Source organism: Acomys minous, assembly GCF_964271855.1.
Source record: "Acomys minous genome assembly, chromosome: 3".
NCBI classification, from domain to species: domain Eukaryota; kingdom Metazoa; phylum Chordata; class Mammalia; order Rodentia; family Muridae; genus Acomys; species Acomys minous.
Window position 1 is genome coordinate 34,804,199 of NC_140485.1, and position 144,179 is coordinate 34,948,377.

Consider the following 144,179-nt stretch of genomic DNA (forward strand, 5'->3'; position numbering starts at 1 on the left):
TTCTAGTCTCCTTCAAGTTCAGGGAACTGAAATCCAACTGACATCTTGAACTCTCAGCTACAACTTGTTGAGACATCGGATGCAGAAACACTCAGCTAAGGAATTCATGAATCCCTGGTTCATACTGTGTAAAAAATTAAATATTTACTGTTGTTTTGAGCCATTAAGTTTAGAGGTAATTTCTAGGCAATAGACTTCTTTTTAAATTCATATATAATTTAAAATAAGTTCCCTAAGAACTCTACACATTCTCGGCCCCTCAGAGTTCATATGAAAGTGCCCTACAATGACTTGTGGCATTATTCCCAGATAAGTGATAGGACAGAGCTCTTGGGCCAAACTCCAACCTGCAGTCTACAGGTCAGAATGGTTCCCAGATCACAAGAGATTTACTAAGTGTTTACTTTTCAACATTTAAAAATTGAAGAATTTCATCAAATGTGAGTTTATGGTTGCTATTCTTTTGATAATAGACTATGGTAACATTGGGCCTGCCTTATGTGATGACAGCAGTTAGACAGAAGCCAGTGACAGCTGCCTGCTTTGAATGGCCAGACAGCCTCCAGTTTGCATGGGCTTCACCACGGCATTTAACTCACTTGTTTCCCCACTGTGCACTCCAGGGAGTCTGATCTTTAGGGTTGTGCTGTGGGCTCTTCCAGCAGAAGAAGACAGTCCTATTATTCCTGGTGACCTTGGCTGCCTTATACCCTGCCATACAGTAAACCCTAAAATGGGTTCATTCAATTGTAAATGTATATTATTGGTCATCTGGCTTTGAGAACTTTTATAGTTTTACATCTATTTCCCAAAAATTATTTGTATAATTACTTGGCTTCACATATAACTGCATGTATATGTATGTGTATATGTATATGTGTATGTGTATGTATATGTATATGTAACTTGTGGCAGGTTACCATTCAGAAATGTCCCCATAAGTGCCCTTTGAGTTCCTGTATACTCTCTTAGCTCTTGGAGTTAATGTCTCAATTTCTATATCAGTATAAATTTAAACATTGATGTATGTGTGTGCATATGAGTACACACATGTGCTGAAGATTAAAGCTAAGGTCTTATGCATACTATGCCCACACTATATCATTGAGCTGTAGCCCTCAGCCTGCATCTTTTCACTAAAAAGTCTTGCAATTGATGATTTTCAAGTGTAGTTATTAAGCATTATTTTACAATATCTGGAAAAGATGCACTTGGGAGAAATGATTGACTCAAAGTCTAAAGTCAAAGATGTGCATGAGCCTGGTCATACTAGAAAACAAGGGAATTGTGCAAGATTGTTTCTCTAAGCTACACGTTTGCATCTCCCCAAGTGCACAGGTGGAAACTCAAATCTCAGTGTGTTGATATTTGCTGGTGGGGCTTTGGGAAGGAACTAGGTCATGAAGGTGAGACCTTGTATGAGCGAGGTTAACGTCTTTACAAGACAAGACAGAGACCAGAACTATTTCTCTCTCCTTTTCATATTTAAGAATCAAGTAAGCCAGGAAAGAAGCTCTCTCCAGGAACTGAATCAGCTAGCACATTGATTTGCATTCTCAGAACTGGACATTTCTGAAGCTTAAGCCACCCAGGCTTTGGGAAAGTGATTCATCATTTAATGACAAAGATAAATTCTTATAATTGCATCATTTGGTGATCTCTTCACTGTGTGAACATTGTTCAGTGTACTTGCACACACATGAATGGTATAGCCTCTGTTTTGATAGCACAGAAGGGCATAGTAGAGAGGTTGTGTCTCAAGTGATCATCTGATGGTATAGTGTGTTGACTCTCTCTCTCTCTCTCTCTCTCTCTCTCTCTCTCTCTCTCTCTCTCTCTCTCTCTGTGTGTGTGTGTGTGTGTGTGTGTGTGTGTCCTAATAATTCATGAGTGTCCTGACTTCTTGCTATAGTTCCCAGCAATATTTTTTCTTGTCCTTTTGAAACACGAAGTTTACATGCCCTAAAGAGAAAAACCTTTCAAACACGTGTCTCTGGGAGATCTCTGGGAAAATGGGATTTTGTCTAGAGAGAGTTTGCCCTGGGAAGTTACTTTCCTCCTACATCTGCTTATCCAGAGCCTACAACCCTTCAGCTACCTTCATGTCAGCACCTGCGCGCGCGTGCGTGCACTCACATACACACACACACTTTATTCTACTATAAATAATGACCCTTGGGTCACCCAAACTTAGTAGTTAGTTTAACTTAAAGGCTAGGTTTAAGCTGGGCAGTGGTGGTGGTTCACTCCGGTAGTCCCAGCACTCAGGAAGGAAAAGGCTGGTGGCTCTCTGTCAGTTCGAGGCCAGCCTAGTCTATAAAGCAAGTCTAGGATAGCTAAGGCTACATAAAGAAACTCTACCTTGAAAAACAACAACAAACAAAACAAGACAAAACAAAGCAATAACAACAACAACAACAAAAAGCAAATATGGTCTAGACTTTTCTTTTAGCATCACAGTCAAGCTTTTAGTTTCAGGTGTGACCATTGTCGGACTGAGTGGGATATGGTCTCCAATTAGATTGTTATCAGTTTCTCCATATACAGGGCCTTTTAGATTTTTGTTTGTGTCTTTTCCTTAAGATAAGTAGTTATTTTTTAACAGTTTCTGGAGTTCTGCTTCTGTTCTTCAAGACTGTGGGTATGGTGGAAAAGAACATGCCTGACCGGTGACCAGTGGCCATCACTGACTTTCGGTCATCGTAATTCTTAAATCACTTTCAGTTTCCCTCCCTGGACAACCACTCTATGTGGATTTTTATGCACAGTCTCAGAAGTGTGTTTTATATGCATAGGGTCCATAGAGACTAAGAGGCACGATGTTAAATCAAGGACAAGAGTAAATGACATAATCAAGAGCCGTGGTGAGAGGCACAGGAGGTTGCTGCTGCTGAAGCAGCATGGCATGTTCCTCCTCAGTAAACCCTTTTCTTCATAAAGCAGCCATTGAAGTGGTGGTCTTAGAAAGAAGCCTCAGCTGAGGCGCTATCTAGACCAGGCTGATCTTCAGGTATGTCTGTGAGGGATTGCCTGACTGTTAATTGAGGTGGACAGACTGAGCCTAGTTATGCCACCATTTCATAGACTAGACCCTGAACTGTAGCACAAGTGAGAAAAACTAACTAAGTACAAGCAAGCATGGCTTGTGATTATGGGTGTGATGTGACTAGATCCTTGAGTTCCTGCCTTGACTTCCCCAAAAGAGCGGACTGTAATGTGGGACTGTAATGCAAATAAAGCACTTCATCCTCTATATTCCTTTTCTCAGACTGTCATAGCAGAAGAAATGAAAGGATAAGAGCCAAGAAAGGTATTATCTAGTAAATGCATAAACAAGTAATGTACTTCACTGGTATTATTACCAAATAGCAGGTGCTGTACATTGTTGTAGGGCTGTGCTTTTATACTGCCAGCAACTTAGTGCCTTTGCTTATTCAGCATCACCACAGACATTTGAGTAACTACTTTCATTTTGGGTAGGGTTTCACTGAATAGCCAAGGTTGGCGTCAAGTTCATAATCAATCTGGCAGGTTCTTTCATGGTACAGGAATGTACTGCATCTGGCTGAGTAATGGTGTTTTGATGGCTATAATACCAACAGGCAATAGAAAAGTTTCTGGTCCCTTATAACAATTGGATATGCTGTTTGCCATTGACTGAAAAGTCACAATGTGGCATGTGACTGTGTTTTATTGCAGCCACCTAAGGTAAGTATCAAGTTGTACCTGAGTATGAATTTCCCCCGGTCCCAGAACAGATGCCATAGGTTTGTTTGTTCTCCCATCACATTTGAGATATCTAGGGTCTACCACAGCTGAGACATTTGCCATACACTGGGGCATCAAAATATATGTCTACAGAGTTGACATCTACAGGTCATGACCCACCTAACAGTGATGCTCTGGGTGAGAGGGCTTGCTGCTGCCTAGACATTAGCTTACCATCAGCCAATGGTGGAGAACAATTTGTGCATCAAAAAGATGAGACGCAAAGGAATAAAATGCATCAAATTTCTAAATTCATGAGTTCATAATGATATTAACAACAAAAACAAAACAAGGAAGAATAAACCCTCCCTGGCCACCTTTGACAAACAGTGAGGATTGCAACAGTTGGGTTGTCAAATGATTAAAAAAAAGGAATGCAATCTTTTGTTCTGTCGTATGAGCCGAGGGAAAACTCTTTATGAAAGTGTTCCACTCTAATATATAAACAGTTACTATTAGAAAATCCTTATTTTGCAATGTGTATTTGTAGGTCTTAAACAAGGCTTAACGGACTTGGACAAGAGAGCTCATAAATAGTGCCATGGAGATGCAGTAAGCAAATTGAGACTGAAGGCTGCTTTAAAAAAAAAAAAAGGTGTGAGACAACTCTCAAACTTATAAAACAAGAGCAGTGCTTCTCATAGCTCCATAGGTTGAGTGGGCTGGGCTAGGTGGCTCCTCTTGCTTGGGGTCATGCATAGGGAAGCATTGAATTTGGTTGGTACAAGGTGTCACCTGGGACTTCATAAGGAAGAAATGGAAACTATAAAGCCTCTTTAAACCATAAAGTTGCACTGTATAATTTCCACTATGTATTATTGGTGAAAGCAAATCATGGTGTCATCCCAGCTTAATGAGGTGGGAGATACAGAGTGGTAATGTCACATGGCAACTGGAGGTGTATCTCAATGGTAAAGTGTGTGCACATACAAAGCCTGGGATTTGAACCCCGATACCTACAAGAAAAGAATACTAACAAAATAGGCAGTTCTAAGGCCAACTTTCATGGTGTGAATGTGCCCCTTAAGTTCATATGTTGGAATCTTAACATTCAGTACAACAGTGTTGGATGCAGAGGAATTTTAATCCAGCAATATGGCTGCTCTGGAATCCAAAGATCTTGTATGTCTGTGTGATCTGGTTGGAGTAGACAGGTCAGCCTGGTATAGAGCAAGTTTTAGGTGAATAAAAGCTTAGGTCCAGGTGTGGTGGTACACACCTTTAATCCCAGTACCCAGGAGACAGAGGCAAGCAGATTTCTTGAGTTCTACCTAGTTCTGGTAAATCAGTTTGGTGGAGTCAGTGAATTGAGAGGCAGTGGAGTGGAGTGGAGTTCATGGCAGGTCTATTCAAGGATTCAGAGCCAGTTTTACCAGGAGAGTTTTACAGAAACAGGTTGAAGAGGGAACAATCTAGACACAGGTAAAGATAGAATGAGACAGAGAATGAGGAGGAACCAGAAGATTAAAATGGAATACTAGAGCTAGTTTGAGGCCAAGAAGAGCAATTCAGTGAGAAGCTGAAAGAATCCAGATTGAATAAGTCAGCTTGGAGAGGAGTTTGAACCAGAAGAGCTGAGTTGAACCAGCCAGCCAGAGTTCAGAAAGAACTAGAAAGGGTGAGCTTATTCAACAGTAAGTCTCAGAGGCTGAACACATTCAATGACTAGGTTAGATTGTATGGAAGCTAGAAGCTTCTAGGACTAAGCCTAGGTTAGCAGGCAGAGGTAGTAAACCTCCAAGACAACAATTGCATCAGGCAAATAAAAGTTACTTTAACAATTGGAAGGTAGGATTTATTAAGAGGTGAAAAATGTATAAAGGAGCCCTTGTGAATAGAATAATATGTCATTGTCTTGGGAATGGGTTACTTATCAAAGAAATTGATTTTTGAAAATGGGATCAGCCCCTTCTGCCTGGTCATATAGTCCCTCTCCTGCCCTTTAATCTTCCATCACAGGAAGGTATAGATTGCATAGACACCCTCTTCAGAGGGCAAGCAGATGCCAGCACCATGTCTTTGGACTTCCCAGCTGCCACACTTCTATAACTTTATAAGATTATATTTTCTAAAACACCATAATTTTCTTTTCTTTGTAAATTGCAATATAACTGTACATAATAGCCTTAAGGAAATATTTATAGAAACAATTATTTTAGTGACAAACATGAATTTAATCAAGACAGTATAGACTGTACTAACTTACAGATTAATTCCTTTGTTGCATGACTTTAGATATGAGAAACACCTTCATTATTTTGAGGTCTAATTTCATGTCTTAAATATCCAGGCAGCATCAAGCCTTTTCCCCTGGAACATCACTGTTAGGTGTAGTGACCTGTAGTTAACTCTGTGGACATTCTCTGAATGCCCCAGTTTTGGCAAACATCTCAGCTGTAATATACTCTAGAGGGCTCAAACATGTTGGAGGAACAATCATAGCCAGCTCTAATGTCCCTTCTGAGACTAGGGGAAACACGTACTCAGTGTGTAGACTCCCAAACCTGCTTTCCTTGAGATGTCTCATTTGGCCAGTATTTATTTACTGGCACCAGCAGCTACCACCACAGCTTGCATTTCTCTCTGAACACACTGTGTGTGGGAGCATGCCAGTCACTCCATCTTACTCCAATGTCCTACACAGCCATCTCCAATCCAATCACTGTGTGTGGGTGTCTACTAGATCCACACTTTCTGAGTAGCCTGAATTTCATCCATTTCTTCTTTAGTGTCCATTTATTTGTTTATATACCTTAAGAGACAGGGGTTTCACTTGCCTGAAGTCCCCAACAATAGGGAAAAGCAAATGCCACCTCACCCTCAGAAGACTTAACTTTCAAAGCACATAGTAATGTATATTTACTAAAATTATAAATAAAGCATTTTTATTAATTTACTTATTTGTGTATATGTACATGTGTGAAGGTCAGAGAACAACTTGCTGGAATCATTTCTCCCTTCCCATGATGTGGGTCCCTGGGTTAATCTCAGGTCATTAAGTTTGGTGGCTGTAGGCATAAGGTTATTGTGTAGTTTAAATTTTGATTTTCTGTCTAAATGTTGTATAAACTCTGCTCCTCAATTGTCCTTCTATTATGTCAATAAAGTATCTTATAGCCAATCGATGAGCAGGGGAGAGAATAGGGCTGGACTTCCTGCCAGCCAGGGGAGGAGGGGTTAGAAAAGCAGCCATGGAGAGAGGGTGAAGGAAGTTGAGGAGGAAGGAGCTGGAGCCAAGGAAAGCTACAAATGCACAAGTATCTCTGGGATGTTTTCTGGGAGTAAGACAAAGTAGCATAAAGGGATAAGAACAGACTTAAATTACTCAGATTGTGTTATGAAGCCTTGTATTATAAAAGAGCCTCAATTATGTGTGGGATAGCAGGGTTAAGAAATAAGCTAAGATAAACAAACACAATTGTATAAAAACAAACTCAACAGGTGGCAAGTACCTACCAAGCCAAAAATAATTTAAAACTCAGAAAGATACTTGAGCCTTTGACACCTCCTTTGGACAGATGATAAAGCTGAAGCTCCAAGTGGCTATGTAACAATCCTATTGTCACACGGCTGCCTGGAAATGGGCCTGAAGAGTTGAAGCAGGCACATTGTATACAGCATCAAGCCCACCATGTTAAACTCTTCACCTGTGTTTCTCCAAGTACATTTCAGAACTTGTAGTTGGTACAGGGTCCTGGGTGACTGCATAAGGACTCTCCCACACTCCTTTTCTTGACACCAGGCCTTACCTGACTTCAGCAAAACCAGTACCAAACACATTTCAGCTTAGAGTCTCTTTTAATACGTATGACCCATTATTTGGTTTTCCTGTTCAAACTAATAAAGCCAAGACAGTTTATGTAGCATAAGATCATCCCTAGAAGTTGTGAGGAGAATAAACAGAGGGAATCTGAAGAATGTCCCAAGTGCCTCAAAATCACCAACATGAACGGAAAGGCTGATGGCGCATGAAATCTCCAGCTACTGGAGGTCTGGTGGGTTATGTAAGTGCTACAGGAAAACTGTGTGACCTTTCCAGGGGAAAGTAAGGATGATTAAAGAGAAGATATGTGACTCTTTCTGTAATGAGGTATTTTCAGGAATTTATCAGAAAGCACCATTAGGTGTAAATGGGTGATGATGTGGCTACAGTTTTTTTTTTTCTGGTCATTAGATAACTGAAATAGACTCCACACCTCAAACTTTACTACTGCACATTTTTTCCCATGATACCGCATTGCCTGTTATTATTCCTGACCATGGGTTGACAACAGTGACACTGCCTATGTCACTTCTCCTCAAGGTCACATTTCTCAGTCAAAGATCTCCATAGTTTTGCCACATGGTATTCTTTCAGGCATCCTTCTCTTTGGACACTGTATTTCTGCAGCTGTTCTCTGTCTCTCCAGCCCATCACTCTTCCTTCTGGATCATTTCCTCATTGTCCTTCTAGATTCAGAAGACACTCATATTCCTCCTTCAGGACCCAGCTTGTCTTGGCCTAGTTCCACTCTCTCCGGGGAGCATCTCTGAACAGTTCTGTCCTACTAGTCTCACATTTCTCATATCTGAAATTACAACCCAGGAGAAGAGCCCGGTGTCCTCCAATTCTTGTGTGCATGCTGCTTTGCTCTTCCAATCTAGAAAGCATAATGTCTCGGGCATCTATTATTGGCTACCTGCATCATCACAATTCTTACAGGAGACTACCACAGGATTCTGAAGAGGAGTCTGACAGGCCATGGGAAGATGCTGTGAGGTGTAGGCAATGCTAAAGGTGTAGCAGGTGCTTAAATAAAGCTTACATTGAGAGGAAGACTATAACAGAATTATAATAATTCTCTTCTTAAGCCATGTATTTGGATGAATGATGCAAGAGACCTCTTCCTTGCTGTTGCCCAATAAAGCATAAATATAATACCTTAAAGGCCATATTGTTTCAAAACTGTTTCCAATTGTTTACATACTCTAAGAGACCACAGGTGCCAGAGTAGACTACTATATTCATCAACACTTTCAATTACAGTAGATGGAGAAAATAAGACATTCCATAATAAAAAAACCAGAACAAACAAACAACTTGGCAGTATCTATCTACAAATCCAGCCTACAGAATGATCTAGAAAGAAAACTTCAACCAAGAAAACATTGAATGAATAATCCCAGGCCCAAAAAAAAAAAAATCAAAAGATGGGAAACACACACATACACACACACTACCACCACCAACAGCAACAATAACAAAATATCAGGAATCAGCAAACACTGCTCACTGGTATCTTGCATCATCAAAAGTCTCAATTCTGTAATGAAAAGATGCAGATTCAGTCTTCTGCTGTATCCAAAATATACCTTAACATTAATGATAGACATCACGTTGGGGTAAAAGAATGTAAAAAGGTATTCCAGGCAAATTGACCTAAAAAGCAAGCTGATGTAGCCATTTATTACCTGACAAAATAGACTTCAAACCAAAATGAATTGGAAGAAATTGGGAAGGATGCTACAAACTCATTTTTTAAAAATCTACCAAGAGAACATTGCAATTCTTAACATAGACATTAAGAATTGCACCAAACACAAGGGATCCAAAATCACAAGAAAGACTACTACAGCTTAAATCACATATTGATCCTCACACTGATAGTGGGATGCTTCAATACCCCACTCTCAACAACAGACAGGCCATCCACACAAAAACTAAGCAGAGAAATGCTAGAGCTGACTGATATGATGACAAATGGACCTATCAGATGTTTACCGAACATTTCACCAACACAAAAGTATATAAATTCTTCTTGGTACCTCATGACACTTTCTTCAAAACTGACCACATTTTCAGACACAAAGCAAGTCTCAAAAGACACAAGAAAATGGAAATAACCCTGCGTCCTATCTGACCACCGCAGATTAAAGCTGTATATCAGCAGCAACAACAACAACAGCAACACTAGAAAATTTGCAAATTCATGAAAAGCAAACAACTCACTACTGAGTGAAAAATGGATCAAGATATAAATTAAGAAATTAAAGACTTTCTACAACTGAATGGAAATGAATACACATCATACCTAAACGTATGGAACACAATGAAGACAAGTCTAATGGGCAAGTTCATCGTAATACATGCCCACATTTAAAGAAAACTAGAGATAGCTCATCCTGTTAACAGAACACCTAAAAACTCTAGCAAAAGAAAAAAACCATACACAAAAGGAGTAGACAGTGAGAAATAATCAAACATAGAACTGAAATCAATAAATGTAAACAAACAAATAAACAAAAAAAAGCACAAAGAATCTATGAAACAACCAACTGATTCTTTGAAAAAAAAAACCCAATAAGATTGACAAACCCTTAATTAAAAGGCAGAGAAAGAATATCTAAATTAACAAAAATGAAATTAAAGGGGGGGGGGGAGTCATAGCAATAGACACTGAGGAAATCCAGAGAATCATAGGACATACTTTAAAACTCTATTTTCCCAACTGGAAAATGGATCCTTTTCTTGATACATACCATTTACCAAAGTTAAATCACGATCAAACAAGGACTTTAAATAGATCTATAACAGAAGCAGTCATTAAAAGTCTCACAACCACAGGGGTCAGGATCAGGAGTGGAGAGAGCAAGTTGGGGTGGTCAACCAGGAGAGAGAATGGAAATCAGTGGGTGGGCATCTTTGGGACAAGGAACGATACCAGGAGTCTATGCAGGTGACCCTATCTGAGACTCCTAGCAGCAGAGGATAGGGGGCCTGAACTTGCCACTTCCTGTAGCTAAGTGGGACTTCCAGTGGAGGGATGGGAACACCAACCCACCCATAAAACCTCCAACTCAAATTTTGCCTTGCCTACAAGAAGTGTAGGAATAAAGATGGAACAGAGATTGAGGGAATGGCAAACCAATGGATGGCCCAACTTGAGAGCCACCCAATAGGAAAGTGCCAACCCCTGACAATATTGATGTTCTGCTATGCTTGCAGACAGGCATAAACTAACTTGGGTCCATAGGGGCTCACAGAGAATAAGCCACCAAGCAAAGAGCTTGCATGGGCTGGACCTAAGCCTCTTGCACATATGTAGCAGATTTGTAGCTTGGTTCCCTAACAACGGGAATAGGGGCTGCCTCTGACTCTGCTGGCCGCCTTTAGGTCCTTTACCCCTACCTTGGCTGCCTTGTCTGGCTGCAGTAGGAGAGGATGTGCTTGCTCCTGCTGCAACTGGAGGTGCCATGGTGGGTTGATACCCCTTAGGGGCCTCCCCTTCTCTGAGAAAAAGAAAAGATGAACATGAGAGAGGGGGCATGAAGGTTGGACTGGGAGGAAAGGAGGGAGGGGGGCAAGGATCAGGCTATAAAGTGATTAAATAAATAAATGAAAAAAATTTAGTATTTTAATTAATTTTTTAAAAATCTCTTGCCAGGCAGTAGTGGTGCACTTCTTTAATCCCAGCACTCGGGAGGCAGTGTGAGTTTGAAGCCAGCTTGGTCTACACAGTAAGTCCCTGATAGTCAAGGCTACACAGAGAAACCCTGTCTTGAAAAACAAAAACAAACAACAAAAGAGCCTAGATAAGCAATTCTCAACTCATGGGTCTCCAGCCCACCCTTTCAGAGGGGTCACCTAGGACCATCAGAAAACACAGACATTTATATTATGATGATTCATAACAGCAGCAAAATTACAATTATAAAGTAGCAGCAAAAATAATTTTATAGTTGGGGATCACTACAACATGAGGAATTGTGTTAAAGGGTCACCACATTAGGAAGGTTGAGAACCATAATGCCACCATGAGATATAGGTCACAGAGCTACAAAATTGATGTTTGTTGTGCTAAGTTTCAGCCTTGTATTGGTCTGATCTTTCCTTGCTATGACTCCATTCCTCACTTTTGGATGCAAATATTTACTCAGTGCCATTATATATAAAAGCATATGGCTGGTTTGTGGTGGTTGTAGTGCACACCTTTAATCCTAGCACTTGAAAGGCAGAGGCAGGCAGATCTCTGAGTTTGAAACCAGCATGGACTACAGAATGAGTTCCAGGAAAGCCAAGGCTACACAGAGAAACCCTGTCTTGGAAGAAAGAAAGAAAGAAAGAAAGAAAGAAGGAAGGAAGAGAGAGAAAGAGAAAGGAAGGAAGAGAGAGCGAGAGGGAGAGAGACACAGAGAGAGAGAGAGAAAAAAAAGAGCATGTAATTTGTTGTCAGATTTACAAGAATTCACAGCTTAGAGCTTACCTTGAGTCTAGGTGGAGTCTGGTCTTTTTAACAGTGTTCAGACTGGTAAGACTGGGTACTCTTGAAGTTGGACTAAATAAATTTGGCACCTTGAAATGGCTATGAAATTACATAAGCGTCAGAGGTAAACTGTCATGTATTGACTAGGCAGTGTTCCCCTCAGACTTATGGTTTTGAATACTTGGTCCCCAACTATACACTGTTTGGAGTCCTTTGGGACAAGAGGCCCACCTGGTGGATATAGACCACTTGGGATGTGCCTTGATAGTTTGTGCCTAGCCTTGCTTTTGGTCCTGTCTCTGTTTTCTGATCCACTAAAATGTAAAGCAGGTGGGCACAAGCTCCCACTGCCATTGACAAAGCCCCCACAACCACTGTGAGGTTCTCACCATGATGAGATGAACCCATGATGAGATGGGTACTGGGATTACAGGTGTGAGCCCTCAGGTCTGGCAAGGAATTCACTTATACTTGGTACCATCTGTATAAACATATGTGTGACCAGAAAAGGAACTCCCACAGTTTGGTAGGCTTGCTTCTCTACCGCACAGAGAGAAATAATTTATGCTTCTCTCCAGTCAGCTTGCTGGCAGTACTGGTTAAAAAATAAAATAAAAATTTGGGGAAGCAACAGTAATGAAGAAATGGTCAGAAAGCAACAGGAGCTCAAGAAAGAAAAAAAATCTTTATGTGAAAGAGTAGGAATCTAAGGAAGTGGCTTCCCAGATGCTATTTTTATTCTGAGCATTTCATGGTAACACAGATTGAGTTAATGATGTTTTCCTATAGCTCCAAGGCAACTCAGAAATGGCAGGGCTCAGATGAGCAAAGATGTACTTCTTGCAGACTAGGGAGAGAGGGTGAGCCAGATCTGGGGGTTGCGCTGAGCCCCTGGCTGCAGATTCAGAGGGAAAAAGTGGCATGACTGGGGTTTTCTATCCTTCCCTAGGCAAGTGGTAATTTGCCTGCCTCTTTGCCTTGTCAGTTTCACTGCTTGGAATCAACTGCTCCGTTTCAGTGCTTAAGAACCTTTTACATGGGAGTAGCCTCAGAGGTTCACTGATAGAAATGAGCCAAATGAGGGCAGGAAACAATTAAAAGAACCCTGAATTCCATTTCACCTCTGGTGTTTATGTCTTCTGTGGGAGAGATAGAGGCACACAGGAAGTTTCTAAAGCCCTTCTGGGCTCCTTTGTGATGCTTCCTATCGTAAAGGCTTGCTAAAGACCAAAGAATCTGCTCAGCCTGGGGCTCTGTTTTTGAATGACAGGAGGAATACTTTATTTTTTTTTAAGGCAATGAAGATTGACAAAGACATTTTAAGATATCATCTCTGCTTTCTTCTTGAAAAACTTTTCTTCAAATGAACTTTTTATGGAATTATTTAATTTTATCTGTATTATTTTAGTATACAAAATTGAGCCACAGGAGCTATTCACATTTACGTATACTGCTCTGTACCCCTTTGGGACAATTCTGTCCCCCCTCTGCCCCCTCCCCGTGTGTGTGTGTGTGTGTGTGTGTGTGTGTTGTACTTATGGGGGTGTTGGGCTCAAGGACCATGCCTCCAGGGGAATTGGCATAGGACTAGAGAAATGGAGCATGTCCAAACCCCAGAAATCTCAAATTTGAGATTTAAAATCTCATCCTGAGAATAGAAGGTGTGGGGCAAAGTTCTCGGTTCCATACCTGACTCAAGAGCCTGTGACACGCCCCCAAGTGACTTCAGATGTCAGTCATATGAGCCTGTGACCTGTTAACTTTCTCCATGCAAATAGAGCATCGGCAGCATCCTACTCCCAGCCAATGAGACACGTTCATCCTCAAAGCCCCTCCCCACTGCCCAAGGTTTCTAAGATCCTGTTTCACATAAGATAAAGTGGTGAGCACCATCTACTTCAGCGAAGGACTCTGAGACTGGTGTTTATTCTGAGCTGTAGCACTGGGGAAAGAAGGGCTCCCTTCTCCTTTCATAGATGGAGCCCTGGACTTCCGGCAAGGCAGGCACTGCAGAAGGTCACCACTGGAGCATGGCCAGCCGCTGAGAGCTTCTGTTGTTCTATGCAGCATTGCTGATCTGTGGAAGCCAGCTGTTCCAGAAGCAGCCTCCCTACTCGCCCAAACAGACCAGGCACCTGTTGCCACCTGACTCTGTCTCTGAGCCCTGAGCCCCCCACTCTCACCTGGCCTGGTGCTGGCAGCCCAGCTAAAAGAATAGCAACCTTTATGGCAGAGAAAATCTCCTTTTCCGGCACTTCCGGCTGGTCCGGAGATCTTGTGACATGGATCTCCTTCCATGGTTCATACTTTTTTGGCCTGGATAGCAAACGACCCTGGGGCCTTCTGGTGGAGAAGTTTGCACTTTCAGCTCAGTGCCTGGTGGGCTTTCTGAGGAACACAGAACCACAGGGGCATGCGTACACAGCATATATGAAGTCCAAGAGAAGGGATCAGGTGACCTCCTCTACTCCTTTCTGCCTCATTCCCTTGAGACAGTGTCTCCCGTCTCTGCTTGAACCTGAATCTCACTGTTTTGGCCAGGCTGGGTGGCAAGCAAGTTCTCTGGCTCCTCCTGTCTCCACTCTACCAGTGTTGGGATTATAAGAACAAACAGCCATGCCTGGCTCTTATGTGGATGTGCTGATTCAAACTCAGGTCCTCATTAGTATCCTACCCTCTGAGTTCCCCTATCAGCCCTCCCCAGCTTTAGCTCAGGAAATGCCAGTTGGCCCACAAGATGGCCCAGGCTTTGGCCTCCTTTCCCCACTTCCCACTCCGTGTGAGCGAGGCCATTCCCTCCTAAGCCTTATTTGTCAGCAGTGACTTCCAACGTGTTGTATAGGATGTGTGATGGAGTGTGGCAGAGGAAATGGCAGAGCTGGTGCTGAAATGGAGCACTCAAGACCCAAATGCAAAGAGCCTTTGCATGGAAGTGCCCTGGATGACTGACACTCTAGAGATGAGGCTGTTTCTTCCACTGTTGAGAAAATGGTGTGGGTACGAAACAGACTTGGAGGTGAGTTGGGAGAACAAATCTAAGAATAAAAAGAAAAACTCCAAATTCTCAATTGTTCTTACAAATTGAACAACTATAGAATGTTTTTAAAATATATTTTATTAATTTATTCATACTACACCTCAATTGTTATCCCATCCCTTGTATCCTCCCATTCCTCTCTCCCTCCCATTTTCCCCTTACTCCCTTCTCCTATGACTGTGACTAAGGGGGACTTCCTCCCCCTGTATATGCTCATAGGGTATCAAGTCTCTTCTTGGTAGCCTGCTATCCTTCCTCTGAGTGCCACCAGGTCTCCCCATCCAGGGGACGTGGTCAAATATGGGACACCAGAGTTCCTGTGAAAGTCAGTCCCCATTCTCCACTCAACTGTGGAGAATGTCCTGTCCATTGACTAGATCTGGGTAGGGAATGTTAATATGTAGCTAGATTCAAAAGACATTGATGGATTGCATTTAGGATGACTTAGAAGAACAAATGGGAGGTGATGGCATTAGCTGACATGGAAACAAAATAGGAAGAAGAACAAGAAGGCTGCTGAGGCCTGGACACAAGGATGCTGGCAAGGAGACTGGGGAGCATAGAGAAAAGCTATATAGCAAGCCAAGATAACTGTTTATGGAGATGAGTATAAAGGTGGGCTTGGGGCAGCACAGTAAGAACTGAACCAGGGCAACACAGAACTGAAGCCGGGAATAAGAAAGTAAAGCCATAGTAGTGAATGACATCACTCGAGCTGACCATGCTGAGTGGGAGGAGCATGAAGACAAAGCTCCAAGGGAGCTGAGCAGTTACAGGGTGAGTGACATAAGAAACGATTAGAAGACAGCAGAGAGAAAGGCACTGTCCACAGCGTGAGGGCGGTGAGTGAATGGCTGGAAACTCTCCAGCTGGCCTGGGCAGCTGTGTTTGCTGTCTCCTCAGCAAGAGCATCTTCAGTGTACTGGTGACCATGAGACCCAGATATAGTGAGTGACCCAAGGACCCTGAGGACCTGAAAACCATGGGTATGGAATGCCCTTGCAAGGATTCTTTGGTAGTTTGGTGTGTAGGAAAGAAAGAATACTTTAAAAACTAAAAGAAATGCTTTTTCTTTGTTGCTGTTTGTTGTTGTTGTTGTTGTTGTTGTGTGCTTGGTTGTTTTCCTAAGGTGATTACTTTTTTTTTTTAGGATAAGAAAAGAATCAATTGAGAAGGAAAAAACAGCAATGGAAAAAAAGCTGAAAAACTGAAACAAGATCCTGAAATAAAAACTGGATGGGCGTATCTGTGCAAATGGAAACATTAACTTTGGGCAAGAAGAGGGTTTCTCCTTCAGCCTGTTCAGTTGAAAACAGGTGTTTTGAGAGTATACATCCCTTATACATATGGAATTATTCCTTTCCACACTTGATAGCAAGTCCCTTCTCAAGGAAGACGATGAAAAATAGATTTAGATGTTTCTCCACTATTAAAATAATAATAGACATATAACTGCCTGTTGCTCTAACTTGCTCTCTGTTGCATAAGACACTAACCAAAGGCAATCTGGGGGAGAAAAGGGGGTTATTTGGTTACATGCCACTTGCCCATCAGGTGGGGAAGCCAAAGCATGAACTTCAGACAGGAACCTGGAGGCAGAAGCTATGGCAAATATCACAGAGGAAGGCTGCTTAGTGACTTGCTTCTGGCTCATGTTCAGCTATCTTTCTTATACAACCCAAGCCCAAACTCCTACACGTGGAACTGCCTGCCACAGTGGGCTGGGCCCTCCCACATCAATCAGCAATCAGCAAGTGTCTTGCAGACTTTCCCACAGGCCAACTGGTGGAAGCAGTTCTTCAATAGGGCTGCTTTCTGCCCAAATGTGTCAAGTTGACAACAAAACTAACCGGACACCTACGTATCTATTCCTTCCTTGTCACGTGAACACAATCAAATCTTTTGTAAAAAAAATCACCTTCAGTTTAAAGGAAACAAAAGCCGTAGAACAACTCTCCCAGATATCACTAATGGGATTCACAGTCAAATAAGAATCTGAGCCCACTGATGGCTGAGCTCTCATTCAACCCATCACTTTACCAAAAGCTATCACAGCAGCCTGACAGGAAATAACTGAGTTCAAATGCAACTCTGTATTCTGCTTCTCCCCCCCGCCCCATAAGTTTGGTGGTCTCCATAATAGAACAAAATGCCCCAGTATGTATCTATCTCCTTACAGTGAATGCATGAAGTCATTTGGCCCACAATACAGAAATGGTACCTGTTTCCATCCCAGAAGGGAACTCTTGAGAATCGTTAGAGTGATGCCGTGGAGAAACTGTCCCATCTGCTACAGGATGCCTCATGCTTCACTGCTAGAGAAAAGCAGACAGAATTTGTTATAAAACATTAGAGTCAAGACCTTAGCAGTGTACCTAGGAAGGTAGACTGGTAATGCCCCTCTGTCACCCAGGCACTCATGAGACGGGTGGATCAGGAACCCAGGATCTCTGGACTACTTAGAGCAACCCTATTTCCAAAAGTAACCACCACTATTCATTCTTCTCTTCTCTTATAATCTCTGATGTAAGTCAGTGTCTTTTTAACCTACACATCTTTTGCTTGTCCATCAGAAACAGAATTATTAATTAAAGTTAGTGTGCTCCCATGGATCTACTGGCTAACTGAAAAAGCGTAGATTTGAGAGCTTTGCTGCCTACTGATCCACTAAAATTACCTGAAATCAAAAGTTATTTTATGTTCCCTTACTCCCCTCTACTGGTAAAGTCTAGTATAGTTCTTAGTTATTTTGAAATAAAATTAATATGTGCATTAATTTTGCTTTAAATATATAAAATAAAAGCCAGGAGTGGTGGCACGTGCCTTTAAGCCCAGTACTTGGGGAGGCAAAGGCAAGTGGATCTCTGAGTTTGAGGGCAGCCTGGTCTACAAAGTGGGTGCAGGACAGTCAAGGCTATACAGAAAAACCCTGTCTCAAAAAACATATATATATACATATATGAATGTGTATACATAGTAAAATTGTATTCAGTCTTGATGTTAGAAATGGAGGGTGGAGCTGTATGGAGGGATGGAATCACACCATGCCGCAGATCCACTTAAGAGGTTTATTAGGGGGATACAGAGACAGGCTCTGGAGACACATGGAAGGGGGTAGTGGGGGAGAGAGGGAGAGGGAGGGAAGGAGGAAGGGAGGGAGGGGAGAGAGAGAGAGAGAGAGAGAGAGAGAGAGAGAGAGAGAGAGAGAGAGAGAGAGAGAAGTTCCCTTTATAAACTATCTAGCATAAGCCAGGAAGAACATACGCATGCGCAGAAGGTGCACACTGGTTTAGGGGCGCTTAAGTCCTGCTGGCAGTGGGTGGGGTGGTAGTCGTGATGGTGGTGGAGGAGGAGGAGGACCTGCTTCTATAGTGGCTTTGGTGCTGCCTGTTTTCCCGCCATCATCAGGACCTTTAGGGGTGACTGTATTGCTGCCTGATTACTAACATTCCTCACTTTTGGTTATTATAAAAAAGAAATGAAGAACCAGAGGGGAAGTGATGGTGGGAGAAGGGAATATGGGTGGGGCTTTGTTCATCACGCTACTTCCTGCTGACAAGGGGCGTTGTATTTCTCATGATGTGCTAGTTCCAACCATCAGGTCATGTTTGATTGTCGATGGCGTCTGGTTCTCTGTAATCCCGTAAAAACAACTGATTGAGAGTTTGGTTAGATAATTTTTTTTTAATCTGGTGTTGGAGGAATGCATAGAAAAAGTTAATAAAGCAAGGAGCGAACAGCAAGACCAGAAAAATAAGCAGAAGCAGGGTCAGGAAGGGTAAAATCCATTTCCATGTAGGATTTTCAAAGTTTCAGAAGCTAGCTGTTCCTTTTGCTTTTGGAGATCCATCTGAAGTTGTTGGATCTTAACTTTTACTATACCTGACTGGTTGACATAAAAGCAGCATTCCTCCTGGAGGAAGAGACAAAGACCGCCCTCTTTAGCTGTGAGGAGATCCTGTCCTCGTCGGTTTTGAAGCACCACTGTTGCCAGAGAGTCGATTTGTCCCTGAAGAGTCAGTATCATCTTGGCCACTTATTGAGGGTTCTGAATAAACTGGGAAGAAAGCTGATGATACAAAGTTAGTGACGTGGCCAGTACCGCTGTCACTGTTCTGATATTTGCAGTGATTCCTGCCACAGCCAGAAGGGGCGGGACTTGGACTGCCCGCTTACTGTGCTGGGCAGCTCCAGAGTCCACAACAGGGACTGGCACAGGTTCTTCTCCGTGTATTACTCCCAACTCAGGCAAGAGAAGACTCCAGACCAGGCAGCAGGTAGATGACGATAGACTTGAGTACCACAAAGAATCGAGGTGTTGCAAATAGTAGGGCACTGCGGCCGTAATGAGGTATCAAGGATTACAGTTTCATTGCAATCTAGGGAGCTTAACATTCCTACAGAATGTGTCCCAGATGCTTTGAAACAACTTGTCACTCCAAAGAGGGTTATATACATGAGGTAGGGGGTCATGGCCACACCAGAATTAGGGCAGTTAGTTAATGGCAAAGTTGAGTTATCTGACAGGGTAACTGGGGACGCTGTCAATGGCAGCTGTGAGCTGGTCCCAGGAGGGACACACAGCCAGCAATCTGTAAAGCGGCCAGGCTGGGTGACATTAAGGAGTTTGTAGGCCGATTGTCAAGGTCTGGAGCAGGAGACGAAGTAACAGGTTTGTATTGTTTTGGAGAGAGGATGTTAGACAAGCCAGGACCTTGGAGGAGTGTTTAATCACTTTCTCCACCTTCTCCATGTCATAAGTTTGGGTGATTGGGACATATTTTCTCCGGATTTGAATTGTACTTATCGGGAGTTCAGGTGAGTATCGTCGGTAGAGTTTATCCAGTGACGCCAGTTTCCCATCTGGGGTCCCACGGGTCCTGGATGCGGAAGAAGAGGGTCTTTCTGTAAAGATGAAGCAGCTTCTTCTGTGCTAGCGTGTGGCTCCGGCATGACCAATAGGGGCAGCCCCCATAAGTGTCCGCTCCTTTCCTGCAGCGACTTCCATTTGGTCAAAAAGGAAGCAAACAAAAATTGTATCAAAGAAGTGGGGCGGCGGGGGGGGGGGGGCATAGATGTGGGTGTGCTGGCGATTTCAATTGGCTTCTGGCAGCCTCCCACAGAGCAATTCCCTATTTGGAGAGATCGTCTGTCCTAAATGAGGGTTTCTTGAACCCTCCAAACATAAGGGTTGCCCCGGACCAGAACAAACAAGGCAGAGGAGGAGAGAAAATACGTACCCAATCCGGCAGAGTCAAACACCGCTGTCTCATTCTTCCCGAGTAGGAGACAAGGTGGTTGGTCTCAACATCCTCCGAAGCTTTAGGGAGCAGGGTCCTGTTGGAATTGATATATAGGAAGAGGTATTATCGTGAAGAGGGGGCGGGTAAAAGGCTTAAGGTGAGAAAGGCGAATCCAGTGAGGAATGCCTTCCAGTTTAGCAGCTGTGGGAGTAACAAGAATTACTTTGAAGGCCGGGCGTGGTGGCGCACGCCTTTAATCCCAGCACTCGGGAGGCAGAGGTGGGCGGATCGCTGTGAGTTCGAGGCCAGCCTGGTCTACAAAGTGAGTCCAGGACAGCCCAGGCTAACACAGAGAAACCCTGTCTCGAAAAACCAAAAAAAAAAAAAAAAAAAAAAAAAGAATTACTTTGAGGGGGCCCTGCCATTCAGGGGAAAGAGCCAAGGGAAGTTGGTCCAGAGGACAGAGAAGGACCTGATCTCCAATGTTGACAGGAGATGGGCAGGGGTTAGTGTGTGGACGAGGTAGACGGTGGTTAGTGAAGTCCCACAGTAGGCAACGGAGATGACAGAGTAAGGGGGAGAGTAGATGATCAGGGAGGAGTGAGGAGTCAGGTGAAAAACCGGAAGTTAGAACTGGTCGTCCACACGTGAGCTCAAAGGGTGAAATAGAAATAGGTTTTTTGGGGAGAGCCCTCAGCCTGAAAAGGGCGAGTGGCAGGAGTTTTACCCAGCCAAGAGAAAGTGTCTACCAGGACCAGGAGGTACCGGGCACGCCTGGTGGGCATGTGGGTAAAATCAAGTTGCCAGTCAGTCACGAGGAGGGAACCCCTAGGCTGCTGAGTAGGGAAAGGAGGGTACGGTACCTGGAGTTAGGGTTTGAGGTGTGACAGGTTTTACAGGAGACGGTAATAGTTTTTAATACGTTTAAGTCCTCAGAGGTACATGGGCTTTAAGAAAGTCAGATAGAGCTGGGACATTAGAATGAAAGAGTTGGTGTAGATAGGACAGAATTTGGCGAGTGTTGGGGGAGAGGGTGTGTGGGTGGATGGTAATGTGAGGATTTCTATTGGTGGGTGAGACGAGATTAGGCTTCCAAGGGCCGCAGCTCTAGCTGTCTCGTCAGCCTGGTTGTTTCCTTTAGAGACTATGGAGTGTCACTCTGGTGTGACTGACAGCGGATAATTCTAATAGCTGTGGGGAAATGGGAGGCTTTTAGCGTGGCCATAATCTGGTCTGCATTAATTATCGGTCCTCCCTTTGGTGTTAACAATCCACACTCTTTCCAGATGGCAGCATGGGACAGGAGGACATGAAAGGTATACTTGGAGTCTGTGTAAACATTTAAGGTTTGTCCCTGTGCCAACTGAAAGGCACGGGTAAGCGCTGTTAGTTCGGCTTGTTGATTAGTGGTATGGGCAGGGAGGGACTGTGCCTCAACCACCTCAGTATCTACGCTATGGCATAGCCAGCTTTCTGGGTTCCTTCATGTATAAAGGAGCTGCCATCTGTATACCAAGTATGGATGGTGAGGGGGGGGGGCAATGTGCCCTCCTGTATGTGTGAGGGGTGGGGTAGAAGTTCCTCTAAGGTTTCAATGCAGGAATGAGACGGAAAAGAGTTGGTATTAGGTTGGGGAAGGAGATTAAAGATATTGAGAGAGGGGCAGGGTTGGAAGGAAAGTGTAGGATCCTCTATTAGCTCCACCTGGAGGGAGCGATCCCTGGAGGGAGGTAGTGTTTGTAAACCTTTATACGTTAAAAGGTGAGACAGGTTATGAGAAGAAAAAAACTGTAATGGATGATCCAAATGTTAATTTCATTTCAGTTAAAAAATGTTTGATTTTTTTTTTATTAGAAGAGGCCATTGGTATGTATGTATGTATGTATGTATGTATGTATGCATGCATCTTTTTGGTCCACCCCTCCCCACTTACGGTTAGATACATGTTGAAAAGAATGGATCTTAGTGTAATAAGGAGTATATTTGGACCCAAAATAATAACTCTACAATGAACTCATTTACAATTTAAAACAAATAACGCCATTTTCTTGGCTATTTACAGTGCAAAGCATTCTCACATCTGTTCTTCCTTACAATAGTGCCATGTGACAGGTAGCCACACCATGAAATCTAGAAGTTACTCTTCCCAGGAAACAGACAGAATCATGTGGTCAGCCTCGAGGGCAATTAGGAAATGGATTTCCACATTTCTTGGTATTGTCATTTTCTTCCCCACAAGGCCTTCTTTCTTTTTTCCACAAGAAACTAATGGCATCAATCTCTACCTCCAGGACATAAAGTGGCTAGGACATTTGACCGCAATTAAGTACCTCACCTCTCAGGACAATCTGAAGAGGAAAGTCAGAGCTATCATAAAAGTAACCAGCCCATTATGGGGAATCGGAGATTCCTGAGGGAGACAGCTTTCCCTAGAGAGGCTTCCTATAGTCAGGGATATCAAAAGGTGACTTAGCAATTAAGGTTCTTGTGTCCTCACGGGAGTGGTTGGAACTTGACCAACCAGCATTGTGTGTTAGACTGAGCACTGGAGTAAGGTTTAATGTGTGGGGATGTACAATTTTATTCTCTAAGTCTTAGCTTTCTTATCCACAAAAGGACATAGCAGCGCCTTCCCAGGTAAGCCATGGGGATCAGTGACTGGCACGCCATGTTGAATATGTGTTGTTCCTCACCACCTCTCCCTTTGAAGAAGCTTCCCAGATGGCTGCAGAATTTAAATTTTGCGAGAGACTAGACAAGAACACCACTGACGTGCTCAGTTTTGAGGTTATACAGATGAACAACTCTCTCCTACAGAATGTTTCCTAGAACTATTTCCAAGTGATGTCCCCTACCTCTTTTATACCAAACAAGCCAATGAGTCCAGAGCCTAGACAGTGGGTGTGTAGATGGGAGGTGGTCACAAAGCCTCTTCATGCGTTTCTATGTACTTTCTTCCTGAGCTGTAAGTCACTGTCTATAGTTAACACTCATTTTTTACCCAGTTTGCCATCCCTGCTGCATGGTCAGTGGGAGACTATTTCATGAATTTGAGTCAAGTAATGTCATAACTCATGCAGCTGGTGCCCTGTATCCCTGAAAAACAACACTGTCTTAACCATTGGGCCATACTGAAGATGCCTCAATATTGGTCCCATTAGCACTCATTTTTTGTCTTTCCTTGATTTTTCAGGAAAGTCAGTAGAGCAAGGGACTAATCTTATCAGATTTGGGGCAGGGAGAGTTCAGTTGGTAAAGGATCTGCTGCATAACCACAGGGACCTGCATTTGTATCCTTGTCGTTGTTGCTAAGCAACTGGAGGTAAAGTTCAGCAGCACAGTCTAACAAGTGGAAGGAATGGTCATTCGAAAAGAATCCTAAGACACCATGTCTGATGGAGGCCTTTTCCCTCCTTTCTGCATCTCATCCATCTATCAAAAATCCCTGAAGGCTGAGACTTGTGACTCTGTACCAATTTAAGTATATATCATAAACATATTTAACACATATTGAAGTGTTGAGACTACAACACAAGTCATGTCACTCTCCTGATAACTTGTTGAGGTGGATTCTATTACATATAAGGATCTTTTTTTCAAGACATGGTTTCTATGTGTAACCCTGGCTATCCTAGAACTCATTTTGTAAACTAGGCTGGCCTCGAACTCGGTGATCTCCCTGCCTCTGCCTTCCCAGCACATAAAGGCACGCGCCACTATGTCCAGCTTACATATGAGGAGTTTAAGAGTCACATAAGTGCTGGGTGGTGGTAACACACACCTTTAATTCTGGTACTCCAGAGGCAGAGGCAGGAGGATCTCTGTGAGTTCAAGGCCAGCCATCACTAAGTGGTAGAGGTGGAATTTTAGCCCCAGTTATCTTACACCGCTCTCCAAGGCCATCGAAATGTCCAACTCTGATTTCCTAACTCCAACAGTGTAAGCAACTGATAATCCTGCTGCTGACTCTTGGATCCATCGGGATTTTTTTTTTAAGTAATTTATTTAGATTACATCTCAATTGTTATCCCTTTGCTTTATCTTCCCATTCCCCCTCCCTTGCTCTTTCATTCTATTCCCCTCCCCTAGGTCTGTGACAGAAGGGGACCTTGTCCCCCACTACAAGAACACAGCTTATCAGGTCTCTTCCTGGTAGCCTGCTTACTCTTCCTCTGAGTGTCACTAGGTCTCTCCACCAAGGGGAAGTGGTCAAATATGGGGCACCAGAGTTCATGTCTGAGCCAGTCCCTGCTCTCCACACAATTGTGGAGAATGTGGTGTCCATTGGCTAGATCTGGATAGGAGTTCAAGATTTACTGCATGCATTGTCCTTGGTTGGTACAGTAGTTTTAGCAGACCCCCCTGGGTCCAGATCCCCCAGCCTTAATGGTGTTCTTGTAGGTTTCTAGAACGCTCTGGATCCTTCTATTTCCCCATTCTTCCTTACCCCTCTCACCTAGAGTCCCAATAGGAAGTCCCAGTATCCAATGTCCAGCTAAATGAAGACTCTCAGAGGACAGCTCTGCTGGGCTAGTGTCCAATTATAAGTGAGTATACACCATGTGTATCTTTCTGGATCTGGGTTAACTCACTCAGGATGATTATTTCTAGCTCCATCCATTTGCCTGCAAATTTCCGGATTTCCTTGTTTTTAATAGCTGCGTAGTATTCCATAGTGTAAATGTACCACAGTTTGTTTATCCATTCTTCAACTGAGGAACATCTAGGTTGTTTCCAGATTCTGGCTATTACAAATAAGGCTACTTTGAACATGGTTGAGCATATGTCCTTGTTGTGTAGGGGACCATCTTTTGGGTATATTCCAAGGAGTAGAATAGCTGGGTCTTGAGGTAGTCCTATTCCCAATTTTCTGAGAAAGCACCAGATTGATTTCCAAAGTGGTTGTACAAGTTTGCACTCCACCAGCAATGAAGGAGTGTTCCCCTTTCTCCACATCCTCGCCAGCATGTGCTGCCACTTGAGTTTTTTCTCTTAGTCATTCTGATGGGCATAAGATGGAATCTCAGAGACATTTTGATTTGCATGTCTCTGATGACTAAGGATATTGAGCATTTCTTTAAATGTTTCTCAGCCATTCAATATTCCTCTGTTGAGAATTCTGTTTAGATCTGAGCCCCACTTCTTAATGGGTGTGTTTAATTTCTTAAGTTTTTTATATATTTTGGATATTAGTCCTTTGTCAGATGTAGGGTTAGTGAAGATCTTTTCCCATTCTATAAGCTGTTGCTTTGTTCTACTGACAGTGTCTTCTGCCTTATAGAAGCTTCTCAGCCTCATGAAGTTCCATCTATTAATTGTTGACCTTAAGGCCTTGGCTGTTGGAGTTCTCCTGTGCCAATATGCTTCAGGCTCTTCCCAGGTACAAGAAGATTGAAATAATACCTTGAATCCTATCAGATCACCATGGACTAAAGCTGGACTTCAACAACAACAGAAATAACAAAAAACCTACACACACATGGAAACTAAACAACTCTCTACTTAATGACAACTGGATCAGGGAAGAAAGAAAGAAAGAAATTAAGGACTTCCTAAAATTCAATGAAAATGAAGGAACAACATACCCAAACTTATGGGATACATTGAAAGCAGTGCTAAGAGGAAAATTCACAGCACCAAGTACCTTTATAAAGAAATTGGAAACATCTCATATAGGCAACTTAACGAAACATCTGAAAACCCTAGATTAAAAAAAGAAGCAGAAACACCCAAGAGGAGTAGACAGCTGGAAATAATCAAACTCAGGACTGAAATCAATAAGTTAGAAACAAAGAGAACAATTCAAAGATTCAACAAAACCAGGAGCTCGTTCTTTGAGAAAATCAACAAGATAGACAAACCTTTAGACAAACTAAAAGGAAAGAGACACTATTCAAGTAAACAAAATCAGAAATGAAAAGGGAGACATAAGAACAGACACTGAAGAAATACTGAACACTGAAGAAATCATAAGGTCCTACGTCAAAGGCTTATATGCCACAAAATTTGAAAATCTCTAAGGGAAATAGACAATTTTCTTGATCGATTCCACTTTCCAAATTTGAATCAAGATCAGATAAACAAATTAAATAGTTCTATTTCTCCTATAGAAATAAAAGCTGTCATTAAAAGTCCCCCCCCCCAAAAAAAAAAGTGCAGGGAGAATGGTTTCAGCACAGAATTCTATCATACTTTCAAGGTAGAGCTAATACTGATACTCTTCAAGCTACTCCACAAAATAGAAATGGATGTAAAGCTACCAAACTCCTTCTATGAGGCCACAGTCACCTTGATATCTAAACCTCACAAGGACCCAACAAAGAAATCGAATTTTAGACCCATTTCTCTTATGAACATTGATGCAAAAATACTCAATAAAATACTCGCAAAATGAATCCAAGAACACATCAAAGATATCATTCATCATGACCAAGTAGACTTCATTCCAGGCATGCAGGGATGGTTCAATATACTGAAATCCATCAATGTAATCCACCATATAGACAAACTGAAAGAAAAAACCACATGATCATCTCCTTAGATGCCGAAACAGCATTTGACAAAATCTAACACCCATTCATGTTTAAAGTTTTGGAGAGATCAGGGATACAAGGCACATACCTAAACATAGTAAAGGCTATATAGAGGAAGCCAATAGCCACATCAAATTAAATGGGGAGACACTCAAGGAAATTTTTCTAAAATCTGGAACAAGGCAAGGCTGCCCACTCTCTCCATATCTCTTCAATATAGTGCTGGAAGTTCTAGCCAGAGCAATAAGACAACAAAAGGAGATCAAGGGGATCCAAATGGGAAATGAGGAAGTCAAATTATCCCTATTTGCAGATGATATGATAATGTACATAAGTGATCCCCAAAATTCCACCAGAGAACTCCGACAGCTGATAAACACCTTCGGCAAAGAGACTGGATACAAAATTAACTCAAAAAAGTCAGTAGCCTTCCTGTATACAAATGACAAACGTGCTGAGAAATAAATTAGGGAAACTATACCCTTCACGTTAGGCACAAGCAATATAAAGTATCTAGGAGTAACTCTAATCAAGCAAGTGAAAGACTTGTCTGAAAAACACTTCAAATCTCTAAAGAAGGAGATTAAAGATGAGATCAGAAGATGGAAAGGTCTCCCTTGTTCATGGATCAAGAGAATTAACATAGTAAAAATGGCCATCTTACCAAAAGCAATGTACAGATTTAATGCAATCCCTAAAAGAAACTTCTTTACAATTTTTTAAAGACATTGAAAGAACAATTCTCAATTTTATGGAAAAATGAAAAGCCCAGAATAGCTAAAACAATCCTGTACAATAAAAGATCCTCTGCAGGAATCTCCTTAACCTATCTCAAGCTGTACTATAGAGCAACAGTAATTAAAACAGCATGCTACTGGCACAGAAACAGGTTGACTAATGGAATTGAATCGAAGACCCAGAGGTAAATTCACACACATATGGACACTTGATTTTTGACAAAGAAGTCAAATCTATTCAATGGAAAAAGGATAGCATCTTCAATAAATGGTGCTGGTCTAACTGGATGTCTACATGTAGACATCTACACGGAGCCTTGCCTGGTCCCTGATTTTAGAGGAATTTCTAAAATCTCTCCATTTAATTTGATGTTGGCTATTGGCTTGCTGTATATAGCCATTATTATGTTTAGGTATGTGCCTTGTATCCCTGATCTCTCCAATGGAAGTAGACCCATATTTCTCACCATGCATAAAACTCAAGTCCAAGTGGATTAAAGACCTCAACATAAAAACCAGAGACACTAAATCTGTTAGAAGAAAAAGTGGGGAAGAGCCTGGAACTCATCGGGATGTTTATACTCTATGTTACTGCTGCCAACGAGCCCTTCATTCCTGTTGCATGCAGACTCTTCTACCATGTGCTGGTGGATGGGGAACTTCCCAGCAGCTCGTCAGTTTTGCTTAGAACTGTGTTATAATTTGAGATTCTTATGCAATTCTTCTACTTTCCTGTTTTTCTTTTGCAAGAGTCATGGTCTACAGGTTCCCTCTGACTACTGCTACTTTATGGGGGTACTTTAAAGTACTTCCCTCCAATAGCAGTCTTGCACATCTAAGTTTGTCTTAGCATCTACCTCTTGGAATGCCCAAAGAATAGAACTTAACCTCATCTACTTGTGCAATGATCACGTGGGGACTGCTAGAGACAATTTGGATCAGTGTCCTAGTTTCATTTCTGTTTCTGAGATAATATGTTGACAGATCCATCTTAGGGAAGGGTTTACTTGAATTTACAATTCCAGGCTACAGTTCGTCACTTCAGGGAAGCCAGAGTGGCAGGAGCTTGGAGCAGCTGGTCACATCACATCAACTGTCAAGACTAAACAGAAATGAATGCATGCATACTTAGTGTTCAGCTAGTCTTTTCTGGCCTTACACTGTCTACAGCCCCAAATGCAGACTCATGCCCTTTCAGGCTGGGTCTTCCCCACAGCAATTAAGGCAATTAAGATACTCTTGATAATGCCTCATTGAGCCTCTCCTCCTAGGTAATTCTGGATTGTGTCAAATCAACAGAACTAACCATTACAACGTCACCTATTGTCAGTTTGATACACAAACAACATTTTTAAAAGTGTATGTGTATTTGAGTATGCACATATGAGTGTAGGTGCCTATGGAATCCAGAGCCTTTGGGTCTCCCTGGAGCTGGAGTAAGAGGTGGTTACAAACTGTGGATCATGGGTGCTGGGAATCAAATTAGGGTCCTCTGCAAGAGATTCGAATGAAAAAAGACCCCATAGGCTCATATGTTTGAATATTTGGTCCCCAGTTGGTACAAGTGTTTGGGAAGGATTAGGAGGTATGGCCTTATTCAAGGAGATGTGTCACTGGGGGCAGGCTTTGTGTTTTCAAAAGCTCCTACCATTTCCAGTTAGTTCTCTTGTCTTTCCCTGCCCCTCTTTGTGGATCAAGATGTGAGCTCTCAGCTGTTCCTGCTGCCATGCCCTTGTTCCACCGTCATGAACTCTACCTTTCTGAAACTGTCATTATGAACTCTAACCCTCTGCAACTGTAATCCTCATTAAACACATTCTTTTATACAGTGCCTTGGACATAGTATATTATCACAACAATAAAAAAGTAATTAAGACAAGCTGTATACACCTATCACTTCTGAGCTAGCAATCCAGCCCAAAACACACCACTGTTTAGTCACGACCTTCCAACATTGTCTCCAAAGTATTATTTTTTTATGTAGAATTTTAAAATTGCTTTTTAAGACTCATTTATTTATTTAATGTATGTGAAGACTCTGTCTGCATGAATGCCTGCAGGCCAGAAAAGGGCACTGGATCCCATTATATATGGTTGTGAGATTCTATATGGTCATTGGAACTTGAACTCAGGACCTCTGGAAGAGCAGCCAGTGCTCTTAACCACTGAGGTATCTCCCTAGCCCCCATTATATTTTTTAAATATTATAAAATACAATACAACTGTAAAAGTCCCAGAACCATAGTTCCAACACTTTAAAAGTCCAAACCATATACAATAAAAAACCAAGATAGATACAGTTATACCAAACAAGCATTCTTATCCCAAAATGGAAAATCAAAGGCATAGCAAGTGAACACTCATACCAAAACAAAACATGTCCAGCATCTGGAGCTCACAATGCAATTAATGTTCTAGGTTCAAAGAGGTTGAGTAGCCCACCCTTCTATGCCATCTCTCTCTCTCACACACACACACACACACACACACACACACACACACACACACACACACACACACACGAAACTCTCTTGGGTATAGATTATCACTACCATATACCTTCACCCTGTCAAGTGTAGACCCTGGAATCTGCACTGCAACTGAAACTTAACCTTCACAGACCCATTAAATGTCCTCTCAGAGGCCTTTCCAGAGGGACCCCAATCCTGCCACACAATACCAGTCTCACCTGTTCCCCCACAGAACCTTAATCTTTCATGCTGTCAAAACCAGTACCACATAATGACATGTACTTTCCCAAGTTCTGCTCCCAGCTTGAAACATAGCTAGGCCTCACTGGACCGGCTGTATCTTCTTTTGTGTGCTGACCCCAAGGAAATACTTTTCTGCTGTCCTAGTGAAACACAGTTTTCACTTCAGTGAGCTGATCCCTTTACTAACCACAGCTACCTCTTCAGCCCTAGTCTCATTAGAACACACAATTCTTAGCCAAAATATTACATAAATAGCTCCTATACCTGTTCCTGGTACTCTTTATTCCTTTCTAAAAACTTCATGAGCCAGGCTACAATTGTCCATATTTAATTCAACATTATTACTTTCGAAGCTCCCACTAAAATATCCCATTAAGCTTTGCTTCAGGTATTCAGTGGGTTTTCCAGCCCAGTGTACCAAATGCTTCTACATTCCTCCCACAAAAAGTGTTCACAGCATGACTTACTTAGGCTCTCTATTGCCATGAAGGGACACCATGACCACGGCTACTTTTACAAGGAAACATTTAATTGGGCCTGCCTTATAGTTCAGAGGTTTAGTCCATTATCATCATGACAGGAAGCACGGTGGCAGGCAGCCAGAGGTGCTGGAGAGGTACCTGAGAGATCAGCAGGCAGCAGGAAGAGAGTGAGACACTGGGCCTGGCTAGAGCAGCTGAGACCTCAAAGTCCACCCCCCCATCCCCCCACCCCACCCCCATGACACAGTTCCGACAAAGCCACATTCGGTCCAACAAGGCCACACCTCCTCATAGTGCCCCTCCCCCCATCGTCCTGTGAGCCGCAAGGCCAGGTCTATCCCAGCAGTCCTCTCGCTGTCACAGTACCAATTTCTGTCCTTGTTTTATTTCTGTTGCCATGATAAAATAGCCTGACAGAAAGCATAGTAAAGAAAAGAGAGGTTTCCTTCAGCACACAGTGCCAGTCTGTGGTTCATCATTGTAGGGAAGCCAAGGATGAACTGCAACCAGCTAATCCCATCACATCCACAGTCAAGAGCAGAGAGAAACGGGTGTGCATGCACTCACTTTGTGTTCTCTTGTACTAACTTGATTTCTATGCTTATCCAGTTCACGACTCCCTAGAGAGGGAAGGATACCGCGCCCAGTGGGCTGAGATTCCTACATCAATTAATCTAAATAAAACAACCCCCCATGGACATACCTATAGACCAATCCAATGTAAGTTATCCTTTGAGATGCTTTATCCGGGTGATTCTAGGTTGTATCGAGTTACAAAGCTAACTGTGACAAACTTAAAAACGACTCATCCCTCACTTGTGAGCAGTTCTACTGCTGTTGCTCTTGTTGAGTTACTGCTTATTTTGCCATTGCTATTCTGTATTCTATTTTTGAATGCCTGTGGATAAACCAAATATACAATTATGTAAATATAATTAATTAGCATGACTCTTCATCATAAGGAGAGTTAAACTTTTAGAGGGTTCAGCTTTAAAATCGGAGCTCAGCATAAAGAGAAAACATTACTTATTATTCAAGAGCTGATCTGAGAGTCTTAAAAGAAATTCTGAGCCCTCTGACCAAAAAAACGTGGTTTGGAGAAAGATGTACACAACATAAGTTCTTTTTAGAGTTCTGATTGAAGCAAGAGGACAGGGAACAGGTTCAGTTTTCTCTTTAATGCACTGTTTCTCATTAAGAATTTATGGCTTTCTGAAGGGACTTGTCTTTAATGGTGATTCCACTCAGCCACCTCACCTTAACTTCTGAAAAATTCATTTATTCTTTGAAATTTTCACATACGTGTATAATACATTCTGGTCACATTTAGCCCTCTACCTTTTTCTTATTTAAATTTTTAACTTTTTTTTGAGACTGTCATAAATTAATACTGTATTTACACCATCTCCACTCCTCCCTCTTCCTGCTCCAACTGGTCCCATGTCCCCCCTACACCCTCTTAACCTCATGACCTCTTTTTCTTCCATTACTATTGTTACACATATGCATATATATGTGTATATACAAACACATACATACATTCATATTGTCTTAGTCCCTGTTCTCTTTCTGTGAAGAGATAGTATGACTAACAACTATTACAAGAGAAAGAATTTGACTGGGCTCTCGCTCACAGTTTCAGCAGTTTAGTCCATTATCATCATGACAGCATGGTAACACACAGGCACATGCTGGAGCAGCAGCCGAGAACTACATCCTTATCCATAGGCAGGAAAAGAGACCCTGGGCTTGGGATGGACTTTTGAAACCTGGAAATCCACTCCTAATGACACACTTCCTCCAACAAGGCCATACCTCTTCGTCCTTTTAACCCTTTCAAATATTACCACTCCCTGATGACTAAGCACTTAAATATATGAGTATATGGGGACCATTCTTATTCAAACGAGAACATTCTACTCCTTGGCCCCTCCATAGGCTTGTATCTATATCATAACGCAAACATGCATTCAGCTCAACTTCAAAAGTCTCCGTAGTCTATCAGTCTCAACATGGTTTAAAAGTCCAAAGTTCAAAGTCTCTTCTGAGGACTCAAGGCAATTGTTAACTGTAACCCTCTGTAAAAATCGAAATAAAAATGCAGATCAGATATTTCCAACATGCGATGGCACAGAATATACATTACTATTTTAAAAAGAGGGAAAAGGGGCAGAGTGAGGAAATACTGAACCAAAGCAAGACCAAAAGCCAGCAGGCCAAAGTCCAAACTCTGCATCGCCATGCCTGATGTCAAAGTGCTCTCCAGAGCTTCAGCCCTTTCAGTTTTATTGAATGACCACAACATACTTCTTTCTCTCTCTTGGGCTGGTTCCACACCTGGTCTGCAGTTCTCCTTAACAGGTATCCCCCAACTCTGACATCTCCAACATCTTGGGGTTTCCAACATAATTCAGGCTTCACCTTCATAGCTTCATACAGTAGTCTCTCTCGGAATCCATACAGAGCCATCCTTGACACTCCTCTGACCTCTGTGGCTTTCCTTAGGCCCAGAAGGAGATTCCACAACTCCTGTCTTGTATTCTTGACTCTAAAGCCAGAACCACATGGCAGAAGTTAACAAGCTCTGCTGCTTGATGGGGCTAGAACTTGGTCCCCTCCTTCAATTATATTTGCACAAATTTTCTGCAGTTAATGGTTTCCTTAACTGCTTAAGATTTTATTTCCTTTTCACAAGTTGAAAGCTTAGTTGGGTGGGGTCTTGTCCTTTATTTCATTTAGCATCAGGCTTTAAAATTTTTTTCTTTATCACCTTGAATACTGGACTTTACTCAAGCTTCATTACACTTTCTTTCTTCCTCAAACTGTACATTTTGTATTTCTCTTTATCCAGCATGCTCTTTTTCATTATAGATCTGCATAAGAGTAACCACTAATAACCATGCAACACAGTCAATACTAGGCAGTCTTGAAATGTCCTCTGTCAATGCCACTATCTAAAACTCTTCAGTTTAGCCTTGGTGTGTATACACACACACACACACACACACACACACACACACACACACACACACATATATATATGTATATATATATACATATATATATATATATATATATATATATATTTTTTTTTTTTTGGACAAGGGCAGAAAGCAGCCACATTTTCTACAAAATGTTACAAGAATGGTCTGTAGGCAATTTACTAATATGTTTCCCCTCTGAAACCTCTTGGGCTAGGCCATCATCATCTATATTGCTCTTGGCACCATTTTCTTCCATGCTCCTAATAGGAAAACCCAGTAAAGTCCACTTCAAATATTCAACTGTCCTTCTAGCCCAAAGTCCCATTGTCTTCCATATTCCTATAAGAACATGGCCAGGCCTGTCACAGCAATACTCTACTCCCTGGTACCAACTTCTGTCCCAGTTACAGTTACTATCTCTGTGATGAAACACCATGACAAAAAGCAACTTGGAGAGGAAATAGTTTGTTTGGCCTCAGACTTCCACATCACTGTCTGGCTTTGAAGGAAGCCAGGACAGGAACTCAAACAGGGCAGGAACCTGGAGGCAAGAGTTGATGCAGAGGCCATGGAGTATTTGGCTTACTGGCTTGCTGATCATAGCTTTCTCACAACACCAAGGACTGCCACCCCATGGACGGTACCACTCACAAATGCATGGATCCGCCTCCATCAATCACTAATTAAGAAAATACCCTACACAGGCCGGCATGTGGTGCACTCCTGTAACCCCAGCAGAAAAGGGGGAAAAAAGGAAAGGGGGAGGGGGGGAGACAGAGAGACAGAGAGAGACAGAGAGGGTGGGGGGAGGGCAAATATGTCCTACAGCTGGAACTTACAGTGACATTTTCTCAACTGAGGTTCCCTGTCTTCAGATAACTCCAGCTTGTGCCAAGCTGACATAAAACTAGCCAGCATATACATTTATGAATATAAATAGTAAATAGAAAACATGACTTAATATTCAAGAGCTGATCTAAGCACCTTAAATAAGGAATTCTCAGCCATCTGAGAATCAGAACAACATGGTGTGTAAAGAAGGATACACATGACCTCGGTTATTTTTAAAGTTAGCACAGAACACGCGCACACGTATATATGACATCTTGTTCGAATGAGATGTCTCCCGTAAATCTTGGACATTTACGGAGTCCCCCGTTTGTGGCTGTTTGGTGAGGATTAGGAGGTGTAGACTTGTTGGAGGAAGTATGTCATTGGGGCGGACTGTGAGGTTCCAAAAGCTTTGTGCCAGTTTGAGTTAGCTTCCTCTGCTTCCTATTGGTGGAGCTGCTACAGAAGCAAGCCTACGTGCCTGGTAAGATGCTCGCGTCATAGTGATGCACTCCTAGTCTCTGGGAAAAACCTACTCCTCTCCTTTGTTGCTCTTATATTTGTGTGTTACCAGCTGACCTCTGGGACTGGATAACCTATCAGAGAGCTCATCTCTGGAGAAAACAGATTCTCCTCTCTCAATAGCCATTGATTGCCCGTAGCTCTTAGTCTAAGCATTCACTGTTTTTTTTTTTTTATCCTCCTATTCCCAACAATCTCCCAGGATTGCGCATACCAAGTCCTCATCTTATTTTCGTGTCTTCCTGCTTTGCTAACTCACTGGAGAAACAAAAAAGACTGCATGAAAACATTTCCCTACTTAAATTCCTCAATTAATGAACACCTAGTTAGCCCAAGACATTATCAGATAACAAAGAACCAACAGCAACTGAAAAGAAAAAAAATCTCCCTGGGCGTCGTGGTGCACGCCTTTAATCCTTGGGAGGCGGAGGCAGGCAGATGTCTGAGTTCAAGGCCAGTGAGGGCTACAGAGTGAGTTCCAGGACAGTCAAGTCTACACAGAGAAAACCTGTCTCTAAAACAAGACAACCCCAAAAACCTAACGTTGCTCTGACTTGGCATGGGGCGTAAGCAAATACATATGTTATATTGTGTATTTGAACACGTTTCCAGCCCAAGCAACAGAACCCGGTGGTGGGATTGCCGGCGTTTGCAAACGCAAAGGCAGCTCAGGAGCCTGGCTGGGTCAGAGGGTGACAACCTGCATGTAAATCAGACAGCGGAAGTTTCACGAATGGCCACGGCAACGGGTAACCAGACTCTGGCCCTTTAGCCAAATCTCACAGAAGGAAACTGTAGCTGCAGACGTGCCCCGTAGATTCCGTATTCCTCCACTACTCTCTCGCGACAAGTAATCTTTGTTACACTTAACTACCTACGCAAGAAAATGTACTACTCAAATAAGAACCAATATCCCACGTTCCGATTCCCAGCCAGGACTTTGAGGCTGGGTTTCAAAAATATCGGCGTTTGTGCTTCGTAACTAAGATTGGTTCACCCGGCTTCCGTAGAATCGGTTTTCTTGGTGATGGGTCCTTTAGTTGCAGCCAAGAAAGGGAAAGGGGGAGGGGGCGTAGGTGTCTATTCGGATCCCCGAAGTATATTATCTGAAAAGAAAAGCAAGTCTATTCAGACACGCTTTAGACATTTTTTTTCTTCCAAACAAATAGTCAAATAGAAAGTGCTACTCACTCTCTTTTCACACCCCATGCACCGCTTCGCCGGAACCTTCCAGTCAGGCAGCTCCTGGCCACCCAGAAGGGGCCTCATTTTGAAAACAGGAGCTGGCCAATCAGGTGAGGGTCGCTGTTTGGCGCTGGCGTTTGAGCCTGGCTGGGGCTGCCTAGGTGCGGTCCCGACGGCTGCCATGCGTGCGGAGAAGGTGGGGCGGAGGCATGAACCGAGCCCCTGAACGTTAGCAGGCCGGCGCCAGAGGCAGGCTGATGGGCTAGGGGAAAGGCGGCGTGTGAGACGGGGTGACGGCGGGGACCAGCCCGGGCTGGGACCGGGACTGGGAGCTCCCTGAGCAGCCGGCTGGCCCGGCTGGAAGGACGAGGAGGCTAAGGTTACGGTTCCATCTCACAGATCTGAGCGGGTAAAGCCACCCGGCGTGGGAGCGGATAGGCGGAAGTGTCCGGAAGCGAGAAACTAGCAGCAGGCGGTGGTCTCGGAAAACGCAAGATTCAGAGGGTTTGTGTAAGTAGTTGACAGGGCCGAGAAAGAAGGTCGGTGGAAGTGAAACAAGAGTTAAGTGTGGCGGGAGACAAGAAGGTCGGTGGAAGTGGATAAAGGATCGAAGGAAAGCGGTGCAAGTGGCCCTGGGCCAGAAGAGTGCCAGAGGTGGCCGGAAGGCAGCGGGAGCGGAGCTCAAGCCTGAGGGTGTTTGGAAATTGGAAGAATTGGTGGCAGACGAAAGTGAGGACTCGGAGTCGGCCTCGGAGAGTGGGCGACGTGTTCGGGATGTGGGATCCGAGGCTGGTCAGACTGGCCCTGCTGCAGCAGCTTCGGGCTGTCTATGGCATTAAGGTCAAGGGTGGCCGCCGGCAGTGTGATCGCAGGAGAAATGAAACTGCCGCTACGGAGATAAGGGTAAGTTAAGACGTTTAGGGACAGGAGCACACCTGGTTTATTCTGGCTACGAAAGACACGTGGTTAGAATAAAAATCTGTGTGGTCGTTTGTCGATGGTTAAGGGTTCCCCCCGCCCCAGAAACGTTACAGCATTGAAAATTGCATGATTTTTTCCCGCTGTAGCAACATCTTTGAGGTTTTGGATGAGAACACTGCTAGATGTCCGTAACATCTCTCGGTTGTGACACTCAAACGTGGCTCCTTCTATTGCCCACTTTTTTTTTTTTTTTTTTTTTTTTTTTTTTTTTTTTTGGTGGCGCTAGGAATAGGATCCTGGGCATTCTGCTTAAATACTGTGTTACTGACCTTATAATATATTGTGGGGTTTTTTGTTTGTTTGTTTTTTGGTTTTTCGAGACAGGGTCTCTCAGTGTAGCCTTGGCAGTCCTGGACTCACCTTGTAGACCAGGCTGGCCTCCAACTCAAAGCGATCCGCCTGCCTCTGTCTCCCGAGTGCTGGGATTAAAGGTGTGCGCCACCACCGCCCGGCTGATATATTGTGTTTTGAGCAAGCAGAATGCAGGCTGTGAAGCAAACTACCTTCTGTCAAGCTTGAGTGAGTAGTCAGTGCATTTCAAACGAGTCAGTATATGAGAAAGTTGACCTAAGCGTTAGAAATAGGCATCGTGTTATCTTTCAGTATTCAACAGTTTAAGAAAACAGGCTTGCTATTTTCTGGTCTCTGTAGTAGTGTAAACATTGCCCACCCAACACCAGCCCTACACTGAAACAATCCTGCTTGGATTTTGTTATTGTTATTATTTTTTGTTTGTTTGTTTTTTGGTTTGGTTTTGTTTTTTTTCCAGACTGTTTGTGTAGCTTTGGCTGTCCTGGAACTCTGCTCTGTAGACCACGATGACCTCAAACTCAGAGACCCTTCTACCTCTGCCTCCCAAGTGCTGAGATTAAAGGCATGGTTTACTACCTGGCTACAAACCTGTATTTTTAAACAAGCATATTGGGAAAGTGTGTTGGTTGAAGTTGGGTTTTGTTTTGTTTTTTTGTTTTTGGGTTTATTTTCTATTTATTTATTTATTTATTTATTTATTTATGTTTTAGCACTGAGTTCTTATTTCTGCTAAAGTTTCATAATCCCCACCTCCATGGCATGCGCCTTGGGTCAGAGGGCATGTGCATGAGTTAGTTCTCTCCTGTTGTGTTATGTGGGCCTCAGGGATAAAATTCAGCAAATGTTCTACCCATTGAACCATCAGTGGCCCAAAACACTATGTTTTGGTTTTAGTGGTAGAGGAAAAGGGATTTGGGGTGAAATTTTATTCTCTATTGAGTGAGTAATCAAGACTTTCATTGTGAAAAATTGAATATAAGCCATTTAAAAGTATGTGGAAGCCGGATGGTGGTGGTCCACGCCTTTAATCCCATTACTTGGGAGGGCTGGAGGCAGATGGATCTCTTAGTTCTAGGTCAGCTTGGTCTACAGAGTGAGTTCCAAGCCAGGGCTACACAGAGACACCCTGTCTCAAAAAACAATACAAAATAATAACAGAAAAAGTATGTGAGTAGTTAGCACTTTGTACTTGAAGACAAAAACTAATACAGTTAATTTGCATAGAAATTTTGTTGTTTAAGATGGAGTATTATGTAGCACAGGCTGACCTTGAACTCACTGGCTAAGGCTGTCTTGAGCTGATCCTCTTACTTCCACCTCCCTAGTGTTGGGATTAAAAAGGTGTGTCACCACACCTACTTAATGTGCTTGTTTATGCTTGAAAATTACAGTGGTTACTTCTGTTGGTAAAACTGTCTTTCCATAACCTTAAATATGGGTATTTGTTTTTTCTTTTATTTCTTAAACAAATCCTGACACTTGCTTTTAGAGACAGGCCTGAGTTTGGCTCGAGCTTTATAGTTAACTATGAATGTGGGCCACTTGCTTTTTCTCACTAAGCTTCAGTTTCTTATTTTATAAAGTGGTAATTCCTGGTAAGTTCTGTAGGTAGGCCTGGCACAACACCCTTCGCTTGCCTCCTATTCAACCATGACAGTCACCCATATCCTAAGGGTTGTGTGGTGTAAATTCAGCTATGAAAGCTAGTAACAGTCTAATGAGATGCAAACCTTTCTATAACGTGATGACATAAGAGGTGGAGAATGTTATAATGACTTGATTAAGGTTGTACAGCTAACAATTAGAAAAGCCAGTGCTTGAAAACTGGTAGCCTTCCCAAGTTGGAACCTAATTTCTAACTGTTTTTGACTGGGTGGTCTTTTTGCTTGGAATATTTGTCAAAACAAGCCAAGTGCTAGAAATAAGATTAGTAAAATTTCATTGCTGGGTTGAGTCATTAAGTGTGCCTAACGGTGTTGTCAGTCAGAAGTGCTGCAGTAGCAGTTTGGAGAGCGGGTGCATCTGAACTAAATCAGATTATGTGAACCAATTTAATTTTGAATCTGTAGACATAAACAGGCTTGACTTTTTCAATCCAGTAGAAAGCCACAGCCTTTGTCGTCAGGGACATATTTTTAAGAAGTTCATAGTCAGGAAGTAGAAAGATAGTCGCAAAAACCACAAGTGTTCTTTTGGGATCCCTGGTATTTTAAACTGTGAATGCGTATTATCAAAAAGTCAGTCTAAAGGTAGTTAAATGAAAATCATCTTAAATGTTTACAACCTTGGCTTTGTCTACCTCGTAGTTGAAAAGCACTCGTGCTGTACAATGTGGAAAAGTTATAAAGTGCAAAAATACCCACACCTGATGTATTTTAGGAAGTACTCAGATGTTATTGGAATTCAGGAGCTACTGTTTCTTTTACCAACTGATTTAGTCTTTTGTGTGAAGTAGTATTTGTAGGATGACTAGAGGAAAGTATAAATAAGGTCACTGAAGCAATGTATAGCATTGGGAGGGATTAATATTTGCAATAATTTGGTCTAAGAATTAAGCACTAATTGTGTGAGTCTCCCATAATGAGGTCAAAGACTGACTGACACATTGGATTATATGAAGACAGTGACTTTATCTTGGTGTCTTTATGTTCAAAACATCTAGCTTAATGTCTTAGAAGAGTTACTTTCTAGTACATAAACTTCAGATAATTGTTTTGTATTGATAGCTTGGAGTTTATTTCTGATAATGTTTTCATTCCTAAGATCTTTATTTGCCTAATGTTGAAGATTCTATTTTATGCCTAATACTGTGTAGAGTAACCAAGTTTGTCGTTTTAGGGTAAGATATTTGGAGTTCCTTTTAATTCATTGCCTCATTCAGTTGTTCCAGAGTATGGAGACATTCCAAGGTAAGCAGACTCCAAGATGAAGAGAATATTTCAAACTGCTTTTAAAAGGACTTTTGAAAAATAGTTGATTGCTTAAGACCACATTATTTCATCTCTGAACATTACCGTTATAAAAAATCAAAACATAAGGCTAATAACATAACTTAGTGGGAAAAGGTGCTTGCAGCGTAAGCCTGATGCCCAACCCATGTATGAAGGTGGAAGGAGAGAGCTGGCTTTACAGAACTGTTCTCTGCTCCAACATGAGTGCTGTGGCACAAGCACACACATACACAGCAGACTCTTGCTAGTATCTTATATCCAGGAGTGTTGGCTGAAGCTGATGTCATCTCTGGGCTACCTGTAAGTAAACATGCAGAACCAGCTGTCAGTCATCTTGTTCCCAGGCCTGACATTTAGGCACTAAGTGAAAATACAGCTCTGTCATTGCTTGTCGTTGGCTTACTTTCTAAATTTTTGGTGCCAGCTGTTGAATCTAAAGTTAATATTGGTTGAGACTAGTTTGTGTGTAAAACTGAACCTTCACCCCCTTACCATGAGAATGATTAAGGACAGGAAGGATTCTGTTTTTCCAAGGGGAAAAAAAACCCTTGATGTTGTTTTGGGGGCAATGTAGCATGATGGTTATTTAAAGCCATGCATGCTATATACTAGGTTACCACCAATCGAGAGATAGTGGACAGAGAAAGCCGTGGGCCAGGTAGGCATGGTGCTGAGTGCTGTACTCTCAATACTTGGCAGCTGGAGACCTGAAGAATCCAGGTCACCCTGGATACACAGCAGCTGTGCGACCAGTCTGGGCTGCTGTCTTCAAAAAGGCTTTGAACAAAGCCCAAGTCACTCCACATGGTCACGAGCAGGAAAGGAGGGACATAGGAAGCTTGAGAACGAGCACTTTAGGGAGATAGCAAGAAAATCAAGAATGGTGAAAAGGACGTTTCAGAGCAGGAGAGTGGTCAGATGTATCATGTGTCCATGAGTCAGTCAATATGAGACAATGAGTTGATGGGTGATTTGGTGAGAAAAAAGTCATTGGTATCCATGGTGACGGCTGTTAGGAATACTGAGGGTGACTGTGTCTGATCAGGAGTTAGGCTAGAGATGTGGCAAGTCAGAAGAGGCAGAAAACAAGTAGACTTGATAGGGCACATTTGTGTCAAATAGAGAAAGCCCTAAGTGTGTGAAGTCTAGTAAATCTGTGTTGTTTACATGGGCACAGTCATGTCAGGGACCCCAGTGATTCATACTCATGGAAGAATGAAGAAGCCTTTCCCACAAGGTGAGGCACAGAGGGAAATAGCAAAGGTTCCTTTGGGGAGACTGAGGGCAGGTGTTGTCAGTGTGTTCAAAAAAAATGTCCGCCATAGCCTTCCACCCCACCCAGAATGAAGACTGATGTTCTTCAAAGACTCCTACAGGGATTAGCTAAACTTGCCTCCTTGATCTAGCTGTATTCTGTAAGCCCTGCCACTCTGCTTTCCTGTGTGCAGTAATCACGCCTGCTTATTCAGCAGTATGCAAGAGCCCATCTCCTTGTTCAAGTCTATACAATAAACAGCTGAGCTTGAGGAGGGGGCTGGTTTCTCTCCAAGAGCCCAGTCTACCTGACCTCAGCTATTTCATGTTTGTCCTTTTGTCATTCCCTTGCCACCCTTAGTCAGCTCTGGTCCTGGAGCCTCGCTGGATGTGGCACACATTGACGTTGCCATAAGAAAAGCTGTAGACCTTAGAGAAAAAGTTAGGAAGCAAAAACCAACCAGATACTATTTTGCTACAAGGATCAAAAGAACTTTTGGCACTAGAGCTAAGAAGGCATATGCCTGACCTCATGTGTGTTGTGGTAGGATGGGGCTACTGAGGTGTGTATCTGCACCCTTGACAGCACATGGCTTCTCTTTCAGCTTTCTTGTTGATGCATGCACAGCTTTAGAAGAGCATATTCACACAGAAGGGCTTTTTAGGAAGTCAGGATCTGTTATTCGTCTAAAGGCGCTAAAGGTAAGCACAGTCTTGAACTATACTTTTTTTTGGGTTTTCTTTTTAATTTTATTTATTTTTATGTACTTGGTATTTTGACTACATGTATGTCTGTGTAAGGGTGTCGGATCCCTTGGAACAGGAGTTACAGGCAAGTATAAGCTGCCATGTGGATGCTGGGAACTGAACCCGGGACCTCTGGAAGAGCAGCCAGTGCTCTTAACCCCTGAACCATCTCTCCAGTCCTTCTTTTTGGTAGCCTTGGCTGTCCTGAACTCAATTTGTAGACCAGGCTGGCCTCAGACTCACCAGAGATGCACCTACCTCTGCCTCCCTGAGTGCTGGAAGTACAGGCTTGTACTATCATGCTCTGTTGAACTATATTTTTTTATTAGTACCATTTCCTGATTTGATTTCTTTTTTTACAGCTGAAATATTTTTCTAAAATAAAATCTTAAATTGTTTATATACTGCTTTAAAAACATAGTATGCATTCAAATTTGTGCTTTTCATTGTTGTAAAATACTATATGAAAAGAAAACTCAGCTTTATTATTTTTAGCCTTCTCAACAGGACTAATACTTTAAGCAAGAGGTCTTAATTTGATATGATAATGATTACTGTTTTAATATATGCTTAAGTGGCTAGAAGGCTCAAGATTCTTGTGTCTGTTTTAGAGTAAACTGGACCATGGTGAAGCCTGCCTGTCTTCTGCGCTTCCATGTGATGTTGCAGGTCTGCTTAAGCAGTTCTTCCGGGAACTGCCAGAGCCTGTCCTCCCAGCTGATCTGCAGGAAGCGCTTTTCAAAGCTCAACAGTTAGGAGCAGAGGAGAAGAATAAAGCTACATTGTTGCTGTCATGCCTTGTGGCAGACGCTACAGTGGCTATATTAAGATACTTCTTTAACTTTCTCAAGAAGGTTTCTCTTAGGTAAGTGGTAACTAAAAGCCTTAAATGAATGAGTTTAACTTCTCTGCTCCCTAAAGATGTTCCCAGTAGTTAATCAGTTTAACTGAAATGGGAAAAAAAGTCTTTACTATAGGAAATATACCCTGTGTACCTTAAGAAATGGTATTCCAAGTGCTGTAATATTTTGTATCATTAGAGTCTTCATTATGGATTCCTTAAGGGCTTATTGGGATTGACAAGATTCATTGTCTACTGGATGGATCCTGTGCTTTTAAGATATTGTGTATTAATTTTCCTCTTCCTGCTGTTAGTGAGCCTACTTGTTTATAATGGGTGCCTCCCAATGCTTCGTTTCTGTGGGTGGCTCTAAGGTCGGATAGACAGACTTAGTCTGAGTGAAAGAACAAAGTGTGAACTGGTTAGTATGGCTTATATTTAAATCTGTGAGACCATATGTTTTGGGTCCTTGGGTTCTTTGTTTTATTTTGTATGGCTAAAGACAGACCTCTGGCCTCTGCATAGCAGCCAGGCTCACCCTTAGTGCCCCTTCCCTCCTCCTTCTGTCCATTTCTCCTTCAGGCTGGTCGCGTGGGTGGGTAGACAAGGGGTGTTCTACTTGTAGGCGACAGATAAAGTAGATGTTATTTTAACTTCCTGGACTTCTTCCGTTTTCGTCATTTAATAAAGTCTTTTGTCATCAGGGCGAGTGAGAATAAAATGGATAGCAGCAATCTTGCAGTGATATTTGCACCAAATCTTCTTCAGACGAGTGAGGGCCATGAGAAGATGTCTGCCCACACAGACAAAAAGCTCCGACTGCAGGCAGCAGTAGTACAGACTCTTATTGACTGTGCATCAGATATTGGTAAGATCTTATATTGAATATTGGTATTGTCAAGTAGTAGGATTTGTTTAAATGAGGGAGGTCCTGGTCACTTCTTTTTTTTTTTTTTTTTTTTGGTCTTTTGAGACAGGGTTTCTCTGTGTAGCCTTGGCTGTCCTGGACTCACTCTGTAGACCAGGCGGGCCTCGAACTCACAGCGATCCGCCTGCCTCTGCCTCCCGAGTGCTAGGATTAAAGGCGTGCGCCACCACGCCCGGCTCGGTCCTGGTCACTTCTAAGTGAACTATGAGACACTATTACTTATACTTTGGAGTAGGAAAGGAGGGAAGGAATAATTGTCTTACGAACATTTTGATTTAGGACGCGTGCCAGATTTTATCCTGGAAAAGATACCAGCCATGTTAGGTATTGATGGCCTCTGTACTTCTCCACCCCTGGAAGGCTTTGAAGTAGACTGTGAAACTCCTGGTGATTGTAAGAGAAAAAGAAGACAAAGTGTTGGAGGTAATTGATGCTCTCCGTTCAGGGAGGGACTGAGATTGGCTTTCATCTAAAATGCAAACGTGAGCATTAGCTGTGGTATGACTCTTTTGGATGCCAAGTTGGGAAACAAAGCATGGGCATGTTAGGAGTTCAAGTGATAATACAATCTGATAGGAAATGCTGAATCTTTAACAGAAGGTTCCCTGGGTCGTAGTTACCAAGGACTTGTCAAACCAGGCCTTATTTATGTACTGTGTGGGAATTGAAACTAGGGCCTCACACAGGCTAAGCAAGCACTATGCCTCTGAACTGTGTTCCCAGCCCTCAACCTGAGCTTTCTTGAAGCATGGGTAGAATACAGAGAGACTGAGTGAAAACAGAAAACTTACGTTCTGTACTAGCTCAGAAATACAGAATAGAAACAAGTCTATTCTAGGAGCAGATGAGTGTGTTTGGGTTCGTTGTGTCCATTGATGGTTTAATCTGGAACTGAGACGAGGCCCAAAGACCAAGACTGTTCCTTCAACTTGACGTATGACACGGAAGTATGTTGTAATTTTATTTAATTTGAAGATCTGGCTCCTGGAGTTGGAGAGAATAGAAAGAGGGTTATGGCAACAATACAGGTGCCAGGTCTGTGAAGAACTCAGTTGTGTGAGTGTGAAGTCAGTTATGAAGGAAATGTTACTGAAGAAGACTCAAGAGAAGATAGAACAAAAGTTCTGTCATGGTGATAATAGTTCCTGTCTCCTTTAGGTCAGGAAGAGTGAAGCCATCCTCCACGCAGCGTGTTGTGCTCTCGTGCGTGTTCACATGGATGGCTTCTTAAGGGGAAGTCAGGATAGCCTTGCGTGTCAGTCCTGAGTTGTACCTGTTTTCAGATAGGCTCTGTTTGCATCTGGGCGCTCCAAGCTAGCTGTCCCGCACTTCTAGGGATTCTGCTATCTCTGCCTCCCAATCTCCCCAAAAGAATACTGAGACTCCAGATGCATAGGACCATACCCGGCTTTCATGTGGGTTCTGGGGAGATGAGCATAGGTCCTCACACGTGCTCAGCCTGCACTTCACCCACTGAACCATCTCCTCAGCCCAGTTTCCCATCTTTGAGTATCATTCCTTTTGGAATTTTTTGGCTTGGTTACTGCTTTTTTATGCTCTTTCTTTGCTACTTTTGTAGGTTCTTTTTATTCTCTTTTATTTTCATAGGGCTGCTGTGTCAAAGGTCACAAATTCAATGACTTAGACATAACAGTTCTAGAGGCCAATCTATAAGTGTCAACTGGACTCTGAACTCTGTAGGGCAGATTGCTTTCTTATCTCGTCCTGGCTTATAGAATACACAGTTCAACCTATAAAGCTTCCTGCCACAAATGTAGATATTTGTTAGACCTGGGCCATCTTTATTATTGATACAAGGCAGGTTATATTACATTTTAGTTGCTGATGTAACTATATATGCCTTGCATTTCAGATTTTGTTAATGGAGCACTAAATAAGCTCAAATCCAGCAAAACACCCTCTATTACACCTCAACAAGATAGAACCGGTAGGTGTTTGTTATATATAAATATTTAAATGAAAATGTTTTTAGTGCTCTGTAGAGAACAATTATAATTGCCTAATAACCAAATCCTAGTACTATTTCATTAAAAATACTGCACTGTATTCTACATTATGTTATTAGTTACATTGAGTGTAGTGAACTCAAAAATCTTAAAATGAATAGTAGGCAAGAATTTCTTTATCTGTTATCATTTTTAAAAATAATCTTAATAGTGATTTTCAATTGCTTATAATTTGAACATGGCTTTACCTCACTTTGTATCAGAATAAGAAAGTTTATCTTTGAATGTAGTTTTCTACCCTGTGTTGATATTATTTCATTTGTTATATGTGTCTATTACTCTATCTAGTTTAAGTTACCCCTGCATTTTTAAGAGCCTTTCCAAGCTCAGTACGGTTGCTTGTGCCTTTAACCCCAGTACAAAAGAATCGCATGTTGAAGTCCTGTTTGGGCTGCATAGTGAGGAGACCTCACCTCAAACAATAAAGAAAAAAATAATTTTGCCTCTTTGTAACTTTGCTGTTTTATTTAAATAATTACAGAATGTTAATTTAGCTAAGCAATAGTGAATCGTGGAACTGCATCTCTCACATTTGTTGTTGTTAACTTCTAAATAATAGTGCTTATAAGAAATTAAGGCTTGTGCATCTTACCATCTGTATGGAGAAGCACATCACTTCTGTGTGGTTTTCAGCCCAGGCCTCTGTATCACCACTGATTCTCACACCAAGTGTTAAGCGTAAACTGCCAGGAGAGTCTTCTCATGCCTTCTCAAGTAAGAAAAGGAAGTCCATCAAGCACAACTTGAACTTTGAACTGTTGCCAAGTCATATCTTCAGCAGCAATTCTACACCAGTATCAGGTAGCAAAAAGTCTCATTATTATTGGGGTGTAAACATTAACATGGAGGGCCTGGTTTTGTTGTTTTGTTTTAATTAATTTATTTACTTTATATCCCTGTAGGAAGTTTCCCTCCCTCTTCTCCCAGTCCCTCCCCCTCCCCTCCCAGTCCCTCCCCCTATGCTCCCCTCTTTTTCTTCTCAGAGGAGGGGAGACCTCCCATGGATATCAACCCACCTTGGCATATCAAGTAGTACTAGGCATATCTTCTGTTGAGGCTAGACAAGGCTGTCCAGTTAGGGGGGAGGTGCCAAAGGCGGGCCACAGAGTCGGAGACCGCCCAAAGGCGGGCCACAGAGTCGGAGACCGCCCAAAGGCGGGCCACAGAGTCGGAGACCGCCCAAAGGCGGGCCACAGAGTCGGAGACCGCCCAAAGGCGGGCCACAGAGTCGGAGAGACAACCCCTGCCAGGTGGCTAGAGGTCCAAACTGACTGTGCTTCCTTGACCACATATATTTTCAAGATGACTAAGTCACGTTGGATGTGCTATATTGATCTCTAAAATGTCCTTTGGCCTAATGCATGAACAAGTCCTAAGGTGATTATTTTCATGACTAAACAAACCCACAAATACCTCTTTGGACACTTTGGATTTTTTTTTCATCAGTAACTAATGAATTGACTGTTGGAAGGATACTGGACATGATTAGGACATAAGTGAAATGTATATGGACCCTCTGTTTGTAATGTTCTTTATTTATTTTGCTATGACAGATCACATGGTATAGATAACATTAGATAGTAAAATTGAATACTGTTGTAAACATGAATTACTTGCTGGAACCTGGCAGGGATGAATGGGTTACATGTGGCTTTAGATTATTAGTTTTTGTCTGTTTGACAGAAATTATTGGCAGATTATACTTGTCTGGTAGACAGTTGGCTAGCCATTATATCCTGAATGCTCACGCTTAAATTTGTCAATATTACTTTTTACGTTTTTTATTGGCGTATATTAGCATAATAGGTTTTATTATGAATTATGCATATCCTTTCTCACGTCTAATAATTCCTGGCAGTAATATTTCTGTTCATCAAGGAACTATATTTCCAGAGTCCGAAGCCATTTAGTAAGTGGTAGGCAAATTTTGCTGTCTCCACAGCTTGCTCTTCAAAGTTTGGCAGGGTGTCCTTCCCTTATTACTAAGTGTTTAAAGCAGAACTAACATAAGATTAGTGCTCAGTCCAACTTCCACTTGACAACAGTAAAATTGGAGAATAATGCTTTCTTTTCGGTTAGTTATTAATTCCTGAAACCTAAGCAGAAATTGTACTTGTTGCTGCTTGGGTAGTAGAAACTGGACTTAAATCTACTTGCTGCAGTTTTTTGTTTGTTTGTTGGTTGGTTTTTGGATTTTTAAGACATGGTTTCTCTGTGTAACCTTGGCTGTCTTGGAACTCTCTTTGTAGACCAGGCTGGCCTCCAACTCACAGAGATCCACCTGCCTCTGCCTCCCAAGTGCTGGGATTAAAGGCGTGCGCCACCACGCCAGGTTGCTGCAGTTTTATGTTTTGAAAAGAAAGCATGTACGATGGTTCACCTGTTGTTCTTACAGTTCACTTTGACACGAGCCCAGGCGGGTCATCTCAGAGTTCACTCTCACCTATCACCGTGAGTGGAAACCAGCTGACCAACACAGACGTAAGGCGAAGTAAGAGGATTGCGAGCAAAAGAGTTTACAGGTGACCTGCCCAGACATTGTGCTTTCGTGGGGTGACAATGATGTGTGTGCTGTCGTCCCACCACAAGTGAAAGTTTAGTCAGATTCTTTACATCACCCATGTAAAGAACATCTTTATGTTCTTATTAATTGTTGGCCCTTCATATACCATCAGAAAGGGGGGGGGGAACTAAATTGAATTCACTGTTCTTGATACAAATCCTATTCTATATTGATTGTGTAATTTTAGATTTTCTTGGGTTTATATGTAATCCATTCTAATCATCCTGGTTTGTAAGTGAATAAGGATGATAAATAATTTTCACATGCCAGATGAGCATTTACATATAATATGTTACAGTTAAGTCATTTTAAAAAAATTATTAGTTAGTAATTAACAGTATGACTTCTTTGGACTTAGTCAAATTTTCATTTTGCAAGATTTTCTGATATTTAGACCAGGAACTGATGTTTTAAATTGCATTCTTTAGGGTAGAATCAGGAAAAGCAGGCTGCTTCTCTCCTAAAGTCAGTCGTAAAGAAAAGGTCCGAAGATCTCTTCGTCTGAAGTTTAGCCTGGGAAAAAACAGAGATTCCGTAAGTGTCTTGTCCTTGAGGCAGAGTCACCAACAAGCTGCACGGAGGGGGCTTTCTTTGGTTGTATTTTCAGAAGTGGCAGTTCATCCTGGTGGGGAGGATGTGGCAAGCAGAGCCCTTCACATCATGGCAACTAGGAAAAGAAGGAATACAGGAAGGGCCTGGCGCATGATCCAGACCTGAGCCCCTCCTTTTCTCCATCACCTCCCAGTAGTGCCAGCCTCTTATGAGTCATTGGTAGATTTGCTGATTCATTAGGCCAGAACTCTCTCTTCTAACAATCTCTCGGAATGTCATCACAGATACTCCTGGTCATATGCCTATCTAATTTATAGGCATTTCTTAGTTATGTTCACAATTAGGAACACCATAATGGCGTATAGCTTTATTAGTCTGTTGGCATAACACAAATCATAGTAATATGAAAGTGTAGACTTACACTCTCTCACATTCCCTTCCTCCAAAGTAGTAAACCATGGGCTACTACTCTTATCAACTTTTTTTTTTTAATTTCAGAACGTCACTGAAACTGCTCTCAAGGTAAGGGGTTCACTCCTTTAGTCCCAGCACTTGGGAGCAGAGGTACAGGGATCTCTGTGAGTTCAATGCCAGCCTGGTCTTCATAGTGAGTTGTGGACCCCGGCTCAAAAAGCAAACAAACAGATAAAACAAAACAAGGTGGCCTGTGAATTCAACCTTCTTAAGCAAGTAGTCAAGAGTGTCAAATAAAAGGCCTTACTTACCCTCCAGGACCCCTTACTGTTCTTCATTTACTTTCCTATTACTTTTTAAACTCTATTGTAACATAATATCCAACACTAATTGTCTAAGACAACTACATTTAAATATTCCTGTGCACAAAAGAGGAAGTATCTGTCTTTGTAGGGTTTGGTATTTGCTTTGATTTTGATTTTTCCTGTTCTGTCTTTCGTTGGGCTGAGCATGTATTGTGGCACTGAGCTCTGATTTTTGCTGGTTCCTTTCTTCAATGTTCAGGAAGAAACTGATTCCACATACACTGCTTCTTGCTGCAACTGTCCTTACAACAAAGCCCTCTCTTCACTGCTGTCACCCATTTCAGTTATGCAGCTGGCTCTTCTAGTCACCGAGGCCAGACTGCATGTTCCGGATTCCTCACTCACATTCTCATATGCCACATCTTGTCTGTCAGAGGAGCCTTCCCCTCTTAGCTGTCTCCAGAGTGTCTTCTCCTCTGGAGAACCTGCAGTTAATCTAAGTAGGTCCGATGTCCTCTCTGCAATGCTTGCGCCGTAGAACAGTCCTGTTAAAAGCCAGGTTAAGTCATACTGCTTTTCTGTTCAGATCCCTCCAGTGATCTTTCTCATTCTGAAGGAAGCCCCGGCTTCCTACATTAACACAAAGTGCTCCGCATGATCTGTGCTTTCCAGAGCATGTCCCTGAGTCCAGCTCTAGGGGGTCTTCTGCCTCCTCACTCTCTTTCAGTTGTGGAAGCCGTGCTGACAACATCTCCCTGAAATACCCTTTGTCTTCTCACAGCTGTGTGTGAAATTATACTCCCACCCTCACCAGCAGTGTTCTCCTCACTGTTTCAGCATTCTCCGTGTCGCTTTGACCTCGTGTTCTATTGATGCCATATAACGTACTGTTTTGATTTAAATCTCATCTTAGAACATAAACACTATCCCCCGACACACACACACACACACACACACACACACACACACACACAATTTGTCAGCAGGCCCTGGCACAGAGATAGTGCACTCACAGCTTTTTCTAGTACTGAATGAGGATGTTCAGCTCTGTATTTTACTTCATAACATATCACCTGATCTTTACACATTTCACCTGTAGACAAGAATGTTTGTTTGTTACACTTATCTTTCAGTTAGATAAGCCTTTTTAGATTAGTTACTGTTCTTAATACTTAATTGGTTTTAATATTTTTAGTTACTGGATTTACTTAACTAAACCATTTTCAAATTTTCTTTTCCGTACAGAATGGATGTTCTGTCATCAATAGATATGAAAATGTTGGTCGACGCCTAGCGAATCAACAAAATCTAAAAAATAGGATTGACTCTGTAAAAACAGGCCTGCTTTTTAGCCCAGATATTGATGAAAGATTGCTAAAGAAAGGTATATTTACGTAATACTGTTAGAATTTTACCTCAAATTCTGGTATCCTTTACTTTATGTTCTAGAAGTTCTCATTTGAATGGTGAAAATATTTGACTTGGCAGTGTAGTTTTCTGTCAACAATTGGAAGATGCTTGTAAATGTCAACATTGGACCTTTTTACCTTAAATTATAACATCTTCAATGTTTTGGAAATAATGCTCACTAACTTGATTTGTCATGTGTTTGGATTGTGTCTTAAAACTAGGCAAGATGTAAAGTATTAAAGCATCTGTTTTATTTTAGGCACAGAAAAGATCAGCAAATCTGAGGAACACTTACTAACTCCAGATCAACTCGATGGAGCAGGTTACCAGATGTCTTGGACAGAACCCAGTAATTCAAGTTTTCAAGATGTGGGTGCGAATGGAGCTTCTCCAATAATGAGAAGTCGTGAGGGGAAAAACTTCTCTTTGGAGCCTGATATTACTGTTGAAAAATCACCGGTTCTGTCATGTGAGCTCAGGCCTTCCGCCTTCCAGAGCCAACCTGACAGCAGTGTGCTGGGAAGTTCTCTTAGTGGGGATGAGGGTAACTTGACCTCCGAGACCTTGCAGAAGGTTCAGAAAGCATTTTCTGAATCTGGGAGTGATCTGCATACAATGATAAATCGCAGGCAGTTATCAGTAACAAATATGGGGGAAGAAAGTGAATCTAGTGATGTGACTTCGAGAGAACCAGAGGGAAATGATGAGAGCCGCACTGGCGAAGATGAGAACTGTGTTTCAGAAAGAAATTCCTCACAGGGTCAAAGTCCAAAACTTGCTAGAGAAGCCAGCATGGAGTGTTACTCAACTCAGATGACAGCAGAATATAAAGAAGACATGCCCTCAGAAACAGCAAAAGCTGACTTAATCCAGCAAGAACTCCTCGGTGAGGAGCGAACAGAGGAACCACAGTCCCCAAGGAAGCATCCGACTCCTCAGCCACAGGAAAATGAGAATGAGGTGGAAGAGAGCGCAGCGGCATGCAGAGCTGCCGGTGAAGACAAGGCTCAGCCTCTAGAGCAGAGTACGTGCAGCGTGATGGACCTTTCAAAACCTCGGCCCCAGAGATGTGCCAGGCAACGGTCACTGGTGAAAAAATGCGAGAATGAGGTTCCTGGAGACTTACAAATGACAGAGCATGGGAGGGTTTCTGATCACATACAGTGGTTTAATAAGCTGTCTCTAAATGAACCAAACAGAGCAAAAGTGAAATCACCTCTTAAATTTCAGCGTACACCTGTTCGTCAATCTGTCAGAAGAATTAATTCTTTGTTGGAGCATGACAGGCATCCCGTGAGGCAGAGGTTGGCAATCCCTGGTGACGCAGCTTCTCCTCTGGTAAAATCAATGAGCTGTGACAGTGCTCTTCCCTCTTGTGTAGAAAGCACATCAAAACGTCCGTCTGTTTCATGTGCTAAGTCAGGTCCTGATGCACAGAAGGCTACATCGTGTGCAAAGTTCAATGATACACTCTCAAAATCAAGTGCTGAGTTAACTTGTGAAGCTTTCACAAAAGTGAAGAGACATCCAGATCCTACGTCTGCTTCTCTTGGCGCTACTAGACTCTGTAAACAGGAGAGCAAATCTGATGGTCAAACTAAGTTTCCCTTGGATGATCTCACTAATCATGATAGATTAAAATTAGTTGTAAATAACAATGTGGTCTCTGCACCTGGGATAAAAAACAGAGTTCTTAGGAAACCATCAGAAAAAGAAAGGGTCTGGTATAAAGGTTCTCCCAAAAATCCTATTGGAAAGCCTCAACTGCTACCAACGAGTAAGCCTGTAGACTTGTAACTGTCAGATGTGGTGCTTATCATCAGTGTAAATAAAATTAGCAACTCGCAGGGTGGTTTGCAGGGTAAGCGCCTGCTAGCGTGTAGCTGGGGATGCTTGTCAGGCAGGTTCTTCCCAAAGCAGTCCCAAGGCTGGAGCAATTTGGATTTTCATACTTGCACATAAGACTCCTTTGTTTTTCTCTTTCTGAAGCATTTAAGCTTAACTTTATTGTGATTTCTTGAAGCAGAGGTTATAATTAACTTTTAAAGAAATTGTTGGTTAAATCTATTTAAAAAGGGACATGATTTTTATTTTGCATGGAGATTAGGAAGAATACAGCAAGCTGTGCTTGTCTCTTGCCATTCTTCCAAGTCCAGACCATTACCTATTACACATGTCCAATACATAAGGGCATGAGTAAGCCCCGCAAATCTTCTGCCTTGAGTTGTATTCATGTTGTCTTGACCCAAATCCTACAAGTTAATTGCCTCAGTGGTGTGCTAATACTTACTCCCATTGGGACCGAGGAATTTGCTTAGTGTCTCCTGTGGCTTCACTTGAATTTTTAATTAAAGACAGTGGTTGAATGACTGAGGCATATTTGTACATTATGATATTGAAACAGATTAATTTTAAGCCATACTTTTAAAAGATAATTTTGATGTATTTTGTTCATTATGACAATGAAACTTTTAAGGAGAAACAATTTAACTTGAAATTTTAATCAAGGTGGGTTTTTTCTATGAAACCGGTTGATTTTAGAATTTGAATTGTTAATGTATCTCTGTATATTTTACTTAGCTAAATATCTGGTAGTCTTATCCTGTGTTTATGTGTTATTTATTTAGTACAGACATTAAAAATAACTTCTGAGAAGCGTGTCTTTGCCTTAGTGTTGTGTTTTAGATGCAAAACAGTGTGTGTGTGTGTGTGTGTGTGTGTGTGTGTGTGTGTGTGTGAGAGAGAGAGAGAGAGAGAGAGAGAGAGACAGAGACAGAGACAGAGACAGAGAGACAGAGAGAGAGACAAGTCCTTAAGTTCGCTTTGCCAGGTTCTACTTGAAGATGTGTGGGGTGTTCTTTAGATTATTTTATAAGTGTGTGTTTTGTCCTCTATGTATGTCAACCCATGTAAGTATGTATAACACATGTGTTTCTATTCTCCTCTAAGAAGAGGGATTGGATACCTTACATGATTTTGAGCCATTATGTAGGTTCTGGTAACCAAACCTTGGTCCTCTACAAGAGCAACAATTTGGGCTGGAGAGATGGCTCACTGGTTGCTCTTTTAGAGGACCTGGGTTCAATTCCCAGTGCCCACATAGCAGCTCATAACTGTAATTCCATATCCAGGAGATTAGGCATCCCCACATAGACATACATGCATGTAAAATACCAGTGCACATGAAATTAACATCTTTTAAAAAGAGCAACAGTGCTCTCGACCATAGGCCACTTCTGCCCTAAGATTTCTGTTTTATTTCAAGTTTATTTCCTATGTTCATTACCTAGTAATCCTTACCCAGAATTAGTATATGGTTTACATAAAAACTAAAGCTCTAGTCCTAAACCTCATGTATCTGGTCAAAACTGACTAGCCATGCATTTTAGTTTGGTTATAACAGGTTGTGTGGATCCTTTACAAAGTTGATCGAGAAATAGTTTAGATTTTGCAGTATTTACAGAGGCTTTGCTAATTGAACATCCCTAAAACAGAAAGCTGGGGTGCTTCAAAATTGGGAACATTTTGAGCTAAGTTTTCCTGTATTCTAAATTTCTCCCATGCTTTCAGTATATCTTTGATGCCTGATCAGGGCATGGTGTACATTCCCGCAGGAGATAGAAACGCGGGGTGTGTAGATCTTGTCTCCATTTTAAAAGTGAAAAAATTTCTATAAAATCCTCAAACATCTTAAGGTTCCAGATCATTTTCCTTTTTTTTTTTTTGTTTGTTTGTTTGTTTGTTTTGAGACAGGTTTCTCTGTGTAGCCTTGACTACCTGGACTCGCTTTATAGACCAGCTTCCACCTGCCTTTGCCTTCCAAGAGCTGGGAGTAAAGGCATTCACCACCTCACCCGGCCCAGCTCAGTTTCCTATTTGGGAGTTGAGAATGGTTTAAAATGTGGTTTCATCTTTGTATTTACTGTCTTATACAAAAATGATTGTTTCTAATTTCACTGATTACATGAGCAGACATTTGTGATTTCCAAAGTTAAAAGTAATGTGTACTATAACTTCAACAATTCTTTTTTTAATTATAAAAATCTAATATTTGGCTGTTTGCACAAACAAGCAGTAATTTTAATACACAAAGAACTAAGTTAATAGGTTTCTGGGCAGCATTCTACAATCTCTAAGAACTCAATGTAGGATTTTGAAAATCTAGGATACACACACACACACATGACTTATGTTTTATTTTAAAAATAACAAGTTTTAGTCAAGTGTACTGGCACAGTCCTGTAGTCACAACTACTCCAGAGGCTGAGGTAGGAGCATTCAAGTCAGCCTTGGTAAGACCCTTATAGTCATGCTTGGATGTGAGATGCTACCCATAGGCTCATGTTGAATGCTTGGATCCTAGCTAGTGGCAAGCACTAATTTTAAGGTTGTAGAACCCTTGAGGAGGAAGTGGGTCACTGGGCATCCCCCCACAACCAATCCCTTATGTGCTCTGCTGTTTATCCTGACTCTCCATGTGTTCCCACTGTCATGTTCTGACTCACTATGGGTTCATAAAGCAGTGGAGCCAACGATAGGGTACTGAAACCTCAAAAGTTGTGAACAAAAAACCAAACAAAACAAAAAAAAACCATTTCCATCATTTTCAGCATTTTGTGTGGTTTCACACCCTATCTCTAAAGTATGGTGTGAAGCATAGACATATTTGGTATGTTTCAGTCACCTACACAACCAGGAAAATGTAAGCAATTTTTCCAAACTTGAATATAACTGAACGACTGTGAAGTAAACTTGAAAATGAAACAGTATTCCTTGTTAGTAAATATTGTGTACCATCATAAGCTTTGAACCTAGATCCTGCAGAGGAGTTGTCATGTTGATAGAAACAAAAAGCATCCAAGGAAAAGGCACCATTCAGTGCATTAAAATGCTAATGGGTTTGCTGCTCCAGAAAAGAAAGAGGGATTCTAACCTCATCTGGGACTTACTATTTCCCAGAAGTTTGCTCAGGCAACTCGTTCCTAGCTGTTTGATGGACTTTGCACCTTTTATATTTGTTACTTTCAGGGCTAGGAATCCCATAAGACCCTGGGTTCCATGATCGGCACCACAAAATATAATAATAAATTCCAGGTCTGCTTAGGTTAAGTTCTGCATGTCCTGGAAGTGTGACTTTCTCTTAGTGAACTTTAGAAGAAACGCTCTGACCTCTCAGAATCTCCTAGTGCCCTGGTTAAGGAAAGGTGAAATAGAGGCACCTCTGTCACCAGAATCCCTTAGGACTTGGATTTTTCTTAGTCATCCCTGCCGTTGTCACATCTGAGACAAATACACGTTTTCTCTCATAGATGGGTCTTGGTTTTTCTACCTGAGGATTTGAGTGTAGGTCATTAAACTAGAAAGGTCGTAAGTCAGGGGGAAAAGGAAAAGGTCCTAGAAAAGGAGTGTATGGGAATGCCTGCATGAATCCCGTTTGTACGCTAAGTTTAAAATCTAGAAGATGGCAAAATTAGGGATGTGGTGTCGATGGGAAAATGGTGCACCTGAAAAACCTCACAGTTGGAGAGCAGCAGCCAGGCGCCTAGAATTCCTTTCAGGAACTCTGGGAAGGCTGCTTCCACCTGCTGTGGGCGGGGCCTGGGTGGGGCTAGGGAGGGAGGGAGGTGACGCAGGAGCTATCCAGCACGTCAGCTCTCTGCTTTGGCCCAGATTGCAACAAGCTCTCCTGCGGGCCCTGCGGTGAGTACAGCAGTGCTGGGGTCCTGGTTGGTCATCTGGTGAAACTTGGGTTCATAGGGTGGGGGAGGGTGCCCATCAGAACTGCTTGAACTTGAGGCTGGGATCAAACAAAGGATGTATGTGGGGATTACGGGGTTGCCTATAAATAGGTGAAGGAACGAGTTCCGAGAGCCGATTGGCTAGTTCATCCGTTGGCTAGCCAGTAAAGAAAACATCCTGCATTCAGAGTTGATGGAGATGATGGAGCCTAGTGCCTGCATCCGGCTTTTTTTTTTTTCTTTTTTAAATCACAATCGTGCTGTTAAAACAGCCATCCTCGGCTCTTTGAAGAGCAAGGTTTTAATGTCTACCAATAGCTAGGAAAGGCCTTTAGCTGCAAAGACGGACATTAGGTAAAACGAATATTTGTTTTGAGAAAGATGATTGGCTTGTTTCCTACTGTTCCTGTCCCGTCTTCGCCTGCCCTCCCCTCCCCCCAATGCTCAAAAGGGTTAACTGGCTGATGCTTCTGAAGCTCACATCCTAAACCAGCAGCTGCCAGGGGAGCTGGGTGAATCCTGCAGGCGTATCCATGGATACCAACATGTAAAGCAGGTTGACACCCCAGATATTTTTTCCCCACCATTTTCACTGTCTTCCCTTTCCTCTCTGCGGCCTCCACGGATCTTAAGTTCCAGACTGTGGGACAATGTTATCGTGTCTGGCATTGTTCCATGTCCCTTTACACGATTTTGATCTTCATCTTCACGATAACTCGTTGTAAGACAGATTGTTACTGTACTCATTCTGCAGAAAAGAAGGCTGAGGCACTTGTCCAAGATCACCTAGGTGGGGTGCAGTCAGGCACCCCAGTCTTTCATGTAGCTCCCCACATCATAGGGCAGGATCTGAGCTTCGTGGACCTCTGCTCCAGATCCTAATGTATTTGCCTGTCTGCTAAGTTAACACATTCTCTGCCACCACTCCAGAACTTTCTGTTTATTTGTTTGTTGTTGTTGCTTTACTGTTTTGATCTTCCTTTCTCTTGCTACCCCTTTCGTGGACCTCTGCTCCAGATCCTAATGTATTTGCCTGTCTGCTAAGTTAACACATTCTCTGCCACCACTCCAGAACTTTCTGTTTATTTGTTTGTTGTTGTTGCTTTACTGTTTTGATCTTCCTTTCTCTTGCTACCCCTTTCTTCCTTTAAATTGGGAAAACTCAAAATACCACCCTTCATTTTTCAAAACCAAAAGTTCTTAGATAGCAAAGATCGCAGACCATAGGTGTGAGAACTACTATTCCGTCTTAGGCTTCTCAGCCACTCAGAGGGACTTCCTCGTCCTAGACTCTTTTGTCTCTTTCCTCCCTTCACGCAGTGGTTTCCCACCTGGCTTGGACACTTGATGCAAAAGCGAACCTCTAGGGATTTTTCACAGCAGTCTCCCTTCAGGGTGGCCCTGCAGCCTCCACTGGCGACTCATAATTCTATCACCACAGTTGTGTTATCACGGTTGACAGTCTTGGCCACGTTATGTAAACTCAGTCCTTTCTTCTGCAGGTTAAAAATGGCCTCAAGGATGGTCTCTGTCATGCTGGCTGGCCTTTTGTTCTGGCTGGTGTCAGAGTGGAATCCAGCATCTGCCTACAGTCCACGGACCCCTGACCGGGTCTCAGAAACCGACATCCAGAGGCTGCTCCATGGCGTGATGGAGCAGCTGGGCATTGCCAGGCCTCGTGTGGAATACCCTGCTCACCAGGCCATGAATCTTGTCGGGCCACAGAGCATCGAAGGTATGCACTGTTCCAAAGTGGCGATGTTCCCATTGTGTTCCTGAGGCTACTGTCTCCGTTTACCAGGGGGTTTTGTTTTGTTTTGTTTTTAGTGTCAGGGGTGGTGATGGTTTTGTTTTACTGAAAGACTCACCTTGCACTCCCTCTGTAGCTAAGGATGACCTCCGCCTTCCAGTGCTAAGATGGGCATGAGCGGGGGTGGGGGGTGGGTGGGGGGATGACTTTATGAAATGCTGAGGAAGGAAGCTGGGGCTGCAAGCACTCTGTGGGCTGAGCTGCATTCCTGGCCCTATTTAACCCTTTGTATCCTGCACAGCGATGCATACATAACACCCATGAGGATAGCAAGACCACTTCTCTTGAGAATTTTTCCAATTTTCCAAGTTTCTCATAGTGTTCTTATAGAATCTTAGGTAAAAAGCTGTATTTCATTTGTCTTCTGATTACTTATATATCAAAAAAAGAAAAGAAAAGAAAGAAAGAAAAAAAAAGAAAAGAGCCTTCCTCTTGGGAGTGGGCAGTGGATCTTATAGAGAAATATGAATTCTTACTTTGGGTTCTCCAGACGCCACATCAAGCAAGGACTGTTTCAGATGGACTGAAGATGCATAATTTCCCCTGCTGTCTGCTGGTGGTTCAGAGCACTGGCTGCTCTTCCAGAAGTCCCCAGTTCAATTTCCAGTAACCACACAGTGGCTCACAACCATCCATAAGGGGACCCAATGCACTCCTCTGGTGTGTAGATGTGCATGCAGACAGAGTACTAATTAATATACATGAAATACATAAATCATAAAAACAAAACAAAAAGAATTTAAAAAAAAAACAACAACAATGATGTCTGCTCCAGAGGCCTGTGAATGCTGTGATAGTGTTGACATGTGATTCCCATTTCTGTCTTGTTGACAGTCCCTTTGAGCCATTGAGATTGCTGTGTGTTTTGGTTGACTTTTGATTTCAGGAGTAGATTAACTCAAATAATTTGATCTGAAAGCATGTAACCATAGCAAATAGCTTAAAACAAGATAAGTCAGATAAGACTCCTTGCCATTTTTTTAGAGAGGATCTAAGCTCTTCATGGCTCCTGTCCCTGATTATTTTTTTTTTAAGTTGGTAAATATTTGTTCTTTGTGCATAAAATGCGAGGTGGATCACTCTGCTGTTGCCATGGAGAAGGTCCTCCCTGGTATCAAAAGCCTGTGTTTACCCACAGGCTCGTTTTGCTCACTCAGCATCCATCTATGGATTGTCCTCTATTTACAATGTTGCAGGATGCCGGGCCACCTCTGCCCTAAGTGGTTCAGGCTAACTAGGAGAAGGTAACCAACAAAAAGTCCTTATGGTGTGTCCTGATAAGCACCGCTTTCACGGAACAAAGGGTAGGAGACCGCTGGAGCCTGTAAGGAAGTGCTTCTTAGGAGAAGTAACAGAGGCCTGGGTTTTGAAGTCTGCGTAGGAAATGCTCAGGAAAGCGTGGTGGTGAAGAGGCGTGGAGGAGTGAAAGGGCGTGGATTACACAAATCAGAGCTAATTCGTTTCCATCATTAACCTTGTAGCAAAGTCAAGTGTCCCCCAAGGGGTGGATATTGACATGCGCTTCCATTGACTACTACAGCATTGGCAGTTTCATGGAACACTCGTTGCCTCCCAGTTACCTCCCGTCACGACTTTAGCTGCCTCACTCCATGGAGAATCACACAGGTGTTGACAAGCAATGCAATCAAGCTGGTGTGAGAGGCTTTTTTTGTTTTTGTTGTTGTTGGGCTTTTTGTTTTGTTTTTTTGTTTGCTTGTCTTTAGCTTATTAAGGTGATTAGCAGACTTGGTTTGTATGCATTTATCAACTGAAGTTCCCTTTTACTTGAGGACTGTCAGCTGGGCCCCTTTCAGCTCTTAGAGGCCACCCTCGAGCAGCACGCTGTCTCTCAACACGCGTCATACCCTGAACGAGAATGTTCTTTTCTTTTTTTTTTTTTGGTTTTTCGAGACAGGGTCTCTCTGTGTTAGCTTTAGCTGTCCTGGACTCACTTTGTAGACCAGGCTGGCCTCGAACTCACAGTGATCCGCCCGCCTCTGACTCCCAAGTGCTGGGATTAAAGGCGTGCGCCACCACGCCCGGCTTCGAGAATGTTCTTTTCTTTTGTGTTGTTCTACTCCTCTATTGTAAGCTCCTTTAGTCTGATAAGGGCAATGCAATAGAACCTTGGGAGTGACCGTGGAGCCACCTTTCTCATCTAAGATGACATCTAAGCCCTTTATCTCCAGTCTCCACATGCAGAGGTGGAGAATCTTGCATGCTCAGCAGATAAGAACCTTGGCGCCATTTTGGAATTCTCCCTCATCTAGCTGAGGTGGAAACTGACAGGAAGTAGTCCAAAGACAGCAGGAGAAAAGGAAGTAAACGCAGCCCTGATCTTTCCCAGTCCATCCTGGGCTTTAATTGGATGGCCTGGTCCTTACGCGTGTGAACACCTCCATCTGTCTGTGCTGTGTGCTCAGACACTCACTCAGGCTGTGTGGAATTGCTCCCCCCCATTCTCTAACAGCACCAGAGAGAACCAGTTAAAGATGCTTCCGCCCTAGTTTTTATAGCGAACGTACACAGTGCATGTATTCCTGTGTAGATTTCAGCACATACTGGATGTGGTCCTTATGAGTAAAAACCATATTCCAAAAGCTCCCTGCATTTAAAAAAAAATGCCAACTCCGTCACTTTAGTGGTAGTGTTATCTTTTAGCAAATTATTTGATCTCTTTGTTTCTGTTTAGCGTAAGCACCTCTGCGCAGGTACCTTAAAAGATAGCATCTTCTAGATGTTTATATTCATGGCCAAAAGCAAGACAAAAAGACAAAGTAAAGACTGCTAGAAGGTGGCCCTATGCGAAGGAAACATCACGAGCTTCGATGGCATGGGAGCTGAGTCTGAGCCGTGTGCACACTGTTTCCTTGCTGTGTGTGATCTCTGCAACTTCTCTGAGAAGTGACTTTCTGATGGATGAAGTAAGGCTCCCTCCACATTTAGTCACGTGAGCTGTTAATAAGAGGACCACAAGACAGCTCCTCTCTGTGCATTAGCAGCAGCACACAAGTTCACTTGTTTGTCAGTTTGTATTTGTTGTTTGAGACAGGAACTCATATAGCTAACACTGGCCTGGAACACCTTATGTAGCCAAGGATGAGCTTGAACTTCTCATACTCCTGCCTGTTATGATTGATAAAAAGAAAATAGCTGGGCATGGTGGCACTGCTGGGCATGGTGCTGGCACATGCCTTTAATCCCAGCACTCAGGAGGCAGAGGCAGGTGGATCATTGTGAGGCCAGCCTCTTCTACACAGCAACCAAGACAGACAAGACTAAAAAGACTTGAAGAAAGAAAGAAAGAAAGAAAGTGATAATAAGATGCCAGGCAACAGATATTATGTTGTAGAGGAGTTCATTAAATGAGCATGGGGGAAAGAGAGAAAGGGAGAGGGGTACCCCAGAGAAAGACAGAGACAGAGAAAGAGGAAGAGAGAGTAGAGAGTCCACAAGGAGCATCTATTCTTTTATATGGCCCTGGGCTGGGCCACGCCCCTGTGGCAGGTAAGCAATGACATCACAGGTAGGCGAACTGAAACAGAATCCTAACACTGCCTCCATCTCCTGGGCTTCCAATCGTATTTTTAACCACTCATCACCATCAGTCAGCCTTTCTGCACCTTATATTTCAGCACTAGCTTCCTCCAGCTCAGGGAGCAGATCTCTGTGACATAGCCAAATGCTATTGTTATTTTGCTGGTAGCCAGGAAGAGCTACCAGCTGTCTCCGGGACAGACTCAGACTTGGACAGTAACAACTGTCTCTGCTTACTGACACTCTCATTGAGTTGGGGGTGGATCAAACTAGGACAGAGAGGCTAGCTCTCAAAAGTAGGGACTGGAGAGATGGCTCAGAGGTCAAGAACGCAAAGGTCCTGAGTTCAAATCCCAACAACCACATGGTGGCTCCCAACTATCTATAATGAGATCTGGTGCCCTCTTCTGGCATGTAGGTGTACATGCAGGCAAAAAAACCCACTATGCATAATAAATATATCTTTTAAAAAAATCTTCAGGGAGTCTTATGGAGGAATTGGGGGATAGACAGACATGGAAGGGACAGGAGCTGCACAAAGAGACTAATGGAGCCAACAAATCCTGCCGTGGTGGGAGGAGGAGAGGGCTGCAGAGACTGATGCACCAACCGAGGACCGTGCATGGTACAGACCTAGACCCTCTGCTCAGATGTAGTAGATGGGCAGCACAGTCTCCTTGTGGGTCCCATAATATGAGGAGTAGGGACTACTTCTGACATGGACTCTGGTGCCCACTCATGGATCACTTCCTCCTGGTAGGGCAGTCTTGCCAGGCCGCAGAGGAAGAGGATACAGGCAGTCCAGATGAGATTTGATAGGCTAAGGTCAAATGATAGGGGAGGAGGGCTCCCCGTTCTTAGGACTAGGGGAAGGGGGAAGGGAAGACAAGGGAAGGAGCGGGAGACCGAGAAGCAATCAGAGAGGGAGCTACAGTTGGCATCTAAAGTGAACAAATTAAAAATAAAAAATAAAGAAAAAGGAAAAATTGAAATGAAAAATATCAAAAATATTTTTTATAACACTGACTTTTGGAACATCAGTTTAACTTTTTTTAAAAAATGAATAGAACTGAAACTTTTAAAAATCATATCAAATGGGGTAAAAAAAAGTCCTTTGTAGGTAGCATTCTTGCAGGTAAGTTTTTAAGGAGGTTATATAAGCTTGGCCAACCATACTGAGTAAGGGAGCTGCAGTACCTCCACTCTGCCACATGGTGGCAATAGCTGCCTCCCCACCAAAGGTTGAAGGAAAGAAGGGTGGTTAATATGGAAGGGCAGAGGAGAAGCCTCACTTTGTTTCTGGATAGTCTCTCTCTGCATTTAGAGGAAGAAGAAATAGGGCTGTCTCTTGGTCCAGGTAACTTGACTAAAGTCTGTTTCTAGTTTTTAATCATTCTAGAGGGATCAATAAGAACAGGAGTTTGCAACTCACTTAGCCTGCATATGGGCCTCCAGTTTGGCCTGTGTCCTCTGAGGCTACCTTGATATCACCCACACAATTGAAATTCTTTACAAAGGCCCTGGAATAAACTTCCCGTGTGGCTCAGCTGCCTGAGTCATAAGAAGAAACGTTTTAAATGCATGTAGGATAGGGAAGACGAATATGGCTGCTTGTCTTTAAGGTGGTCCAGGGTGTCTGGCAAGAGGTGGAAGATGGTAGCTTGCATGTGCATAAGACAAGAGAGATGTCTGGGTGAAGGAGGCCTTTTTGGAGTCACCTCCATGTTAGAAGTGGCTGAGGCTGTAACGCGGGGTGAGGCGTCCAGGTAAATACACTTACAGAGACAGAGCATCTGAGACAAAGTCCTGAAGAGCAAGCTCTACACCGAAAGGCCAGGCAGACAAGAATCCGCCATGGAAACCGGCCGCTGGGGAAGTACGTCTGCAGCAGGGCACTTGCCTAGCTTGCTTCCAGCCCTGAGTCTGAAAAGCATGACGTGGGATGGGAGAAAGAGGCAAACAGAGACTGATCCGAAACATGAAACATAAAGAGAAGACCAGAAAAAGAGGATCCTGTCCTGGCTTTAGGGGACACACGGGAGTTTTTAGGGATTTAGAGCTAACTCTGTGAAGAATTCGGGGGTGGGTGGGGGTGGGGCAACACTCATTGCAGGGGATCCAGACAATAGTGGGGGGAAGTGGAGGAAGTTACATAGTAAAACCTTATTCCCAGAATGGTCAGGTCCAGCCAGAGAATGTTGGAAGGATTGGGGGTGGGGGAGGGGTTGTGATATAAAACTAGGGAGATTTTTATTAACGTCATTATTTTCAAATGTGAGAGATTCAAAGTCATTTAAGTGCTAATTGACAGGGACCAGTGTAGAAAAACAGTTGAGGATGAAGGGCAGGCAAGGGAAAGCTTAGGAAAAGTAATCTTAATAAACATTTTTATGTCCTTGCAGCAGTGCGATAAAAATACAGCCTTACTGTGTGAACAAGATATAGAGAAAGATGAATCACCGCAATAAGACAGTTTGCTAAGGAGTGCAGACCCAAGCCAGACGCAGTAGCACACACCTGCAGTGAGCACTGGAAAATTGGGTGGAGGCAGGAGGATCAGAAACATGAGGGCAGCCTGTCTTATATAGCGAGTTCTAGGCCAGTCTGGGTGCGTAATGTGACTTTGTCTCAAAAACAGAATCACAAATTCGGAGTGGTAAACTCAGTAGTTATAAACAAGGTTTACTGCACTTTAGTGAATAAGCAGCAACTGTCACTATCCTCAATCAGGCTTGCTCTTGAATTGTGAAAGTTTTAAACAATATAAAAATCTTAGCTCATGCCCTAAATAAATAGGCATTTTTTTTAATGATGTTGTCTCAGTTAGGGTTACTATTGCTGTAATGAAACACCGTGACAAAAAGCAACATGGGGAGGAAAGGGTTTGTTTGGCTTATACTTCCACACTGTAGTCCATCATTGAAGGAAGTCAGGGCAGGAACCTGGAGGCAGGAGCTGATGCAGAGGCCACGGAAGGGTGCTGCTTACTGGCTTGCTCCTCATGGCTTGCTCAGCCTGCTTTATTATAGAACCCAGGACCACCAGCCCAGGGCTGGCACCACCCACAGTGTGCTGGGCTGTCACCCATCCATCACTAATTAAGAAATGCTCTACAGCCTGATCCTATAGAGACCTTTTCCTCAATTAAGCCTCCTTCCTTTTAGATAATTAAAAGCCTGGGTCAGGTTGACACAAAACCAGCCAGCAGAGGTGTCAAAGAGGGGCACAGAAAAAGCAGCATAACCGTGCAGGTGAAATTTAATGCATAGCAGCTGCTAACTTAGTGAAGTTGCTTCTCTGGGTCCAGTTTGTCTTCAACTGTCTGGGCTGCGCTAACAAGACTCCACTGGCTCACGTGACTTGGCCTATTGCTTCTTGAAAGTCTACATCGGTACTGGCTGAGGTGTTTGATGAAAGCCTGCTTCCTGTTGCATAGGTAGCTGATTCCTTGTATTGTCCTCACACAGCGGAGGGTCAACAGGACTCTTGGGGGCCACTTGCACCATCGCCACATTGGAATTCAGACTTCAACATATAATCTTTGAGGGTACATAAGACACTGAGTGCATTGCACACGTAGTGTCCATCTGTGGGTTCAGGGCCTGAGCTAAACCCTGCTGTTCCACGGAGCCTCACTTCTTGAGAGCTCTCCATTCTAACTCATTCTTCTGTATGCCAGCGTCCCCGCGCCCCAGTGTGTGGAATCTTGGTAGAAAAACAGCATTTAGAGCCATGCACCCAGTCATGTGACCATTCAGCAAATGCCAATGTCTGAATGAACCAAGCGGGGACAGTATATCTTGTTGCCTTTAAATCTCAATGAGATTATAAAAACATTTTTTTTCTAACCTTTTTTTTCCCACCCCACTTTCCATATGGTTCACGTGAGAAATTGGTAGGGAAATAAAATCTAAGAACTGAGCGTGAAGGGTTCTACGCCCTTCCCTTCCCGTCTGCTCTTAAGGCATTACTTACTCCAAGGTTGGTATCTAAGACTCCTTCCTGTAGTGTGGCCTTAACCAAGGAGGCTTCTTGGTTTCTTGTGAACCTTGGATTCTGGGTGTGTGTGTGTGGGAGGTTTCCTGCCAAGCCGATCTGCCCAAAGCCCGTGGTGTTTAAACCAGAGCCCTGTGTCATGTGAATTGATTCCTGCAGTCTGGAGAAAGACCTAGCCTAACCAGAAGCCCAATGAGCCACCTGGGAAGTTGCAATGAATGATTTTTTTCACAGATGGTTGACAAAGTGGATTATGTCCTTATAGGAAACGGAAGAGCAGTAACCAAATTTTATGTAACATTTATGGCTTGCAAAGCTGCTTTCCTGTAACCTGTCTTATTTGATATAATCATCATAAAGATTGAAACTTTTAAAAGTTTTCCCACAATGGCTTGAGATTTTTAAGTTTGTTGGCAAGCCAGCTATGTTAGGTTTGAATACATCTAGACTTGTATAATCCTGGGCTCTTACGATGAGGAACAGTAATGGTTCTGGGCATTATGGTAAACCACATACGGATTTGGGTAGCTGGTATTTCAGGGACCTGAGGCTACAGGAAGCAAATGTTCTGACAAGTTTCCCTCTTGGAATAAATTGGTGCAAACATCTTGGTCACCGTAGTTCATAAAAAGTTAGTGAAGCAGGCTGGGTTTACCAGACCACAGGTAGGCATGGCAATTAAATCTGAGTGTGCACACTGACCCGCTGTGCACTGTGTGCTGTGTGATTTTTAGTAGAGGGAGAGGCATGTGGGAGTTTGGAGAGTGGGGGGAGGGTGGGTCATACAGCCAGCAGGAAGTGCACTGAGGTAGGCCTGCCTCTTCCAGGTCACGCTCAGGCAAGTGCTGTAGCATGCAGCTTACTTTCCCAGTCCTAAAATGGAGACGAGCGGTCTGGCCCATCTCACAGTGTTGTTGTGACAGAGAAATTAAGGTACATCTAGGCACTTTGAGAAAGGTAAAAATGTTCCACAAACACAGGATGTATTTGACTTGCTTGTTTGGTGATGCTGGGATCCAAGTCAGGTCCTTGCCCTTGCTAGGCAACTGCTCTACCGCTGAGTTCCAGCCCCCGTATCTCAAAGCAGCACTCTCATGTTTGTTATGCCTCTTGTCCCCCAGTTGCAAATAGCTTGAGGGTTGAAAGATGATTCTATTTTCTTGTTCCCTGCATCCTGCTAGAGTCAGGCCTGAGAAAAGCCACTCCCATTCATTGCCTGTTACTCTTTGGAGGAATCCCTTTCCCTAACCTTACCTTTACCACATTGGTAGTGACATGGGAGCGAAAGTCAGGCAGCTGTAGGGAGGGGCACTGACTTTTCCCACTCAGACTTGCCTTCCCCATTTCTTGCCGTCATGACTTTATGATCATTTAGCAAATGCCAAACCCAAAGTGAAGCATGCCGCAGGTGAACATCAGGGGTGCTGCTGAAGGACAAGTGTGCCGATGAATTAGAAATCTGGCCTGCAGTGGACTGGAAGCAGGCTGTCCCCTTGCTGACCTCCCCAACTTTTTACAAGAACCGTCATCCCATCAGAGTGTCCTCTAATGCATTTCCACTTTTATTCATCCAATAACTACCAAGTTCTTACATTGTTCCAGGAAGTCTGCTTCCAACCTTCATGGGTTTCAAAACCAGTATGTACTGTCCTAATTTGCACTTGTGGAGCTTTATAGTTTAAGGAGTGAGGATGTATATCATGTGTCAGGAAGACTTGGGTTTGAGTAGAAGAAGTAAAGAAAAGGAAATTCCTTTTGTCCATTGTGCCAAATACAGGATGGTTACAGAGTGGGTGGGGGTGGAGGAAAGGCTGGGCACCCTTGAGGCTGCAACAGGCTTGTCAGTGTCAGAACAACTGTTAACGAGGCCGATGATCTTCACTGTCCACCCCCCTAAGCTCACACAAGGAAACTCCCATCTCTCCCATAGCCCATCTGTCCTTGTCCCTTGATGTCTCTCCCTGCACATAAGAAGGCACCGACACATCTGGATACCCCCAGTCAGTGGTGTTGACTGGGAGGACAGTCCAGTGGTTACTGTTTGTGTTGCTCAAAGCCATGTGCCATGTTCCTGGAATCCCAGGAGATGGAGGCTGCTGTTTCTTCAGCTTGGTATCTGAGGGTTGCTCATACAGAGTCACAGACTTCTGATTACAAACCCCCAGAGTGGCAAGCACAGGCCCTTTCGACACTTTTATTTTCTAGTATCCTGTCCTCAGTTTACAGATGCTGGAGAGGTATTCAACCCACAGGAGAGAAACCTCATGGAGACAGAGTGACACTTACCTAGGGGCTGAGATAACTGTGCTGAGGGGTTCTCCCAGGGACCCCTGGGACACTTGGTATTCATTCTCCTCAGGAAACTGCCCTGGTTTTTCTTTGCATGAGGCAGAGAGGACAGCCAGTCTAGGCTGCTGGCCTGCCTTGCAGAGGAAGGCCCAGGGGACCTTCCTAATATTAGCCATCCTACTGGGGACTGCTCAGCAGGCCTCCCTGCACAGTCTGGATAAACATGAATGACTAACATGCCCCCACCCCCACCCCCACCCCCGCAGGCGGCAGGAATGGATGGGCCCACAGGGAAGAATTCCTTCGCTCTAAACCATGAAGCGTGCCTGTCTCCTGAATCCAACCAGCCTGTCTCTCCTCTTGTCTCTTCCCTTCTTTCCACGTTCCAGGCCTTGAGCAGATGGTGGGAGGGACCATTTGTTGAGTCTGTCCAGACCCTGAATAGTTCTTGGTCACTGAAGTGTGTAAAAACACAGCAACGATGCAGGTGCTATTGTCTGAAAGTGTTTACACAGAAAGGGAGGAAAGAGCCGTTATTCTGACAGAACAACGATACATTGCGCCAACACTGTAAGGCTTTGTCCTTTAATGTGTGGTCAGCGAACAGGACTGCTGGCCTCAGCTCTCATTTAACTAGGTCTGTATACTGCACACTGGAGCCTGGTAAGCGCCTCTGGCTTTTTTTTTACAGGCAGAGTTTTGGTGCCTGGGGGTCTGGGCCACGGACCAGCAAGATGTGCCTGCAGGCAGGGAGTGGTCAGCTCACTCCCAGCTAGCCAGATCCCAAGCTGTGGCTACAGTAAATTGTCAGTACCTATTCACAGTCCTCCCGAAGCCTACTTGCACTACTCAAGCCTTCTCATGCCCCTGCCTCAAGATGACTATGCTGTGAGGCTGGTCAGATCACCGCCCCACCCCCTCCCACATGGAATGTGTGAAGGGCTGAGAGACAGTGGGCACATCCTATTTCCTGCTCTGTTGGGGTAGCTGCAGCCATGCTGTTTTGATGGGGGAATCAGAATGGGAGAGCGCTTGGATTTGGGGCTCTGCTTTCAATGGAATGCATTTCATGTCTGGGAGCAGATCTGTAAGTGCTCATTCTGCAAAAGTGAAAACACAAGCAACCTAGATGGAGCTTCTGTGAGTGATGGGAGATGCATGCGTGACACTAACATCCATGTCCTCTGATGCCCTCGTGCCTCTCTGATACTCTGCAGCCTTCTGGCCACGAGGCACATCTTGTAAGGCAGGAGGCCAGTCTTTTGCTTGGCTTTCCCCCAGTGCTCAGAACATGTACTTCTGTGACTTCTGGCTGAATAGTAGGATAAAATGATGAATTCTTTTTTATCTTTTCTACCCAATATTAAAGCTCTAAAATCCGGAAGAAATAAGATAGCCCCAATCTAACTTGGAATATATGTTTGAGGGGAGCTGGAGAGATGGCTCAGTGGCTAAGAGCACGTGCTGCTCTTTTAGAGGACCAGGGTTCAGTTCCCAGCACCAACACGATAGCCCAGCCCCATCTATACCTCCAGCCCAGAGGATCTGATGCCCTCTTTGGCCTCTACAGGTTCTGTGGGTGCGTGCATGTGAACACACACACACATACACACACACACACACACACACACACACACACACACACACACACACACACCACACACACAACACACACACACACAACACACACACACACACACTATGCATACATATATGTAGACAAAACATTCACACGCATAAAAATAAATGTTTATGTTTTTTAAATCTTTGAAATGGATAGAGATTCCATGAAAAGGGTGAAGAGAGATCTGTGAAATACTTAGCCAAATGTTCTAGCAGAAGGAAATAATCCCATTTTGTATCTACTGTGGCCCAGTACTTTAAATATTACAATTTTGTCCTCATAAATCCTATGTGGATGGCGCTGTTTTACAATAGAAGCCAGTGAGCAGTGTGCCAAGAATGGAGAGATCAAGGGCATAGGGTCTAGATCTGAGTCACTTGTGTTTGAATCTAGTCCCGAATTTGCATCCTCACCACAGTGGACAACTAGGCTGCAAAATTTCCTTTCGATGACCTGCATCACCAACCTCTGCCCACTAGTGGGCAGTAGAATTTCCCCAGTGGGACATCTAAAAACATCTCCAGATGATTTTAAATGTTCCTTGCAAGTTAAAAGCTTCTGTTAAAACTTACTGCTCTGGATGGTGTGTGTGTGTGTGTGTGTGTGTGTGTGTGTGTGTGTGTGTGTGTGTGTGTGTGTGTGTGTATGTGTGTATGTGTGCACGTGAACATCTACATATGTATGTATATACATACATATATGTATATAGTATATGTATATGTTATATGTTCATATATATATGCATATCCCTCTTCCCTTTCTTCTCTTCCTTCCCCTCCCTGTCTTTCTTACCCCTGCACATTTGAAAAAAAATTTAAGGAGCAACTCAGTAATTATGTTTAAACCGTTTTTTATCATAAAAGTGATAAAAAGCCATTGTGAATCATTAAAACAAAGTAGTAAAGATTATTTACAGTCTTACCACTTAGAACTTTCCACTTTCCGCATGTGATTGGTTTATTTATTTGTGGGTGGGGAGTGCTTTCTTTCTTTCTTTCTTTCTTTCTTTCTTTCTTTCTTTTTTTTACTTTGTTAATTTCCTTCTAGTGAGTAGTCTTATAAACAACAATTCAAATAAAGGTTTTAAAAATATTTGTGTATGTGTGTGTGTAGGGGGGGGAAGGCAGGGGCTATGTGCACATGAGTGCAGAGGCTGGAAAACAGGCCAGATCCCTCTCAGCCGATATCACAGGAGGTTGTGAGCTTCCCGATGTGGCTGATGGGAACGGAACTCAGGTCCTCTGCAAGAGCAGTAAGTGCTCTTAACTACTGAGCCATGTCTCCAGCCTTCACCATCATAAATATTGTTTATGTTTATCTGTATTTTGTACAGCAAATATTACATTAATGTTACAGCAAGGAAATCTTCTATATCCCAACAAGTCAATGTCATTATTTTCAGTAACTGCATTGCATCCCACTGTATGGAACAGGCACAATGCAAACTTTCTCCAATGGTGGACATTTGGAGTTTTCCAACTTATTATTTTCATAACTATTTCCTCACTAATTATATATGTACATGGCCCTTTACATATATTCTTGATAAATTTCCTAGGGTGTACATTTCTGAGAGAAGAATGATTCTGCCAAACTCCCTGTATATTTTGAAGTTCTATTTCCCAATTAGTGTCATATTGCTCTCAACTGTTTAACCAATATATGTAGTGTTTCTCCCTCCCTCTGTCTCCTCCCACTCTCTCTCCCTCTATCCTCTCTTCATGGACAGCTTCCCTCACTTCCTTTCTATAAGCACCACTCTTTTAAAAGCCTTTTGGCAGGTATAACTGGCGTCTTATTGTTTTAGTTAGTATTTATTTCATGATCTACAAACTTGAACATCTTTCCATGTGCTTGCATATACTTGTTTTCCTTATTCTTTGAAATGTTTGTTAACAAAATGCATTCCTTCCCCATCTATAATTGTACCTGAACTTCCACAGTGCTTGCTTGTCTCTGTGCCATGTGTTTTCACATTCAGACTTATAGCAGAAGTTTTTCTAAGCTTTTTAGTGTAAGCATAATAGCAGTGAGGTGAAAATCTGGGAGGAGAGATGGAATCATGTGATGACCACCAGGTGGCGCCATTGGCTCGGAATGGAATCATGGCTCTGGCAAGCAGGACGCTATTAATTGAAAAGTGGTCATAAGATGGGCAAGGTGGTAAAGAGCCTGAGAGTTCTTTGCCTCCATGGGACAACACTGGTTAAGTTTGTATTAAACATGACAGTGATCATGAATGGGCCTGATGCATTTGTGTGTGTGTTGGGACAGAAAGTCAAGGCCTTTTTCGTTTTTGTTTAAAATATGTAACAGCTGTGAAGAAATATTTTACATAGTCTACAGTTGCCTAATAAACTATACATTTCCACAGTTTTCAATATAGTTCGACCACAACAATCCATTTTAGAATATTTTTTTGCCATCTCAGAAAGAAACCTTATCCCCCTTTGTCATCTCCCATGCCTGTCCTTTCTCCAACCTCACTCTCCCCTTCCTAGTACGCCCAGAGCACCCACTAATCTAGCTTCTGTCCTTGGGCTGGCTTGTCACAACGATTTTGTATACGAGGAACCTCCTGTGGGTGTTGTCTGTGATGGCGGTAAGTTTTCACTGTTGCTCCAGCTCCAGTACTGCCCTACCTGACTTCCTGGCAGGAGACATGAGCACTTTCAGGGCTCCCAGAAACAGTGATCTTTGTACGTGATGGTTCTTCAATGGGTAGCTCCCTTGGATGCTAAGATGGAAGGTTTCTGGGCCCCAGGCCAGCTTGGGTTTGGTGGACTGGGCACCTAGGGCTGCTGAAGCTTGTTCATTGGTAACCTTCATGACCTCACTGACAACCGACCTGGCAGTGGCAGGGTGGTCAAACTGTAGAGAGAGAGAGAGAGAGACAGACAGACAGACAGACAGACAGAGAAAAGCCAGGTTTTAAATGGAGGCATGAGAGAAACAGACCCTCTCCCTGAACTTGCTGTGCCAGCTCCAGCTCCAGTCCCCTTGTCCCGCAGCAGCAGGCTCAAATGCTGCGTCCTATCAAATTGTCATCCTTGACTCAGCCTGACAACAGGGCATATCTGAAGGCCATCAAAGCTGTGGCATCAGTCTTATTGACTGCTCAGCTGGCAAGCATCTCAGCACAGCCTAGCAGAAAGAATGCTTAATCTGATGCCTGAAGCTCACCAGAATATTCCACTGACTGGTGCCTGGGGCTGTTGTGAATATCCAGAGAGACGTGACAGGCTGAAGCCAACTGGTAAATGAGACAGCAGTAAGGGACAGGGTGGGACCCTTGGGAGCTTCCTGTGCACCCACCTCATTTCATAGTAAACTGAGTCTGCAGAGGGGAAGATTCTTTGCTGAGGGCCATACAGCGTTGTCGGTGGGTCTGGGAGCCATGGCTTTGCTTCCTCTCTCCTTCCTTTCCCAAATCCCTCCCTCGGCATCAGAAGATTCAGATCCAATCACTCTGCCGTTTCCGAGTTGAGCAGACTCTAGGCTCACTTACCCATGGCTGCCCACCTAGTGGATCCGCAATGTTAATATGCCTGCTGAAGGACTCGGAGCTGAAGTGACGGCATCTGGAAAACCAACGGTGGTCTGCACAGATGGCTTCAGGAGGAACCCAGAGCCGAGTCGAGTCCCGTGAGCATGAAACTTGTGCGACCTGGGAAACCAAGTTAAGAAAAACAATACAGACTTATAATTTCCAAGGGGAGAGAAGAGATACCTCTGTGGGTAAAAGCACTGGCTGCTGTTCCGGAGGACCAAGGTTGGATGCCCAGAAACCACACGGCACCTCACCACCATCTCTAACGCCAGTTTCAGGGAACCCGGCGCTGTCCTCTGGTCTCCACAGGCAACATGCATACATATACACAAAATGTATAGACATACATGCAGGCAAAACACCCCTCTACATACAATTTAAGATAATTAATAGCTGCAGTCCATGCAAATGAGGGGCCTCATTCGATTCATTGTCAAGATTTATCTCCCGCGAGGACTTTGTGGAATAGGATAGACCGCTTGTTTATGTAAATGACACCTGGTGTACTGAGAAGCAGTTTATAACCCTCTATTCTCACGGAATAAAGACCTTCCTGGAAACATGCACGGTCTGAACACCTGCTCCGTGTGAGGAATGCCAAAGAGAGCTGAGAGGTCAGGACAGTGTGGCCTCACTAGGATGTGGGGGACTGACGCCCGCGATGGAGACCGAAGCCAGGTTCCTTCCCGACTATCCGTGTCCTCAGTTTATTCTCAGAGAATCTTTTATAGCCATTCTTCTTCTTCTGAATGTTTTGTCCAAAGGGGAGACAGGCGTGAAGGAAGCCCGTTAGTGTTGGGGGATGAAAATACTTTCAAATTTTACATGAATGTTTGAAGTGATGTCCCCCTGGCCAAGTCTCTTAACCCCACATCACTGTCTTGAAGTGAACAGAAGGAACATATATGGTCAGGGTGGCCATTTTCCTAAAGTGTGCCCGATGTCCTCGAAATAGGACAAGTGAACATCCCAGGAATCGATGCCAACACCCACACAGCTTATTCACGTTCTGGAAACAATGCCCTCACTCAGTGTGTCTGTTTAAGCAGCAACATCAGCGTTAGGCTTTTGTTGTTTTCAGCCACTGTCCTGAATGGTACAACTTGAAACTAGAGGTAACCCTGGACTCAGAAGAACTCGTTTCGCTGGACAAATGTCATTCCATTTGCTCCCTTCATTTTCACTGTTGGGTCTCGGGCCACTGAGGTCCTGTGAAGAAGAGGACAGTCAGAGTCACGAAGCTCAGTCCCGTTAAATAAACACAGCACGGTTGTCCTTTCTTCAGAGCTCCCTTGGATGGCAGGGAGAAGCGACAGGAGAGTGTGTGCCATCCCGTTGCAGGTTCACCGGAGTGGACGGCAGTTCTAGAGTTCTTCAGAAATGAGCCTCTGGAACCTTGAAGCCCAGAGGGACTTTAACATGACAGTGGATTCATCTCCATCCACGAAATGCAGGCGGAGGGTACTAAAGCCTATGCTCTGAGGTGTGCCTGTCGGTTTCTGATGTCATAACCAATCCTGTCACTTGGGTATCACTCCCTGTTTTGAATCATGGGTTTCAAACATCCTCAGAAGTGCTTCCCGGGTAATCCCAAAACTTTTAACAAATCCACCCTAAGAAAAAAATAAACAACGATACAGAACAGCAGAAGGGTATTTAAAACGTGGTTTTAATTAAAACATTTTTTTTCTTCCTCCAAATCCTGTTATGAGCCATTAAACAAACTTCTCAGTACAAAAGCAATGCAAGCCACTTCCATTAGAGATTTTTGAATCTCATGATAGATTAGTTGGTCTTGGGGAATTGAGGCAGGGCTATTCCTTTAAAAAAAAAAACAGAAAAAAAAAAAACCCCACTAACTATAGGGACGTGTGAAATAATTCCTGTACAAGCCTGGAGACCTGAGTTTGAAACCCACATAAATTTGGAAGAAGAAAACAGAGTGCACAGAGTTGTTTTCTGACCTCCACAGATGCATTATGACGCACACTCATATGTTAATACACAAAATAGTGATAAATAAAACTAAAACCGCTGACACATCCCATAAGATGCAAACACCCTGTGCATCAGCCAGTAGAAAAATGACTCTGCTTCCAGTAGGCAGCTTCACAGAGACAGCGTGGAACCTTGGGAGTACTTGCCTTCCACCCAGTTGCTCTGTCACTCTGCAGTTTGCCGGTTACCCAGGTGCGCTTACCTCCATTCCTTCTCAGCTTGCGTTGGCTACGTCTTCATTCACTCCTGAGTCCGAGGGCAATGACACGGGCATTTACTAAGAGCGTGGTTATTATCATCCATTTATAGAAAAGGACGCTAGCATTCAAAGAGGTAAGAGTACTTCTTTAGGATCATGTAAGGTTTTAAGTTGCATATGCCCCCTGAATTTTAAAACGATGACCACAACTGATGTTTATTAAACATCTGGTACTGGCCACAACTCATGAAAAAAGCCTTAAGAAGATTCATTTTATTTTATCCATATACTGCCCCGCTCAAAAAAAAAATGCTGGTATTTTTAGTGTCTTCATTTTACACATGAGATCACTCAGCCAGTTTGATGGAGCCAAGACTCAAACTCAAGCAGCCAGACTACAGAGGCTGTGCTTTCAGAGCCTAGGGCAGCTTTCTCTGCATGCCTGGCCACTCCAAACACAATGTGTCACTCCTAAGCATGTGCCATAGGGCTCATTTGCATTGCAAAATTACCCAGTTGTACAAAATACACAGAATATATTGAAGATAGTGTAGAAATAGAATGCAAAAACATCTCAGCGGTTGCTTTTATATCGATTGTATGTTGAATAACAGCAATTGGGATATACTGAGATAGATTAAAATGAATTATTAAAATTTAGTTTCACCTCTTCTTTCTGCTTCTGAGATGAAGCTACCAGACAATTTTCAATTATATATGAGGTTTACATTATATTGCTGTCAGGCAATGTCTCAATATATTATTCCAAAATATAGAGAGACTAAAACTCCCCCAGGCCGAGGTTGATCCTCCTTAGGAACCCTAGTTAAAGTCTTGATTAGGATGGCGGATGGGGAGCTTACTGGCAATCTTAAGTGTAAGTCCTCTGTTATTTATGAACTCGAATTGCCACTATTATCGTGTGTAGATAAAAGAGAAATCAAAAAGATTAGCTAAGGCACGTTTCCCTTGCCTGTAAGGAGAGCTCTCTCTGCTGACTGTGTCCTGCCTGCCTTCCCTCTTCTGGCCTCAATAGCTTGAAGTCCACATACCCTGCACCCACCTTTGTGATACTTTTCCAATGTGTTTCCTGTCATGTGCCTTTGAGTCCCAGATCCAGCCTTAGTGCCTGACATATAATTGGCAAATGACAGATACCTAGCCATTTTGTTTGTTTTGTTGCTGTTTTACACCTAGTGACAATTGCCAGGCCGAGATTACATAGCTGCAAAAAGGAAGACATTGGGAATGTTTGTGGAAATGGAAAAAAACAGAAGATCAAAACTAGAGAGATCACCAAAGCTTGGTAGAGGATTTATTTTAGGCATCTCTCCCCATAGTGCACACATCACATGCTCTCCCTACTCCTCTCTGCAGGACCGATTTTTTTTTTTAATGGTGATATCTGCTAAAACTCAGAAATAGAAAAGAATGTTCCATTTGTCCAAAATAAATGTTTGTGTTAGCAGTTTACAAAGGATACTTATCTACAGCAGCTTTGGGTGGAGAGAGGAAACAGAACACTGCTAATTAATGCTGTTCCTACTCGGTAAGGTCAACTTAAGGTACTCTGCCATGACTCAAAGGCCTTCCATGACCCACATTGAGGCACTTGTCTTACACTGAAGACAAGGGTTGGGGGTCAGGGATGGATACTGACATTGTGGAACGATTATTTTTCCAAGCTGTTTGTCCCTAGTCTATGCTGGTGTCCCTAGTACCCCAAGGTAGCTTGCAGATGAGGTGATGGGCTGGGACAACAATGCTAGGCCTTGGCACCTCTCATGTCCATTCTATGCCACCGTGTTTTCACTCTGTCTTGGTTACGCGTTCCTTGTGGCCTGCTTCCCTTTAGAAGTCTAGGCTAGCTGGAAAGTAGAACCTGGGTAGAGCTCATTAAAGGACTCTGGGTCCCGGTCAAAGAGTCATATCCATTCTCTTGGAGTCTTCTATCTATCTATTCTCATCACATTAGCACTTTGACATCAGATCACCTTAGAAGTCTTTTAAGATGCAGATTCCCATTAATGTGGTATGACACTAGGCCTGCAGGACAAAACATCTCTGGGCAAAAGGTGTCATGGGAAGGGGCAGCTTCAGAAAGCAAAGTGCAGCTGCGCGTGCATCCAGATGCTTGCACACTCAGTCGCAGCACAGTCTCCTTTCTAGTGTCTCCTGTGTCCTCACCTAATCCCAACCACCTGCACAATGGATGCGCCATTTTATTTTCAAGTACGACTGATACGTTAACATGAGTTCGACTGTGGTGGGCCATATAATTTCACTGGAATCAGAATAAAGTTCTTAAAGCATCAAAAATGGGCCCTTCACCTCAGTATAAAGGTCTGCTTGGCCTCTGTAATGCTATGAGTTGATCCTTTACTAGAAGCCTTTCTGCAAGTTATTCAAAATGGCTTTTCTCAAACCTACCAGGCTCTCAAGTCTCCTAGAAACAATCTCATGTCCAAATTATTCTGCTTTATTCTTTGTGTTTTGTATGTATGTATGTATTGAGAGAGGCAAGGCTCGTGGTGGCTTCATGAAATTGAATTCATAGATTAAAATTTGAACTTTGGTGATTGAGTAAACAGCCAAAACAAATGCACTTTGGTGAAGAGAAAAAAAAAAAGACATTTTCTTCTTTTGAAAAGCAAGCAATGTCTAAGCAAAATATCTTAAAAGTGAACTAAAAAGCTTTTCTAAAATAAACAACGTAGCCAGGGATCCTAAATTGGGACCACATGGAGATGTGGAGCCTACAAATACAGTGCACCCAGGCTCCTCATTTCTGCCTTCGATGCTCACCTGCCTCCAAGTAGCTCTTGTAGCCTCTGCTCTCAAATGAGCCTAAGGGTTTTAGATCCTAGTATGAGGAGGAGAAGGCAGAAGGAAAAAAAAAAAAAAGGAATGAAAACAAATGCCTCTCAACCCAAAGCATCTGAAGGATCAGTTTCACCAATGGATCAGTCAGACTCCAATGCCGAACTCTCCATGTGGGCTTATGGAGCTGAACTTGTGAAGGGCCAAACTTGAACTTGAAGGTGGGGTTCAAGGATTGTAAGCCAACTGCCTAGGCCAGTCCCTGCCCTGAGGCAAATCAAGGATGAGCCAAGTAGGCATAGATAAAAATCCTTCCTTTGTTTTCCTGATTTACTACATGTTGGGTGCTTTGGGATCACATGACACGAGTCAAAGGAATGCAGTCACTGCAGCATAAGCCCTGTCCATTATAAACATTCGCTAATAGGGTGGAGAAGATGGAGTCTGCAGAATCCATGTTGAAGAGTGAAGGGTGGTAAGCTCACTTCCTCATGCTAGAAATCCATTTCTCTTCCTCCACGTGCTCACAGTGGGTGTTCCCATCTGTCATTTGCCCACACTGACATCTTTTGTCCCCTTCAACTAGTGGGCAGGCTCCTCGAGAGAAGCATAAGTAGGTTTGGGGATGACGGCGTTGAGAACAATGATTAGAATGAGCTCCAATATTAACTGGTTTTAACTGGTAAGGGCTCATAGATGCCATCAAAATGTTCCAACTGTCTTGGGCTGCTATGGCTCTAAGCCTCAAATACAAGACTGTGACCTTTAGGGTGAAGGATATGTAGGACAGTTCATTGTGGCTCTTTGAATTGTGGCGTTGGGAAATGCTGGGCACACAGTAAAAGGCGGCTCATAGTTGAGTGTTCTTAGTAAGCCAGGGCACCTAGGTGAGCGTTGTGTATAATACGTAGTGCCTGGTTTCATTGCCCTACAAGCATCTCATTCCCACGTTAGACCAGAGATCCTACTGGGAGGTTAAGGAACGACACAGTATGGTAGCAGGTGTGCTTGAAGCCAGTCCCCAAACATCAGGTATCGATAACGGTTCTTCCTAAACAGGGGTTCTGTTGTCTATGGCTTCTGAGCTGAAGAAACGAGGGGCTTTTCATAAATATGCCTGAATGTTAGAATACTCATCTTTTTTTAAAAGTTTTTTTTAAAAAAGATTTATTTATTGTATATGAGTGCTTTATCTGCAGAAGAGGGCATCAGATCACATTATAGATGGTTGTGAGCCACCATGTGGTTGCCGGGAATTGAACTCAGGATCTCTGGAAGAGCAGGCGGCTCTCTTAACCACTGAGCCATGTCTCCAGTCTCCCAGAAATCTTTCTCCTATCTCCCTCCTCCTCCTCCTCCCACTCTGTTTATATCAAGTTGCAGGGTGAGGAGAGGGCAGCACAAAATTCCTAAACCTTCAGAGCAAAGGAGACTTTCCTGAGTAAACCTCCAGTGCGCCTCAAACACAGGCCCTTCTCAGTGGCCTCTCCTGTCCTGTAATGCTTCGCATGGACCGTGTCCAGCCTCCTCCTCACCTTCCGTGCCTGGTCTGTGGTCTCAAGAAAGAGCACTCTCAAGCCTCTACCCATGTCACTTCTCCCTGTCCTAGCTGTAGGCTGAGAGCCTCCATTTCTTTCCTCCCGTACTCACTGTTTCGAGAGGGAAGGTCTCTCTTGCACCTTCAGCTCCCTCTCTGAAGAGTGTGAAAAGAGAAATAAAGAAAAAAGAATACGAAGCCTGGCCCTCTTTAGAACAGTTATGTGGTTACTCCCGTCTCCCAGACATTGACAAAAGAAAGCGGCTGATGGCTTCCTACGGACAGAGACACTGGAGGAACCCAGGACAGCAGGGAAGCATATTTTTAGTGCCTGCAGCTTGTGGCAACATAAGTGAAAACTGCTGGATCCTTTCCCTTCTGCTGAATGGCTGGTATTGAAGAGTCTATACTCTCTCCTTGCCAGACTCTCCTCACGGAACTCCCCTTTTATGAGGTGGGTGACTAGCTCCTTGGCACCAGGCTGCCCCGCCACAATTCTCCTTTATTGCCCAGTACTGATGCCCAGCTACATGACTCCACAGACAGCCTCGGCATGGGGCGAGGAGCACCGGTAGAACTCTGCTGGCTGCAAGCTTGTCAGGGTGTTACCAAATTGCGAGGCAAAGTCTGCCGGGCAGGGTTCCGTCTGGACACGCTGAGTCTTCTGGCATGAGGCGGCAATCAGACGCGGAGGAACTGCGGGACCGCGGACAGAGGCTGGCTTCTCATCTCCCACAGTGGGAAGCCAATCCTCAGGTCACTGACGTATTTGGGTCCCCCGAGGGAGCTAGAGACCCCAGTTATTCTGACAAGTCTTCCTGCCACTGTTGTTCAACGCTAATCTTTAAAAAGCCAGTAGGAAGCACGTGGTCCCGCAGCATCCTCCTGATGTCTTTCAGAGCAGAAACCATGCTAGAGCCTCAAGCTACAAGATGGCAGACTAGAAACTCGCTGAAGGCTTTAGGCAAGTAACCATACTCTAGAATTCTCTTCAAGAGAAGTAACCCTTGTCCTACTGAGCTCACTAGAGCCCTCCACAAGACAAAAAGGTGCTTGGGAGCTATTGAAATTATAATACGACCCCAAACAGAAGTTGGGGTGATGGACGGAAGGAGGGGAGGCCAGGCCCTATTTGTTCATGCTTCTGACCAACATCAATCACTATGGGGATGGTTCCAAGTGGTCCAGCTGGGAAAGGCTTTTGTGTCTTGGTGTAATGAGATCAGACTCTCCGAAGAACATCACTGCTACCTTGGGACTTTACTGGCAAGGGGCATGTTTTACTGCCCAGTCTATAGGACTCCTTGGAGCATGAAGTGGTGCCAGAGGTGCTTTACTGTGAAAATGAGAGTGCCTCTTTACCTAGAGCACAGCTTTAAACTTGTCACTGCACCTGCAGCCCCCTTACCCCCAAATCTCAACTGACTTTACAAACACTCTCAGTAGCCACACTGGGTACGTTAGCTTCCAGGAAGCAAAAGTTACATCCCAGGGTGCTCTCAGAGCTAGTGCAATCTTAGTTTATTTATTATTCTAAGAAACTTGGATGTCTGTTTTAACTGTTGCCACTGAAGGCCCAATGACAAGAGCATTAACCTGGGAATCTAAGATACCCAAGCTTAGGCCCCGCCCTTTGCCTGCTGCATGGGAATCTGCACCTATGTGCCATCGCTGGTAAAGAAAAATAGGGACAGGGACTTGTGTTGCCTAAAGCCACTTTAATTTTACTCACGTGATCATTACAAAAAGGGTGTGGTGTGGCTAGGATTAATAGCTTCTAAGAAGGATGAGACAGGGACTTTATAACGCAGCTGGGACCATTTAGTAGAGTTCTCTTGTTGTGTGCTTTATAATGGAGAACACTATGTCACTTTATAGGCCAAGCTGTATTCCCAAAGATACGATTTAAAATGTCTGCCTAAAATTCACAGGAACACGTTTTCTTTGAGTGAAGAGATGAATGAATATTGACCTTAATAAGGATGCTCCAGCCATCTGGATACCAAGCAGAGATCCATCCTCCCTAGCAGCGAGAGATAAAACACTGCAATTGGAAGCCTCACTCTGGAGTTTGCCCATGGAGAGTCAGATGACTTCAGAACACTGTGTAATACTATAGCTCTACTCAAGGAAACCTTATGACTCCTTCAGTGCACCAGAAAGTCCATACCTGGTGAAGGCTAGACGAAACTGGGGGATTTACTGGTATTCAGTTTTTATCATTTCACTTATTGCATACAGACAACTAGCCAAATCACTTAAATACGAAAGTGAATTACATGCTAAAAACAGTTTTAATTAGTCCAGGAGAAATGTCATTCCAGGCCAATGAGATTTGGACGTACTGGACTCTGAGGGACATTTCTTGCCATTGTTGCTGTATCGAGACGGACAAGTGTATTGGTTGGAAACCAGGGAATGGAAGTAGGTCAGGTAGCTGAATCTAGGGAGAGGCTGAAACCAGGAAGCCTGAAAGGGTACACACAGAGGAGGAGACTTCCGGGAAAAAAAAGCTTGGGATGGGGATGCAGGAGAGAGTAGGTTGTGCTGGAAAGAGAGGCAGAATCTGATGGAGAATCCAAGAGCTCTGTGCTGGATAGTGTTATGTCAACTTGACATAAGCTCGAGTAGGCATGGAGGAGGGATCCTTACCTGAGAAAATGACTCCACAAGATGGACCTCTAGGCAAGGCTCTGGAGCATTTTCTTAATTAGTGATTGGTGTGGGAGGCCTAGTCCATTGTGGGTGGGGCCACCCATGAGCTGTGGTCCTGGGTTCTCTAAGAAAGCAGGCTAAACAAGCCTCAAAGAGCAAGCCAGTAAGCAGCACCCCTCCATCGTCTCTGCATCAGCTCCTACCTCCAGGTTCCTGCCCTGTTTGAGTTCCTGTCCTACTTCCTTCAGTGATGAACAGTGATAAGGTAGTGTAAGCCAGACAAACCCTTCCTTCCCCAATCTGCTTTTGATCACGGTGTTTCATCACTGCTATGATAACCCTATCTAAGTCAGGCTCCGATACAGATCAGTCCAACTCAGGCAGCCTTTGGCTGGTTTTTTTTTTTTACACCCCTTCCACCCACCCACTCAAAGTCCTAGATTACATCAATTACAACTAAATAAAATGCCACTGCTGTGACAACACACACACACACACACACACACACACACACACACACACACACACACACATCTGCCTCTGAATCTGTATTATCTAGATTTTGGAAATAGTGGTCTGGTACTACATTTTTTTTTTTACTACAGAAACTTTATACAGATAGAACTGGCCTTAAATCTTGTTGACAAGAACTAGGTATTTCTTATTTCTTTCAGAGATATTTGTAGAGTGCTACAGCGGTGGTGGAAACACATAATGTCTCATCATAGGTTAGAATTAATTATCTGAAGTAATTTCAAAGATGTAAGCAAAAAGATCCTGTGTTTACCAACGGTGTTTTCTCTAACCATCAGAGCACTACCCTTTGCAAACTTCAAAGACTCCTGACTTGCCTCTCTTGTGTACATTGCTCTAAATAAGCCTCATTTCAAGCCGTGCTGTGGCCATCTTGATACCAGTCCTTGCTATTTCGCTCCTGAGCCTTGGCAGCATTCTGAAAGCAGATCTTCTTAGCTTCCTTCCAGTTGACCCCAGCACGGTGATGCCATGATGCCTTTGCCATGCCTAACCACACTGGACTGTATATCTTATTATTTTGCACATCTTTGCTGTGTTAATTTTGAATAATCAAGCAGACTGAAGAGAAACCACACGCTCAGTGTTTCATGTTCTGTGGCACTAATGAAACAATTGGCGTGTTGTTTCCTGCAGAAAGTCCTTCGTGCCCCCTGGACTGGGCTGCATACTTCTCTCTACAATGGTGACATCCTTTTGCTTCCCAGCCACAAGAAACATGCGTTACAACAGGCTGCATTGCACACGTTGGTTCCTCTTTTGTATCCCTAGAACTCAATAAAAAAACAGCACCCACAACAGTCTGTTTGACAGCTGACCCTCTGCCTTAGTGTTCTATTGCCATGAAGGGCACCATGACCACAGCAACTCTTTCAAAAGAAGACATTTAATTGGCACTTGCTTTCAGTGTCAGAGGTTGAGTCCACTATCACCATGGTGGGGGGCGTGGTGGCAGGCAGGCAGACACGGGGCTGGAGACATAGCTGAGAGTTCTACATCCAGACGCAGGGAACAGGATAGAGAGCCGCTGGGTCTGGTTTGGGATTTTGAAAAACCTCAAACCCCACCACTTCCTTCAACAAGGACTCAACCTCCTAATTCTTTCAAATAGAGCCACTTCCTGGTGACCAAGAGTTCAAATCCATGAGCCTATGGGGGTTTTTCTCATTCAAACCACCTCACCCTCTGATACTCAATCCAGATATTTTGGTTTTGTCTAAGTCTTGACCCATAGAGTGTGTTCCATAAGTAATATAAATTGACTGAATAATGACTTTTGAACACGTGTTTGGTTGGTGTAAGAGAGTGAAGGAGACTTAGGTAAGTGGAGCAAGCAGACCTGGTAGTATCACAGTGTTTTGACTGATTTAGCCTGTGCTGTAGCCGACCTAACCAATAGAATGAATCAGAAAGATAGCATTGATTGCACACGCCACTACTTTTAAAGTTATTTTGTAGATGTGCACAAGACAGCATCTTTGACATCTACATGTCCCCCACAGTTACTGGCTCAGTGAGTGCATCTGGATTCGATATCATTAAGCATGGTTTGAAAAGACTCTGTATTTTAATATATCTACCTGGTTCTGAACATCTGTTGCTACCCAACAAGTGCTACATTCATTTAAATGGCACCAGTGCACAGAGGTAAACAGAGCTCTGGCAGGCTTTCCATAAGGGAAACTGTGTTTGCTTCCTTCGTTAATTACTAATGGAGCATTAAGACATGCATTCCTTCTGAGCCAAGTCGGATAATTCCTGGCACCTAATTTGAGGGTGCTTTCAAAAGCAGAGACATGTATTGACACACCAGGGAGCATGCCCTGTAACAAGCACGGCGGTGACTACAGTGCCAGGATTATACTAAGTTTCAAGTATATCAATCCCAAGTGCACTGATCCATTGGTTTAACCTTCGCAGTTTGGAGGTTAATTTGGAAAAACAAGCAAGCAGCCCAAGAGCACTTGTGAAAGTCGCTACCCTTGTGTGACTTGGAGAACTCCTTATGAAGATCCAGAATGGTTAGAAAATAAAGGCAGACCAAATCAGTGGGACAAGAGTTTCAAGCTAAGAACAGAATTACAAGCCAAAGTGCGATTTACAGATTTTAAGCCAATAACGAACAGAACTAAAATGGAGAATTTATTCCCTTGGACACACCAACTAACATAACATCAGAGTGGTAACAGAAAATAGTAAGCAATAAGATACTGACTGATACTTATTAGCCATAGTAGATTTTTTAACATGCAGCATATTTTTAGCATATAGATTTTAATATAGATAAAACATGAATAAGGGTATGAGAGAATATCAGTATTGGTTACTAGCTATATCTGCTTATGAGTTATATAAAATAGCTTATTTTAAGTATTCACAGAGTTATAGTGATCCACAAAAGAAATGCCTTGTTTGTTTGTTTGTTTGTTTGCATTTTTTGAGACAGGTTTCTCTATGTAGCCTAGCTGTCCTGGAACTTATACTGTAGAACAGGCTGGTCTCAGTTTCAGAGATCTACCTGCCTCTGCCTTCCAATTGCTGGAATTAATGGCATGTACTACCAGGCCCAGCAAAGTTTTTTAATTTTTATTTTTATTTTATATGTATGAGAGTTCTGCCTGCATGTACGTCTGTATTCAGTGTATGTGCAATGCCCACAGAGGCTAGAAGTGTGTTTTGGATGCCTTAGGACTGGACTTATAGATAGTTGTGAGCCACTGTGTGGGTACTGACAATAAAACCAGGGTCTTCTGGAAGACCTACCAGTGCTCTTAACTACTGAGCCGTTTCTCCAGGCCCAACAATTTTTTTCAAATATATAAATTTTGTAGACATCCACTCTAATTGCAGAACAATGAAATACAATACAAGCACAAACAAAGTAACCCAGAGTGTTGGCAATGCCTGGATTTCAGAGCTAAGTTTGTCACTTTAGGCTTAAATTTTAGTCACACATAACAGAAACAGTAGTGAAAAAACCTCAGAAAGGTAGACACAAAGGTCTACCTGTGATGATCCTACTTGGATATGTTTAGAATCCCAAAGAAAACAATGTCCCCACAAAGCTGAAAAATATGAAGTCTTCCAAAGAAATGATCTGGGAAAAGAAAGCATCTTGATCTAGTAAAATGTCAATGGTACAATGAGTGAAGAAGTCCATAGTCAAAAGGCTGTTGTAGGTTCAGTAAAACAAGCTATGCTTGAGAACTTGTGACTCATTGCTGTGTCTGTGCATGAACAAGGCACTTAGAAGTCTGTTGCCGGCATGAAAGATATAGGGATGGACAATTATTGGGCAAAAGAAATGGGATAATAGGTTATCTATTTTAAACATGCTAAAACAACAATGAATTAGAGAGTTAATTTTTTTAAAGTAAACTAAAAGAAATATCCAAATGTTGGTCATCACCCTGAAGAGGCAATGATTTTACAAGTCTAGACAGATAAAAAGAAATCGCAAAGGAGAGCTAAAAATGACTCGGATTGTGCAAATATTAAAAACTTATGTTAGCAAAATATTATAATAGCAACCAGCGTTCAAAGTCAGACAATGTGGGGGAAATGTTTGCAGAGAATGTGACAAAGGCCTGATATCTTTATTAAGTGAAATGTTTGTACAAATTGATAAGAGAAACATTATAATTCTAGAAGCATAAACAGACAAGTCATAAAAAACCAGTAAGTAAACATATGGAAGATATTTGATTGATTTGGCAGTCAAATCCATTTAAATGAGCAAGAAAAATATGAAATATTATTTTTATGAAATTTGATGCTAGTGAGGATGTTGTAAAAGTGCTACTCTTGTATTTTGGTGATATTTAAATTAGTACCTCCTTGTGAAAAAAATTTGGCAGTACAATATCATGAGCTGTAAAAATGTTTATAGCCTTTGACCTAGTAATTTTACTTACTTCTGGGAACTTATCCTGAAGAAAATTAATTCAAAATATGGAAAAAATTAAGGGCCTAAAATAAATTGGGAAATACCAAGTGTCTCACAATTGGAGACTAGTTATTGTGTCGTGGTTCACTGATTGGATATAAAACACATTGTTTTTCATGAGTACAGAAATGGAGCACAGGCAGACAAATGGAAAGATGATTGTGATTTTCATATGAAATAAAGTGATTAGATATTTTAAATTGTTCTTACATTTATATGTGTGTGTGTGTGTGTGTGTGTGTGTGTGCACATGAATGTGGGTGCCCACTATTGCCACAAGAGGGTGTCAGAGATCTCTAGAGCTGAAGTTACAGGTAGTTGCCACTGCTGACCACAGAGAACCAAACTCAGATTCCCTGGAAGAGCAGCAAGCACTCTTAACCACTGAGCAGTTGCTCTAGCTCCTGTAAAGATTTATGCAGGAAAAAAAAAACTATCCAGAAGAGAACAATTGGAGCAATCAAATTTTGAGTTGTTAAGCTAGGTTGGCAGGATGTTAGTGAGTTTTTCCCTTTAAGTTTCCTCCATTATAGTCTTTCCATCTGTTAGACCTCTGTGACAATCGCCTCCTTGTGTGTCCCCTCATTCCCACCCAAGTCTATACCCAGCTTCCTATGTGAGCATCCAGAAACCCAGTCATCCCACCAGCTAAGTGGAACTCAATGGCCCCAAGCTCCATAATGCTGTCTTAGCACTTCTACGCACATCATTCACAATTTACACTCTGAGGAAATGATCTGGGTACACTCTGTGTCCATTTCTGCCCCTAAATTCCAAACCTCAAGAAGACAGGAAACATTTGTTGTTTCCCTTGTCACGAAGCACAGTGATCTATCCATCTGGTCTGCTGAGTAGATGTCGATTTAAAGATGTTTCTTCCCACTGCAGGGGGAGCTCATGAGGGTCTTCAGCACCTTGGACCTTTTGGCAACATCCCCAACATAGTGGCAGAGTTGACTGGCGACAACATTCCTAAGGACTTCAGTGAGGATCAAGGTTACCCAGACCCTCCAAATCCCTGTCCTCTTGGGAAAACTGGTAAGGAATGCAGCCTTGGGTTACAATGGGTGGTAAGTGGAAATTGTGACCCTAGCTACAGTGTGGGTTCTCTCTGAAGAATGTTCCTCTTTTTATTTAGGGTGAGGCGTCTCTCTTCCCTGAAGCACAGAGCTCCCAATGTTGCTCCACCCAACATGGGAGTTGGATATGACCAAGCCAGGGTGGTGAGGCTGGTCCCGGATGAGAGGAAATTCTGAGTCACTGGCTGGCATCAAACCCATCAGCCACCTTTGACTCGCTTGTAGGGTTTTGGATGAGAAGGAAGAAATACCAGCTCAGACTGTGGGGGTCTAGAAAAGTTGATAAGATAGAATGTAGCACAGAGGTTTTTAAAAAGTAGGTCCTGAAGCCAGCAGGAGCAGCCTGATCTGGAAATTCGAACATAAACCAGAAATGCAGATCCTCGGGCGGAATCATGCACACGGACCCTGGGACCTGGCCGTCTGTGTAGTGACCCACCTTGGAGCACACTGAAGTTTAAAATCAACTGTTAGAAGGCAAAAAAGGACCTAGAGTGTGAGCCAAGTGGTCTGAGTTCTAAGGTTGACCCACAGTATGGCGTCACTGCTTTAGGCTTCAGTTTCCTCAACTATAAAAATAAGACACACTCAATGCCTTAAAGAAATGTGGAGTGGAGTTTCCGGGTTATCACGAGCAAGAACCGTGTGCACATGCACTTAGGATGCTGAGAGCAGAGCAACCCAAGTGAGCAGACAGAGGCGGATGAGGTCCCAGCACAAACTCTGCCTCAGAGTCTGCTTTTGCCTTTGATATAGTTAACATACTGCACATTGTCTTTCTGTCCCAACTGGCAATCTAGAAGGAAAGAAAGAAAGAAAGAAAGAAAGAAAGAAAGAAAGAAAGAAAGGAAGGAGAAATAAGAAATAAGAAAAAAGGAAAGGAAGAAGGAAAGAAAGATAGATGGATAGACAGAAGAAAAAGAAAACACTTGTTGAGTTGAGTTACACTTGGAGAGGACTCTTGAGCGCATCTTACTTAGACTCACCCATGATATTAGAGTCACCCATGATGCAGCACAGCTCAGTTGAGAGATCCAAGGATGGAACCTCTGTTGCCCCTTCTCTGCTGGGCTCTCATCTGAATCATCGCCCCTCTCCTTGCACAGTGCAGTGTGGCTCCTAGAATCTAACATGGCCACAGGGCTAGAGTGATTTCTAGGGCACATTATCAGGCCCCCAAATCTTAGCCCCTCCGCTAAAAGGCTCCCTCTCTGTAGCTCAATCTCAGCACATTCAAAGGTACTTGGGAAACAGTTACCCCAAAGATTACAAAGCTGCTGCCTTCAGACCACTCTGCTTGGTATCCCTTCCCCACAAAATAAAGTCTTAGAAATAGCTTAGTGAGAAGCAGGGAGTCACACTGAGATTTGTTTGGACGACTAGTCACACTTCCTCACTAGCCTCCTGCGGTCAGGGCTGCCACACTGAGTGTCTAAAGACATCAGATCAATCCCAAGAGCTAGACAACCTGGTTAATTGCAAATAGATTTCTTCTCATTATTGACTTTAATAGGTGGTTATTAATTTGTAACACACAGCAGTGCCAATACCTTTCGATTGGGGGGGGGTCTTTCCTACCCTGACCTTGCATAAACTTTCACAACCTTTGTGGTTTCCCCTCTTTGCTTCTCTGCTTCACTCTATGATGCTGGAACATGATCCCAGGGTCTCACATATGCTAAGTAGGAACTTAACCCATGAGATGTATCCCTGCCCCTAGTTTTCCATGTTTAAAGGTGTTGTCTAAAATTCATTGGAAATGGGAAGTTTTCAAACCTCAATTTTAGGAGATCATAGATCTTACAGAAAAACAGAATCTAGGAAAGATAACCGGCTGTCTTTGGGTTTGAACAGAAAGCCTGATGCACACTTCAATGGGTCATCATAGCTAGGTAGTATGGTGTATTCCTGTAATCTTTGCCCTCAGAGAGCAGTGACAGGAGGATTATGTGGTTGAGGCCAGTTGGGGCTACAGAGTAGGCCACTTGGTGAGAGCAATCAAAACAAAAGCAAAACTCAAGCAACAAAGGGGGGTGACAGAGAAGGACATACTGCCATCATCTGACATGCCAATGGTACCATGCATGGACATCTGACATGCCAATGGTACCATGCATGGACATCTGACATGCCAATGGTACCATGCATGGACATCTGGCATGCCAATGGTACCATGCATGGACATCTGCATGCCAATGGTACCATGCATGGACATCTGCCATGCCAATGGTACCATGCATGGACATCTGCCATGCCAATGGTACCATGCATGGACATCTTCATTCATTCCTTAGAGCAACTAGGTAAACACTTGGAGAAGCCAGTGTTAACTTTAAAAAGCTGAAACTGTAGATCCCACATGTGCAGGGCTTTGCTCTGACTCACTCTAAAACTTAAGCCACTGCTGCTGTCATACACAGCACCAAGACCTGCCTGAAGGTGCCGGAGTGGTTCCTGAAGATATCATCCAAGAGAAACAGAGCGCTTCATGTAGAATGGAAGCATATCACTTAAGAAAACACTTGACCTTGAAACAAATGAAACCTTCCAGAGCAAGGGTTGTCAACCTTCCTAAATGCTGTGTATGACCCTGTAATTCAGTTCCATAAATGATTTTTATTGCTACTATATAATTGCAATTTTGCTACTGTCATGAATTGTGATGAAATATCTGTGTTTCCCGATGGTCTTAGGTGATCTCTGTGAAAACCATTTGAACCCTAAATGGGTTCTGACCCAAAGGTTGAGAAACCCTGTTCTAGTGGTTCTTCACAATAGAAATAGTGGTTTTCATTTATCTGAAGTCCTATCACAGGGAGGTAAAGAAATGATAGAGGTAGATAGTTCTGCTGTCTTGGTTCTTGATGCCCCTAGTTGCAGCATCCATACAGGCAGAAGGTGAAGAGCTGGGCAAAGTGGACCATCATAAGAAAGGTTTGGGGACAAGCCTCGAAGTGGAATATATCACTTCTACCTACGTGATATTGGTTCAGGCATACGACTTCACATTATTGCAAAGACAGTCTGGAAAATTAGCCTTGCTTTGTGCCAAGGAGAAAGGGGAAGTGGGTTTGGGAAGCAGCCAACAGGTCTTTGCTTCTGGAGCAGTCCCTACCAGGGGGATCGGGTCCCAGAGGGAACGTGACTTCGAGTGCCTGATAGGAGCACACACCTTTGTGTGTCTAAATGTTTTTGATAAATTAACGCTTATAATAACAACAGATGCACTGACCATTTCTCAAAAACCTTTGTCTACAGCAGATGATGGGTGTCTAGAAAATGTCCCTGACACGGCAGAGTTCAGTCGAGAATTCCAGTTAAACCAGCACCTTTTTGATCCGGAGCATGACTACCCAGGTTTGGGCAAGTGGGTAAGTCCATTTTCAGTGGCTGATAGCGTTTTTGCACTCAGATCTCTTGGGAGCTGGTGATGCCAGAGATAAACAGCGTGCATGGAGGGGAGGAAGAAGAAGTGTTTAGGAGTTGATTCCCCTAGAAATCTCTGGCTGAGAGGGACACTGTGCAATTACTATTCCAGGCCACACTTGTGTATCTGTAGAGCACTATGCTGATTCCATGCAAAGAGACAGCAATCTAGATCATATACTCTCCAGAGGCTTCCGTTCTGCTCTCCATTATAGCCCGAGTCGTAACATGGCACTCAGCAGGTCTCCATGAGAAGGAAGACCTTTCCAAAAGAAAAGATACTGAGGAATTTGTAAAATTGCTCTCTAGGCTAAGGGCAATAGAGGATCTGTGCATCTCTCTGCAGAATCAAGGCAATCAAGACATCCAGACTTGGAAACAGACACACATAAGTCTGCTTTGTGGGAAGAGAGACACTCTCCAGATGCGTGGCAGTGAGCTTGCTGTGGGTCGCATGCGACTTCGGGTAGCTGTCAGTGAAGGGTGTTGTTTTCTAAGCACTGGGAAAGAGAAACCATGGCCACTTGGCACTGGTGTGGTAAAAACAAGTTTTGTCGATCTGCTCATTTCTTTGCCAGCGTTATGCACTTGTGTGCCAGCTTAATGAGCAAAATAAAGTAGGCATGGTGCATTTGGACTTCGTCGAAGCATTTGACAAGAGATTTTATGATCTCCCACTGGAGACATGTGAACAGGCCCGGCCAACAGAATATCACCCAAACACAGCCTGTTAGAGAGCCGTCAGGAAAGTAGGGAGATGGCACAGGGCACACCGCGTGTCTGAGTGGTACCCCACTCCACGTTTGTAGCGATGTTTGTAATAAAAACTCAGGTCACGTACTTCTCGGATTCCCAGTGGATGACACAAAGTTGGAAGGGAGAATTTTGGATGACAGAGTTGGGATTCAAGAAGATCCCGAGAGGCCAGAACAATGAGCCAAGATTAACATTGAGTGGGAATATGTCTAGGTGCCTGTGATTGGCTCTGTGTGATTCAATGCTGAAGCCACACGAGAAAAAGGAGGGAATGCTGGACAGTGTTAATTCACATATGAAAGTCGGTGGCCAATGCATCTGAGGAGTGAGTTTATGAGGAGGGTGCCCTCCAAAGACACTCCGGGTAACCTAAGGCCTCTGACCTCAGCAGTCCCGTCTCAGGTCAATGCTAACTGCAGTTGTGCTAATTGCCTTACAGTACACGCTGAAACCTTGTGCACTGTTTTGGACAAAGAAGTTTATCCTCATTAATATCATTTTGATTTTTTTTCTAACATCTTTCTTCACATTACATTGAGTCAGTTGAATTCCCTCTGCCTTTGTTTCCAAATAATACATTTCCAAAGTAAAGCAGGAAAGCAACTCGAGTTAACCTTTCATCTCCAATTTGTATGATTTCCCTCCCTCTTCCTCCCCTCTCCCCCTCCCCTCTCCCCCTCCCCCCACGCTCTTGAGAATTGTTTCGTAGAACTATTTTCAAGCCTTCTCCTACTGGCACAGTATAAACATAAACAGAATTTTTTTTTTTAGTATTATGAAAATCTCCTATAAAATGTATCCCAGTGTGCTAGTAAGAGATAAAATAGAGGGAGACTAAAAACAGAAAGAAAATGGAGAAAATAATAAAGTAATTCTACTCTTGTGATTCTAAATATAGTCACAGAAATAAGAAGCTATGTTATTTCAAAGGAAGCAAAAAAAAAAAAAAGAATGGTTATATAAAGGGAGGGAAGGAGAGATGGAGGGAAGGAGGGAGGGAGGGAAGGAGGGAGGGAAGGAGGGAGGGAGGAAGGGTGCAAGAGAGCAAGCAGAGGCAGACAGCAAGGGAAGAAGGGAGGGACAGAGAGATGTCTATATGCTCTTTCTATGAGGAATTTTAAAAAGAGAAAAAATGAGATACGTTGTGCATTTATGTGCCATCTCAAAGGAGTAAGGAAAAGAAAGAAAACAGCAGATAATTAAGAGGAGTGCTGCGAAAGGACCCATAATAATAGATAGGTAAGATATTGCCAAGCAGCAGCACCGACCAGGTTCAGAAGGGGCCAAATAGGTTCTGAGCTCGCTTTGTTTCAGATAGGACACTAGGTGCTCCCTTTCCAGTATTCATCAGGAAGTGGTTCTGGGCTTTCCGTGGTTTATAATCTTTGCACTGATATACTGCCCATTCTTTCAGCACCGTCTGGGCAGGGTCCTATTGCTAGAAAAGACGAAACTAATGACAGAGGAAGATGTGAAGCCAGGGGGCTGCGTGTTGCGTAACCACGGAAGAAGCTGAAACACTAAGGGAGATCCAATGTTGACGTCTTAGGGAAAGGGCGCAGCTAAGTGGGAAGCTGGAGAAGAAAAGCAATTGGGGAAATGTCTGCATGAGGGCAGAGCCCATCTACTGTTGTGAGGGGGTGCAAAAGAGAGTAATTTCTCTTTCCAGCGTTTTGTTTGTTTGTTTGTTTGTTTGTTTGGAGGCAGGGTCTTCCTACACGGCCCTGGCTGTCCTGGAACTCACTCTGTACACCAGGCTAGCCTCGATCTCAACTCACAGAGCTCCACCTGCCTCTGCCTCAGGAGCGCCGGGATCAAAGGCGTGCACCACTACCTCCTCTTCTTCAGAATCTCTCTCTCTCTCCAAATCCCACTCACATCCCCTGTTACCCCTTTCCCCTCCTTCTTGGAACACCGCCTTGCGCTTCTCACCCAGATTCCGTGTCCACATCAGAGCTGAAGACTAGAATTTAAGAGCAAGGACAAAAAGTGCTATCACAGATCAATGGCAAAGGAATGACATTTATGCCTCTTATCAGCTCTAATGATGTGTTTGTTTAAACTTCAGTTTCCTTGTTTATTTTTTCATTACCACCTAGCAATAAAGCCCTGTTTGCTTGATCTTCGCAGGGAAGTGTGAACTGAGTGTCTATTGCTTTTTTAAGGGGGGGGGGTGTGGATCCACAAAGCAGCCTGGGTGTTTATATAGGATAGTCTCAAGCATGTCTGCAGCTCTACTACCCTTTCAACTTGCAAAGCAGTCATCTTTCAGATAAACTGCACACAGGTCCCCTGCTTCCGTCCGTGGTGGCTCTGCCTCCCTGTTTTTTATGTTATCCAGAGCCGAGTTGCATCTTTAGTGATGATTCCCATGTTACAAATATCAGCGTCTGTCTTGTTTCCTGAAATGTTCTTTCTTCATCACTGCACTAAGACACATGTATTAAATATGCACCATATGACTTCTGGGCCCTGTGGTGGGTATATATGATGGGAAATCCTAATATTTATGGAGCTCATGCTGCACTCCAGACACTGTGCTAATAACTTGCCTTAATCATCTCATCCAGGCTGCCCATCCTCATCACTCTCATCCTATAGAGGAGAAAATGCAAGGCAGGTATCTGGGTAGCCTGCTCAGCAACACAGAGCTTATGATTAACAGAACTGGGAATTGAACCCCATCCTTACAAACGCAGTAATGACTCACCCCTCATAATGGGGCTGCCGGAGTCCTATCCAAATACTGGCTGCCTTCCCCACAGTGTATGGATCTAACAACAGTCCTGAGGGTCTATGACCAAAGGCTGATAATAAGCCTCTCCCCATTCACTTAACATCACCAAGGCCTATGGCCAAAGGCTGACGTCAACCCTTAGCCTAGCATACTTCCTGCTGAATGTTCATCACTGTGTCAAAAACCAAATGTTTTCTCTTTCCCAGTTCTTTGTACAGCTTTCATCAATATTTGACCAGAGCTTTAGCTAAGCCATGGGAGGCAGGAGTGTAGTACTTCTCCAGCCCTTGTTTCTCCTGCAGGACCATGCCATGTTTGAAAATTGGAACACTCTCCAGTTCTGGCTTATATTAGGTTTCCGTGTCATTAGACTCAAGCTATGTGTTTTATTTCTTCTTTTACTTGATACATAATAAATAGAACATATTTATAGAGTAAAGTGTGTCATGTCAATAAACATACCCAATGCACAAGGATTAAATCCGTGTGGTTAGCATATTCCTAAGCTCAGACTGTGCTCATTTCTTTAAAATTGTTTTGTTATTTCATGTGTATGAGTGCTATGTTCCTATGTATGTCTGTGTTTCATGCATGTGCAGGATGCATAGAAGCCAGAAGAGAGCTGTGGGAACTAGACTAATATCCTTCCGTGTATGTCATGGGGGAGGGAGGGTCACTCCAGGGCGCTGCTTGCTTCCGGACAAGAACAGATCGACCTCAAGATCAAAGACCTGAGGTTCCATTTCTTGCTCAGGGGCAGCTTAGATCACTCAGGGTAAGGCCTGAGGCGCAGACCCTAGGCCAGGTTCTAGGCCTACCTCTAGGGGAGGTAGAAAGTGAGTTTTCCAAGGAGTATTACAGTTTAGCTCTTTTGGAATGAGATTGCTAGTATTAGAAAGCAGTGGAGACTCGGGAGCTCCCCAAGCCAGTGGTTAAGTGTTAGAGTCCTTTCTTAAGCTGCTGTGGTACTCTCAGCAGAGAGAGCAGGTGGATGCTTGAAGCCAGCTGACAGGAGGCAGGGCTAGTGAGATGTAGGCCTGGGCTAGTGCTTCACCAGAGATCAGCACCATGCTAGCAGCAATGATGGAGAAGGCTCCAGAAGATGCCAAGGCAGTTCTGCCATCACTGCCTGACCACTGGGCATCCAGTAGCAGGTCTCTCCCATAATAAATGGAGTCTCAGGTGGTCATGGTGGAGTAATGGTGGGAGCACCTGAGAGAGAGCACCAGTATGCCAGCCAACATTTATTTATAAACCCTTGGGCAGTGGGGAGGGGTTTGGGGGTGAACGTGTGATTGACTGGGGCCAGGGGTACCAGGATAGTTAATCTACACCCAGTGGTACAGTACCTCATTTACAAGCTCGGGGTCCTATCACTAGAAGGAAAACACAGTACTTAATTATCCTGTGAGTGTGGGAATAACTTCCAGGTGCGCTTAAAGGTCATTTGCTGGAGACTAGAATCTTCTTAACATAGGGTGGGGCTTGATAAGCCAGTTTTCCTATCAGGAAAAGATCTGTGGTCTTCTCTGAGGCCTATGTGACAACTCCTTACAAGATGTGGCATTAGCAGATGAGGTGGAGTGAGAACCCCACTGAGAAAGGGGGGTTCCACCATCACAGACCAAGCACAACCTGCTATCTGGAGATGTCAGACTATAACCTTTACTCAGCAGAGTCCCACCGACTTGGAGTTGTAAGCTGACATGTGGGTAGTGAAAATGGAGCCTGGGTCTTCCGGAAGAGCAGCCAGAACTAGTAACTGATGAGGCATCTCTCCAGCCCCTGTGCTCTTTTCTTTATGTTGAAAAGGTTCAGAGTACTCTTCACTGTCTGAAACGCACAGTTGTGGTTACAGCACTTGGCAGTCATCCCTTTGTCACCTGTCGGCACTCCTGGATTGCCATCATGCCCTCTCTACCTTCTTCGCCATCCCCAGCTCTGGTAGTCACTATTTGTCTCTCAGTTTCCATGAGGTCAACTCTTTAAGCTTCTTCATAGTCTTATTTATGTACCTCCCTAGCACTTTGCATCAAGGGAGTACATGGTGTCAATTTGTCCCCCGTTGGTGGTAATTTCATTCCCTTTTGTAAAGTGCTATCCATGTTTCTCTGGCATAAATTATCATTTGGCGTTTGACATTAATAGTTAGCTTGTGAGAAACAACTTTGAGATTATGAATATTCTTATCTCTATGAAGCCGTTAACAAATATGCTTTGCATTCAATGGTAGCATTTGCTAGAATCAGCTATAACCATGGGAGTTGCAGAATGGTGAGTTTCTCACTCTCTTGAACTTATTCCATTTGCTAATTTGCATCCTATTCCCACAAAGAGCTTTCACTACTTGCTTTCTTGTTTATAAACATGTTTATTTATTTGGCATTGCTATAGATTCGTTGTTACTAATTTTGATGTTCAAAATGCCCTGCATTTGTCCAGTGGGAATTTCTTCAAGCTGGCTTTTCCTTCCTTTGGACCAACTCTAGCACGCGTTTGAACACATCCTTAACTTTCTGGCCCAATCAGATATTTAGCACCATTCGTTCTTGTACTTTTTGTAGCCTAGACCTAGGATCAGACAGTTCTCCAAGAAGATGTCTACCCCCCACCCCCCAGCGTCCTTTAGGAATTGAACTGAGATGTCCAAAATCTTAATAGCGTGCTGGAAAGCCCTTTAATGGACCTAAACCAGCTGCTCTCCTCTAACTTAGGCTACTCCTCCCTAAGGAACTAGCAACTGCATCTCAGAGGAGGTGGCTGATTTACTTTCATTCATTTAGTGTACTTTTTTCATTCACATCATACCTGCCAACTCCTGCCATCCAATGGACACTGACACAGAGCTGCAGGAGAAAGCCCAGCCACATGGAGTGCCTGGGGACCATGAACATGCTGGCTCTGGGCTCGGCTCTCCAGGAACGCAGGGACCATCTTTGAAAGGAAAACTAACAGACCTTGTATACTTCTGGATATAATTTTCCCCAAGACCCTCTAAAGGAGACTGACATGTTGTTGCCTTCATCTCATTTGGGACATGCTGGAGCTGTGCCAGGACTGATGGGCAGTGGGCCCCACAGCACCAGCTTGCAGGCCCCTCTGTCCTCCCTCAAGTTCAGACAGCTGGAGAAAGTGATGTGTCTGAGCAGCCACTATCCTCACCCTTTTATCCCAACCCCCTTCCCAACTCTGGCATGAGCATCCAGAACATTCTATGTGCATTAGAGTTGTTTACATTCAGACACTGAGGTTGAGACCAGATACAATATCCTCATTCCTCAAGGGGGATGGTCAGCAGGCCTGCCTTTTCTCCCTCCTGATATTTACTTGATTCATCCCCCGAGTGAGCCAGAGATAGGGGCTTTGCCCAGTGCCTGTGCTTCTGGCGATGGAAGTGTTTCTCCTGGCACACACGGCGCTCCTGGATGTTTGAGGCTGGGCAAAGCTCTTCAGTGTAAATTGCAGGTGGCAGGCTTTAATGAATAAGAAAACAATGAAGCTCCTTCTTGGCATTTGTCATTTTTACTTTCAAATCTAACATTTAAATATTTGTTAATAGCCTGACAGCTCAGAGGATACAAATGCTGTATAAACTTGTTCCCTCCTCAGATCTCTGCCGGCTCCTTTTTCTAGAAGCCGGTGTTGGGGTATTGTAGTTACAGCAAGATCAATTGGCTGTTTTATACATTATTTTCCTTATGATTTGAAAATCAAATAAATAAAACCAGCACAAACAAAACATCCAAATCCCTTTCTCTGGTTCCACATTCAGGTTAAGTGTTCTGTCTTTTATAATCTCAACTGGAGGGAAATGTGTTGAGCATGTGTCTGATAGCCCAGAGCTCATTTAAATCCACCGTGTGTTTTGAGACACAGCAGTATGTGGAAACACTTATACAAACATTGCTAACAGAACAGCACCCCCCCACCCAACACACACACAACATAACTTTCCTTTCTGCCAAGAAGCTTTTGGCAGTTTTTAAAACGTTCACTCTATTAAAAATGTTATAGACCAAATGGTTCTGTGAATGGCTTGAAGGCAGCGCTAACCTGGGCCATGGGAGGATGGCTGCAGAAGCCAATGTCTGGTTTATTTACACAGAGGATAGTTGTTAATGGTTAGACAGCGCTCCAGAGAACAGTCATGTGCGTAGTTCATAAAAAGGGAATTAGATACCAAGATAAAGTTATTTATTTTAAACAAAGTCTGTTCAAAGTGAGGAGATGGGCTTCCCGTGCCCTGGTCTTTTAGCATGCCATCTTTCCCTGTTTATGAGATTGTTGGTGACACTGTGTGCCTCGAGGCAGTGCAGAAGACTCTGTGAAAAGCAAGGCAGTCACCAGCTTTTCTCTTGTGGTCTATCATTCTGACACGACATTCCTTTCATCTAGCTTTGTTTCCAAAATATGTGTATGCAAATATCCAGGGGACACACCAAGCGTTGCTTTAAAATAGACAGTTACCAAATTCAATCCATACTTCTACATTTGTGTTTTCTTTTCTCTCCACTCTAGAACAAGAAGCTCCTTTATGAGAAGATGAAGGGGGGACAGAGGCGGAAGCGGAGGGTAAGTCACGTGGGGACCTGGGCGCTGCAGGGATGTTTGGTGTCTCTGAGAGGAGCAATTGGAACATTTAGTTTTGGGAAAGTAGCAGAATCTTTTCTGATGCAATCCCAGAGACTAGAACAGAGGTCCTGTGTAGCAAGGCTACACCCAGCATATATGCCCTTGGTTTCTTTCCTAAGCTTTAGTACTCAATGATTTTCATGGAACACTCGTTTTTTCTCTTCCAGTCTGCAACCATTAAGGGTAGACTCAATAGTTAGAACAACCTCCTATCCACGCAGGGTAGAACTGTGCGGGGAAGCTAAGGGCATGACTTCCCTCAAACACTCTGTAAGCCAGTGGAGGAAATGGCCCACACATCTGCATACATCGTGTAAATCGTAAGACAGAAAGCGGCAAGTGTGAACTTGTACTTTTTAATTTCTTCCATATCTTTTTTATTGACCTAGTCAGGTTGATGTAACATGCAGCCCACCTATCTCATTGGCTGACTGCCGAGCTGAGTATAGGCTTAGTTAGCTCTCCTTGGAGGATTGTCTGAGATGGGCCTTTGGTCTCTGTGTTTTGCATTTTGCCATTCGTCATATGGTGTTGCCTCGTATAAATCTGAATGTCAAGGTCACATTAGATTTCTATTGCATATTATAGCCCCAAGGCTTAATGGTAGTCAACGCCCATCCTGCTAATCTATTGTACCTTACTGGACAGAAGGATCTGAACACACCAGACAGGAGGGGTGAAAACCCTGCTATTACACAGTAAAGAACTACCATAGTAACTATTTTAGTTAAAGTATACAAGCCAGGCTGTATAGCCAAAGGCCACTGAGCATTTGTTTGGAATAGCAATCACCTGGGATCTTGGGGGATACTGGGAATCTAGTCAGTGCCAATTGTGGCCAATCTGAAGAGCTTGGCAAGGTTCAATATGAAAATGCTTTAAGAAGTGTGGGGTTTCTGGCCTTGGTGTTTATCATAAGGCCCCTGGGATGCCTGACAAACACAGAGGACCCACAGGCAATTTCCTTGCAAGGAGCTGTTACTTCTTGAGGCAGACTTTCTTTGGGAGAATGAATGGGGTTGTTAGGGTTTCTCTTGGTGATTACAGCTTCCAGAGGCAGATGGTAGCAGGAAGGGTGTAATGTGTTCTTGAGAGAACATCAAGAAATTCTATTCTAGGAGCTCAGAATACACATAATTTGCCAGGAAGATAGCTTGAATATCTCCCCATGGTACAGCAAGGACATTTCCAAATAAGACCAATGACTGACCCCAAATGAATAACTTAGCATGCAGCTTTGTCTCTGTTCACTGGGCCCCCACGCCTTCTGCCCTGGTTCAGGGGAACTTGGGTTGACTTTAGGTCACATTTCCATAAGACTAGTGATTACCAAAACTCAAAATCTGGCTAGGGCATATGTTACAAAGGATCTTTACTTTGGCCTCAACTTCTTCCACACAGACAAGGCTTAGAATTTAGGGAAATAATGGTCACTGTGACCCTGGGGTATCAAGTTCCTTCTATTGTCAGACATCTATCTATAGAGCCCACTCTCCTATCTTTTAGCCCTAGGCCCCTCTAGACTGACAGGCAAACAAAAGTTTCCTTTCACATCGCCACACCTCAGCTGCTCTTCCCATCTTGATCAAAGACCTTATCTACCCTCTCCAGAGCAGAAATCTATACGAAGAAATGGTAGCTCGCTTATTTGAAGAACTCAGGCTTACTCTGGTGATGTTCACCATCTATGGAGAGTTTGAAGAGGGCAGCAAGCGAGGATCCATCCCAAGCTGCCCCTCAGTTGGCAGATGTCACTAGCAATCTCTATGTAACCTACTCATGAGTGACCATACATGTATAAGCACCATGAGTTCTTCATAACACGCTTAAAAACAAAGCGCTTGATTCAATAATTGAGCATCAATCCAAAAACGGTTGAGGTGTGGCTTCCATGTCTCCTTCTTCCCTCTTTCGCCAACCTTTGATGGCTCATCTTGCACCATGAAAGTTTCTTAACAAGAGAGCTGGTCCCTAAGCTTACAACCAAAGCCCCTATTTATTTTCTGGGACCATTCGAATGCCTGGGTGCTTCACAAATAAAAGATCAATGTACATTTAAGTGATTTTGACAAAATTTTAACTCCAAAGCAGTACCTTGTTACCATTTAAAATACACTAATGCTCTTAAACAGTTCATCATCTACCCCACAGTTGACACACTTTAATATTCTCTTTTAACATGTTATCTTTTACAAATTAGTACTGTTGCAAAACAGGAAAGTGTTTATGGTATTGAGTATATTTTCCCAAGTACACTAAGCTTGCCTACTAAGAGCTTCTTAGTATCCTTGGGGTGGGTCAGACCACAGTAGTTGACAATTTCCATCAGAAAGAGCACTATTTTGAACACTTTAAGGATGATCATCTTTTTGTGACATGCCTCTTCTCAAGTATATAAAGATACCATTGACTTTATAGTCTTCAGCTTGTTTCTGAGTCATCTTTGCAGAATGGCTGGGTCCTTCCTGATTTATGTTTTATACACCAGAATGTGAAGAACACTGATAAGGGCCATGCTTGGGTTCCATTCCTTGTTTTCTGGAACATTACTGCTCCCCTTCCAAGACAGCCATGCAGGCCAGGCCCACACAAGAACTGTCTGAGAACTGTGTCTTCGCTCATGGCAGTTAGCATTACAATGGGATTGCTCCTCACTTGTGACCTCAGCCTACTTCTTACATGTTCCATCGCTGGAAGGCAACTTCAATAAACAAATACTTTCCAAACTTTTGACATTTTTTCCTGCTCACTGAAGATTGTGCTGCAAAGCTCCAGTTACTAGTTCAAATCCAAACCTAAAAAAAAAAATGATATCAGAGAAGCAATGGAAACTCTTTGATGCATTCAGAGCAGCATCAGATGAAAGAGATTCCAGAATATGGAGGCCTAAATTTAAAAAACAAAAACAAAGGGCACTTCTGGCTGGCTGGCTTTGCGTTTTATTTCATCATTGAGTTTGACTTGGGGGAAGGTTGGAATTGATTTCTAGAGCCATTAATGAACTCTGTTTCACAGAACCCTCGCATAGAAGAGGTGCAGCCGTGGGAGACCTGCGGCCAGTCTTCAGACACTAACTCCCACATGTCCTATTTGTCTTTTCCTTTTCCTTTGCTTCCTGTAGAATAATTAATCCATTTAATTAATCCACTCCCATTTAAATAAGGCCATAGAATAATCATCTTTTTTCACGTGAGACTTGGTAACTACGTTAGTAGTAAGATTCCCACCCACCCCCCACCCACCCCCCAGTTCACCCCAAACATCTAAGCCAAATACAGCAATAAAAAGGCTACATTGCATGATCAGGAGGACTACGGTTATATGAATGACACTATTAGTAATATCTGCCAGTGAGACTATATACTGTACCTTGGAGCAATGAGGTGTTAACCAACTTGCTAGAGCCATGATTTAGTTGGTGGGTGGTAAGTGCTATGCTATTTTCCTGTTAGCCCAACAGTCAGAAAGCAAGTCTCATTCACTCATGTGAGAGGTCTCTGTGTTTTTCAGAGTGTCAATCCGTATCTACAAGGAAAGAGGCTGGATAATGTTGTGGCAAAGAAATCTGTCCCCCACTTTTCGGAAGAGGAGAAGGAGCCAGAATAAAGAGAAGACAGTAGGTGGGAACCATACGATGCATATGTGCATGTCGCTAGAGCCCCAGGAGTGTCAGCATGCATCTTACGTAGATATTTATGGATGAAAAGCAGCTGTCCTTGCAGTCGCCTCCACACCGATGCCTCTGCTTTCTGCTAAATTAGAATAAAAGCTCCTTTAGGGGAGGCAAGTTTTTGATGTGGATCTGCAAGAAGCATTATAATTAAAATGTGTATGTCAAGTATAATAAAATCACGGATATGAAATACTCAGATTTCTTGCAGTTTTGGGTCTGTGCTGTTTGGGCCAAGTCTGTAAAAAGCTAGCATTTGATTTTGATTATGTCGTGCACCTAGCCCTTGGGCCTTGTTACACACCAATAAAGAAGTCTGTACTCAAGGGGAGGGGCTGACACATCTCACGCGACTGCTTCTTAATAAATATACGTGTTCTTGTGCATGAACTTGTGAAGTTTTTTGTTTTTAAATAACAGTATAAAAAATCAACTTCTTTGCCTCATAGAGCAAAGTGACATGCAGACGTATCTAACTTTAGTACTAATGCTATGATGTCAATGGGGAAGATATGATTCCCATTTCACATACATCAGAACTGGGAACATTCAACCCTTGATGGGAATAACCAGAAAAATCCAGAATGGACGGATTTTCAGGGCAAGAAAACCCCCCCTCCCAGACACGTGTGTGAAATGCTATATATTTTAAAGGACTTAAGAGAAATATGAACCAAACGAAATGTGTGTAGGTTTTTCTTTGCTTCCTGATTCAAGTAAAAACAAAACAAAACAAAAAAACAAAAACAAAAACAAAAAACCAAACCAAACAACAACAACAACAACAACAAAAAACTAGCAGGGTGTAATGGCGCATGCCTTTAGTCCCAGCACTCAGGGAGGCAGAGACAGGCAGATTGCTATAAATTCGAAGCCAGCCTGCTCTACAAAGCAAGATCAGGACAGCCAGGGCTACATGCAGAGAAACCATTTCTCAAATAAATAAATAAATAAATAAATAAATAAATAAATAGTATTATCAGATAATTGGGGAAGTGTGAGTAGTAGTTGACTCCATAGTGCAATTTAGTTATTACCAAGTTTTATAGCAATCTTTAAAGAGCTCTTGTGTCTTAGAAGAGATGTCTGTTGGAATTTGTGTAGATGGATTTTGGTGAACTGGATTCCCTGTATTGATAGCCATTGACGCTGGGTCATACATGCATGAGGAATTTTTTTTTGTATTTCTACCTCTCTGCTTGAATATGCTTGAAAATTTTCAATACTATCAACAGAGGGGAGGCTCCATAGTAAGGGCAGATTATGGTAAGCACTCGCCTGGAAGTGTAGCAAACAAGGTAGAAATCATTATGTGTGTGGATATGAACGTAGCCCACTTCTCTTGGCCATGGTGGAAGGATGTGCTACAGTGTTCCATGGGGGAGAAAAATTTGTTTTGTGATGGGGCAAGTTGGATGGAGGGGAGAAGCCACAACGGCTGGGAGGAAAAGCGATTTTCACAGAAGGAAAAGGAAGCTTAGAGGGGATTTAAATTAGACTAATGGACTTGAAAGGGATGCGCTTTTCCAGGTGGGGCCTGGGCCATATCTACAGAAGAGCCATTGATTTTCCTTGGCCGAGAAGAGTCATTACCACCCATTATAGCATCAGTCTTTCCGTAGTGCTACAGGCAAGGATCTTTGAAATTGGGAAGGTGGTTGTAGTCACCCCAGAGACATTTGGGAAACAAAAGAAGAACATGTTTGGCACACTAGGCAGAAGTAAAGCATACGGTGCAGGCACTGGAGCACTGCCCTGATTGAACTCCGACTGTGAGGACCAGCCCACTGAAGGCCCCTGGATGCAATTACACAGCATGAGGGCTCTTGAAGCCCCAGCCCCAAAGGAGGATACAATAGGGCCATTCTAGAAGAGACTTTCATCTGCTCTTGCTGCTGGGGTGGGGGAAGGGCGCAGAGAGTTGTTCAATATTTTCTGTTGTGTGTATTGCCACTGAAGCTACTCTGAACTCCTACCACATGAGTCAGTAGGCTGAGTCTTCAACGAATGACTATTCAAAATATATTTGCCATGGATATAGAACATTCCAGAATACCTAAGATTCACGAAAGGTTTGATTCTGAGCTTGAAGTATGTCTCCCAGGGAACCGAGGTTCTAGTAGACTGATAGAGAAGGTTCTCCCGATACAGAGTTCTGCAATTGTCTGGAGGTGATATGAGCTTGGAAAACTGGAGTCATCTACCATCCCGCCGTGACTGCCACACAAGTGGTAGCAAGATCAGCCATCCAATACCTCCTGCCCATCCTGGAACAAGAATCCTAACCCTTCAGTAAGCCTGCCAAGCAACAAAAACAGGGTTTCTCCTCTGCTCCTCTCTGAAAGCTTGCAGAGCCACAAGGCTTCACTGGGCTCAACAAGCACTGGCTTAGGATCTGGGGAACAGGTATCTCTAGGCATCCGCTCTAAGACACCCAGAGGTCACTAAGGCACCTGAAGCACACAGGGACCAGGAAGGCAGGAAAAGTAGGGTTAGGACAGGGGTGGGGTGGATTAACCAATGAATTCTCCTTCCAGCAGAAAGGTACGTGGGTGGAGACAGGAGGTAAGTGTGGTGTGGAATGGTTAATTGTGAACCCCATTACTTGGATGCTGGCAGGCGGGTGAGATTATACAGGAGTAAGTGGGAGGACGGGAGGGAATATGGGTTGATAAACATTGTTTCTGAGGTCTCTTCGTACAGCAACATGGAGAATGCTGTCCAGTTTATTGTACACTTGCGGGGACTTTACTAAAAGACAGAAGGAAAGCAGCAGTAACTACTTAGACAAGTAGTTTCTCAGGAAGGAAATTCTGAGCTATTCGCCACTAAATCAATTGTGCACTTGAAAACATCATTAAAGATAGAAAAAGAACCCTGGCTGTACTCCAGACATTGAATGCGGGGAGTGTTCACATGGATTGCACAGGGATGAGGAACTACTACCCATCCAGTGGGGCCATCTTTCCTCCCACTGACTCCTTGGCAGCAACATGGAGAAGGGTGGCGAACAGGGATGCTCTTCTTAGGTGTCAGATGGTCAATTTGGCCATGATGTTTTACATTTGTAATAATGATGTGATTATAAGACTCTAGATGTAGAGCCTTCCCCTACTTCTAAATAGAATGTAGTGTGCTCTGAATGGGAGCTACCATGACCCATGCCCAGTCTTATCCCAGCTCAGCATCCCAACCCCATCATCTTGTCATTTCAACTGATCAGTAATGGATCTCCAAACATGGAGTTAGGCTCTCTGAAGCAGTGTGGTCAGGCACCAGGCATGCATGAGTTCAACCATTCATGCATACACATAAAATTAAAATAAATTAATCTTATAAAATAAAGAGCTTGTTATACACCATAAACATATCCCAGGACAGTAGGATCTTAACGTACATTAATATAACCGAAGAGACCCAGCCCATGACTATGCCACACAGTGTTTTTGTTTCTGCTCCGTAGGGCAATGCACTGCTCCAAACACAGAAGACACTCCATTAGAAAAGGCTTTCACTGGGTACCTAGTTTGCTACACTGAGAATAACTGGGACATCTCTGTAAGGTGATTTGATTCACCCAAGTATTGCATGAATCAAGTTTGTGCCATGAGGGACACAAAATGATTTATGACCCAAGACACTCACAGTGTAGAGGAGATCAGACGTAGAACTCATGGAGGAAAAAACAAAACGAACAAACCCTCTTTGAAGTATAAGAAAGGCCCAGACGTTCCCTTGTTCAGCTTGGTGTGTGACTTACACCTGCAATTGCAATCCCAGCACCCTGGAGGATGAGGCAGGAGGTTTCAAGTCTTTGGGGGATATACCCACAAGGAAACTCCCCTTCCTCTCTCGCTGCTTCTCAGCCATCCTCTGCCACACACTCTTATCATGACATGCTGCTAAAAACAAAGCAATGGCTATAACCAGTCACTGGGTATGCATCTAAGCAGTGACTCTTATCTCTTTGTAACTGAGTTTCCTCAAGGATTCATTAGTATGATAAAAAGATACTCCTCAAAGCCAGGAGAGACCTGGATGGTTGAGTATTCAGGAGAACACACGTGCAAAACTATAAGAGAGACAAGGGTCTGTGTCCTAAACAATAAGATGGAGAGTTTGGGGAGGAGGATAATTCCGGTCTGTGAGAAGGACAGGAATTTATTGAGATCAGAGGTCTTAAAAGTCATTGTCTTATTTCAAATCAATGCTCCAGCCATGTTTGTCTTTTCTTTCTGTCAGCGTCATTTTCTGCAGATATATGTTAAAGATGCCTCCATTTTCATTAGTCTCTTGGATTTGTTATCTATTTCCAGCACCCAGTACCTCACTGCTGTACAGCACTATAGCACTTGCTTCTTTGCTGTGTTTGCCCCATTCAAGGGTTATAGCTCCTTGAGGCCATGGACTCTTTCCTGTATTTCTTTATAGCCTGAGATCTTCCAAAGAGCCTTCCAAAAGCAATACCGGTGTGCCAAGTGAATGCACGTTTAGGAATGTTTTGAAAACTTATAAAAAGGTTCATCATCTTAGCCTCTGCACAAAGAAGGATAGTCTCTACAGCTCAGTGGCTAACGTGCTTGCACTGAAGCATAAAAAACATGAGTTCGATTCCCAAACACACATCTAAAAAGCCAAGAAGGGTAGTATTCCAGTACTATAGAAGTAGATATAGGTGGGTCCCTCGGGCCTGTGGGCCAGCCAGTCTAGACTAATCGGTGGGTCAATAAGAGATGTGGTCCTACCTCAAAATAAAAAACAAACCAAACAAATGAAAACTAAGGTTTGGGTTGGAGAGATACCACAGTCAGTAAGAAGCACTTGCTGCACAAGTCTGAGGAGGTGAGTTCAAGTTCGCAGCGCCTGTGTGGAAGCAGGCGTGCTGGGACTCTGTGGCTCACCACATTGCTAGAAGCAATACAACTTGGATCCCTGAGGTTCACTGGCTAACCAGTTTAGCCAGTCAGTGAGCTCTGGTTCAAAAAAAATAGCTGCTGCTTCAGAAAATAAGAAGGAAAGAGATAGAGAACGGCACTTAAACCTTTGGCCCTTTGCAACTACAACTACAGTAAACAGCACCCCCACAAGCAAGGCACTCATATCACTTGCTCGTCTTTTGTTGTCACTTTCCTCACCACAGCATTTCCCATATTCATGAAGTAGTTACGATCAAGGTCTAGGTGGTAAATACTGAGCTGTGCTGGGTTGTCCCAGTTTGATTTCTGCTGCTGTGATAAGACGCTATGGACCAAAAGCAAACTGGGGAGAAAAGGGATTATTTGGCTTCTGCTTCTAGGTCACAGTCCATCACTGAGGGGAGCCAGGTAGGAGCTGGAGTGAAAACCATGGAAGAATGCTGCCTCCCTGACCATCTCAGCTGGGTTTCTTATACAGCCAGGCCCACTTGCTAGGGATGGTGCTGCCCACAGTGGGCTGGGCCACACACTAATCACCGATCGAAACCATCTCTGATAGACAAGGGCACAGGCTAATCCGATCTGAGCAATTCCTCACTCAAGGTTTCTTCCTCCCAGGAGACCCCAGGTTATGTCAAATAGGCAATAAAAGCTAACTAGCACCGAGCCATCTGCACACATGCGTAAGATATGGATCCTCACCTCATAGAGCTTATCATGTAGCATGGTGGGCAAAAAAAAAAATGCCAAATGGTCTACTTGCGTTCAATCTTATATCATTGCAGTTGAGGGAAGTAGTAAGACACAAAACTCTGAAATTACATCTACACGGATCCTGAGTTTTATGATGTATAAGTTGTTTAACTTATGAGTACAGAACCATCATCTCATGGAATTTTGGTTCCTTCAACTGACAAGTAAATGGGCATGACCACACCTATGTCACGAAATTGATGTGAAGGCAAATTTCCTATAATACAGAACCTGTATTAAACCTCAGTTTATATGTCAAACCTAGAAATAGTCAGATTTCAGTGCCAGAAACAAATTCTTTTCACTCTGGGATGTCTCCAGATGAGAGGGCTTTACTACGAGGTATTAGGTACTTGCAAAATTATTTGAAGATGTGGCGAAGCATTAGACAGGAATCCATGGCTGGGCTTAGTCACTTCAAGGTCACTGGCATCGCTGGAATCTAGAGGTCAGGAAGTGGTGGCTGGTGTCACTGCCCTGACCACAACATTAAGGCTGATTCTCGACGCCCCAAAGCCATTGTCTGGACAGCGGAATGCTAGCTTGCCTGCAGCTAAGGTTTCTGGTAACAGAAATAGCAGTTGCACAAAAGTGTTTTCTCTCTCCCGCCTTCAGAGTACTGTGGGAATGCATACATATTATTTGGTGCTCGGTTTTGCCTCCAGATTCCTAGCTGCCAACTATCACTTCTATTTTCTCTGTAGAGGTTGCCAAACTATTGGTAACTTGACTTTTCTGTCACAAGAGCCAACGCAGTGCCCAGTTATATTGATGTTATGTTAGCCATGAATCCACTTTACCTAACAGCTTAAAGGAGAAAGGTGTGATTGTGGACATTGAAAGATTATTTTTTCCAGGCTTCTTGTCTGATAAAATAAGAAGGTTTTCTCTAAAGAAAATAAGCAATCAGAGCACAGACATAAGTCAAGCTTAAGCTGGGTCATTAGCTTTGACACAGGGATCATTCCCCACTCCTTGTGCACAGTGGTATCAATGAAAAAAAATGCACAGATGGTGGTTTCTCCGCCACCTTTCATTATGCTTTGTCTTTATTTTGGTTGGTTTTTTAGATTAGGCTGTTAGTTAACTTAATATCCCAAACGTTAGGGACTCATCAACCTAAGGGATGCTATTTTGGAGTACTGGACAGAGAAAGAATCTACCATATTGAGATGGACCAGTTGTCCAAGAAAACCAAAAATTATTTTGCAACTAGCCCATAATACCCAGAGAGAAGAGGTAGTTATCCTTCTTGTAACATCAGATGAACTTAGGGACTGACAGTGGTCAACAAAAAAGCCAAAAAGAAACATGAAGGGACTCCCACATATTTTATTCTACCCACTACCAATAAGTCATGAAGAATTTCCTGAATCACTTTTTACACATGTCTTGACTGTTGATTCATCAAAGATGTCTTCAATAGATTCACAACTCAGACCACATTGCAGCATTTTTAAAGGAAACGGGGGCACTGAAAATGTGAATATAGTATTTGTATTATTTTTGCAAGGGATTTGTTTGATAGAAAACACTGTCAGCAACTAATACTGTGCTAAAATGCTCAGATCACTGGACACACTAGCAAAAGCTGCAGCATTCTCGGATGAAGTAGATCAGAGCGTTTTGGACAGCGTGCCTTCCACTCTCATCTTAAGAGAAGGGGCTACTTTGGATATAACCTGTGAGCACACATCAGAGAAAACAAATTTTTCAAGAGATTGAAGTGTGTTTTTTTCCTGATTCATTATAGACATTAAACAATTTAAGCCTCCCATTGAAACAATTTATTGTTTTTAATCACCACTGTTTTAATGCATATCTTTCTTCTTTATAATTTCTGCGTTTCTTGTGAGAAGAGAAGCAGAGTTCATTTAAAACACTCTTGTTTGTGATGGATGAAACCACAAGCCTTTCTTGATGTTAACTCACTTGGAGGAAGAGAATTTGAACTTCAGAGTATTTTGTGTTTGGAGAGAAATCGCACCAAGGAGAACGGGCTCTTTCTGATGCACTGTATTACAGGAAGGAAAAGATCAAGGAAGAGCTGGTCTTAAAAATGTCAAAATATGAGAATTTGGTGGGAAAAAAGAAGGAAAACAGAGCAGTTGGAAATGCAAAGATAAAAGACTTGGATCCTGACATGTCTATGTAATTTCCCAGAAATGGAAATTGTACTAGCAATTTGGAAAGAGATATAACAAAAAAACAATATGCATTAACTGTTGAGTGTTTCTTGCAGTAGTGAAACTGGAAGGGTTTTAGAACACATGGGACAATGGGCTCATGAGTCATCTACATATGGCCTTGTCCTTGGTGACTGATGAAGAGAGAAACCAAGTTCCATAAGGAATTAAACATGGAAGAGGAAGCTGAATCCCTTTTCTAGGAAGGAAAAAAACCTCTCTGGTAGGCCTCTAGGTCATCAGCAGAGTGTTAACTAACTCAGCCCATTAGAGCCACAGTGGGATGGATCACACATGCAAGGCCTTTCGATGTGCCAAAGATTCTGCTCTGTGGGCATCACGTCCCCTGTTCTCCTGATGACCCAGGAGTTGACTTGTTTAAAGATGTTCAAGTAGCTGGTAGTTGAGCCCAGGTGCAAGTCGGATTCTTTCCACTACAAGAGTGAGTCCCAAAAGCTGGCTGCCTATCAAAATCATTTGGAAAGCTTTGTAAAAATACAGATTATTGGGCTTCAGCCCAGGAAATTTTGATTCAGTAGTCTAGAGCATGCTCTCATAATCTTTTTTTTTTTTTTTAAATATAGTTGATTCAGGCAAACACTGCATACAGTTGCAACCAGAGATGTTGTGAAAATGGGTAAAGATAAGAGCCCAGGGAAGAAGGTAGACTATGGAACTTCACTGCTATATGAACAGCCTGCAAAACTACATGTGGTCTTTCGGAATTTAGCCAGATCTGAAACACATGTGCGGGCATTCCCCTAACCTTACTCCTATAGCCTCAGACGCCCTAGTCAGCCCAACTTCTCTAGGACTCCTATGGTTTGCTTTCAGAAGGTACACGCTGCTGCCGCACTCTCTTCTCCCATGATAAATCGCAATGGGATGTATGTAGCCTTAGATGTTTCAAAACCTGCTTTGTTTAGGGTTCGTAAACACTTCAGCCTCACTTCTAACCACCAACCAGAGGAATCGGAGAAAGAATGTTAATAGGAAAAAGGAGTTATGGACCTGTTTAGATGTAGTTCCTTGGGCCAGTCCCACTCAGTGTTGTCAGGATACCAGCAGTCCAAGTCCCATAGCCAACACCGAACAACACAGGGACCTGTAGAGGTGGCATGATCCAGCAGAAACGGCAAGGCTCCACTGCATCAGCACGAGTCCATGGAAGTGGCCAGAATCAGCCAGAGTACCACAAGAGGTTCCCTGGAACATTTCTTTCCGCAAAGCAAAGAGCAACAAAGACCAGCGAAGTCCAGCAAAGACCAGCGAAGTGTTGCATGGTGTAGAAATTCCTAAAAAGCCTCGTCCCAATGTCTGTGGTTCTTTTTATACTCATTCCCACCATCACAGGGCCCTCCCATGTGTCTGCTCCCAGCGAATTAACACATGCCCTCCCCTCCAGAAAAACATCACATGACCGCTCACAAAACAGCTTTCAACAAAACACTATGTGACACAACTGAGTCTTCAAAGAAACCAGAAACTTCCACTTCAGTGGGATACTCAGTCCTGCCTCAAAGGCTGAAAAGGGAAGAGGCATTTGCAATCTAGTTCACTCTCAAGGAATCTTAGGCTTGATACTTATTCCCAAGCAAGAGTGTTTAACAGATCTGGTAAAATATGCATTATCCCCACTCACATATCCAATTCTTTATTTTATTCAATATGGCTTTCTTCCATTGTTGCCATTGTACCAAGGGTAAGAAAGCTGAAATGCTTCCTATACCATATCCTTAAAGTTCCCCAGAAACCCAGGGTAGTAGTGTTCTATTAACTTCTCATGAACATTTTCTCACTGTTTTTAGTGAGGTGAGCATCAAGTGTAACAGGACACTAAAACTTACTTCTTTAGGATTTGAGAGAATCAGCCTTTCATTCTACAGGTGATTTCTATCCCTTTACATCAGTTTCTCCTATTTTTTTTAAAAATTAATCTGTTTTCCCTAGGCTATTAAAACATTAGAATTTTCAGAAGTTGAAAAGAAAAAACATTCTTTTTGGTGACTAATGTCATATTTAACTTACAGACTATGAATCTCTTGAATATTAAGTACTACAGTTTCCAGGAATCTCCTTTATTTATGGGTCCCATAAATAAACAGGTCTAAATAGGAAAACATCTTCTGTAAACTATAATGAGACTGTCACCTCTACAAAGAAACACTATAAAGTTTATTTATGTAGTTACATCTGCATTCAACAATTTCACAACATCCAGAAATGGACTGGATTTTTAGGAATGACAGAAGAAACACCTTCACAATCATAAGACAGAGATTGCACCAGTTGAAACCCAGTTCTCTGTGCAGAAGTCTGTTTTATTCTTCACCTGTTATAAAACCACCATGTTTAAAATATAAATCCTCAGACATCCAGTAAATGAATGTCATGAGGGCTATTGTGTGAATCTAGAACATTCTGATTGTATTAGCTTACACTGCTCATTTGGGTCTTAGGATTCCAATTCCTTAGGGTTCCCTTAGGTGGCATGGATCTTGGCATCATTTTGGGCATTTACATTTTCCATCACATGCAGGCATGGTGGCACAGTTCTAAACCAGACTCAAGAACTTCTAGCTGCTGATAAGGTCTTGTTACAATCTCTTCAAACTCCAGCTGGTGTCAGGTTAGTTCAGCCCAGTGCTCAATTTCCTCTGCTCTATATTTTCTTTAAAAGCAATGGATTATACCATCATGACAAAGAACATGTTCAAATTTACATGGTGCTACCATGGGTGAATGGACCTAACACTTAGCAGAGACAGAAGATGCCAAAGCTTGGAGGACTGCAATCTTTCCATTGGATTCATAGGCATGGGTCAGAGGAAAGGTCATTTTCCTGTTGCTTTCCGGTCGATGGGGAACCAAGGAGCACAGGGGGGTGCTCTTTGATTCACAGCAATCATAGCAATGCAAACTCTGCTAGAAGACTCTAATCCAGAACCACAGTGTTTAGCCCTCCAGGGAGTTTCAGCTAAAATGTAGAGACCAGATCAGGCAGAGGACAGTGGGAACTTCTGTGTGGTTGTGTGGTTGCGTGGTTGTCACCAAAAAGAAAATGAGGACAACTCTGCACTTCTGATGGCTCCATTCAACAACTGTTTGTCATCTGTGTGCTGACCTGGTGACCACGGAGGCAGTAAAAGAGAAATGGCCCTTTCCCCCACACAGATCTCACAAACAGGTGAAGGAAATGCATGAAAGTTAGACAAATTGGCGAACTGGGCAATATGGAAGCTTGGTAAGAGCTAGGAAGGGCTTTAAGCAGAAGAGGGGTATAGGTCAGCACTGATTCTAGAAGTTTGCTCAAGGGTGGATGAGACAGCATGGTGGGAATGGGCAGGACAGCAGAGAAATCACGGCAGCCACCTGGATGTGCAGTGATCTTGACTTGGACTCAGGGGCATTCTGCAGTCAAATCTGTGAACTGCCGCTAGCAACCAAGGTTTGGGTGAACTCCAACAGTGTTCCCTTGATGATGGGATGGAATGGAAGCCAGAGTGAAGCTAATGAGACTTGCGACACCTTAGTTCTGATTCAGCTTGGCCAGTGTTAGACACACAGGGACTCAAAAATGAAGGAAGATGTATGTCTCTGTGCAGTTGGGCTGCTTTGCTCCAGTGCAGTGGGAGACTGAGAGCGTCAGGCAAACACTAAACATGGGCCAAGAGTGAGTGACTATCGTTTTGTTGACTCTTCATCCTCAAATTCCTTGTTATATCTGGGCAACTTAATGTCCATATTTAATACTCATGCCGGAAATGACAAGCCTTGCTTTGAAACTTGTCTTCATAATGACAAGATTCTTGTCCTTAGATTGGCGCCATGGAATTGGCATGGCAATAACTGCTATAGAATAGCGAAGGCTTGGGTACCACTTGGAGAAGCTGCCACTCTCTGAAGTACATATTCCTATTTAAAAGTGCTTAAGCTCCCCTCTCTCCCCCCCCCTCTTCTCTTTAATTCTCTCATTATATTTATCTCCTCCCTCCCTTTCTCCTTCCTTCTTTCCTTGCTTCCTTCCTTCCCAAGAAGACTGGAAGCCTAACAAGAATCTCAGGCTAGGTTTCTCTAGAATGCTAAGAAACAACTCTGAGCATTTCTTGAAGGAAAATACTGTCTACACTGTCTAAAAACATGATAAGTTGCTCTGGTCAGCAATGTAGCTGCTGCGTGAATCACTGGGATTGGTCTTCAGCAAGATTTTGGTCCTTCACGGTGCCTTCATGACAACCGTTTACACTTGATAGTCTAGGAGCACTGCGTGGTCCAGCCACTTCTCTCTTATAGGAGAGAGATGAAGGAATGTTGCCTCAAACAGGGGTGGGTGCCCAAAATCCTGCAGTCTCCTTGCTGCTCAGGATGATGTTCTGATCAGAGTCACCAGGACTTTCTCACTGCACCTGGCAGACACATGGGAGACCATGTGAAGTCAGTGTCTGGGGACACAAAGTCATGCTGCCCACTTCAAAGCATGTCCATTTTATTTTGTCTCTCTTGTCATGTAGACAAGCAAGACAGGGTATAGAAGCAAACATTCCAGTTGAGATTACCTCGCCCTGCTGGAAGTGCTTGCCCCTCCAGGAGTTCTTTCAACATCAGGGCCAATAGGCTGGATGCTCATTTCTGAGGTTTTTCTTGCATTCTGGATGTAAATATGAAGGAATTTCTCTGATGATTGTTTTTTTTCCCCTTGTCTGGTTCTTTCAATAGATGCTATGTTTCTCCAGAGAGTGTGTCCCAAATGCTTTATGGCTATGAAGCTCTTTGCAAACATTAATAGACAAATGGTTAGTTTATATAAAGCACACATGCATTGCTCTGACATAAGCAGTGAGGAGACCATAGTTTACTTTTTTTTTTCTTTTAAAGAGGGATGAGAAATCATATTCCAGATGATCCATTTTTTAATCCAGGAAGCAAAGGAGTAGAAAAGATTTCAATTTAGGGGCCAGCAAGATCGTTCAGTAGGTAAAGGTGCTTGCTGCACAAGTCCGTAAATATGAGTTCAAGTCACAAGAACTCACATAGAGATGGAAGGAGAAAATCAACTCCACAAGACTGTCCTCCGACCTCCACATGTGCACTGGGGCACACATGCCCCCACACACTCAACATTTTCTCACACACAATAACAATAAATAAAATTTAAAATGTTTAATCCTTGACCTTTGTTTGCCAAATGTAATGTGGCATTTAAGTCCAGGTTTATCTGTAGAAGGAAATCAGGCCTAGGATTTACTCTTCCATTTTTATTCTTACTCTGTCGCTTTTGAGCAAGCACCAAAACACCGAACTTATTTATAATCTCCTAATTTAAAACAGACCTGTGCTAACTCAGAACCAGAAAGACGAATGTTCTCTCATGTGTGGGTCCTAGCTTCAGAAATCCAGATTCTGCGTTTATTTGGAATAACTTTAGAAGGCAGGAAACTAGAGAGCAGCCACTAGAAGGTGGACGAGAAAAATTTCAGGGGCGAGTGGATAGCAGACTATAGATAGTGTGAAGGAAGAAAGGGGGATGGAAGGACAGGTTTAAAAGTGTGGCAGACAATGGGAGGGTAGAGCAGAAGTGAGGCGAAGGGAGGGATAGCTAACACCGAGGAAACATACAGTTTTAAAAGCTTTTCAAGGGAGTTGGAGAGATGGCTCAGTGGTATAGGGCACTGGCTGCTCTTCCAGAGGACCTGGGTTCAATTCCCAGCACCCACATGGCAGCTCACAACTGTCTGTAATTCCAAGATCTGACACCCTCATACAGATACAAGCAGGCAAAGCATCAATGCACATTAAAAAATAAATAAATTTAAAAAGAAGCTTTTCAAAATATAATAAAAGGAGCTTTAGAAGAATGTGGCTCAGAGGCTAAGAGTGCTTGACACTCTCCTTGAAGAACTGAGTTTGCGTACCAGCACCCACACTTGGTAACTTACAATCACCGGTAACTTCAGCTCCAAAGGGATCCAATGTTCTCTTCTGGCCTCTGTGGGCACCTACACCTATGTGGAATACACACACACACACACAATAAATAAATAAATAAAGAACTTTAAAAATATTTTTATTTTTTAATTTTAAAAATTATATTTCTTTTTTACATATACATTTATATTATTACACATAAATAAGATAAACTATATACCACAAGAATAACCACAAAACAATCAGGAATTATATAAATGTTACATTCATAGTGTTTTGGCTATTTGTATTTGGCAAACTTGAAGAAAACATCTTTCCTATCTTGGTGAGTCTAAAGTTCTGAATGAAAATCAAAATCGATCATATCTCATCATTATAAACTTAAAACATCAATCTAGACCTAAAAACATCTTAACCCCTAAACAACTAAGCTTAATTGTAAAACAAAACTATCTGGTCTTCAACCCCATGAGAGACTTTAGAAGGAATAAAATTAATTATCTGAGTAAACAGGAAGTACAGGTCAGCAGCTTCCAAAATGGAAAAAAAATGACAGAGACAGTTTGCTGCTTGAACAGCCATCCAAAACTCTCTATAACTTTGGAGCATCATCTTCAGCCTTCTATCCCAATATATGACAGACATATTTGTGAGGCAGGAACTATTGAGGACTTGCTTAGCCTGTCTTGGCAGAGTTTGGGCATCGACTCTGCCTGCATCCAAGCTTGCCCATTTTTAGGCAGAATTCTGTCAGTGGCCAAAATGAGGACATTTTGCTCAGTGGTTTATTTGCCACATCTGAAGCCATCTCCATAAGGAGGTTATTTGATGCTCATCATCTTCTTTGAGGTAGGCTGGGTGTTGCTAGCACTTAACATGTCTTATTGTTAATGAATCTTTAAAATAGTAAAAACATTTAAAAATGTTATATGCTGTAGGTCTCTGAGGTTTTTGAAGACCTTATCTAACTATTTTACCCTATCTAATCTATCTATCTACCTACCTACCTACCTACCTATCTATCTATCTATCTAATCATATCTATCTGATAAACCTAGGATGTGTATTCTTATAAATAGAGTAGTAATTGACATGACCATGATTTAATCAACTAACAATCAACTTGTATAACTTACTTATCCTAAATAGCCTGCAATATTACTTTCAAAGTATTGGCGGTAAATCTTGTATTCTACTTGATTTGTATGGGTACAGTACCTCATATTATAGGGGGAATATATATTCTTTTCAATCCCTATCTCCAAAGCTAAGAATGACAGATAAAGGAAAGGAGAGACATACCTGAGTCCAACCTCATTTTCTCTCTGAATAAGACCAATAGTAACTTACAGCCAACTCCCAATGAAAATAAACATCCATAGCCCAAGAAAGCAACCAAAAACCTATCCAACTCCCCTTAAGGGAAATGGGGCATCATTCCCTTAAGTTTCTTCTGGCTGATTTGGGTCAGATAATACCTTTGTAGGGGCCCAAATAAAATTGAGAGAAAAAGTTAAACAAGCTAGGTATAGCATTTGTGGTTCAGTTTCTAAATGTTGAGAAATTCCAGGGTTAATTGAAGTCCTGTGTGGGACAGTCTGAAATTCTGGACCAATTGGGATCAGAAGCTTTCTTCAAAGTTGTCCTGTTCTGATGAGGAACAGCAACTGAAGCACTTAGTGTTGGAGTTTTGCATACACACACACACACACACACACACACACACACACACACACACACACACTAGAGGAAGGACCTGAAGTTAGGAAGGAGATAGGGCATTAAGGAGAGCTGGGAAGAGATAATATTAGATAGATATGATCAAAATATGCTGTGTAAATATGGCAGAGAAAGGCCTAGTGTTGTGGTGTGCACCATTCATTTCAGCACAAGGAAGGCAGAGGCAGAGGCAGGCAGATTTCTATGAGTTTGAACCTAGTGTGGCCTACAGAATTCCAGGCCAGCATGGAGTGACATATTGAAACCCTGTCTCAGATGGGAAGAAAGGAAGAGGAGGAGGAGGAGAATAAGAAATAGGAAGAATTTAAGGAATAAATAAATTAAAAAAAAAAATAAGTTGACTGGAGGTGTCCTAGACACGAAGCTAATTCACCTCCCAGAAACTGTAGGTTATTAAACATCCAAGTGCCAAGTGTGGACTATTTCTGTAAGAGTTGTTGGTCAGGTTGGTCCCAGAGGTCTCAAAACAACACAGACCATTGCTATTGCTCTTGGCAGCCCACCAGTACTCAATGGCAAAACCATCCAATTAAGCTACCACATACTTTTGTCAAAGAACATGAAGAAATCAAGCTTGCCCTTACCTGGCAGCTGCCCCAGTGCTGACTAACTTATACAGGGCCAGAAGGTGCTGTGCACGCTGCTGGAGGGAAAGGTCATGAACAATCTTACCTAGATGTCAACTCTTCAAGCTACAGTCACCAGCCTGGCTAGATGCTTCCACTGGTGCAACAGTGGCATGGCAGTTAGTGGAGTAATCAACAGCTTTCTGACTGGATTTCAGGCCTGCTCTGTAAGAAAGAGCTCATACCTGGTATTATAGCGTTATCCAAGATTCTGTGGCTAGGGAGGTCATGGCTGTAGAGGAAAAAAAAATGTACTATTATTTTGCTAAGTGGGCATGGTATTAAAGTGACCTCTCAATATTTATCTCTATATCCATAAGTAGTTCAGCTCTCAGCCCTCATCAGAGAAGCCTTTTTTTTTCAATGAACAATTAATACAGAAACTTCTTGAGTTGGCCAAGTACCAAAAATAAATAACCATGGAGCGCTTGGGTTTAAATAGAACATCTATGTAATCCTCCCTGCCAAGGCTTAGGAAACCATGTAGAATAAGTGAATGAAAAAAAAAATACTAAGAGCTAGAGATTGGGATTGACTGCCTTAAAATGATGCCATTTGGATATAATGCAACCAACGCATTCATGAACTCACTGTTACTATGGTTACATGTGTAAGACCTGCATGAGGCTGAGTCGGTCAGCATTTTACCACAGAAGGGAGAATGGTTCATGTGACCCCCCTCTTCTTGAAGTCACCATTAGCCTAAAGCAGTCCTGAGGGAGGGGTATCACATGCTTCAGTGATGCGGCAAGTGATATACCACACATACTCCAGTGTGCAGCCTGCCCAGCTAGGCCACCTTATGTGAACTCATTAGATTACATGCACACAGGGCATGGAAGGAGGAGGATGATTTTTTTTTCCCCCTGAAGAATAGAGGTTTCAGGCTGGAGAGATGGCTCAGCGGTTAAGAGCTCTGACTGCTTTTCCAGACAACCTGGGTTCAACCCACATGGAGGCTCACAATTGTCTGTAATTCCAAGTTCTGACAACCTCACACAGACATACATGTAGACAAAACAGTGATGCTCATAAAATAAAAATAACTTAATTTTAAAAAACCCCAAAACTAAAAACAAATAAACAAAAAAGAATAGAGGTTTCAGCAGGTGGAGGACAGGGGAGTGAAACATGGTTGTAAGTGGTAAAAATGACCCAAATTCAATACCTATATGTAGGCAACTTTCAAATAATGAGGAATAAATATATTAGACAGGTAGCATGGCACACTCCTGTAATCCCAGCACTCAGGGAAGCAGAGGCAAGCAGCTCTCTGTGAGTTCGAGGCCAACCTGGTCTACAAAGCAGGTCCAGGACAGTCAAAGCCACACAGAGAAATTGTGTCTTGAAAAACAAAAACAAAATGAAACAAAAAGAATAAATATATTTTTAAAAACAGACTTCTGTAGTCATAGTGGAACAAACAAAAAACCCAGCAAGACAGAGCATATCTGAATTCCCAGTGACTATGTGTTCATAAGTAAAATCCTATGTACTCAAACTTATTACTCATAATATGATCATATTTTACATGACTCAGTTTCCTGACAATACTGACTATTGAATTATTTAAGTTCCCTTGCATTAGCGGTCCCTTTAAAAATTTTTCTGTTGTGTATATTAACTGCATAATCCCAGCAGTTCCCTTGTGACTTTTGTTTTGAGACAGAGTTCCACTCTGAAGTCCAGCTTGGCTTGAAACTCACTAGCACACGCAAGCTTCAAATTCATGACAATCTTTCTGCCTCAGCCTCTCAAGTGCAAGGGTTACAGGAAGAAGTACCATGACTGGCCAATGACTGGGGCATTTTCACACACAAATATGATGCTCTTTGGTCATATGCACTAGCGGTGGCTTTCTGTAGAAGTCACAATGTTTACATGCCAGTTAATGTTATGTCCCAATTCACAGTATACCATACTGAAACTAAATGAAGGAACAGAGGCAGCTGTGAGCTCTTCTCCTGCCTCATGTATCTCTGGGTCCTCGATAACAAACTTCTGTGGGTGCCTGTTTATTGATCTTCTTAGAAAGAACAAATACAGTAAAATTCAAAAGGTTATGTAAATTAAGTTAGAACGTAAATCTAAAACCCAACATTTGACACCTAGTAAGCTTCTGCTAAAAAGCTAAAACACACACACACACACACACACAGACAAAAGTGAGAGTCTCTAAGCAAAATCTTCCTACAAATGCCTTTTAGGTCTTTCCCAAACATGGAAAACAGCCCCTGTCAGCACCTTAGGGGTAGCCATTCTATAAATGAATGGGTAAAATAAGACAAAAGACCTTTACAAACCAGTAGCCAATCAGGATGTACCCTTCTCACATTACTTCCAAGTACTATGGAAGTGGCTTCACGAAGTAGAATCTACCATTTAGTCCTCAGGCACCTCAGATTTGACAGTTTCACTTGGACCTGAGCCTGGTGGCTCATACCTGTAGTCCCAGCACTTGGGAGATAAATAGCAGGATTGCTTCAAGGGTACGGCTAGGCTGGCCTACATTCTGAGGTCCTGTCTAAATTCTCCCTCCCTCTTTGATGGCCTTGAGTCATTTCCCCCTTGCTAAAAGCAAATTTTCCTTGTAGTTAGGCTTAAAGGGTTCTAAAGAATCTCTACTCTGCTGCATCCATCCAGATTGCATAATGGTTGGTGACAACTGGCTGTGAGCTGTGAAAGTGCTGATAAAAAGTAAAACACGCGCCTACCTACATAAATATTTACAAACATCCTGGCCTCTAAGCTGAAGAAGCTAAGGCCTCTGCTGCTGTGTCCTCGGTGGGGACATTCCCAGCATTTGGCCTGGCTGACAGTACTACTTAGTGGAAATATGCCCAGCCTCCTCAGCCCACAAGAACTCACCGAATCCCAGGTATGTGTTAGACGTCATATGTTGTGGCATGTAATCAAAGCAAGCAAAATGGAAAAGGTCCTGCTGCTCTCATGAAGTTTACATTTTAGAAAATACTTGGGGGACAGGGAATGATGGATGAGGAAGAAGAAAAATGATGTAATGACTGGGAGATGAAATGGGGTGTGGAGAAAGCCCTTAGCATCAATGCTCCAAAAACTGTCATTTTAAGGAGGGTAATTTCACCTCTTTGCATTTTTAGTTGGCATGGTTTGTATGAGTCTGGGGGTGTAATTAAAGCTTTGATTTTAGATGAGAGGGAGTTAATGAGTTTATAAAATAAACTCCCTTTTCTCTGGAGGAAATTGTTCTCACACTGGCTCCAAGCACCCTGTTGGTGGGATCCAGTGGACTGCGCTCATTGCGTAAGAACACTGTAGGCTTCTGACTCATAACTCTCCTTAAGGCCCATTGACTAGGATAGATCTTGAAGCCCACTAAATGTTTCTACTCTGTAAACAAATATGAGCTTTGGAAGAGAGAGAGAGAGAGAGAGAGAGAGAGAGAGAGAGAGAGAGAGAGAATAAGGAGGTCATGTATAGAACTTAACATTTGCACAAACATCATTCAGTTACCCTAATATTAACAGAAGCTTCCATCAAATATATATATATTTGAACTTCCTAACAGTACCTATTAGGTGTTCAATATGTTTCCCCTAACACTTGATAAAAAGTATGCATGCTGGTTCATGGCTTGGTTTTATTTTCTTTCTAGCCAAGTGCTTATATCACAAAAGTTTCATAGGCGTTTTGGTTCTTTTCACTGTAAGCTACACAGGCATCTTCACATTTCTCTCTTGACATATATTTTGCAAAGTCTTCACTTGACCTGACTGTTGTCTTCAGATCTTACAGACTGGTTGATTTTTGCACGGACCGCAACTTCAACATGCAAACCCGATGGCTCCTTAAAGAGGCGATTTTCAGGCTAAGAGAAGAAATGAATGTGTTCTCTCATCAGTGGGAAAATATTTATACCATTGCTGTGTTTCATTCTACCCATCAAGCTGTTCGTAATGACTGCAGAATGTGTCAGCAGGTTTTCCCTTAAGTGGGTTTTTTGTCTGAAGCTGTTGGGAAGACATTTCCTTTGGCTAACATTATTTTCCCCTCATTTATTCATTTCCGATGTGCTACAGAAAAACCCTTGCTGCCTATTGATAGCTCTTTCGTTCTTTAAGGCCTTTTACAGATGGAAACGTTGCATGACTATTGAGGGTCTTGAGTTTTATTCTTCCTTCCATACACTCAGCTGAAGCAGATGGGCGTCTGAGGTGAAGGAGCTGGTGCAGGGCAAGGAGAGGAGGGCATCTTGTTGGTTACAGGCTTTTGCCAGCTCCTGGGGAGAATGCTTGTGTTAACAGCAGCCCAAGGGTCACCGCCCTCTAAGTTGGGGGCCTCGGGCAGCGCTGCTAAGGCTCCTCCATTGCTTGACTAGAGGGTCCAGCAGTACTGTTCTCCCCAATGATAAGGAACCACCTAGCTTGACGCGATCCGCTAGTTGTTTCTCTGCCCAGCTCAGACAGTGCTCCTGAAGGTGGAAGCTCAGTTGGCTAGAGGAGAAGCCCAGACCTGGGACTGGAGAGAAATGAGGGGCTGGGAGCCTGGGTCGGGGGATTTCCTCCCGAGCTCCCCTCTCCAACAGGAGCGGAAAATGTGATTTGCTGTGCATTCCAGGCGCGGTTCCCTGGGGTGACCTCTCCCACCCAGCCGGGCGGGGTGGGGGGTGGGAGTAGACAAAGAGGCGAGGCGGGCGGAGAGGGGACCCCGCAGGGAAGCAGGAGGGGTGCAGTGGGCGGGGGCACTACCGGGAAAGGGGGCGGATTGCGGGTCCCGTGGCGGCGACGGCGCCTGACCAATGGAGAGACGCGGGCCCCCAGGCGCTTGGCCGCCGGCATTTAAACCGGAGACCAGGAGATGCCTGACACTCGCGCCCTTCGCGGACCTGAAGACCCAGAGGACCGTGGTAGCGTCGCTCTTCGTCACTTTCCTCCCGCGCCGAGCCCGAGTGGCTCGAGCAGCGGTCGCACGCAGTGTCACGCGTCCACAGCGAAGGACCTGAAGACCCACGGTATTGACAGGTGAGCGCGGTAGCACTCGTGTGTGTGTGTGTGTGTGTGTGTGTGTGTGTGTGTGTGTGTGTGTGTGTGTGTGTGTGTGTCTTGGTACTCAGGCTTGGCAAGCAGTCCCTAGGGTCCATACCACCCCAAGTCCCCAAGTCTTTCTCAGTGCGATGGAGCCCTTTGACGCACTATAGTCCTGAGGTTCCCTGGAGTCCGCCTTGAAGATCGAGTCTGGTCCTTCCTGTTGTCTTGGAGATAGTTGCTGTGACCTCGGGGCACTGGGTCTACGGGGAAATGTAGGGAGAGGAGTTGTCAAGAGTGCACCATTTCCACTTTTGAGAGCCTTGCAAACACCGTCCTGATGCTTAAAGCCCGCGGGTGTCGCCTGCCGGGACAGCGCACAGTTGCCTCGTTCTGAGCGATGGAGCATGTGAGCAGAAGCCGACCTCGATGCAAGTTGCAACCAGAGACAGCCGCGAGGGTTGGGCGCGGGGCTGGGACTAGGGCGTTTCTTGGAGCAGCGGTCCCAGCGCGGTGAGTGGTAACTGCTGAGGACATAAGAATTGGTGGCATGTGTTTGTTTGCGGGTGTGATAGATGTGATAGAGACAGAATTCTCGTGGCTCAACAACCGCGAAGAATCCGGGCTAGAGTGCTTTGCTGCCGGCGGTGCTCCTGGGGCAGGCGCTACACAGTTGCGTGCTAACTGTTGCTCAGGCAGGCGTTTGGCTTTCCGTTCTGAGCCTCTCCGGGTTCCACGCTCTCATCCTCCTTACTGCAGACGTGCAGGCGCCGGGCAGCCACTACTGGCTGGTTCCCACTTCCGCGGATGTCGGCCCACAGGCACCCGTCTCGCCTCGCTGCGCCTCGCTAGGGACTCTACTCTAGCGCGCTCATCGCCTCTGCTCTTAGCCGGCTGCCTAGCCTATTCCAGTGAGCCCTCTCTATCTCGTAGTGGAAGTCTAGAGTGGATGGGGAAGTCGATGTGCCCGGTCATCTCCCTGGTTCTAGTTATCTGCAGAATTCTAGTTTGGGAAGAACAGACTCTGTACAGCTCTGGACTGGCGATTCCCCCTCTGGAGTTCTTCAGTTTAGTGTTTTCCTATGGCCAGGGCCTTTGACCAAGAACCAAGAGCAAGACTGGTGAGGATGCGAGATGACCCAGACTTTTCTCTGAGCACTCCCCCCCGCCCTCCCGCGGGCGAGCCTAAAGTGGCTCGCTGGTGAAGCTCTGTAGCCATCTTCCCCTCCTCAATCGAATCCAAACCCCTACTCTTTGATGGAGAAATATAGCCTAGAAGTGAGGGGTTAAAAATCTCCTCTTAACTGTTAGAGGGCAGAATGACGACCATCAGTAGGTAATCGGATCTCTTGGTGGAAAGAGCAAACCCAAGCGGTGCGCACGTCTGTCTGTTTATGTTCCCCTGAGATGGTGCCAGGATAGGAACTGATTAAAACAATCTATTGTGTTCAATGGGTCACCAGGGCTTTAAGCTGTCCCAGAGACTCCAGAGTGGTGGTTTCCTTCTGACTGGTCTTACAAGTTAAATAAATAGCACAGAAGAGGTTAAGATAACCCCATCCCAGGGTGAGGAGTCTTCTTTCACCCCAGGGCTGCCCTCCCCCCCTTTTTTTCTTTTTGGGACAAGGCAGGCTGCACAGGGGGACTTGGGAGTACAGACTTTTCAAAGCAAAGAGGGAAAAAGATCTTAAGAAAACAAGAACCTCCTTCACCACCTCTCCAGCCAAGTCTACAGATGTGGGTGCTTCTAATACTCTCATCAGACACACTGCACCCTTGGATTTGTTAAAAGTTACCGATTATTTAAGACTTCTCTGAGTGTGTGTGTGTGTGTGTGTGTGTGTGTGTGTGTGTGTGTGTGTGTGTGTGTTTAACCCCCAGGTCATTGTAGGAATTAGAGTCTTTTGTAAACGTTGTAATTTCACAGCTTTCTTATTTTCTTTAAAGTTCACTTTGAATGAAATGTTTTGGTAACCCACAATCTGTAGGAAATCCAGGTTGGCTAATGTGGTTTTCACACCAGCGCTTACACAGGGAAGAACAGAAACACACTAAGTCCTCACATCTCTCAATGTCCACCTCTTGGGCTTCTAAATTTAAGCTGTTGGTGACCTCAGTCTTAATGGTTCAGTATACAAAGTGATGGAATTAAAAAAAAAAACCCACGGTCCTAGAGTTCTTCCCAAGAACTGCTTGCTAGCAGCAAAACTTTGGAGTACAATCCAGAATGCAAAGCCAAAGATATGCAGGAAAACTCAAGCCTTTTCTGTAAAGGGGAGAAGAAGAAGGCAGTTAGGAGCGGTGACTGCATCCTTAACTGAGAAGCACTGACCAGGCAAGTGCCACCAGCCCATCTGCAAAGAATTTTCTTTAGTTTTAACATATGTTCGTAGAAATGCAAAGTCCAACAGGAATTCTTGTGACAGGAGAAGCCTTTTTCTTTGCATGCAAACATGAAGATACAAAATAGATAATTATTAGATTTACAATATTCTTCAAAATTTACTGCAATAAAAAGTAAAGCCACATGTTCCTTGTTAAATATACTGTGCTGGACGCCATTGGCAGAGTGACTGAGGACATGTTAGAATTAGCTAGAACTGGGCTCGGACCCTGGCTATCCACCTTATAAACTATGTGACCTTGGACAAATTCCTGATTAGTAACAGGAAAACATTATGGTATACCTCGTATTTTATTGTGACAAAACTTGGACAGTATTTAGTATAATGCCTGACATAGTAAGGGCTAAAAAAATAAGAAGTATTTAAAAAAAAAAACAAACCAGTGGTTGTGCTGGGCACAAGAGAGCAGAGGGAGACTCTGAATTTAGTCTGGAATCCCACATGCAACATATAACTTGGCCATCACTCAGTAGTGCTGTTTGGTGAGCATTTGATATTTATGCTTTCTAATTCATTTCCTGTTGATACAAACTATTGTATACAATTACTAACTTCACTTAAAAAATCATCCAGGGAACTACGAATATATTTAGCCACCAGGTGTCTCCTCCTTGCCTCGTGTAGTGTTTGCTGGGCTCCAGCCTGACTTAGCCCAATTTGGCAGATTATTCTGCAGAGATCCTGCAATGTGCAGGGAATAAATTTTATGACATGTGCCAATCATGAGTTGTTCTTATCTCCTTGATGTAACTTGTCTGAGAAATAAATCAACCTTTATCCTTATTAAGGAATTCACTAGTTAATTTCTAAAAGTTCATTCTAAAATTTACAATTAAGGACCTAACTAAAATAAACTTTCATTCTTCTTAAATATTAAGGCTCAAGGGAAAAAGAAATGGATTCTTTTAAAATCTGGCCGGCCTATAAAGCATTTGCAGAAAGTTCCATTGTGTTTTATGCCAGGAGAATGAGCTGATGTCATTCTTGTTGCCTGTCATTCTAAAGGTCGTTCAGCAGGAACAATGACGCAGTTCAGGTACACACATCTGGAGTTCACTGTACTTCCTACTCAAAACTCCATTTAACTCACAGAATGAGCAGGTTGCTTGGCTAATGTAAGAGACACATTGAGAAGTGTGTTGAAAGATTTCTAAATACATCAAGAATATTGGAAACAAGTCGTACATACTTTTTGGATTTCCAAATCTCCAGACTCCAGAGAGTATTCTTAGTGCTTTTGTGACATTTTCGACAATATTACCAGGGCAGAGGTGATTACTATGGCTTTCCTTGCTTGTAGGTGTTTATTCTTGAACAACAATGGAATTGGGGGCAAGTAGGAAGCAGCGAAGACCTGTTTTGAGGTTCTGTCCTTTGAGACAAGTGATTGGAGGAGGGCAGTGGTGAAAGGAGAAAGAGACGAGGGTGACATAAAGCTTGCTGGCAAAGAGTGGCAGAGAAAGCTGGCCTCAGAATATTAGCAGAAATGCACTCAGGGCACGTTAAGGTGGGGTTTGAATGAAGAACAATACGATCTGTAAAGGAGAACCAAGGGAGATGCTCACTGCATGTGATGATGCATTCTGAGTTCATGGGATGCATCTGAATGCAATGATGTGAATAGGATATTTTCAAAATGGAAACTACTATGGAATTAATGATTGGACATGGGTGGGGAGTCGTGAGGATCCAAATCTGGACCAATATTTAGATTGATTTTTGAGTCATGTAGCACACTGCTAGGGGTTGATGTGGAAAGAATTGTCCTCAAGAAAATGTCATCTTCTTTATTTGCTACATGCCAATGACACACAGAAATTACTAAGCATTTGGTGGAAACATAGTTGCAATTTCAAGAGGAAAACCCCCTAATTCCTTGGTTGAGTAATCAACACTAGCTGGTAGGGGCCTTGATGAATGGGCAGGGTGATAGGCAGAGGTGGCTTCAGCCTTGCCTGTGCTGCTCCCCGTACTCTTCCTCAAGTGGACCATCAGAAGCACACTGCGCATTCTACTCAGGCCAGAGCAGTGACATGGTTTCCCTTTGTTGATGTTCTTGGATGGTTTCTTTGTTTCTCTGAAACACACTGTAAAGTTTAAGAACCTAAAAGCCTCACAATAAATCAATAAAGATTAAGCGTTTTAAAATGAAAAAAAAAACACATGCCTTTTTTTTACAAAGAATTTTTAACAAATCTTAGTTTGAATTTTTTCTTTTTCTTTTCTTTTTTTCTTTTTTCTCTTTTACTTTTCTTTATTGAAAAGCCAGCCAGATGTAGACTCTTTTGGTTTATGAGGTACACACTCTTGCATAAGAACAGATTTTTTTTTTCCCAAATTAAAACCCAAACCATAGTCAACTAAGTGTGAAAATATTGCTTTATCACTGGGTTAAAATAAAACTCATAGTATCCTGCATAGGACCAAATAAGAACTTGAGAATACTTGGAGCTTTCTTAGAAAAAGAAAGATAAGTGTTACAGAGCTGTCTAGGCTAGAAAAAAAAACTACACTGCTGAAGGTCAGGAGGCAAAAGCACTGCAGGGAGCTGGCACCTTGACACCAGTGATGAAAAGGACAGAAACTGTATCAGATGTATGTGGTATAAAACCAGCCACTTAAGTGTTCAGGAGCACCTCCTTTGTGTCAGACACAAAGGATCAGATGATGAATTAGCCCTCATCAACCCTCAGGGTAGATATCTGTGCAGTAACAGATGCAAATAAGCCAGGAAAGAAAAGTTCAACAAGCAAGGGGTCCTGAGTTGGTCTGAAAAAATTAATTGCAGCTTTGTGAACGGACATTTGTAGAATAGTAATGCCCTATGTCATAAACTGCGGCGTGCAGTCAGCACACATGCACAATCAGCCTCAGCTTGGCCTTTGTGGTTGTGGACACTGAAAGGGTGAACTGGCCTGGAGGTTCTGCTTTAGTAGATGTGCAGGAAGATTCTCAAACTAGGTCTAGGGGTTGTCTATGTAATAGTCCTTGGAAATTAGCAGTGAATGTGTTTTCTTTTAGCTCTTCACTTTTATTTTAGTTTCTGGCCCTCAATTGGGAGCCATCAGAAATTTATGAAAATGTTTCAGAGTCACATTATATTTGGTGGGATACAGAATGGTCATGGGTCAAGTTACCCCTGCCTGGCCTCTGGAGAAAATCTGTACAATTTTATAACTGGACTATTTTCATGAGTGGTGCTTTATAAGACAAAACAAAGCTATTATTATTATTATTATTATTATTATTATTATTATTATTATTTGCTGAGGTGGTCAGCATGACTCTATTTAAAGAACAGAGATGTAACATAAGATGACAAAAGCCAGGGAACCTATAGTTGGCACAGGAGTTAAATGTCACATTATCAACCCCAAACTTGAACCTGCTCCAAAGTATTAAGTTAATGTTGGAAAATGATGCCATTTAAGAATATTTTTAATGCGACATCCAATTATCTTGGTTTGACACTAGCCTTAGGGTTGAATGGCCCTCACTTGGCAGAGGTTGTTCCTTAAAGAAGATACATCTTATGCTGCTTTTGTCTCTTAAAGATAATTGGTCTAGATAATGATACCAACTTGCCTGGTTTCTTGAAGACTAAGGTTCTATGAAATAAGGCTATGTTAATATGCACTTAGTGGTTGCCACATGCAGTGCTGGTATTCAGTGGAGAGAAAATGGATGCTTCACAGCTGTGTTCTTGTGAAGCAAACCATAGCATGGGGCGCAGGAGACCTCAGGGCACCACCATGACTGGAAGAAAGGCTATGAATCTGAAACTGTTATCCTTGAAAAGAAAATCCTTCAGTGTTTTAGTAACTCCTGGTGTGCCTCATGCCAACACGTGTTACAGGCGTTGATCTGGGTGGGAAGGCTGACTGACTGACTGTATCAGGGTCTACCCGTTCCCCAGATGACTGTGTCAAGGGAGACTGCTATAGGAGAGTCTTGACAGCCTGCTGCCTCTCTTTACCTTCTCCTCCTGTTGACTCTGCCCTTTCTGAACAACCTTGTCTCTGGAAGAGGCCTCTTTTTGTTTTCTTTACTCCATTCACGTTTCTCCATCTATGTTTCTTTCCCTACCCCCTCCAAGTTTTGCTCTATCTATCTATCTATCTATCTATCTATCTATCTATCCATCTAATAAATGGTGAATGCCCTTGCCATATATGATTCATATCAAGGTCCAAACTTGCTGGCAATTCACTGTCATCAATGCTTATGATGTTTATGAATGTAAATATTCATGTACTCATTCTGTTGTGCCTGTTTTTCTACCTTTATTTTATTCATTAATTAGTTTTTACAGATTTTAGGGCAGGTGTGGTGGTGCACGCTTTAATCCCAGCACTTGGGAGGCGGAGGCAGGTAGATCTCTGTGAATTCAAGGCCAGCCTGATCTACACAGTGAGTCCAGAACAGCCATGGCTATATAGTGAGATCCTGATTCAAAAACAAACATTTTTACATGTTTTAGATATAATTATCTACATACAAAATACACATGTGATATGAAAACAGAAGAAGAACTATTTGGGGAAAGGAAAGACACAGGAAAACAGTGGCAGGGGGGAGGTAAGGATAAACAAGGCATGGTGACGGCTATATCTGAAAATTCATAATGAAACTCATTTTGTACACCAACTTAAAAAGTAAAGTCAAAGGAATTAAAGGCCTATCTGGTCAATTAATCAGACAGAAAAACTCTATGCATACATATAGGTGCATATATGAGTGACATATTTCAACACCCCCCCAAAAAAATAGAAAAGTGGGAGCTGGAGAGATGGCTTTAGCAGTTAGGAACACTATATTTTCCAGAGTACTTGGGTTCAGTTTCCAGCACTCACATTGGGTCACTAACAACTGCCTATAACTCCAGCTCTAGGGATTCAGAGGTCTTCTTTTGCCCTCCTCAGGGATATAAATATGCAGGAGAGAGAGAGAGAGAGAGAGAGAGAGAGAGAGAGAGAGAGAGAGAGAGAGAGAGAGAGAGAGAGAGGACATAGCATAGTGATCCCAAACATCCTTTTAGTCTTCTGTCCAACATCCTTCCTCTTAGGTTGCTCTTCTGTTGCAAGCTGCCTGGTCTCTTTCCAATGCCTGAAGAGCGAAAAGTCTCATGTTGTCAAATTCAAGAATAAATACAGTTAAGTGAACATTAAAAAAAAAAAAGTCACATGCAATTGTGTCAGGAGCCAGTAAAGAATTCTTGTGGGAGCTGGTGAGGTGAAGAGACAGGTCCTGACTGAGTTTAAAGCTTGGCAAATCCACTGGGTGACCTGTGTTGAATAACTCAGTTTGATGGCCGAGAGCGTAATGGGAATAATCATATTTAATAGCTAGTGATCCTGTAAGAAGTCAGTGCAACTGAAGTGTGTAGTGAGTACAATATAAGATGTTAGGTGCAATTATTAATTTTTATTAAATAACTTTCTCATCGTCTCTGTTTCCCCCTCTCTGTGTCCCCTTGTCTAGAATGAACCGCACCGCTTACACTGTGGGAGCTTTGCTTCTCCTCTTGGGGACCCTACTGCCGGCTGCTGAAGGGAAAAAGAAAGGGTCCCAAGGAGCCATCCCGCCTCCAGACAAGGCTCAGCATAATGACTCGGAGCAGACCCAGTCCCCACCACAGCCTGGCACCAGGACCCGGGGCAGGGGTCAAGGGCGGGGCACCGCCATGCCAGGCGAGGAGGTGCTGGAGTCCAGCCAAGAGGCCCTGCATGTGACAGAGCGCAAGTACCTGAAGCGTGATTGGTGCAAAACTCAGCCCCTGAAGCAAACCATCCACGAGGAGGGCTGCAACAGCCGCACCATCATCAACCGCTTCTGCTACGGCCAGTGCAACTCCTTCTACATCCCCCGGCACATCAGGAAGGAGGAAGGCTCCTTTCAGTCTTGCTCCTTTTGCAAACCCAAGAAGTTCACCACCATGATGGTCACACTCAATTGTCCTGAGCTACAGCCACCCACTAAGAAGAAAAGGGTCACTCGCGTGAAGCAGTGTCGTTGCATATCCATCGACTTGGATTAAAGCAAAGCGGGCACGTCCAGCCTGTCATAGCCTTGCCGAGAGCTACACCTAAACCACTCGATTCCTACTTGGCTTAAACCTAGAGGCCAGGAGAACCAGCAGTTGCTTCCTGGCAGGAGGCTGCTTATGCATAGTGTACGCGCATGAGTGTGCATGGGTGCCTGTGGATGCTTCCAAACACCAGCGGAAACAGCCTCTGCTAGAAGGCACTTCCTGTTACTCTGCTTCAAATGGTCGGAAATGCCCTCACCGCTGGACCAGAACACCCACAGGGGCGGGGCTGTAGTTGACTTTGCCTTTGTATTCCATGCGCCCTCCTGGGCGCTAGGATTTCACTTGAGAATGAATACTAACGGAAGAGGTAGCTCTGAGGGCCGCATTAGACTTGGAACTGTTCAGAGCTTGCTCTTCCACAACCCATCCCTTTCTTTGCTTCCCTGACATCTCAGTCTTAGGCCATGTTCCTAAATTAATTCACTTGACCAAGGGTGTAAACTTCTTCCATCTTGTGAAGAACCTCCAGAATGTGAGGAGACATGTGTTGGAGGACAAACAGGACAGAGGGTTGACTCAGGAACGTTGAGGCTGAGGACCAGTCTGGGCCAGTGAAATTCAGTAGCGAGATGTTCAGAGTTTACAAGTTGTTCTCTAGAAACACTGTGAGCTTTGCATCAGCGAAAAGGTTTTCCTGATATTAAAAAGAATTCAGATGCACAGAGGATAAACATAAAAAAAAATGAAATAATTCTCTGTGAGCTACTGAAACTACCTGTAACCCAAAGTCAAGACTGAAGTATTGACCATTCCTGTTTTAAGAACCAAGCGAGTGAAAAACAACAACAAATATGGCCTCCTACTTTACTTTGCCTCTCAGGAGGACAACTGAGAGCCTTGTGCGTTGGGATAAGAAAAGACAAGCGCCTCCTCCTAAGCTTAGTTTTTCTGGATTGACGTTGCTTTTCCATCATTCCTGTGCTCCAGAGATGCACAAGCTTGTGATAAAACTCCCGCCTTTGCTGATGCCTGCCAATAAGGAACAGTCTAAGATGAGAGAGCTACCCACTCCTTTTGAATGAGACATGCATGCATAGGGGCTTTTTTGCTTGGCACTTGTTGGGGGAGAGAGAGAGAGAGAGAGAGAGAGAGAGAGAGAGAGAGAGAGAGAGAGAGAGAGAGAGAGAGAGAGACTGCACCTGCTAGGTAGTGCTAGAGGAGAGGTTAAGGGCCTTAACTGCCTCTTCTTCATTTGCTCTCAGAGGGTCTATAAAAAGTTCCATTAGGAAACCAGAGCACTAGGGTATATTAACAGGCTGCCTACTCCCAGTGGATCTATCGACCATTGTAATCATTATGTTGACTATAGATGTTGTCCTCTGAAAACACCTGGGCCCCAAATGCCCACTTAGCATTCATGTGAGGGCCAAAGAGAAAGGTGGGTGGGTCTTGGTACATTTAGGATTAGCTAAGCAATATTTCTTCAGACTGAGAGTCTAGCTATAAACACCCTAAATTCCATCTTTGTCTTTCCCTCTCAGAGTCACTAGTCAAATTACATGTCATTTGGAAGGCAGACATTCACTGCCCATTAAAGACGCCACAGTCAAAAAAAAAAACCATTGGAAGTAAAGAAATGTTTTATTTTGGTCTAGCCCACTCTCACGTGACATCTAACTAGGGACCACGCTGTAAGGCAAAAGCTGTCTTGAATTCCCAAAACAGCGGCTCTGAAAGTCACTACTGGTGATTGCACAGCGGATGACTCTGTGCAAGCAGAATCTTGTATTTCATCTGTACTGTGTGCTCCTTCCCTGAATCTATGGGTCTTCCACATCCGCTGCCAATAAGTCCCAGGATGGATTTGATTAAGCCCACAGATGGAAGGGCAGAGCTCTGAGGGCAGTGAAAAATAAAGGGGGAAGAAGCTAAGCCACACTAGACAGGAAAATGACACTCCGTACTAAGAAACACTGAGTGTCTTGTTTTAGTCCTGCCGCAGACATGTAGTATTGTTAAAACATGGGAGGCTGGCAGCCTCACTTACCTTCCAAGAGCTCGCGCCATAGTCTATCATGTAACTTGGATTTGGATCCTGTCAAGAGGATTGCCTCGCCACAATTAGCTTCTTGGGAGCTCTCAGCAGCACAAGTACCTTAAAAGCACATCACTGGCCAAAGAGCAGGAGATCTGCTTTCCTTGCTGTGCCTAGACCATCAGAAATATAGGTCCTCTGTCACTTACTGAAGATGCCCTGTCTGTTGCTGATTTTGGACTCACCAGTGATGTAATGATGCGTATTTTCTCCAATATTGTAGTAGGATGGTTCTATGGCAAGATAGTTGTGATCTCGATCTTACCTATTAAAATAATGCCAGATTCCAAATATGAGTTTTATGGTGTTCACTTCATGCTTGACACCGAAAGAGGAAAACCACACACCTTCTAAGTCTGAGTGCTTCTTTGCAACTGTACTTTTTCAAAGTTGTAGGTGAAAAATCTGGAGGAAAGGATAATTTCCACCGTGTGGAATGTGAATAAGCAAAAAGTTATTTAATGTAATTATGAATTCAAGCCCTTTGTTACTGTGATTTCAAGCATGGGTTTCCCCCCACCCCCACTCTATTTTATATGATGGCCTCTGAGTTGGACAAAGAAGAAATGGCCATTGTATGTTGTTAGAGACTTCTGTCAGGATAGAGGGAAATACAATCTTGCCACATATGAAGAGATGTAACCAAAGCAAGGATGAGCTCTTATTTTTAAAAATTGAATGTTTCTTGAAGGTCGACACTTCTGAAGCAATACTGGGAAAGACTTTAAATGTTATTTCGAGAGATGTATGATGCGCCCATACAAGCAGAGAGCAGGGAATGATGGCTAGTTCACTGACACATGCAAACAGAATATTCCTAAACAAGAAGTCTGAGCTGAAAGAGTGAAGGAGATTCTATTGATTTATCATTCCTCAAGATATTTACTCATTTTAAAACAACAAACAATTATATAGGCTATGATGGAACTACATTATTATGGATAAGGGTGAAATGGGATTTAATGGTCTCATAAAAGCTAATTTGGCCTCAAGTTTTATAAATCTGTAAGTAGACTTTTATTTTCACCCTAATAACATTCTATATAACCTTTGCCAAAAAAAGCGATCAATTAATTAAACCTCTTCTTTTTGTGTATGTGTGCTTGACTTTTGGTGGTGGTCTTTCAGCAGGGGTGGGGCAGGGAGGATGAAACAAAGTTCTAAGGTCTCTCTTGTTTTAGAGAGGAATCCACTAGTTACACTCAGGTATTTCTATTCCTCTTTGGTGTCAGTAGTGACCTTTCAGGCTCAGACAGTTGAAGACCAAGGAGACTGATCTGTGACCAGGTCACCAACAGTCTCCCCAAGAACAGCTAGAAGGAAAAGTTGGCAGGTATGACAGAGATGGGCAGTTATGCAGAACAGACAAGATGGTAGCCTTATCAAGAAGGTTAAGGAGGAAAGAGGCAGAGAAAAGTTTGAGTTTAATGGAAGAACAAGTTGTAAAAAGGAAAGTGATCAGCAATCCCATGAGGATTAGAGGAGACAACCTTGTTTTGTTTTTTTTGGGAGGGGTATTTTAAAATGTGCTGGATATTATTCCATGGGAACATAGGGAGAGTTAGTTCTCTGAGCCATGCAAGTTCCTAAGAGTTCATCCCATCTGGACACACACTATTATTTGGCATTGGAAAGCTGATAGCAGTAGCCAAATGCCAGTAGTCATGTGTGTAAAGTGCTACGTTACACACTGTGCAAACAGTTTAATTTGTATTGTTTCACAGTTCTCTGGGCAGCTCAATGCAGAAGGCACTGTTACCCACTTTGTGAGGAAGTCTTGCACTCAGTACTGCAACACCTGGGTCCTTAAAAATTGTAAGATTTTTCAGTAGAAGTGAACAGCCCAACCATTGATTATTGATTAAGGCCATACCGAGGTTGCCTGAATAAGGAGGTCAGGTTCAGAAGCACTGAATTGAAGCTTGCTTGCCACTCTCCTCTCCTATTTATAGATGGGTGTGTGTGTGTGCCAGGCTGGACAGGCAGGGTTCTTAGGAAGGTCACACTCAGGGGGTAGTACCTGAAGATGCCTTGAAGGGTATGAGTGGAGCACAACACAGAAGAACTCCATGGGCTCAAAACAACCTGGTCCACACACAAAAAATGCAAGCCATAAGGGAGACGCATAGAGGGACTAATTTCTGAGTTCAAGCCATTTTCTTGCTGCTGTTCCTTTTGCTACTAGGTTTATATGCATTTGTCACTGTACCTATATTCAACCGATGCTCTAAAGAAGTAGAGAAAAAATAAAAAATGACATATTGGGAACCCGGAACTGATGAGAGAGAGAGAGAGAGAGAGAGAGAGAGAGAGAGAGAGAGAGAGAGAGAGAGAGGAGAGAGAGAATAGATAGATAGATAGATAGATAGATAGATAGATAGATAGAATTATGAAAAATAGCCATATAGAAATTGTAAGGTTGGAAAACTAGTACCCAAAACAAAAAGTCACTAGAAGGGTTCAACTGTAGATTTGACCAGTTAGAAGATAAAACATGAGAGAGAAAGGTCAGGGAGGAGAGGTAGGAGAGAGAAGGAATGGAGAAGAGGAAGACAGTAAACTTTAATATGATATCCTAATTCTAACACTTGGGAGGCAGAGGTAGGTGGAGATCTGTGAGTTCAAGCCCAGCACGGTGTATAAAGTGAGTTTCAAACCAAACAGACATACATAGTGAGATCCTGTATCAAACAAACACACAAACAAAAACCCAGCCAAACAAGGAAGAAAAGAAACCCAGATATGAAACAGCAAACATAATTCTTGACCTTAAAAAAAACTTTTAAAAGTGCATTAAAAAATGCTATGAACAACTGTATGAAACCATACTATAAAACTGCAGCAAACAAAAAAATCTGATTATACTCTTTTGTCTTGTATAAGTTTTACTAAAAGTAGACTAACAGTTTAAGGAAGTTCAATTGCAGCGAATAGTAAACGACTAGGAACCCTCACGAGCATCATTTTGCCTAAAGCCAGTCTAATTATGGATTCCATTCTCTGATGACATGCTCTAAGCCTCACTCCTTCCTCTTTCTCTTCCAGTTCACATTTGGGCAAACTGACTAGGAAGCCAGGCTCCATCCATAACGTGGCAGTAATGACATGATCACGGCATGACAGACCCTGCCTCATGAGGATGCTCAAGTCTCTAATTACCATAAAAACCCAAGCAAGTCTTCTTTCCCTGCTCTCCCTAGCTGTGTTCAGCACAGAACAGGAGTTATCAATCTCTTGTCCTCTTTAGAGTTGTGTGTACCATCATCATATAAACAACTGAACCAAATTTTAGGCAGGAGTCCATATTGCCTATGCAAGTATCCATACACCCTTACATCCTCAAATTACCAACATTGCTGTAAGTAAAACTATAGCTATCATAAGCAAAGAGACTAAATAAACAAGATTTTTCTGCAAAGTAAAGCCCATGCAAATACCTCAGCAAATACCTAAGGAAGCGCTCACATATGTTCTTTACCAGTTTGTCCTTAAAAAATGGACGTGCTAAAGTCAAGAAGTGGCTCAGTGGGTAAAAGTGCTTGTTGGTGATCCTGACCACTGACGTGAGATCTCTGAGAGTAAGAGGTAGAAGGAGAGAACCAAGGCCTGAGAGTTGTCTTCTGACTTCTGCAGGAATGCCTTGGTCTACATGCATGTGCATGCACTCACAGAGACAAGCACCCCCCCACACACACACACACTGACACACACACACATACACACACATATACACAGACACACATACTGACACACACAAACAAATATAATTTTAAAATTAAAAATTAGAAGAGTCAACACTTCTACCTTATCCTATAAGATCAGTATTACATTGAAACCAACTTTAGATAAATACACCATAAAAAATAAAGGTACAGATTAATGTCCCTTATGAATATTGATGCAAAAATAATAACTAATTGGATTAATCTATATATGAAAATAATGTAAACATAATGGGACAGAAACCTCATGATCATGCAATAAAGCCGACAACTCATTTGACAGAATTTAACACCGTTCGTGATAAAAACCACTCAACACATTAGAAGGGAAAGGAATTTTCTCAACCTAAAATATGATATCAGAACAGCTGAGCGTGGGGGTGCACACCTGTAATACCAGCACTCAGGGAGGGAGAGGCAGGTGGATCGCTGGCCAGCTTGGTTTACAAAGACAGTTCCAGGACAGCCAAGCTACACAGAGAAACCCTGTCCCTAAAACCAAAAACTAAACAAACAAACAAATGTGGGAAAACCCCACACCAATATGTAGTAGCGAACAACTAAAAACTTCTTCCTTTAAGAGTGGTGGCTAACAGATTTTTCTGTTCAGCATTGTATCGTACTAGAGGGTCTATTTAGGACAGTTACACAATAAAAAGAAACAAGCCTGACAAAAAAGAAGTACCAATATTTCTCTTTTCACATGCACTGCCTCATAGCTAGAATCCCAAAGGGTGAACAAGGGAACACAGAGACAAGTTCAGCCAGGTTGCAGAATCAAAGACAAAAACCAATGATGATTCTATGTAATTTTATACACTGACAGTGAGAAAGGTGAAAAAATTAGAACCTGATTTCATTTTTAGTCTTATAAGAAGAAAATATACATAATGAATAAAGTTATAAGAATAAAATATACAAAATGGATAAAGCTAACAAAAGAAATAAAACCCCTGTTCACTGAAAATTATAAAATATTGCTTACGGAATTTTAAAAAACATACCAAAATCAGTGTAAAGACAAATTGGCAAAGTTCTGCAACTTCAGCACAGCTCTTTTAACTGGACAGAAGCTCACTGAGATGTGTGGACTTTTGGTCTGGCTAATCTCAAGGCATTGTGTTTTTTATTTGTAAAAACACAAATACTCTCAGTACAAAGAGTAAGTCACTTCCAAACCCATCTTACATATACCTTTTGTTTTAAAAGGGGTAAAGAGAGTTCTTAAGCTGAACTGGTGTTTCGTAAGGGTAGGTAAAAATCAGCAAACCCTTCAGGAGACAAAGGCAGAAAGAAAGGACCCAAAAATCCCAAGTAGAAGAAGAGACAGTGTAACTGATACTACATAAATAGAAAAGAAACCAGGAGACTACTAGGGCTAATTAGACCCAAACAAACTGAACAGAGTTTGGAACACATGAGTACATTTCTCATAGCAGTCAACCAACCAAGGCTACATCAAGAATCAACAGAAAATCTGAATAGTCCTTGGACTGATGTGGAGTTTAAATTAACAATTCCATGTTCTCAACTGAGAAAAAACCAGGACCAGATGGCTTTATTGACTAATTTTTACATATTTCAACAAATTTAATGAAGAGGTAATACCAATTCTCCTCTTCTTCCAAAACAAGTGGAAGAGGAAGGAATACTTCCGAATTCATTTTGTAAGACCGGCATTCCCCCGACAAAAATATCACAAGATGTCTTCAATATAATACTGGCAAACTTAGTTAAATAGCCTAATTATAGTGCAGTGGGTAATTGCAGTTATTTTTGAGGTGCGTGGATGCTCCAGCATATAAAATAGATTACTTCGAGACAGCACATTAAGAAGTTATATGTATAAAAATCACATGTTAACCCAGTGTACATAGAGAAGATACCTTGTTATGGTTAAAAGCCCTCTGAACAAACTGAGAGTAAGAGAAATGTGCCTCGTTCTAATAAAAGCCACATAAAAAGAACCCAGAGCCAGCTATACATTCAGTGGTGACCACAGAAAGGAAAGGATGCTCACCCTCACCATTTGTATCCATTACACTGTGAGGAGCTATCACCACAGCAATTAGGCAAGAAAAATAAACAGAAGATTCAACAGAAGAGAAATAATAAATTCAGTAAAGTTGCAGTGCTGTCCACTTCTGTTTTTTGAGACAAAGTCTCTCATGTGGCCTGAAGCTCTCAGATTAGGTTGGGCTGTGAGTCCTTGGCATCTGTTACCTCCCATGCCACCCCAGCAGGGTATTTACATGCACACATCACCATGCAGGGCTTCTTTTTATATGGTTCTGAGGATCAAACGCAGGTCCTTATGTTCTCACAGTGAGCACTTTGCCATTAGAGCTATCACCACTTCAGCCTTACAATGTTAGCACAGTGTGCGAACAAACACACACACACACACACACACACACACACACACACACACACACACACTCACTCACACAAACTCACTCACACATACCAGTGATTATTTTTAGATTTTAACAATGAGATAACTGAAGAAAATTGGAAAAAGGATGTCATTCAAAATACATCAAAAAGAATAAAATTACAAAAATTGAGTTAACTAAAGAGGTGAAAAACTTGCATACTAAAAATAGTAATATACCAGTGTAAGAAAATAAAAAGATGTGGACTAGAGAGAATGGCTTAGTGGTTAAGAGCACTGGCTGCTCTCCCAAAGGTCCTGAGTTTAATTCCCAGCAAGCACATGGTGGCTCACAACCACCTGTAATGGAATCTGATTCCCTCCTCTGGTGTGCATGAAAACTGAATGCTCATATTCATAAATAAAATAAATTTTAAAATCTTTTAAGAAATAAAATAAAAAGATGCTTACAAATGGAGAAACATCATACATCTATATTATCTACAGAAATCTACAAATTCATTGCAACTTTACTGAACATTGTCATTGTATATAAATAGAAGAAAACAATGTAAAATTTATGAAGTCACAAAAGAGCACAAAGGATGAATCAACTTTGGGAAAGAAAAAAGGCTGGAGTGATCACCTCTCTTGCTATCAAAATATAGTGCACAGTCATAGTAAACACAAATGTGATATTGGGATAAAGATAGGCATAAACAAATGAAACAAAATACTGAGTGCAGCAAAAAACAAAACAAAACAAAACAAAACAAAACAACCCCTCATGTATATACAATCAACTGATGTTTGACAAGGGGCTCAATCTACAGAATGGAGAAAAGATTGAAGGTTAAACAAATAGTATGGGAAAATTAGATACACACACACAGGGACTTAAATTACACCATGCTCTTACACCATACACAAAAGAAACTCAGACGGATTAAAGATTTAAAAGGCAGACCTTAAACTGTAAAACTCTTAGAAGAAAATATAGGGAAACAGTCTCCAACACCATGTGTGTCTGTGCGTATGTATGTATGTATGTATGTATGTATGTATGTATGTATGTATGTGCGTACATGCATATGAGGGTGGGCACGCCTGTACATGAATGTGTGGAGGCTGGAGTTTGACATCAGGTGTCTTCCTCTACTACTCTGCATGTCATTTTTTGAGATAGAATCTCTCATTGAACCTGGATAGAGCTCGCCAGTTGGGTGGCCAGTGGCTTCCCCGATCTTCCTGGCTCTGCCTCCCTGTACTGGAATTACAAATCGTATTTTGTGTATGACTTTCTGTGTGGATGTTGAGCATCTGAACTCACTTTCTCATGCTTGAGCATCAAGTGCTCCTACCTACTGACCCATTCTTTATCCATAATGGAAGAATTTCATAATACTAACTTGGATAACGATTTCATAAGACAGACTCCAAAAGCACCAACAAAATCTAAATCAATAAGTGGTACTATATCAAACCAAATCTTTCTACATGGCAAACAACAACAACAAAAAAAAAAAAAAATGGAAGAGGAAGGCAAACCGTGAAAGGAGAAACTATTTTCAAATTATTTAGCCAGTGAAAGCTTAAAATGTAAAACAGTAGGAGACACTCCTACAACCTAACAGCAAGGCAAACAATAACAACAGCAACAACAAACTTTCCACGTAATGAAAGAGGATAGACAAAGGCCAACATATATATGAAAAGTAGTCATATCAGAAGTCACCACTGAAATGCAAATTAAAACCACCCTGAGATATTACCTCTTACAGGTCAGAATGACAATTAAAAAGCAAGCAAATGAGAAACAAGAAAAGTTCACAAAAACATAAGGAAATTGGATCCCTTACATACTGTTGACAGGTGTGCAAAATGGCATCCCACATTAGAAAACAGTATGGATGTGGACGCTCTTCACAAAAGTGAAAGCAGAACTACCATACAACCAAACTACACCACTCTCCAGGTACACCACTTGGGTATATATCCCCAAGGGAATCAGAGTCAGCATACAACAGTGATGCCTGCGTCCTGTGTTGACTGTGATATTATTCACAATAACCAAGATGTGGAGCCTACTTCTAGTTATCTATTGAGAAATGAAGAAACAAAGGAACCTTGGTATACATTTACAATAAACATTATTCAGACATAAAAGAGCATAAAACAGTATTCAGACATAAAATAAGTAATTTGCTAGAAAATGAATGAAAGTAGAGATCATTATATTAAATGAAATAAATCAAATACAGACAGACATTTTTCTCTTATATGTAGAATCTTTGTCTTAGAAAAGA

The 144,179-nt window shown here is 42.9% G+C and overlaps 3 protein-coding genes and 1 long non-coding RNA gene across 7 annotated transcripts; all 4 read left to right on the plus strand.

Moving 5' to 3' along the window:
- The first annotated feature begins 36,409 nt into the window (after nucleotides 1–36,409).
- Nucleotides 36,410–54,219, plus strand: ARHGAP11A (Rho GTPase activating protein 11A). Of its 2 annotated transcripts, XM_084776577.1 has the most exons (13): nucleotides 36,410–37,182; nucleotides 40,411–40,481; nucleotides 42,383–42,479; nucleotides 43,136–43,389; nucleotides 44,070–44,233; nucleotides 44,573–44,716; nucleotides 46,167–46,241; nucleotides 46,954–47,121; nucleotides 48,716–48,842; nucleotides 49,312–49,417; nucleotides 49,934–49,957; nucleotides 51,400–51,538; nucleotides 51,824–54,219. In XM_084776577.1, the coding sequence occupies exons 1-13, from the start codon at nucleotides 37,054–37,056 to the stop codon at nucleotides 53,359–53,361; spliced, it is 3,036 nt and encodes a 1,011-aa protein (XP_084632703.1). In that variant the 5' UTR covers nucleotides 36,410–37,053; the 3' UTR covers nucleotides 53,362–54,219. The 2 variants fall into 2 exon arrangements, with proteins under 2 accessions (XP_084632703.1, XP_084632704.1); XM_084776578.1 differs by lacking the exon at nucleotides 49,934–49,957 and having other exon boundaries at nucleotides 36,411–37,182.
- Nucleotides 54,220–57,168: 2,949 nt separating this feature from the next.
- Nucleotides 57,169–104,298, plus strand: LOC311594679 (neuroendocrine protein 7B2). 2 transcript variants are annotated; one of them, XM_084776579.1, is made up of 6 exons: nucleotides 57,169–57,264; nucleotides 58,805–59,037; nucleotides 88,686–88,835; nucleotides 92,135–92,247; nucleotides 100,314–100,367; nucleotides 103,938–104,298. In XM_084776579.1, the coding sequence occupies exons 2-6, from the start codon at nucleotides 58,812–58,814 to the stop codon at nucleotides 104,031–104,033; spliced, it is 639 nt and encodes a 212-aa protein (XP_084632705.1). In that variant the 5' UTR covers nucleotides 57,169–57,264; nucleotides 58,805–58,811; the 3' UTR covers nucleotides 104,034–104,298. The 2 variants fall into 2 exon arrangements, with proteins under 2 accessions (XP_084632705.1, XP_084632706.1); XM_084776580.1 differs by having other exon boundaries at nucleotides 92,138–92,247.
- Nucleotides 80,815–84,797, plus strand: LOC311594285. The gene is made up of 3 exons (XR_014778027.1): nucleotides 80,815–81,626; nucleotides 82,594–82,867; nucleotides 84,488–84,797. It is a non-coding gene; the product is annotated as an uncharacterized lncRNA (long non-coding RNA).
- A 20,374-nt stretch (nucleotides 104,299–124,672) lies between the features above and the next one.
- On the plus strand, nucleotides 124,673–136,873 carry GREM1 (gremlin 1, DAN family BMP antagonist). Of its 2 annotated transcripts, none has more exons than XM_084774612.1 (2): nucleotides 124,673–125,243; nucleotides 133,133–136,873. In XM_084774612.1, exons 1-2 carry the CDS (start codon nucleotides 125,080–125,082, stop codon nucleotides 133,686–133,688), a joined length of 720 nt encoding a protein of 239 aa, XP_084630738.1. In that variant the 5' UTR covers nucleotides 124,673–125,079; the 3' UTR covers nucleotides 133,689–136,873. The 2 variants fall into 2 exon arrangements, with proteins under 2 accessions (XP_084630738.1, XP_084630739.1); XM_084774613.1 differs by lacking the exon at nucleotides 124,673–125,243 and adding an exon at nucleotides 125,376–125,759.
- Nucleotides 136,874–144,179: the final 7,306 nt, after the last annotated feature.

Coding starts and splice junctions, on each gene's coding strand:
- LOC311594679 (XM_084776579.1), top strand. CDS start 58,812: ATGGCCTCAAGGATGGTCTCTGTCATGCTGGCTGGCCTTTTGTTCTGG. Junction 88,836..92,134: donor CTGTCCTCTTGGGAAAACTG/GTAAGGAATGCA, acceptor CTTTGTCTACAG/CAGATGATGGGTGTCTAGAA. Junction 92,248..100,313: donor ACCCAGGTTTGGGCAAGTGG/GTAAGTCCATTT, acceptor TCTCCACTCTAG/AACAAGAAGCTCCTTTATGA.
- ARHGAP11A (XM_084776577.1), top strand. CDS start 37,054: ATGTGGGATCCGAGGCTGGTCAGACTGGCCCTGCTGCAGCAGCTTCGG. Junction 37,183..40,410: donor CTGCCGCTACGGAGATAAGG/GTAAGTTAAGAC, acceptor TTGTCGTTTTAG/GGTAAGATATTTGGAGTTCC. Junction 51,539..51,823: donor TGAAAGATTGCTAAAGAAAG/GTATATTTACGT, acceptor GTTTTATTTTAG/GCACAGAAAAGATCAGCAAA.
- GREM1 (XM_084774612.1), top strand. CDS start 125,080: ATGCCTGACACTCGCGCCCTTCGCGGACCTGAAGACCCAGAGGACCGT. Junction 125,244..133,132: donor AAGACCCACGGTATTGACAG/GTGAGCGCGGTA, acceptor CCCCTTGTCTAG/AATGAACCGCACCGCTTACA.